Source organism: Staurois parvus, unplaced genomic scaffold (genome assembly GCF_062004578.1).
Source record: "Staurois parvus isolate SC_StPar_1 unplaced genomic scaffold, SC_StPar_1.0 ptg000176l, whole genome shotgun sequence".
Lineage (NCBI taxonomy): Eukaryota > Metazoa > Chordata > Amphibia > Anura > Ranidae > Staurois > Staurois parvus.
The window spans coordinates 6579-150757 of NW_028317972.1; the positions used below are offsets into that span (position 1 = coordinate 6579).

General features: G+C 42.5%; 1 long non-coding RNA gene across 1 annotated transcript; it reads right to left on the reverse strand.

Moving 5' to 3' along the window:
• Positions 1-33885: 33885 nt before the first annotated feature.
• Positions 33886-92178, reverse strand: LOC149462318 (uncharacterized). The gene is made up of 4 exons (XR_016312673.1): positions 92050-92178; positions 55902-55965; positions 37088-37212; positions 33886-34763 (listed from the first exon to the last, which is right to left on the reverse strand). It is a non-coding gene; the product is annotated as an uncharacterized LOC149462318 (long non-coding RNA).
• Positions 92179-144179: the final 52001 nt, after the last annotated feature.

Here is a 144179-nt window from a genome sequence, read left to right on the forward strand (position 1 = left end):
CTTCAATGTGGAGGGGGAGGTGGGGGAGATAGCAACTGCACATATAACTGCAGAAACCTGCTCATGTTCTGTATCCTTCGAGCACCCAGTATCTCACCGATGTGACACCAGACAAAGATTCTGTCAGCAATTTTTCCTGTGTCACCTGGCTGGGCTCTAAAGCTTTTCCTAATGGGAAGGCAAGGCTGGAAGAAGAAGAAGGATAGAAATGTCCAGAGGATAATCCGATTAGTATAAGTAAATGAAGGTTGTCATCATTTTGGTACCTGCTTCAGGTTCAGATGTTATTTAAAGTTTGCTTCTGGTATTGTTTCCAAAAATATTCCAGAGCACGTCTCATAAATCATGCAAGGCTTTAACTCACTGTAACATATGGAGGAGACATTACAATGTAGGCATTGTTTAGGTAAAGAATATCTGCAATTGTCCCAGCTCCAGGTCACATGGAACAATGGGCCAGTGTGTCATATGTATGCCCACATAACAGCCAGAAAGACGAAACGTGGATTCTCAGCGACAGAAAGACTGCACAATAAAATCTGTCCTTCAGACACAAAGTCCAGGCTTCACAAACACGCAGCTTCTACTGTCCATTTGTCTTGGCTCCTTAATGAGCAAATCCAGGGAACAGGTGTAATGCTATCCAGGCAACACTGCAACTGTCCTAAAGTCAGAAATGTACCTGTTTGTTATATATCATTATCTTCTGTGTATTTCTCTGCACCTCTAACATGCACTGATGGGTAACACTGCAGGGTTTGTCACTTCTGATTGAGAATACCTGATCTGTATATTCACATGACTCAACACCTGTTCCAGAAGACAGACAACATTACAAGGGAAGTTGGGATTTATGCTTCCCAAAGAAAAAAAATTAAATATCTAAAGGCCTGTGGTCATTTTATAGCCAGTAGTGGGAACATGAAAGCCTGACTCCTACGATCTATTTATCCATGCATATACACAATCTTTTGTAATCTTAGCAGTCCTCTTCTATCCATGTGTACCATACCAGCATCACCTGATAAATGGTCATGTGCTCTAAACGGGTTGTGGCAGGCTGGATACACAATTGTAACTTGTGATCTTATCTAACAATGAGTGTCAGTATAATGCCAGGAGCGGATAGGGAGTATACCGGAGATCTGGCAGAAACAGAAAACAGCTTTTTTGTTGTTTTTTTTTTGTTTTTTTAACTTTTACAGTATTGTTGAGATCTGCCTGATCAGCAAATTATATTGTTGCAGCTCAATACACAAAGCAGCATGCAGACATGGTCAGGAGGTTCTGTTTATGTTCTACTAAAATTCTGAATAGGGAAACTGCATGGTCTTGGTGACTTTTACCATGGAATCATTGTTGGTGGCAGACATGGTGGTTGTAGCATCTCGGAACTGCTGACCACTTGGGATTTTAGCACACTACTCTCCGCACAAGTTACAGAGAATGGTGCAAAAGACAGCAAATCCAGTTACTTCAAAAAACAGTTTTTGCAGTAGAGCTATGCAGGTCTTCTCTGAGCACCCAACATGCTGAACCTTCAGGAGACCACGCTTCTGCTCTTCCGTCAGCAAAAAGCAGGAAGATGAAGCTACAGGAGGAAAAGGAACACCAACACTGGAGAATACGAGATTGGAGAAACATCAACTGTCCCATGGAGCCAGCATGGAACAAAATTCTTACATTTGGAACTCCTTGTAGCATCCATGCTATATGAAATTGAGAGAAAAAGGGGTCCTATCCTTCACTAAAAGATGTTCCTAATAAGCAGGTCACCGAAGCTTGCCACTAGGTTTCTCTTAGAAACCACGGGGCCCCATACAGACAACCTGACAGGGCCCCCCAAACCACGGGGCCCATACAGCCAACCTGACAAGGCCCCATTCCCACAAAAAAACAAACAGTTTACTATGCTTTGAATGAACACAGCAATTCATAGGTACCAATCAATCATTGTGTTCAACCATCTTGAAGGATCCTAATGTATGCTTGCAGCTGCCGATGGGAAAGAAAGGAGGGAAGCCGGCAACATTACAGGGGTGGGGGCAGCAGGGGGAACAGTATGGTGTACAGGGATGGTGATGGGTGCACCAGGGTGGGGCAATTACTGTAACCGTTTCCCTGTATGGCTCTCTCTGCAGCAGCTGAAAGCCAGCAGAAGGGAACAAGCCAGCTTTCAGCTGCTGCAGAGAGCCATACAGGGGATCAGTTCCAGTAATTGCCTCTGCTGTGCCGATCTCTCTCCCTGCCCACATCCGATTCACCCAGCCGCCTGGGCCCCTCTGCTGATCTGGGCCACGTACAGGAGGACTGGTGGTAGCCCCTTATCCATGGCCCTACTTGCCACCAGTGGTCTGAAGTAATTTATGGAGACATTTCCCTGCCGAGATCAAGCTTTAAAGCTTGTTGTAAACACTGTCTTGAGGATTAAAAATCATTGGTACCCAACACATGCACCAAACTATGAGATTTATTTGAATTTAAAAATACTTTTCTTTTTTGCATTTTGAGTTAAGCTCTAAAGTAATAAAAATGGATTTGTCACTAAATTTACAAGTCTGCACAGATACATTCCCTATGTCACAATAGACAGCAACAGTACAATTTTTTTTTCAGAAAAGCTCCTAAATTTTATCATTAAAAAGTGTTTCTTATGCTCCAATCCAGTGATTGATTCATGCTTTATCACCTAAGCTGAGAGGATCACTAGATGTACCAAGTGAGAGTTCTGGGAAGGATTGTTTGACCCAACTGCGTTTATGGAGTTTATTTTTTTAAAAATGCCTTTAATATCACTTAATCAAATCAAACATGTAATACTTACCTGCTTTGTGCAGCGGTTTTCCACAGAGCAGCCCCGATCATCCTCTTCTTGGGTCTCCCACCGGCGTTCCTGACCCCCGCTCCTGCCAAGTGGGGTCACTCATCAAACGCACTCATGAGCCACTGCTCTGCGCGTCCATTAACACAAACAGTTGTGGCTTGGCCCAGTCCGATCTCTCTACCAGGGGCGGACTGACCATTTGGAAACTCGGGCACTGCCCGAGGTCAGTAGGTGGCCCCATGAGATGCCCCTGGTACCTTTTTCATAGGCTTTTTTGAGTTTGGGCAAGTCCGCCCCTGCTCTCTACTCATGGTCTCACTGGCTGTGACTGACAGAAGTGGGAGCCATAAAAAGAGCATGTGCTCAAAAGGGGATTGGTGGAGGTGTCTGCTGCTACGCAATCTGATCACACCGAATTGACTGTCTATGAGGACTTGATCTCGATTTGTGGTTATATCAGTTTTATTCACAGACATTTACATGAAGGACTAGTATGCGGTGATGTTGGATTATAAATACACACGTCTCTAGTTACACAGTACGATTGCGATTTCCAGAGCGGGCGGTGTGCCATTAGAATTAATGGGTCCCGCATTCTTCTGTGTGGGTGGTGCGGCTGCAGGTGTTTGTGCAGGTCCCACAGTGGCACCACCCGCACAGATGTTAACCAAGGCTTAGTCACATTTCTGATCTGCAGATTTCTCCTGAACCAGAGACTCATGACAGCCAGACAACTAGCATTTTCAGACAACAATCAGATGCCAGGTTTTCCTTAGTAAGTGAAATCATTTCTCAGATGCCAGGTTTTCCTTAGTAAGTGAAATCATAGCACAGACTTGAAAAATCACAACAGATCTTCAAGTTCCATGATAGTTTGCAACTGTGGCCTGAGGTTCTTCTTTTGGAACACAGCATTCTCCTTTAACTTTGTGGTTAAAACTCTGAGCATCGGCTCCGGTTACCACACGGTGGTTTATCAAGGCCATCTCTGTACAGCCGCCACTAAAAAGGCCAAGCGGCAAGGATTTCATTAATTAACAGCTGATCAACCAATTAACACTTCCCTGGCGTCCCTCGCTTGTCAAGAGTCCCAGTGGAGCAGGCGATGGACTTAAACTTCATTTGGAATCGGGGAGCGTATTAATCTTAATGTGCTCAATTACTATTTCTGGAAGGGGAAAATTTGCAACAACTTTAACCCCTTCATGAGTTACAGTCAGGTCCATAAATATTGGGACATCAACACAATTCTAACATTTTTGGCTCTATACACCACCACAATGGATTTGAAATGAAACTAACAGGATGTGCTTTAACTGCAGATTGTCAGCTTTAATTTGAGGTTATTTACATCCAAATCAGGTGAACGGTGTAGGAATTACAACAGTTTGCATATGTAACTCCCACTTGTTAAGGGACCAAAAGTAATGGGACAGAATAATAATCATAAATCAAACTTTCACCTTTTTAATACTTGGTTGCAAATCCTTTGCAGTCAATTAGAGCCTGAAGTATGGAATGCATAGACATCACCAGACGCTGGGTTTCATCCCTGGTGATGCTCTGCCAGGACTCTACTGCAACTGTCTTCAGTTCCAGCTTGTTCTTGGGGCATTTTCCCTTCAGTTTTGTCTTCAGCAAGTGAAATGTATGCTCAGTTGGATTCAGGTCAGGTGATTGACTTGGCCATTGCATAACATTCCACTTCTTTCCCTTAAAAAAACTCTCTGGTTGCTTTTGCAGTATGCTATGGGTCATTGTCCATCTGCACTGTGAAGTGGCGTCCAATGAGTTCTGAAGCATTTGGCTGAATATGAGCAGATAATATTGCCCAAAGCACTTCAGAATTCATCCTGCTGCTTTTGTCAGCAGTCACATCATCAATAAATACAAGAGAACCAGTTCCATTGGCAGCCATACATGCCCATGCCATGACACTACCATCACCATGCTTCACTGATGAGGTGGTATGCTTAGGATCATGAGCAGTTCCTTTCCTTCTCCATACTCTTCTCTTCCCATCACTCTGGTACAAGTTGATCTTGGTCTCATCTGTCCATAGGATGTTGTTCCAGAACTGTGAAGGCTTTTTTTAGATGTCGTTTGGCAAACTCTAATCTGGCCTTCCTGTTTTTGAGGCTCATCCACCACAGTTGTTTTCCATGGTCTTCTGGGTCTTTTGGTGTTGCTGAGCTCACCGATGCGTTCCTTCTTTTTAAGAATGTTCCAAACAGTTGTTTTGGCCACGCCTAATGTTTTTGCCATCTCTCTGATGGGTTTGTTTTGTTTTTTTCAGCCTAATGATGGCTTGCTTCACCGATAGTGACAGCTCTTTGGATCTCATCTTGAGAGTTGACAGCAACAGATTCCAAATGCAAATAGCACTCTTTAAATGAACTCTGGACCTTTTATCTGCTCATTGAAATTGGGATAATGAGGGAATAACACACACCTGGCCATGGAACAGCTGAGAAGCCAACTGTCCCATTACTTTTGGTACCTTAACAAGTGGGAGGCACATATGCAAACTGTTGTAATTCCTACACCGTTCACCTGATTGATTTGGATGTAAATACCCTCAAATTAAAGCTGACAGTCTGCAGTTAAAACACATCATGTTTGTTTCATTTCAAATCCATTGTGATGGTGTATAGAGCCAAAAATGTTAAAATTGTGTCGATGTCCCAATATTTATGGACCTGACTGTAAAGAAGTTTGCTTGTTAATGGTAACCTGTCCCGATAGAAGCATGCCTTTGTTGAAAAAGCTGGCTAACATGACAAACCTCTGGTTTCAAATATCTATAAATGTTGCACTCCCTACTACCACAATAACATATATATATAATTTCTACTGTGAAAACAAAACATTAATTCAAAGGTAAATGTACCAAATGAAGTGACAGTGATTTGAAATCAAAGACTGTATATGCGATTCAAGACAGAATAGTAATCGGAATAATAGTCCCATCAATCAATTAATAGTCCAATAATAGTGATATAGTGATCAGAAATCATCAAATAGTGACTTTCCGTGACTCCTTCAACCAATTAGGATGTGCGCTCACCTCCTTCGATGCCTATAAAATAGGCTATAAACACTTGTGGTTCACATATCCTGGAACCTGCCAAAATGGTTGCAGTATAGGATAGATGTAGGGTACTTCCTATGAACGACAATGCTTTCCCCTTGTGTGCTGGATATCCCTGCAGGGATTACTCCCTCCTTCAGCTGCTAAAGATCACTTGCTTACTCCTCCTTAATCGTTCCTCAGTATCAAAGAGAAATTGAAGACATAGTACTTTATCCTTAAAACAACTTTCCTTTATTCCCAAAATCTCATACAATGCACTCACATTTAAAATATCATAAAACCGCTTTGTATCATTTAAGCCTGTGTCAGCCACCAAGGCATGTACTTGCCGTCTGCTCTCTCTGGTGCCGAGTGACGTCGTAACGCCACCCCTATGCGTTACGCCATAGGTCACGTGGCTTCATCGGGGTTGTGATAGGACAGTCACTGCACTATTACTGGTTTATATACACTATCCTCGCCATTCTCCCAGAGATTCCATGGGAGAGGCCATCTTTTTGGGGTCAAGCCCAGCTATTTACTTCACAGGGTTTGATACATTTATTCCAAGTTTACAAATAACTGCGTTGCACTTGGGCAAAAAGATACATCAGCATTAATCTACGGCTATATGGAAATAAAAAAGGTATCTTGGATAAAAAAGAAGCCAAGTATTTGGTACCTTCAGTTAGTAGAATACCGATTATATATTCTATACCAAAAATACATAAGGATATCCAGAATCCACCAATTAGACCTATCATCAATGGTATTGACTCACTCACGTCTAGAGTGGGTCAATACATAGATCCAATTTTTACAACCCCTGGTAGAAAAAACTAGACCATATATTAAAGATACTAGACATGTGATTACAATTATACAAACTCTTGAAGTAAATAGGAATTTAGTCATGAGTACTGCAGACGTCTCTTCGTTGTATACGATCATAGACCACCAAGGAGCGGTAGAAGCAGCCACTTGGGCCTTACAAAAATACTCTTCTCTTCCCAGAAAACAACAGAAATATCTAATCAAATGCATTGAGTTTTGTCTTAACCATAATTATTTTTGGTATCAAAATTCATATTATTTGCAAAATTAGGGGCGTGGCCATGGGTGCCCGCTTTGCACCTAGTATTGCAATCTTATACATGGCAAAACGGGAGGAAGAAGTTATATTCAAAGATATCTGTAAAGAAGTGGTCATATATAGTAGATTTATTGATGATATTACATTATTTTGGAATGGAGATGAAACATCATTAATCAATTATTATCAGAGTTTGAATTTAAATAATAAGAACATCACAAGTTAAGTCATTAAGTTGGAATATTAGTAGTAGTGAGATTAATTTTTTGGATATAAGGATAATTAACACAGGCACGCATATCATCACTAAAAATGATTTTAAGAAAACAGACAAATTCATATATCCCGGTTAACAGTAGCCATCATAAACCGTGGATTAAAAACATACCTAGGGGCCAGTCCCTTCGTTTAAGAAGGAACTGCACATATATTGAGGGTTATAGAGAACAAAGTAATGTATTAATCCAGAGGTTTTTAGATAAAGGATATAAAAAAGAATTTATACAAGAATAAAGTAGAACAACACAATTGGTGGATAGAAACAGCTTATTAGAAAATAAAAACAAAAATCAGAAGAATTTAGAAGAATGAGATATCCATGGTATTACCATATAACAAACAATATAAGGATGTTCAAAAAATTATAACTAAACATTGGAGCATACTCAAATTGGATAAGGATTTAAGAACTATTATTAAAGATAAACCAAGATTCATAAATAAAAAAAGGTATCAAATATTAGAGATCGAGTTGTAAAAAATGTATTAGAACCCCCGAAATTATTAACAAGCACTCTAAGTTTTTTTGAAGGCACTGGATTCTACAAATGTGGCCGCTGTTATAGCTGCAGAAGGACATTTGCTAATCCAAGATGTAGACAAGAATTTGTTAATCGAAAAATGGCAAACATTACAAAATAGATCAATTTATATCTTGTGACACCAAAGGTGTAGTATATGCTCTAAAATGCTCATGTAGCCTGTTATATATAGGCCGGACAAATAGAAGTCTAAAAGAACGCATTAAGGAGCATATACACAATATTAGTATTGGCTTTAAGTATCATCACCTGCCTCTACACTTTAGGCAACACCATAACCGAGAAGTAGATAAGATTAAGTTTTGGGGTATAGTCAAACACACTCCACATTGGAGGGGTGATAATTTAATTAGGGAAATCAGTAAAAAAGAATCATTTTGGATTTATGAATTAGGAAGCTTAGCACCAGGAGGACTGAATAAAGATTTTGTTCTCTCATGTTTTATTAGTGATCTATAATTCAGAGGTATTTTGATATTTTAGGGATTAGTAAGGGATTGCATATGATTAATGGGATTCAGTTTTAATTTAATTTCTTATATAATTTTTTTATATTTTATTTTTCATTTTTTTTTTAATTTTCTATATTGTTTATTTTATTTTTATTTATTTTTATAAAATATATCAAATTAACATTGTTAATAATTATTAGAATTCCAAGAGTTTCTGTTGTAGATATTTGTTTTGCAGGTTTAGTTATATGAATAATGGCTGTTTAAAAGGGTGCCTTTAAGCCTGTGTGAGCCGTAGATTAATGCTGATGTATCTTTCTGCCCAAGTGCAACATAGTTATTTGTAAACTTGGAATAAATGTATCAAACCCTGTGAAGTAAATAGCTGGGCTTGACCCCAAAAAGATGGCCTCTCCCATGGAATCTCCGGCAAAATGGCGAGGATAGTGTATATAAACCATTAAAAGCACAGTGACTGTCCTATCACAACCCCCTGATGAAGCCACGTGACCTATGGCGTAACGCGTAGGGGTGGGGCTACGATGTCACTCGGCACCAGAGAGGGCAGACTGCAAGTACATGCCTTGGCGGCTGACACAGGCTTAAATGATACAAAGCGGTTTTATGATATTTTAAATGTGAGTGCATTGCATGAGATTTTGGGAATAAAAGGAAAATTGTTTTAAGGATAAAGCACTATGTCTTCAATTTCTCTTTGATACTGAGGAATGATTAAGGAGGAGTAAGCAAGTGATCTTTAGCAGCTGAAGGAGGGAGTAATCCCTGCAGGGATATCCAGCACACAAGGGGAAAGCATTTGTCATTCATACATCCATCCTATACTGCAACCATTTTGGCAGGTTCCAGGATATGTGAACCACAAGTGTTTACAGCCTATTTTATAGGCATAGAAGAAGGTGAGCGCACATCCTAATTGGTTGATGGATTCACGGAAAGCCACTATTTGATGATTCTGATCACTATATCACTATTATTGACTATTAATTGATTGATGGGACTATTATTCCGATTACTATTCTGTCTTGAATCGCATATACAGTTTTTGATTTCAAATCACTGTCACTTCATTTGGAACATTTACCTTTGAATTGTTTTGTTTTCACAGTAGAAATTATATATATATTTGTTATTGTGGTAGTAAGGAGTGCAACATTTATAGATATATAATTAGTTTGCACAGTTTGAGTTATGTGTTAAATGTTGGCTATCCATAGAGGTACACAGTTTGTTTTGGCTTGCAAGTTATACATACACAAAAACCTCAGGTTTCAGTTATTTCCCAGTATACATATAACGAGCTCTGACTTCACTACCTGCATGCTTGTTTCAGGCCAGTGTTTTAAAAAGTGCTGAAGCCAACCATCAGTATGACATCCAGGCCTCTAGCATTTTCTTTAAGAAAGTGGTCTTCACTAGCAGCCTACAGTATATACTCCTCCAGCCTTTAAAGTCCCTTCACCATTAGCCAGTTTTATTATGATCATTTAAAAGCAAAATTACATTTCAGCAAGGACCATGCCAACATTTTTACTGGAATTATTTTTTTTAGAGTCTAGAATCCTGTTGGGTTTGTAATGGGTTTTAATTCCACTGGGAAATTTCCTTTGGTGTCACCAAATAAGAAGAATCCCTGAACTGGTTTCATGTGCTCTTGTGTCTATAGGGGGCTTCTAAGGGTCTGGCTATTCAATGTTTTTTCAGAGTCTAGAATCCTGTTGGGTTTTTAATGGGTTTTAATTCCACTGGGAAATTTCCATTGGTGTCACCAAATAAGAAGAATCCCTGAACTGGTTTCATGTGCTCTCGTGTCTGTAGGTGGCTTCTAAGGGTCTGGCTATTCAATGTTTTTGAGATCAGTCAGTCAATCTAAAAGGTCAAAAAACCCACTGAAATCATGATAATTTCCATCTGATAATCGAGTGCCAGCCCCCTCCTTCTCCATGAAAATTGTAAGCCCTGACATGATTTCTGAAAAGATTGTTCCTTCAAAAAGCGTGCCCGGATAACACTGGTTGATGATATCAAAATGGCTTTTCCAGATACCCTGTATAGTTGTTTTACTTAAGAAAAAACAGACACAATAATACCCTGATGCCCAACCTGCAGCTCTTTTGTATGTGATGTGCAGTCCTCTGAGCTCAGCAGTCTGTAATGGGAACATTGATTAGAGTAATAGGATTGATTTCTACTAGCCTCATGTAACTTTTTCCCAGTTTTCTGTATTCTGCAGCATATTCCCAGCCACAAATGTAGCATTTCCACAATCTCTGACCTTCATTTCCTTTATTAGGTCTGCAGTTTCTGACAATCCTCTCAATCATTACATATGTTGAACATTATGTGCGTCCTTTGGTGATGTCAGAGGCTGCATTTGAGACCCACTTTAGCCGATGAATTTACAACCACTGAATTAAAAAATCCTTCATCTTATGGAAATCTGCTGAAAAACTCCAGCTGTGAACATTTGCCTGGCTATGTCCTACAACAGATTCCTAGCATGGTCGAAAACATAATAGACGTGTGTGGTTTGTTTCGTTCGGAATCAAAATTCTGATAAATTTTTTGTTATTTGGATGTATCCAAATTTGTGAATTACAATAATAACGAATCCAAAATAATGAAAACGAAATTCAGATGAGACTCAAATTCGAAAATGAAAAAAATAGAATAAACCATAAAAGAATAGACTAGAATAGAAAACAAAAGAATAGAATAAAAAAAGGAAAAGATTACAATATTATTATACAGAATTTATATAGCGCCAACAGTTTGCTCAGCGCTTCACAATATAAATGGAGACAATACAGCAATGATACAGTTCAATACAAGAGGGTTAGGAGGTCCCTGCTCCTTGGAGCTTACAAAACTAAGAATAGAAAAAACAATAGAATAAAATAGAAAGAATATAAATGTCTTACAAAATTCGAATTTTGAAAAGAATAAATTTGAAAACGAACAGAGTAGAAAAAAACAATAGAATAGAATAAAAAAGAAAATAACTTTCTTCCAAAACTTGAATTTTCAATAGAATACATTTGAATAGAATAGAAAAAAAATAGAAAAAAGTAAAAAAGAAAGAATATACCCGTCTTCCAAAACACAAATAGAATAGACTAGAATATAATAGAATAGAAGATAGAAAGAATATAAGTCTTCTGGAATTCAAATTTCAAATAGAATAGATTAGGATGGAATAGAAAAGAATAAAATAGAAAAACACAATAGAATAAAATTCAATCAAATAAAATAAAAAGAATATAAACCGCTTCCAAATTTCAAATTGAATAAATTCGGATTCAAATGCCAATTTGAATTTTACAAATGCGGTCGAATTGAATTGGAATCCATTTTAAAAAACAAAACGAATTCTGAAAGCAAATTAAATAAAATTAAACTAATTAACAAAATGAAATTCTTTAAATAACAAATTGAAACAAATTTTTTCATTCTGCACATGACTCTAGACCCAATTTCACTTGTCCCGGTACAAATTCTGAAGCCTCACCACTTCCATGTTTGTTGAAAAACCAAACATGTCAAATGCCAGCAGATGTGACGTTGATAAAATGGAGATACAGGAAGAGAATGTTAAGTGAGCTGTCTTTTGGGAAACAAGTAGGGGAATGGGGACCCTCAGATCTCATTGGTCAGTGATGAGTTGCACTGGCTGTTCCTTTAGTTGTCCCTTAGGGAGTTAAAGAATATGAAATACATCATCCTAGACCAGGGGTGGGCAACTGTGGCCCTCCAGCTGTTGTAGAATTACAAGTCCCATGAGGCATTGCAAAACTGACAGTTACAAGCATGACTCCCAAAGGCAGAGGCATGATGGGACTTGTAGTTCACCAACAGCTGGAGGGCCACAGTTGCCCACCCCTGTCCTAGACTATGTGTGGTCCTTGAAGGCCAGAGTTACACAGCTCTAACCTAATGGCTGACCTAGATGACACAAACAGGATTTTATACTTTGATTCCAGTTAATAAAATCAGGGCAGAAGGAGAAGTGAAAGCAAGAGCCTGCGTCCAGTCACATATGTTTTGCCTGACACCCCTGGTCTATTTTTAATTGAGTTTACCAGAAATCTTGTGTGAATTAAGGGAAATACGGAGGGATGTTGTAAGAAACTCGGGGGCCACCGTGAAGAGGGTGTTTTTTGGTCCCACATTAGAGGAACATCAAAACCACAAACCCAAATCTTCTCAGGATTCTTACAGTAAGAGGGACATATGGTTCTTGGCCAACTCAAGGGAGGCTTAAACTCGCCACACATGCTACAGTCTGAATATAGAATCTTCTAAGAAAACTGGTTGTTTGTACAATTTCCATAAAGCAAGAGCTCATCTGACCAATCTATTCCTTCTGTATAGAATCAGGCAGGCCATATATAGGTCTTAGCTGATCTTCGGAAAATTCCACAATTTTATTGTAAGGTGCATGGTCAGCTTTAGATTTACCAACAACCATGTAATGTGAGGGCCTACCCTAAAAATCCTGTTTACATCCAGTCAGGCAGGCTCCTGTACTACATAGTCATCAGTAGAGCTAAAGACAATTGTACATTTAAATTATAGCATGTATGACCAGCATTAAATCTGCCAACAAATGTGGATTGGACCTAGCTCCAGATTTACACTAACTGCATGCATGCCTTGGCTGAGCAGGCGTGCCTGGTACATATGGGTATTTGTAAATGTAAATTCTGTACTTGGCAATTAAATGGTTAGGTACCTGGATGGTAGAGTATTTTTATAGTTTTTGCTTTTATTGTATAATAAGGCTTATGAATGTGGAATTTTTGATAAGTCATTATAAAGAATTGAAAAAAAAATTGCATGCATGCGAGTAATGTGTGTGTAACCCTTCTATGTACAGTGGTGTTCAAAATAATAGCAGTCAGACATCACTAACCTGATCAATCACTGTTTTCGATAGAAATGATATTTCTACATGGCAAATAATTTACTAGCAGGTGTAGTAGAGTAATAGAAATCCAACAGACCCAACAGTCATGACATGCATGCTGCTGATTCTGTGTAATTGAATCACTAATTGAAAGGGGCATGTTCAAAATAATAGCAGTGTGGAGTTCTATTAGTGAGGTCATTCATTCTTTGAAAAACAGGGGCAATTATTGCCCTTATTTAAGGAAGGAAGGCCGCAAATGTTGTACATGCTGGTTACAGTGCATTTCTCTCTGAAATTCTGAGGAAAATGGGTCGTTCCAGCCATTGTTCAGAAGAACAGCGTACCTTGATTAAAAAGTTGATTGGTGAGAGGAAAACATATAAAGAAGTGCATAAAATGATAGGCTGATCAGCTAAAATGATCACAAATGCTTTAAAAATGGCAACCAAAACCTGAAAGACGTGGAAGAAAGTGAAAAACTACCATTCGAATGGATAGAAGAATAGCCAAAATGGCAAGGACTCAGCCAACAATCAGCTCCAGGAAGATCAAAGAAGGTGTAAAGTTACCTGTGAGTACTGTTACAAATAGAAGACGCCTATGTGAAGCCAAGCTATCTGCAAGAAGCCCCCGAAAAGTCCCACTGTTGAAAAAAAGACATGCTGAAGAGGTTACAATTTGCCAAAGAGCACATTGACTGGCCTAAAGAGAAATGGCGCAACATTTTTTGGACTGATGAAAGTAAGATTGTCCTTTTTGGGTCTAGTGGCCGGAGACAGTTTGTCAGACGACCCCCAAACACTGAATTCAAGCCACAGTACACTGTGAAGACAGTGAAGCATGGTTGCGCAAGCATCATGATATGGGGATGTTTCTCATACTATGGTGTTGGGCCTATTTATCGCATACCAGGGATCATGGATCAGTTTGAATACATCAGAATACTTGGGGAGGTCATGCTGCCTTATGCTGAAGAGGAAATGCCCTTGAAATGGGTGTTCCAACAAGACAACGACCCCAAACACACCAGTAAACGTGCAACATCTTGGCTCCAGACCAACAAGATGGACGTTATGGAGTGGCCAGCCCAATCCCCGGATCTTAATCCAATAGAAAACTTGTGGGGTGACATCAAAAATGCAGTTTCTGAGGCAAAACCAAGAAATAGAGAAGAACTGTGGAATGTAGTCCAATCATCCTGGGGCTGGAATACCTGTTCACAGGTGCCAGAAATTGGATGACTCCATGCAACACAGATGTACAGCAGTTCTCAGAAACAGTGCTTATACAACTAAATATTAATTAAGTGATTCTTCAAACATTTTTCAGTTTATATAGTGAATGTTTGAGTTTGTAAAGAAGAATACAAACACTGCTATTTTTCTGAACAGTCTAATATTCACTTTTCTTCAATTTTTTTTTAGAGGAACAACACAAATTTGATATATTTTTCTTCATGTTTTGATTTGGAATAGAATGTGTAGTGTTCCCAATGCATTTGTGTGTATGGAAATAAAAGCTATTAGAGGGATTTTGAACTTTATTCACTTTTTTCAACACACTGCTATTATTTTGAACACAACTGTATTTATGACCTTTTAGAGAGATCACGGAACACTATGGCAATACCTTCATCTCCTTTTCTCTCCAGAAGGTCAGAACCATCTTTGTTCAGGTGTAATCCATGGTCATCATTTACCTCCTGGACTGAGATAATGATTGTGACAAAGTTATGGAAATACTAGTTTCTGTGCAGTTCTAGGATAGGTTTGTAAATGATCACAGATCTGCTACACAGCTTCTCACCTTGTGACTTGCTACAAAGTTACAATATACAGTATGAGTTGTAGCCTGGGGAGTGGAGATTAAATAAATATTACTTAGGAAAGTCACTGGACTACTGGAGCACAATGGTGGTTTTGATGGTAAAAAGGTAGAGCTTTAAAGTGGTTGTAAACCTCAGACAAACTATGAACAAAGCATATCCCTCTATAGCAGTGGTTCTCAACCTTTCTAATGCCGCGACCCCTTAATACAGTTCCTCATGTTGTGGTGACCCCCAACCATAAAATTATTTTCGTTGCTACTTCATAACTGTAATTTTGCAGTGGGAGGACTAGCGCCCCATCACTGATGTCAGTGGGAGGAATAGTGTCCCATCGTTGGTGTCAGTGGGGGGAGGAATAGTGCCCCATCGTTGGTGTCAGTGGGGGGAGGAATAGTGCCCCATCGTTGGTGTCAGTGGGGGGAGGAATAGTGCCCCATCGTTGGTGTCAGTGGGGGGAGGAATAGTGCCCCATCGTTGGTGTCAGTGGGGGGAGGAATAGTGCCCCATCGTTGGTGTCAGTGGGGGGAGGAATAGTGCCCCATCGTTGGTGTCAGTGGGGGGAGGAATAGTGCCCCATCGTTGGTGTCAGTGGGGGGAGGAATAGTGCCCCATCGTTGGTGTCAGTGGGGGGAGGAATAGTGCCCCATCGTTGGTGTCAGTGGGGGGAGGAATAGTGCCCCATCGTTGGTGTCAGTGGGGGGAGGAATAGTGCCCCATCGTTGGTGTCAGTGGGGGGAGGAATAGTGCCCCATCGTTGGTGTCAGTGGGGGGAGGAATAGTGCCCCATCGTTGGTGTCAGTGGGGGGAGGAATAGTGCCCCATCGTTGGTGTCAGTGGGGGGAGGAATAGTGCCCCATCGTTGGTGTCAGTGGGGGGAGGAATAGTGCCCCATCGTTGGTGTCAGTGGGGGGAGGAATAGTGCCCCATCGTTGGTGTCAGTGGGGGGAGGAATAGTGCCCCATCGTTGGTGTCAGTGGGGGGAGGAATAGTGCCCCATCGTTGGTGTCAGTGGGGGGAGGAATAGTGCCCCATCGTTGGTGTCAGTGGGGGGAGGAATAGTGCCCCATCGTTGGTGTCAGTGGGGGGAGGAATAGTGCCCCATCGTTGGTGTCAGTGGGGGGAGGAATAGTGCCCCATCGTTGGTGTCAGTGGGGGGAGGAATAGTGCCCCATCGTTGGTGTCAGTGGGGGGAGGAATAGTGCCCCATCGTTGGTGTCAGTGGGGGGAGGAATAGTGCCCCATCGTTGGTGTCAGTGGGGGGAGGAATAGTGCCCCATCGTTGGTGTCAGTGGGGGGAGGAATAGTGCCCCATCGTTGGTGTCAGTGGGGGGAGGAATAGTGCCCCATCGTTGGTGTCAGTGGGGGGAGGAATAGTGCCCCATCGTTGGTGTCAGTGGGGGGAGGAATAGTGCCCCATCGTTGGTGTCAGTGGGGGGAGGAATAGTGCCCCATCGTTGGTGTCAGTGGGGGGAGGAATAGTGCCCCATCGTTGGTGTCAGTGGGGGGAGGAATAGTGCCCCATCGTTGGTGTCAGTGGGGGGAGGAATAGTGCCCCATCGTTGGTGTCAGTGGGGGGAGGAATAGTGTCTCATCGTTGGTGTCAGTGGGGGGAGGAATAGTGTCTCATCGTTGGTGTCAGTGGGGGGAGGAATAGTGCCCCATCGTTGGTATTAGTGACACAAATGATGGGGCACTATCCCTCCCACTGACACCAATGATACTTACCTTGCTGACCCCTGCTCCAGCCTGGGCTCGCTCTCTCCCTCTCCCATCTACAGCCTGCATACCAGGCTGCAGCAGCAAAATTTGCACTTACCTGTCAGCTGTCTTCCTTCTCTGGCCTCTCTCTTCACTCGCTCCTGCAGCTCCCTCGATCTTCTTCGATCTCCGTGCGCTGCCGCTCGGCTCCTCCTCTCCAAGCTCCACCTCCTCGCCGGTGATTGGCCGCCTGTGTGCCTCTCCTGAGCTACAGTTCCGGTGGCCAATCAGCGGCGAGGAGGCGGTGACAGGGGCAGCATATCATCCCGCCCACACATCGCCGGAGACAGGAGCGGTGTCTCGGTTCCTAAGACCATCGGAAATATGTGTTTTCCGATGGTCTTAGGCGACCCCTGGGAAATGGTCGTTCGACCCCCAAAGGAGTCGCGACCCCCAGGTTGAGAACCGCTGCTCTATAGCGTGTACATGTTTAAATTAAGAGCACTAAGTCCTCATGCACACTGGACATTTTTACAGCGGCTGTTTTTGGTTTTGGCACTTTATTCTACAGCCACTAAACTCCCCAGCATGTTATCCTATGTGTCAGTGCACACATAGGCTGCAATTAGCTTTTTTTTGGCAGGGGTGCTTTTTGGCTGGAAACCCCCCCACCCCCCACCCCCCCAGAACTAGTGGGTTTCTAGAGGAGTTTTCTAGCTGTAAAAACACTCTTAACTCTGAAAGATGCAGTAAAACACAGCAAACCAGCATTTTTGGACTTTTTAAGAGTGAACAAACTTTTTTGGGGGGGGAATGAAAAATGCTAAAAAATGCAAACGCGGAAAAACACGGCTAATGCAAAAACGCTTAAAAACCCTGAAAAACATGAATTTTTAATGTGACTTTAGGCTTGGTTCACAATGAATGCAATTTAAAATCGCACGTTTTGCTTACAATCTCACTGCGTTTTCTGAAGATTTCCCAATGATTTCTTGCGTTTTCTATTATGTTTTGTAGTGCGTTATCTATTGTCGTCTATATGTAAGATCGCAACACACTGCAGAAAAAGTAATACAAGAACTACTTTTGAAATCGCACTGCAGCACATCGCGTACGTTAAGACGCCCACATTCACTTTCATTAGATCCGATTTCAGGTATGATTTCAATTCCCAAATTGCACCCGAAATCGTGGCGGTGTGCACCAGGACTTACACAGCTAACATTACCAGCGTTATTAAAATGCCCAGTGTGCATGGAGCCTACGTGGTATTTCTGTCTGCTGCTTCCTACCTCTGCTATCAGTCACTGCTGACAAGTTTCTTGACAGCAGGAGAAAAATGGTGACGGGGAGGGAGATCCAGCAGAGAAACAGCCTCAGCTCTGTTCCTGTGTGGAGGAGGGTGCATCACTTTCCTCCAATCAGATCTCAGAGTTCTCCTCACTGAGCTCTGCAGTGTATAACTCTCTGTTTCCTTTTTTTCTGAATTCTCAGACAAGCTTTATAAATTCAGCACTTTGAACAGATGTAGAGAAGAGAAGACTGCAGTCAACTGTCCGTTTATACCCGACTACCCTCCATTTTGAACTTCCTACACAGAATAGGACAGATCCCCTTTCGTATGTTTTCTTTTTTTTTTTTTTAGCAGACCGGAACAGTCCTGGAGGTAGGCAGGTATAAAATGAATGCATGGACCTTCCGACCAGATCCACCTGAAAAACTGATAGGTGGACCTGATCAGATTGCTTGTGTGATAGGGGCTATTGTATATTTGTGACATTTCAAGAATGTATTCATGCAAACTTGGAAAATTACTAGGAGGTCCACTTTGAAATAAACTGTATCAATGAAACCATCAGGTTAGCAAAATTTGCAGCTGTAGAATCCATGAGGCACAAACTGTGCAATCATGGAGCATGTAGGGATTGCACAGCATGTGCTACAGCTCAGCATTATGCAGCCATGCGAAAGTGTGCTCAGCTTTCAGCAAAAAAAAATGAAAGTGAATCACTAGTAAACAAGCATGAATTCATATTTATTTTAGGTTATGTTTACAAAAATAGTAATCCAAGTACTTTCATTTCAACTTTGTAGCCCATGATTTCAACATGTTAGATTTTTCAGAAATGCTTCTTGAAAGGAGAATCTGAACAGTGTTGAAGGACTCTGGACTAAACCTGATCTGCAGATCATTGTAATTGGTCGCTGCAGAGTTGTGGAAAAGCACAGACTGACGGGATTGGGTAGCGTATTGATTAAATGAACCGTAACCTATGATGTAACCGCAGGGAATAGGACAGTTATCCTGGATTGCTCATCAGAGTGCAGCTAAGCAGCTGCTCTCAGGCATTCAGGAGGTGATCCTGCTGCCTCCTAAATAACGTTTTGTATTGCCAAATGGCAATTTACAATGAGCCTAATGTTCCACAACCAATAACTTGGCTCATGAATGTGGAGCAGCCCTATTGACTTGGATGGGCAAGTTTGACAAGCAGTGACACCTGTCAATTCAGCATACTGCATTCAATTTGCGGCACATGAACAGCCAGCTGTATTTTAGCCCTGGTTTACATATATGCGGCCGTGCGGGCTGTGTTTTGCACGAGCACCCATTCATTTGAATGGGCACCCGTGTGACACGCAGGGAAGAAGTCCCTGCACTTCTTCTGAAAAAGCAGCCTGCACGGGAAATTCGGTTCCCAGTCCAGTTGTGTTTTCCAGTGCGGGCGGCATGCCATTAGAACTAATTATTAAACTAATCGCTGGGGAGTGTGGGGGGGAGCAGGTACCCGAATTTGACAGGTGCCCGAATCCCTGCGATTGCCTAGGCGATTGGAAGCAGAAGTTGTCCGCCCCCCCCTCCCTCCCCGTAGTCTTCTGGGACATGTGACAGGTCCTAGAAGACTACGGGGCCATTAAAAAAGCTCAGTGCTTCTTGCGCATGCGCAGTGGGTACCCGGCTGTGAAGCCGCAAACTGTCACAGCCGGGTGCCCACACTGAAGATGCCGGCGCCAGGGAGAGAAGACGGCTGGTAAAACTTGTGGTGGTGAGGACACCGCTGGACCGAGGGACAGGTAAGTGTCTGTATTTTAAAAGTCAGCAGCTACAGTTTCTGTAGCTGCTGACTTTTTTTTTTTCAGGTGGAACTCCACTTTAAGCTGAAGATCAACTTCAATTGGGGGAGCCATAAAACTCAGCCACTTGTTTTTACCTCCAGGCTGTCCATGTGAAAGGGTGGGTTCCCAGCAGCCATTTGTCACTGTGTCCTGGAAACGTTTAAGGATAGCCAACAATCTGTGTAGCGAGAGTTAGTTGCTAGACAATGCTATATTGTGCTAAATTACTGTGGATTGCAGTGTGGTGGGCTACATATTCTTCTGTACCTCCTGTATTCATAGTCCATAGATCCAACAGTCCTTTTTAGGACTACCTTTTTGTCTGTGTCAGCAACAACTGTAGCTGCTGTGTGGCTGTTGGGCCCCATCCAAGTCTTTTTGGTTGTTTGTTTCTAATTTTCCTGTATTTCACATGTATCCATATTTTTTACTTACTGCTGGGTTAAAAAAAAAAATGAAAAAAAACAAAACAAAAAACAGTTGGCATTTAGCATTTCCAGTTATGTTTTTTTCACACACATCTGCAGCATACATTCGTTGCTCAGATAGGTAAAACTGCCCTTTGTTTGCAGAACGTCACCACACACTTGTGCAGTATTTGTACACCAGAGCGCCGCATATTTATTCCTCTAATTGCCATAGCTGCCATTAAATTTAGGTTTTGCAGGACAAAGCAGTGGTTAGGCCACAGCAGCTAGAGGCAGGGTACGTGTGCCTTTTCCATCTCAGAGTTGCTGTACTATACAGCTGTCTGAGGGGGCCTTCAGCACTCCAAAAGGTTTTGCAATGGAGAGGAGAATCTGCCTGTCCCCTGACAATTGGCTCGCTTTCATTAAAATTGTCCAGTCTTGGATTGCCAGTGACTAAAAACCTCCCGGCCGATGATGCTACCCAGGCTAAAAAATTAAAAAAAAAAAATGATACCTGCAACCTTTCCTGATCTATTTTGGTACACCAGCACTAAAAAGGTACATTTCAACATCTAGCCCTCAGTTGCCAAATTTTGTATAAGTTGCTGCGGGGTAAATCCTGTTTTGCATCTTTACGTTTTCAGCTTACTCTAGTTCTCCACCCCCCAATTTTATTGTGGCTATTATCTCTCAGAGAATACTCTTCTTTTTTCTAGCTCTTATACTATCCAGCCACTTAATATCTGTGGTTATTGCCTCTCATATAATACATTCTAATTTTTACTAAATGGTGCAACCTGCTTTGGCTACTCCCTAACCATTTTCTACCAAAGAGATACCCAAGGTCTATAAATTTGAATAATTTGGGGAATAATTGAGGATACAGAATTAGGAGGGGCTGTGGGGTTGTAGTTTTGAAATGTTTTTTGTGCAACCTGTTTCATGAAACTGATTTTTTATTAAAAACTTTTAAGACAATGCAGTGTGGTTACATAAAAAAAAAACCTCACAAAATGATACCACTAGATGGTTTTGCCACTGGTAATTGATAGGAGGCTGATGGCTTTAGCTGTATCTTTTTTTTTTTTATCTTTCTGTTGTGGCTTCTGCTTACACCAATCAATTCAAAACCATCACTGTTTGGGAAAAAAAAAATCAGGTGTTGCAGACAAAATTACCTAAAAAAAGCTGAAATAAATCAGATTGGGATGTCGCTGCATTTAAGCCACGCTATGTGTAAAGGTTAAAAATCAATTGCACATCCAAAATATTTAACACCAAAAAGTACATTGGGGTTTGTTTTTTTTTCTTAAATTTCACAATTTTAGATGGGATTTGACTAACCCCCTGGAAATCAAATCTAAGATTATGTACTCGTTCAGGACCCAGGGGCGGACTGACAACTCATAGGGCCCCCGGGCAATAGGGGATCATGGGGCCACTGTGTCCTTGCCCAAACAAAAAAAAGCCTATGAAAAAGATACCAGGGGCATCTCATGGGGCCCCCTACTGACCCCGGGCCCTCGGGCAGTGCTCGAGTTTCCAAATGGTCAGTCCTCCCCCGTTAGGACCATAATCCTGTCATAAGCGTGGGCTGCCTATCTCTCTCATTTTGTTCATATGAGTAGTGAACGGCCTTGCCCCAGCTAGAACCATTTGCCATTTGACTTGTGAACAGTTATTGTGGTATCTTTCAAGCGCACCTATCTTGTTTTTTTCTGTAAACTTTAACCACCTTCTGAAAACTAGCTCCCTGGCTTAAATACTCATTACTTAGAATAAGCAAACAACAACAGTTAGTCTTCAGTCACACCAAATCTGACTTTGAAATCGTGCGATGTCAAGTCGCATGATCTCAAAGTCGGATGTCAATGCGACTTCAGCTGCAACTTGGAAGACATATGTGCGACTTCATGCAGATGTCTATGCAAGTCACACCTGAACTTGCAAAAATTAGTTCATGAACTACTTTCAAAATTGGTGCAACTCTGACAGAGTCGGAAAGACACGGATATGACCACTTCCATTGTTGACAATGGGGTGCAACTTGTCATGCGATTTGGATCTATCTAATCGCATGACAAGTTGCACTGATGTGACTGGGGACTTAAGATGGAAGAAAAGACTGAGAGCTGGGGTTAAAGAAGCAAAACATTATCTGACTTCCTATTCACCAAAGCTGCTCCACAGTTTTATCTTCTGCAGAGTCTGTTATTTAACCCTCCGTTCTAGATGGGGACCTGAAAGGCAAAGCATGCTAGGAATTGTGCCTCTTTTGCCCGCTCAACCTGAGGAAAGGTTGGCGTCTGTAAGACAAGCCGAGGGGCTGGCGTTGCCAATTCCAATGTCCTTGTCCTCTGTCATCTGAGAAAAATCGCTGTCGCTGCAGTAGTGGATTCCTCTACTCTGTTTCACAGTCTTTCATACCTGCAAACTAAAAACATCTTCATATACTCATGCCAACTCAGGAGAAGATTCTAAGACCTCTGAAATTCAAAATACTGAATAAAGAGAACCTATCACAAATGCTTTCAGCTGTCACAGCTAATGCTGCCATTCATGGCCCAAGTCCGGAGAGTGGTGTCAGCTCCAGGCCACAGGTCAACCAGTTTGATTTTGCAGAGTACAGTTCTGCCGTGGATCTAGCACCACTGCTGAGAGTTGAGAAACATGAGCTTTCAGCCCTGGATAGGAAATTTAACATGACCGGTAACAATGTAACAAGTTCCTTTTAAAGAAAACTAATCTGTGATGTAATAACCTACAGAGTACAAAATGTGTTGAGCATTGTTAGATCTCTATGGTTTTGGGAGAGTTGTCTTCATTATTGGTTCTGGAACCATGGAAATGGCTGCATTCAGCTGTAATGCAAGCATAGAACTTTTCCAGGAACTAAGCTTTTTATTTCCTCCAGGCTCCCTTCAGCTGGCCACATGAGTAAAGACCTAGACGTTTGGACAGAAGATACCTGCTGATGGAAAGATGAACTCTGATCATCCCTTTCAGCAGAGATGCTATGGCCAAATGCCAAAGCCAAGGTTATGCGACAAGCACTGCAGGGACCTGGGAGCTGCATTTTCTCCAGAAAAAGCAAGCATTTTGGTTATTCTTTTAACCAGTTGTGCACACTGGGCATGCTACACACACCCTAAAAGAACTGTACACAGGAAACGTGTCACGTTCTGTTCTTTTTCCCCAGTGACATCTCCCCACCCCCATGTATTTGCTGGCAAATCCTGAATGTCAAAATAACATTGTTACTTTTGTATGTACTCTGTTCTATTCATCCAAAGATCAGAGGGATGAGCATCATTCTGCATACAATATCAAGAAAAGCTTAAAGAGGATTTTCCATCCCCTTAATTGGGGCTCTGCTCCCTCCACCGGCACCCCCATGCGTAGATAAGCAAAATGGCTCTGCCTGGCCTCTGGGACCTGGCAGAGCCCTGCGGTGCATCTGTCCATGAAAAGAGTACCTCTGGACCTCCTTCACTATGCCATCCTCACACTTTTGCACATTGAAAGCTGCACGTGCACAGATGTGCCGAAGGTCTCTGCTGGGTCTCGAACCCCAGCAGAGCCCTTGAGAACATCTGCTCACAGAATGTCTTTCTCGTCTAGGCAAGAAAGAAGGAATTACTGCCCTGAAGCAACAAAAAACAAAATAAAGATATCCAATTATGGTAGAGGGAGGGGCCTGGGGCCAGGTACACTCAAAATGTCTTTCGCGGTGAAAGTCTGCTTTGCGTTAACTAATTTTTTTTTGTAAATTAGCATCAGAATGAAAAAAAGTATCCTTTGTGCTGGTGACTGCTGTGTTGCTTAAAATCTTCAGTCCTCTGCACACTGGATAGCCCCGTAGTGAAAATCTGCGGTGGGTAATACAAGCGATTCCTCCATGCATAGAGCACTTTTCATTGCAGAAACCAATAGTACAGCTTCTATGAATAGAGCAACTGAAGGCTCAGCAATTTTTTTTTTTATTTTCTTCATGTTTAACCCCTATTTTTCCCTAAATGTCCCAATTAAAGTGTTACTAAACATAGAACATAAAAATACAATTATTTTAGTAAATATAAACTGCTAAATACCTTTTCCCATCAGTAGTTAGAGCAGTCTTGTGACTTCTATCAGTGTCCAGTTGAGCACTGGTTAAAGCTTGTAGCAGTTTTCTTTCTGCTCTAGGAGGATGAAAAACCCCTGACCTCTGTCTGGGCAGTGCTGATTGGCCCTATGATGATCACACGCACTCTCTGAAGAAAAAAAAAAAAAAAAAAAAACCTCTCTAACAATACACACTAAACTGAGGATGTGCAGAATGGCTACAGGTTCAGTCTGTCTTATCAGGAGATAAGATGCGGACACTTAAACAAGAGGAGGAGCAGAGAAGACAGGATCAAAACGGCCTTTTTACACAATGCAGAGGATTAGCCGCTTAGGTTCTACAGTGAGTATAACAAGCATGCTTTAATGCATATACAGACCTATTTTGTGGTTTTGGGTTTAGTAACACTTTAACTCCCTCTGCCCCTTCTTAATCTATTGTTGCTGGTATTATTTGTTTAATAACATAATCATTAGGGTTTAAAAACTTTTCATTTTTATTTTTTTAGTAATTTTTCGCACTAAAAAAAAAAATAAAATTGTAAAAAAAAGGCCTTTTTTTAAAAACTTAAAAACTTAAAGAAGAACTCTGAGATAGGCAAAAAAAATCCCCAATAGTATAGCCCCCTACATAAAACACTAAACAGTTAATAACATTTTGAAAATCCTTACCATTTAGGAGAAAAGTTTAATTGCATTTTTATGACATCTCTGTAATTCAAAAGATAACAACAACTGCCCTGCCAAGGAGGAGGTGTAGCAGCAGGGATTACAACATATCCCCTCCTTTCTCTCCGCAGTAAAAGGAAACTACAGTTCACATCAACCACAAGGAATTGTAGTGAATGTGAGTGGGTACACTAGGCCTGTACATGTGGAATGTGTCTGAGCGTCTCAGTCTACCCATCACTGCAAGTGGGGCTGAATTACATCACTGCTTCCTGGAGAAAGAACTACAGAAGGGATGTGCCAAGACCAGTGGCTGGAGAATTAGGAGACATAGCAGCCAGCAGTCTTACATACATGAAACCAAAGAGAATTAACGGTTTGATCTGAAAATGAATAGTCTATTTCAGAGCAACTACTGAGTGAACCAGAAGATGGATGATATTTAGTGAAGGTAGGAAATCAGCAACAAGGACATGTAAAGAAGTTTTTTGCCCTGAGTTCTGCTTTAAACTAATCAAAGTAGAAAAAAAAGTTTTCTTTTTTTTTTGTGTCCATGGATTGCATAAAGAACAAAACAACTTTTGAAAGACAAGATTATCAAAAGAAGGCATAGTTTCTCCTGAAAAAAACACAAAGTAATAAATATATTGTTTTACCTTAAAGTAAAATTCTGGGCTGTCACTATTTAGTCTTAAAATTGTTCCTCTCCCTTAACACCTATACTAACTAACCTGTAGAAGAAAGATGCATACACATACCCTTTTTCAGGACACTCCAGTATGGTCGCATAATCGGCTCCCTTCTATCAGCCAGCAGCCGCTTCAGGGGAGAGGGAGAACCGACAAAGCCATGGCCCATAGTAAGCCCATGGGTGACGTCGTTCCAGCCAGTAATTTTTGATCGCTCCCTCCTCTTCCCTGTATCTGTACCTGGCTGACACAGGGGAGATCACCTGACCAGACTGCAGTGTCCCTAAAAAAAGGTAAGTATATGCATCTTTCTTCCACAGATTAGTTAGTATAGGTGTTAGAAGGGGGGTGAGAGCAGTTTTAACAGCAGTTAGTGATAGCCTGCAATTCTACTTTAAGTAAAGTCAAAGTTATTGGCAAATAAACAGGCCCACAGAATAAATGTAAAAATTGCTCTGGTGTATACGCAGTGTAAGGTGTTAGAGATGAAATGGTCCATCTCCACAACACACTTAGGGAAGGCTTTTTTTTTCCAATTGGTCAGTAATGATAAAAGCATTTGCAATCGATTTCTGTGGGCAAAAACTGACATTACAGTGTCCTTTAGCTTCCAGACGTGCAGAAATGTGAATTGATGAGTTTTCCCATGCTTCACTGTCTGGCTTTAACTAGTTAAATTTGTATTCTCAGTTATCAGCTATTTACAAAAGGCGCAAAAAAAACAAAACAAAAAAACGAAACCGTATCCTGCTTTCCCATTCAAAAACATGCCAATAAGCCACCACAATCTGAAATGTCTTCTGTTACGTTTAGTACATTGCTCCTAAGCCTGAGCTCTGTATGTTTCTGGATCCACGGTTCTGATCTGAGAGGCGCCGAGGAGTCTATGTTTAATATTGGGCAATAAATGCACAAACAGCTTCATAAAGTATTATAGCACTACAGCCAGCAATAAGGAAAGCAATGGCAGGAGCCCTCAAAAGGGAAAAGTATTAACCTTACATACATAAAACAAATAAAACCCGCAGAACCTGTTGCACTAAAATATCTCTTACAACTTTTAAAAGAGAACCAGTCAGATACAGGCATCTGTAGGAATCAGAATCTCTTGTGCAGTATTCACCTGTATTCTATCCCTGTTATAGCTAGAGTCTGGGCTGACCTTTTGCTGTAAGGCTCCCTTGAAAGTTGATCACTGACATTCTGCCTGTTAATTAATAAAGCCTTTAGATTTCCCTTCTTGTAATCCTGAAAGCACCTTTGTTCTATGACAGTTTTATGACTATGGTCAGTACTGAGTGAAGAGAGTAGATAGGATAGTTCCTCTGGGGGCCTTAAGGGTGCCTTCACAACTGCAAATGCACCCGCTCTTCAATTAGATGCAAGAACCCCAGGGGGTTGCCGATTACTGCAGATGATCATGGTCACCCACATATAATTGCTCATGTAGCGTTCACATGTGAGTGATCTCCCTGGACGCCGACTGCATCAATGGGGATGCCTACCATAGCAAGCAGTGGGAAGCCCCACTAGGGTTCTGGCATGTAATTGGAGAGTGGGTGAATTTGCAGGTGGGAATGCACACTTAAAGGAAAAATACTAGTTCTGTTGATCACAGGAGTGCAGTTAGTTTTACACTCCTGTGACCGGTTTTCAGCTGACAGCGAGCTGAAGCCTGCTGTCGGATTACGTCACAGAGCCAGTCAAAGCTGGGGAAAGATCCCAACAATTTGGTCGGGATCCACCCAGACCAGCACCTGGCTCAGACTGTCAGTGATCCGCCAAGAGCCTGAGCCAGCCACTCCCTCCCCCTCCACAGCCCAGCATTTCAATGAGCAAGGGGGGGGGGGGGAGAGCAGACAGCGGTGACTGACAGTCACCAGCTCTCTGCTCATGGAGCACTGAGAACTGAGCGATCAGCAGTCTTTGATCTCTCAATTCTCTTCTCAATTCAAAGTCTTAGAGCAGCTAACAGTGCAGATGGATAAATCATCTCCTGACAATGACCGTGCCTGTCAGATTACCCAAACAATTTTCCACCCAGCTCCTTTTTTTTAAAGGCGGTTGGGTGGGAAGGGGTCAACACTGCCACCTACAATGCAGTTTTTGGACAGTGTATGGCCAGCTTTAGTCTTGTACAGTTCTGCAGACTCCTCTCCTATACTGAAACTACAACAACTCAGATAGAGCCTGCCTCTTTCTTGGCTGGAGGACATCCAGCTTCATCTACAGTATGTCTTCTCTCCCTGGCTAGTCTGACCCTTTCATTCATTGGATTTCAGTTCTTCCATCATGGAGGCTCAATATTACAAGTGGGCATTACGTATTTTGCAACCAGCCTAGGACTGCCCACTCCTCCAGACTGATACACAATCATCAAAGCATTTCCTTTGTCCATAACTCATCTGAAAAGCCAACCCACTACTTACATTAGGGCTAATGGCTTCTTAGAGGATTACTAAAGCAGGGTGCTGTGTTTTCAGGAAGCAATGTACAGCACCTTACTGGCCCTCCCACCAGCCCTGATCTGCCTGCATTACATAAAGAAGCATAGAAACTCACCGCTGACATCACCGGGTCTAAAATAAGGTATTTAGTGAAAACAAAATTTTTAAAAACCTTCTTTAGTGCTGATGGGAGGGAAGAAAACAGGGAATTCTAAATCTAACAAATTTCAGCTTTAAAGGCTGACAAGTCTGCTCCAACAAGGAGAGAATACAAGAACATTTACAGTCATGGCCAAAAATATTGGCACCTCTACATTGCTGTCAGATAATGCACCACTTCACTAAGAAAATTGTTGCAATTATAAATGTTGAGGCAATCTCATGTTTATTTCTTTTGTTTGTATTGGTATGACACAAAAAAGTGGAGAAACAAAAACTCCAAAAATGGACTGGAAAAAATAATTGGCACCTTCTCAAAATTGTAAGTAATAATTGCATTCCAAGTTTGTGTTTGTAATGCTCCTATAATTTATTAAATTCACCTGCATCAATTAACAGATCTTAATGTTCCAGTGTCCACTGTGCGCAACATTGTCAAGAAGTTTACAGCCCATGGCCCTTTAGCTAATCTTCCAGGATGTGGATGAAAGAGAAAAACCTGATCAAAGATTGCAAGAAAGGATTGTTCGAATGGTGGATAAAGAACCTTGATCAACTTCAAGACAAATTCAAGCTGACCTTCAGGCACTGGGTACAGTTGTGTCAGCTTGCAATATACGTCACATACTGAATGAAAAGGGATGCTATGGTAAGAGACCCAGGAGGACCCCACTGCTGACACTGCTGATATAAAAAACCCAGATGGAGTTTGCCAAAACTTACCTGAGGAAGCCAAAATCCTTTTGGGAAAATGTGCAGTGGACAGACAAAACAAAAATTACAGGTTTTTGGTAAAGCCCATCACTCTACTGTTTTCAGAAAAAGAAATGAGGCATTTAAAGAAAGGAATGCAGTCCCTACAGTCAAACATGGTGGAGGTTCACTGATGTTTTGTGGTTGCTTTGCTGCTTCAGGTACTGGATGTCTTGACCACGTGCATGGCATCTGAAGACTACCAAAAAATTCTGGGGTGCAATATAGGGCCCAGTGTCAGAAAGCTGAGTCTCCATCAGAGGTCATGATTCTTACAGCAGGACAATGACCCAAAGCACACATCAAAAAGCACCCAAACATGGTTTAAGACAAAGTGCTGGAGAGTACTGAACTGGCCAGTAAAGAGTCCAGATCTCAATCCCATAGAGAACCTGTGGAGAGATCTCAAAACAGCAGTTGGAAAAAGAAACCCTTCCAATCCGAGACCCCTGGAGCAGTTGGCAAAAGAAGAGTGGTTCAAGAGTCCAGTAGAGAGGTGTAAGAAACATATTGATGGCTACAGGAAGCGATAGGTTTCAGTGTGCTTCCAATATGAAATTGAGGGTGCCAATAATTGTGTCCAGTCCATTTTTGGGGTTGTGTGTGGAATGTGTCAGATTTGGCTTTTTGTTTCTCCACTTTTTTTGTGTCTTACCAATACAAAGAAGTAAACACGAGAATGCCTAAACATTTGTAACTGCAACAACTTCCTGGGTGAAGTGGTGCATTAACTGACAGAAATGCAAGGGTGCCAATATTTCTGGCCATTACTCTACCAATCAGGCCCTTGGTGATAAGAATATAAGAATACACTATAACAAGTCAAAAATGAAGATTTTGATGTTTAGAGATGCTGATTGATTCTCTTTACAAGATCTGTCCACTTAAAAACTGGTAAAAGCATCCTCTAATCTTTTCATTGTTCTTGTGAATTCTATGGCAGATTCCCTTCTGCCTTACCCCATGCAGCTGTACAGCACAGACAGAGATCCCAGGAGTATGTAAGTTACAATTTAAATTTTTTGGCATGTAAAAAAAAAAAGTTTCTGTGCTATTGGTTGGAGTTGCTCTGTAACTGAAAGTTCTTTGATTGGAAGCAGGTGTTTCCTTGCACATGCCAGAAGACACACAAAGCAGGATTTTATGTCTTCTTCCAGCAAATGCAGAAGAGTGATTTGATTTTGTGGTTTTGCTGCTGTGCCAGACATGAAGCGAGGATTGTGAAACTTCAGAAGGGCAGCACTGCATGCGAGTACAGACACAACTGCCGTACTTCCTTCTCTAACACACCAGAGACCGCTGTGATTAAGCTCGACGCGTGTGTAAATGCTGCCTTCTGCCGCGCGTCATTTCAAGGCAGATGGTCAGAGATGAATGCGGGATTAGCAGTGACATGTAGTCAGCACAGAACGTAAACCAGTTTGTTTCTGAGTCACAGTCATGAGCTCTGACGACTGCTGAAAAGTACAGCAAGCCCCAAATAAACACATGTGCCAAATCCACATTCTGCACATGGACGCACTGCGCACACACACTACTTTTCTTAAAGTGGAACTCTAACCATAACCTTTTTTTTTTTTTTAAATTTTAGAGGGGTTATCCAAAACTGAAAACATCTCTTGGGGACCATTGTTGAGATGTCCATGTCAAATTCCCTGTTCAGCACACCAGCTGTAGCCATCGTGAGGGGCCCTACCATGCCTGCGTTCTTTTTTAATTTTATATTATCAATGTATCCGGAGGGCTGGAATACAAAAAAAAAAAAAATAATGAAAACGGAGATGCCCAAAACTCCCAGGTGGCTAGGAACTAATCTGGAAATGATAGGAGGGAGATAGCACTGAAGTATCTAAGAAGATACTTTTAAGGCTTGACCTGTATCCAGAAGTATCACATTTGTGTAGCCTAGCCCTTTAAATAGTATGTTATTATGGTGTCACTAGCAGCAGTAACACTATTACACCAAAAATGTTATGTGGTGAAAGTTGTGATGCCTATAAAAAATGACTGTGCCAGAAAACTATGACCTTAAAAGAAGTCCTTCACTATGAAAAAAAAAAAAAGGTCAGCAGCTACAAATACTTAAAAAAAGGACACTTACCTGTCTAGGGGATCCAGCGCTGTCCTCACTCGGGTCAATTCTACACTGGTCCTCGGGACCCACTGGCATGTTTAATATGGGAAGACAGCTGTGACTCCTTGCAGTTTCACAGCTGCTTTCCAACTGCACGAGTGTGCTGTGCTATGTGAATGGTCTTGCAGCCTGCTGGGACCTTTGACATGTCCCAGAAGGCTGCAGGCAGGGAATGGGGGGGTGCCTACCAAAACTAGGAACCCGATCCCCCCCTCTCCAAAAAAAAAAAAATAAATAAAAAACTTCTAAAAGAAGAAGGGGGGGGGGTACATAAAGCGGAAGTTTCCCTTTAGGGTGAAGTTCCGTTTTAACTTCTACACTAAATTGTTATGCAGGAAATTCATGGGAGAGAACATTTGTGGCAAAGTGACAGCACAGCAGTCATGTGAATGGAAACTGCAATCTTGTGTCAGGGCTCTGTCCTCGGCAGAGGTGTTAGGAGACCTGGCACCCCTGCCAGTACCTTGCATGGCTGCAGAAGTTCACATTGGCTCAAATTTGGCACCAAACGGCCTTTATAAGGAAGCCCTGTCCTACTCTCAGGTGCTGGTTGATCTCTGGCTCCCTAGTACCTTCGTTCCCTTGCTATCCTGACTTGTGATTTCCTGTTAATGACTGGGCATGCTCCTGGACCGGTCTGCTCTGTTTAACCCCGACCTGACCCCGGCTTGTCTAACGGATCTTCTCTCTTGCTCTCTGTGTATGACGTCGGCTATCCCTTTTAACTACGTCTGCTCCGATCCCCACCTGGCATCCAACCTTGGCTTGAACTGGTTATCCTGTGATCCACTGTTCTCTGGAAGACCTGCATACCTCGCACAGGCGCCCCCTGCCTGCAGACCCAATCTCAGCACATCAGCAGTGCTCCTGGGTGGACCACCAAACAAGCACTCCCACTGGCGACCTGTGCTACTCTGGGCCTGACTCCTGCTGTCCCACCTTCAGGGGAGTCTGGAACTTAGCCACAAGGGAAGCCCTCTCTCCAATGGCCTCTGTCACCAGGTACGTGATACTTTCCTCAAAGCATTGTAAAGGGCCTGCTAAATCAGACTTTAACACAGCTGCAGTGTTTGCCGATCTTGCTTGTTGGTTATACTTGGTACCTAGACTTGCCCTTAAAACAAAATTGTATCACGTTAAGGAAAGAAGCTTTTTCGTTTTGTCCTCACCACACTGTGTGGGGGACAAACTTGAGGCTGCTTTTTAGAATACAGTCCTAAAGTCACATAAAGTTACTATTAGCGAAAATGCAGTTTCTATGGAAAACAGTCCCCACACGCTGGAACAGGATAATGCTTAATAAGGAGCAGAGCATGAAGACACTATGGCACATTTATATACCATCTCTATACTTCAAGTGACTCTGTCATCCACCCTTGAAAGAGCTGTCATTTTGTACACGCTGGACATGAAGTGCAGCCCATCAGTTTTTTGGAAACTTCAAAGCTCCTTATTTCTCTGCAAAAGAGGTGCACTAGGCAGGATCTGCCCAGAGGGATCTTTGTACTGACCAGTCATGGCAACCAATAGTGAGATGGGGCCAGAAGGATTTAGCAAACTGAAAAATCATAAAAATGAAAAAAAGATATAGCGATAGAGGGTTTCCAAATACTATTTGCATATATAATAAAAAAAATAAACTGGATATACATTTTTACCACCTCCCGCCCGCCATATAGTAATATGACGGACGCAAGGTGGTTCTCTTGTTCTGGGAGGACATCATATGACGTCCTCCCATTCTAACCGCGCATGAGCGGCTCCCAGAGCGCGGCGATCGGCGGTGCTCTGTGTCCCTTGGTCACTACGGATCTCCGATCCACGGAAAGAGCCGAAGATGTTGGCTCGGTCATGTGATCAGCTGTGTCCAATCACAGCTGATCACAGGTAATTAGGGAAATGCCGGTTATCTGCATTTCTCTCCTCTCGAGCTGTCATGCCCATCACTGCAGCCTCATTAGCACACATCAGTGAAGGAGAAAAATCACTTATTTACAAAATTTTATAATAAAAACTAAGAAAAAAACTTTTTTTTTCAAAATTTTCAGTGGTTTTTAGCTTAAGAAAAAAAAAAAAACAGAGTTGATTAAATACTACCAAAATAAAGCTCTGTCACAAAAAAAATGATAAAAATTTCATATGGTTACAGTGTTGCATGACCGTGCAATTGTCATTCAAAGTGCACCAGCACTGAAAGCTGGAAATTGGCCTGGGCAGGAAGGGGGTATAAGTGCCCTGTAGGCTTGTGGTTAAAAACAAGTATTAGGCTTTAGAAAAGTACCCATTTTCAGGTTACAAATCCACATTTTCTTTTTTTGAGACAAGTCTTTTTGTGCAAGTTATTTCCATTAGGAGCCCAAAGTCTAAATATACAAAGTGTAATGTTCTAAATCTACTGTCATACAAAAAAAGTACAATCATCCCCTTGTAAAAATACAATTTTTCACTACGTTAAATCCTAAATGAGGCATCTCTCAGCCATAATCACACTTAACGTTGCATGGAAAAGATCTACAAAATAATATTTTTCTGCTTGCGGTTTCACAGTCTGTGCCCATTAAAAAAGGACACTACATAACTGCAAGCTGATTTGAACACTCAGCTTCTAACAACGTTCTTGGATAAATATCTAAGTTCCAAAAGTGTACCTGAAAAAAATACATTTTGTAGTGAATGTAACAACGGAATACTGTTCGTGATACTATTTTTTATTTGCACTAATATACAATTTTCAGGACAAGCGTTCGGGGTATGTCCCCTTCTTCAAGGTCCAAGCAGTACTACTTCACAAAGTTTTAGCAGAATGTTAAAAGAAAAACTTTCAGAGGGGAAAAAAAAAACAAAAAAACACAACACACAAACAAGTGTACACAGCAATGGTTATAAAACTAGGTCTTCCATATTGTGGTCCGCTTGTGAGAAATGGTGTCCCACAGGTGTGCAGAACTCATCTTCTTTATGTTCCTTGATGGTAGGTCTATGCAAATTCATCTTTGTTCACAACTTCTGTCCTGTTTTGCCAACATAAGATCCTTTGCTATATTTCTTGCACTGGAGATGGTATACAACATTACTGGAGGAGCAGCTGTATGATCCGGTGATATTGAAGGTCCCTTTTGAGTGTGTGACACTTTTTGATGGATTCATTTGGTTGCACAGTTTGCAGCATTTTTTTTTTTATTGCAGGGTTTGCTGTCATTATTTGTGACATCATAATCAGAAGGACGTTTCCTACTGATTAGTGTAGGTCTGAGCTTAAGGGTTGTCTAAAAGCCAGTATTGGGGGTTGCTGGAATATATATTTCAGAGTTCCATCCTCTGTTATAATGGGTTAGAAATCTGATCATTTTTCTTATTCCTTCCAGTGCTGGATTGTACAGTATGTGGTTACTAGAGCTACATGGTTGTTTTCTTTTGTTTTTCTCTTTGTATTAGAGTAGATTTTCACTTTGGGTTTTCAAAGCTGTGTTTATGCTGGTGTTGATGGTTTTGTCCTTGTAACCTCTCTTATGGAACAGACCAACAGACATGTCTCCCCTGGGACTTTTCAGCAGCCACAATTGAACTATAAAATAAATATCAATCATAAAATTTCCTTAAAATCAAGTTTTATTGAATTTCCAAATAAAAAAAAAAATGTTAAGAGCAGAAAAATTTTTAGTCTCAGTGCCATCCAAAGATGGCATTGCAACATATATGTTATCTTAGGATGATATACTGTGCATATTGCTGTCATATCAAGCAGTGGAATGTAATTGTAATATAAACGGGTTGCATACAACGTTTAATTGTGCTAATGAGACCAAAAATAATTTTTCGGCTCTTTAAGGATTTTTTTATATGGAAATTAAAACTTAATTTTAAAGAAATTTGATGATTGATATTAATGTTATACTTCAATTGTGGTTGCCAAAAGTCCCAGGGGAGACATGTTTGCTGGTCTGTTCCATAAAGAAGGTTACAAGGACAAAAACTATCAACACCAGAATGAAACACAGCTTTGAAAACCTGATGTGAAAATCTACTCCAATACAAAGAAAAAAAACAAACAACCTTGTACCTCTAGTAACCACATACTGTACAATCCAGCACTAGAAGGAATGAGAAAATAATCAAAGATTTCTAACCCATCATAACAGAGGATGGAATTCTGAAAGAAATATTCCAGCAACCCCCAGTATTGGCTTTCAGACAACCCCCCAACCTCAGACATAAACTAATCAGTAGGAAACATCCTTCTGATTATGATGTCACAAATAACAGAAGCAAACCCTGCAATAAAAAAATGCTGCAAACTGCGCAACCAAATTAATCCATCAAAAAGTGTCAGACACTCAAAAGGGACCTTCAATATCACCAGATCAAACAGCTTCACCTCCAGTAATGTTGTGTACCTTCTCCAGTGCCAAAAATGTATCAAAGGATCTTACGCTGGCAAAACTGGACAGAAGTTGCAAACAAGGATAAATTTGCACAGACATACCATCAAGGAACATAAAGAAGATGAGTTCTGTACACCTGTGGGACACCATTTCTCACAAACGGACCACACTATGGAAGACCTCAATATTTTATTTTAGTTCTTAAAAGGGAATTTCAAAACTATTCAAGAAAGGAAAACTTTTGAACTAAGAATGATATTTCTATTTGATACAAAACATAAATGACCTTCAGACATGGATGTTCTCGTGCATTATCCAAACAGTTTTACGATCCCCTCAGTGACTGTCATCCCCCAACCCCCCAGTCTTTGCTTTTGCTCTGTCTTATCCCTAGTCTAATCCTAGTTTTATAACCATTGCTGTGTACATTTGTGTGTGTGAGGTTTTTTTTTCCCCCTCACAGATTGTTTCTTTTAACATTCTGCTAAAACTTTGTGAAATACTAATGCTTGGACCTTGAAGAAGGGGACATACCCCGAAAGCTTGTCCTGAAAACTGTATGTTAGTGCAAATAAAAAAAAAAGTATCACGGACAGTACTCAAATGTTTCTGTCGCAAGTGCACTAATATGAGTAGTGAATGTAAGTAAGCGTACGCATGTAGGGGAGGATTTTGATGCACACATCCCACTTTCTGCCCTGTAACCTTGTAGAACACATTTTTCAACAAAATTTGTCAACTGTTTAACTTATCCTTTAGCCTAAAATAGCTCATATTAGAATAGCTTGCAATGCAAATATACTTTTTTTTAGTTTCAGATTTAACCCCTTGGCGCTGGCACCTCCCGGCCCTTTAAGGGTTTCAGAAACCAGGAGGCGGGGCAGGGTTTAGGGTCATGTGACTGCCATGACACTCCGGTCACATGATCGGGAAAGGTCCACAGGGCGTGCACTCTCAGCACATGTTTTTTTTAATAGAACGCAAATGTGCAGCTGCTTGGAGTCTAGGTCCAGACGCCGGGTGGCCGCACATTTACGTTCGGCCGGCACCAAGAGGTTAAAAAGACAAAAGCACAGCAAAAAGCCTTGCTTATTAAAAGGGCTGCATTTGGGTGTGTTGCAATAAAATGATACAGGCACAAATGTCATATATTAAAGCAGAACTTCACTGAAAAGGGGAAGTTCCACTTATTTGCATCCTAGTTTTGACAGGTACTTGCCCCATATTAGTTGGATCACCTCGGTGAAGTTCTGTCCCACTTCCCACTGCAGCCTTCTGGGACACATCACAGGTCCCTGAAGATTGCGGGACAATTCATAAAGTGCAACGTGGCTCGCGCTTACACACTGGCAAACCAGCTGTGAAGCTGCACAGCTTAGTTAAGATGCCACTAATGTGGATAAACAAAAATGGCCCTTAAAAATCCTTGTCTTCTTAAACATGCCAGTGAAATTCCCTTACAGTGGTATAAAACCCAAAACCAAAACTGTATTATATTGCAGCTTACCAATCATTAGATGTGATGACTGCATCAGTTTTCTTTTCCTTGGCTTTTTCCCCTCGGTTTTCACCTGGTGATCTGGCCAGTACCACACCTCTTGTATTAGTGAGACACCACTCTGGAAGACTGAGCTAGGACACAGCAGACAGCAGCATTGTCAGTCTGGGGGGTGGGAGTGTTAAATGTACTAGCAGATTTGAATACAAATAACAATTTGAAGCCAAACTACAACACTTTATAATCAGTTACAGCAAATATGTGTTTCCTTTTGGGATAAAGGTTTTAAATGAATATAAATAAAAGTGGATCAATTTAAGCACCACTGCCAGTGGTAAATGGATGGTCTCATTCATGTAAGCTGATACATTCTGCGGGAGGGTTTGAACTTTTGAAAAACAGCAGAGTTGCTGACAGAATCACCAGATGAAATAAAGAATGAAAACCAAAAGAAAAAGGAAACCAATACAGCCATTACATCTAAGAATTGGTAAGCTGCAAAATAATAAATGTTTTCTTTTGGGTTTATTGCTGCTTTAAATCCTGGAAGTACAATCTAACTTTAGTAGTATTGTCACGATCAAAGGGTACGACCACCTGGGACTGCAGCTCAAGATCTAGTAGGCAAATGTAAGCAGGTGCGCCTGGGTACCAATCCTCACAGGAGCAGTAAAGCCGCATGCAAATGGTGGTGTGTCAGAGTTGCAGGATCTAAAGAAGCTACCCGTTCTTCACCAGAGCCACTGGAGGTGTGGATGCTGCGCTGGGTGACAGCCCCAGGTTACGGCTCTCTAACACACCCCTGCAGGCACAGTGCAACCAAAGAGCAAGCTGAAAGGGCACGAGGAACACACAGGACACATGGAAGCAAAGTAACCAATTGCAGCAAGCTGGGAAGGGACTGCAAAGCAAACTAACAAGAAGAAACAATGCTGGGAAGGACACACAGCAACAGGGAAGGAAGGGATTCACGGACAGGGAGCAAGTGGCTACAACTGTACAACCAGGGGAAAACACTAGAAACAATGACAGAATCAAAAACACAAGAAAAACGTAAGAATACTCAAATGGCGGTGAACACCAGGAAACAGAGGGGTCTGGCTTCTGCATACAGACACAGACGTGTTGCTCAAACACTAACACACAGGTGCACAGGCTTAAATACAGTATACCTAGGTTCAGGACGGATAGGAAGGAACCCAAGCAACTCAGACAGGAGGTAAAACCTGGCACCAGATCAATGTGCACAGAAGCATAACAAGTATCCTGGTAGTGACCTGCTAGACATGTAAGTATTGATTCTCTATTTCAGGCTTCGACTGTTTAACTTTTTTGCACCAAGATTCACTTTGATCCATGTTCACATTAATTACTTATTGTTTGAACCAACACAACTGTCAAGTGTTTGTGTTACAGATTATCGGTGATCTGAGTACAAGGTGTGGCAAAGATGCAGCCTGCAGTATCTGTATTTAAAGAGGAGACAGAAAACGCACGTGGCTCACTTACTCACTCGGAGTTTAAATGTGACAAACAAAAATAGATCATATTATATAGATAATTGCTTTCTTTATAGTGGCAGCTCAGGCCACATGGAAAAGCACATCAATTTGTGTTAGAGTTAACATACTAACATATAAGATACTAAACAGAGAAAGTGAATGTCAGAACAAGACACAAAACGGAGCAAAAATAGCATAAACCAAGCGTGACTAACCTGAATTTAAAGAGGAGACAGAAAACACATGTTGCTCACTTGCTCATTTTGAGTTTAATGTGAGCTTGTTGGTTGTTAGTCTCCTGAAGTCACACTACAAATCATTGGCAGCCCAGTAATATTATTACTGGGAGGTTTATTTTACTTGCTACTGTACATTTGCACAGCAATGATCAAACACATAGAGCAATGTTCTAGTAATTTCTATCAGCTTTCATTCTAGGAATGATGCAGAGCAGATCACTTTTTTAGTACAAACTGTCTATGATGAATCAGTTGCCTTCATCCATTTGGTGATCTAAAAAGTAGTTTCATTTTATTTTTTTCTAGAGCTATTCGCTGACTTTTTTTGCATTTGACATATGCTAGCACAGAAGAAGTAAACAGAGTCCATGGAGAGGCACTTTAAATGTATTTAAAGATATATTTTCAGTGTGTTTGATGTGCATTTCATGTATATTTCTCCCGCCCGCTAACCCTTCAAGGCCCATATCAAAAAGCAAAATGCACAACTTAAACAAGATGAGAGTCAGAGAAAAGCAAATGCCAGAGCATGAAAGAACCTGACAAATGAAGCACCAGGGGGCTTAAAAAAATTCTGACATGAAAGGGTCCGTCAACCCAAAACCCATGTTTCAGAGTTTGGTGGATTTCTGCAGCGGAAAACTTTCTAACCATTTCTTCTATCTCTTGAAGAGATCTCTGCTCTAAATTCCTGGATCTTCACTCCTGCTAGCCACTATGAGAGGTCCCCACCATGGATTTTTAAAAAATGCCTGCTTTGGAGAAGCTGGATATTCAGGAAGGGTCAAAGCTATGCTGGATTGCTATTGCTTGATTCTCCAGGAAATTAAGAGCCTAGCAGATTCCTCCATCGACACAATCAAATCGGTTGCAATCCCTCCCACCAGGACATTGTGTTCTAACAGCGGAATCCGCTGTGGTTAGAACACACTTGTCTGTGGCTGTAGCCGCTGATTGATGGAAAATGTTCCCTTTATATAAAAGCCAATTACACAATCAACAAACATTGATCAAAATTTGGCCGGTCTAGCAAGGACTGAAAGAATTTCCATTAATGTATGGCCAGCTATAACCTACCAGATTCCACCTATAGCACTTGGGTGGACTAATCCTTTAAAGTGGACCTAAAGGCAAAACCTGACTAACTCTATACCTGCTCTTAGCCACATTCTAAGCCTAATCTATCTACCCCTGTAAAGGTGAAAAAAACCCCAAAAAAACACTATACTGACCTGCAATTGCTCTGGTCCGGTCTCCAGCAGCGCCCTCTGTGTGCTAAGGACAGCAAACAATGGCTGAGAAATGCTGGGAACTGAAGTCACCCTTAGCATTACTATGGGGCTTTGGATGTTGGCTGCCTCTCCTACACAAAGAAGCCGCCGCTGACAGCCCAGCATGGGACCGGGCCAGAATGGCTGCAGAACAGGTAAGTATAGTGATTATTTAGTTACAGGGATAGATAGATTAGACTTAGAATGTAGCTGAGAGTAGGTTTAGAGTTACTTCCACTTTAAGCTATATAACTGTGTTGTAGGAGTGGTCATTAGGCTCAATACACAAAGCTTTAACACAAGGGAATTTTACTGGACAAAATTCACTCAAGGATCGTTATCCTGGTGTGTTAGCATTGTGAATTGAGCCCACAGTGATGCTGAATAGCTGATTCATTGCCATGGAATGAGCAGACATCTTGTGAGTCAGGCAAAGGTAAACCTCCATCAGAACAAACAAATGGGCTTCAGAGAACCTATATGCAGCATTTCAACCTCAAAACTAAACATTCCAGTATACTGTACCATCTATATTTCCATTAATGCATCCCCCTGCTGCATGTATGCTGTTCCAGCCTGGGAGGCGAATGTCACCATGCATGGTGAAGGACTTGCAGAAGTCCTCCTCCTGGACAGAGGGGGTACAGATGGGAATCAGGCTGTTACAGAGAGCACTGGACATTACTTGTGAGGTCAGAACATTGCAGACTGCGACCCAGACACTGCCACTGGTGTGGATTGGACAGTACAAATTAGAAGCGATATGAATTTTGAGGCATGCAGGGGCCAAAGTTTTTTTTTTAAATGGGGTGCTCCTTTAAACAGGCAAATGCCCTCAAATCTTAGGGCAACAATGGCACTACCACCCAAGAAAATCTTCATCTTTATTGAGTCACTCATATCTTGCCAGTTTAACCTCATCACACTGGTGCTGCAGCTGGGGAAACCGATGTTAATGACACCTCTCCTGTGACTTAGGATACCCCTCAGTGTATCTGAATTTTAACTTCCATAAGAAATCAAATCAGAGCATCACTTTACATTTGCACAGCAAGGGAGATAAAGAAAAATATTTTATTGCCAATGGGTCAAGGTGACTTAATTGTGCACATTAATGGCGCTCTCCTTCATCCTCTTGTGTCACCATATGACAAGGTTAAAAGCTAATGCACTCCAGGGGTGACAACGAACTGCTCCAGTGCCACCAATGGGAAATGGTTCAGGTTAACCCCTTGTGACTCCGGACATTTTGGATCGATTTTTGTATCACATGACAAGTGATGGGTTCATATGCCTCAATTTAAAATGAATCTGTTATGAAAGAAAAAGGGTGCTTCTGCTGTCTTTTTCTTTCTCAAAATGCTAGTCATCTGGCTTTCACGCACACAGAATGGCTTATGGGGGGGGGCGGAATGAAAACAAGAATGGAGCTAATGAAATCACAGTCTGACACACACTCTTGTATTAGGATAGTTACTCACCAAATCACAACAGATGATCAGAATGTCAGTCACTCACTAATAAGTGACAACAGATGATCAGAATGTCAGTCACTCACTAATAAGTGACAACAGATGATCAGAATGTCAGTCACTCACTAATAAGTGACAACAGATGATCAGAATGTCAGTCACTCACTAATAAGTGACAACAGGTGATCAGAATGACAGTCACTCACTAATAAGTGACAACAGGTGATCAGAAGGACAGTCACTCACTAATAAGTGACAACAGATGATCAGAATGTCAGTCACTCACTAATAAGTGACAACAGATGATCAGAATGACAGTCACTCACTAATAAGTGACAACAGATGATCAGAATGTCAGTCACTCACTAATAAGTGACAACAGGTGATCAGAATGTCAGTCACTCACTAATAAGTGACAACAGGTGATCAGAATGTCAGTCACTCACTAATAGGTGACAACAGATGATCAGAATGTCAGTCACTCACTAATAAGTGACAACAGATGATCAGAATGACAGTCACTCACTAATAAGTGACAACAGATGATCAGAATGTCAGTCACTCACTAATAAGTGACAACAGATGATCAGAATGACGGACAGGCCCCTGCCAAGTCAGCTTTGTTTTGGAAGTTTAGCAGAAATTTCAGAAGGAGAGGGGCTGGGACCATGGATCACTGGCAACATTTCTTCAGGTTTAAAGAGTAACTACACTTTTGTTGAGAAAAAAACCCCCAAAAAACCAAAACATTCCCTTCTGGGTGATGTAGGTACATTGCAAGGATTTTAAACTTTGACACAGATTCCTACCTTTTGTTATTCTGATTAAATAGCTGTCTATTGGTGTCTTTGTGCAAAATGAATGTGAATGGGAGTGACTTTATTATTATCAATCAGCTGCTGCATTTGCAGGGTTCTAATGAGGAAAGTTGCAGGGTCTGAATCCCTTTAGATGTGATTTGCCTATGGGAGCACCTCACCAGCGATGGCATTTTTTACTGCAGGGGATGCCCAAAATCTGACTTGTATCTTGCAAAACTTCTGGGAACATCAGTAAGCCAATCATCCAGGCAGGAAATTACATTTCTGGGGGGTGGTCTGTATACCATCTGTGTACAGAACGCCTGCAGGTTGCCATATTGCATTGCATTTTCCAGAATATTACAGCACTGTAGATTCAAAAGGCAAGGTAATGTTTAATAACACACAATTTCAACATAAATCATATTGTAGCTGAATATGCGATTTTATTTTTTTCCCCCCACACGAAAGTAGAGTTAACCATTAGATCTAGGAATGGCTAGAATTTAATAACGAGATACAAACAGTTACACATAAAGATACTAGAGAACTTGAAAGTCATTGGTAAACTGCAATGAGATGTAACCCATATAGAAATGTGCATTTAGGTCAGTGTTTTTCAACCTTTTTTGTGCAAAGGCACACTTTTTTCATGAAAAAAATCACGAGGCACACCACCATTAGAAAATGTTAAAAAAATTTACCTCTGTGCCTATATTGACTATATATAAAGTAATTCTCTTGAATAGGAATCAAACACAAAGAAATTATTTTATAATTACTTTATTATGAAATAATAAAGTATTTTATAATTGGACCCGGGGGCCGGACCAAGAGTAGATGAATGATGTGTATGTGTCATCCATAGTAAGTATAGTAATATTCCCCCATAGTAAGCATAGTAATTAATCCCCCATATAGTAATTCATCCACCATAGTAATTCATCCCCCATAGTAATTCATCCCCCATAGTAATTCATCCCCCATATAGTAATTCAGCCCCCATATAGTAATTCATCCCCCATATAGTAATTCATCCCCCATATAGTAATTCATCCCCCATAGTAATTCATCCCCCATAGTAATTCATCCCCCATATAGTAATTCATCCCCCATAGTAATTCATCCCCCATAGTAATTCATCTCCCCCATATAGTAATTCATCCCCCATAGTAATTAATCCCCCCATATAGTAATTCATCCCCCATATAGTAATTCATCCCCCATAGTAATACATCCCCCATATAGTAATTCATCCCCCATATAGTAATTCATCCCCCATAGTAATTCACCCCCCATATAGTAATTCATCCCCCATATAGTAATTCATCCCCCCTATAGCAATTCATCCCCCATAGTAATTCATCCCCCCTATAGCAATTCATCCCCCATAGTAATTCACCCCCCATATAGTAATTCATCCCCCATAGTAATTCACCCCCCATATAGTAATTCACCCCCCATATAGTAATTCATCCCCCATATAGTAATTCATCCCCCATAGTAATACATCCCCCATAGTAATTCATCCCCCATAGTAATGCATCCCCCATATAGTAATTCATCCCCCCTATAGTAATTCATTCCCCATATTAATTCATCCCCCATATTAAGTCCCCAAGCCCCCCCTGTGTCAATTCACTTACCTTTGCGCCGCGCGTTCCTCTCGCCGTTCCGGTGTAGGTCTCCTATGAGGATCTGTCCCCCTCGACGTATCTGCGCATGTGCCAGTTTCAGGCATTAGCAGCCGATCGGCAATCTCCGGCACATGCGCAGATACGTCGAGGGGGACAGATCATCCTGACAGTATCACGCTCCGTGGGCCGGATTAAAAGGTCCGCCGGGCCGTATACGGCCCGCGGGCCGTAGTTTGCCCGTCTATTTGTGAGCCGAGGCAATTTTTCCCACGGCACACCAGACAATATCTCATGGCACACTAGTGTGCCGCGGCACAGTGGTTGAAAAACGCTGATTTAGGTGTTCCCATTCCAGCACCACAGACCAGACGTTTTGCCCTTACAGAACCGTGTGTCTGTCTTACTATACTAACTGCCATTTTAGACTGGAGGAGGCTTGAATGTGACACCTAGAGAAGTATTCTTCCATGAGTTGACTGAAAATGATCTTCCCCCCACTTCTTCACCTTTTGATAAAGCCAAAGTTCTAAAAGTAAACCCTGTTCAGATCAATCAGCCTGGAATATTTTGGAGTTGTTTTTTAGCTGCGCTATGGTTATGTTAACCAACAATTTGGCAATGCGGCAGCAGCAACAACAAATGTCGAACAATCCTTATTTAAGAAAAGAAGATAATGATCCCCAGAACACCGCCATTGCGTCCTCTGTACACGGAGGAGAAGAATGTAGGATAGCAGAGTCATTTTGCTACTTTCTGAGAAGCTTGTGTATTCGCTTTCACGCTGTCCTCCCCCACATCTCATGAAACCAAAGTGCTGACCTGGATTTGCCAGTTTTGGCTGAGGCTTCTGTCAGCTCGCTTTCTCTGTTTAACTCACTGCAGTCCTCTGGCCAGAGCCTACATTCCATAGACAAAACTAGCTGGAGGACTTAAAGGATAACTCCGTCTTTTCGGAAAGTTAGGAGCTGTAAGTCACATCAGTACCATTACTTTTTAAACAGAAATTGCCATGTTAAGAAAAAAAAAACCTCAAGAAATCAATATTTAAATTTTTAAAGTCTCCTTGATAACTCAGGAATGACAACTGTGTCAGTTGGGAAACTGAAGTGCTGGCTACAGACTTGGCAGTAAACCCTTACATATATCCAGTGACCCTTACATATATCCAGTGAAGTGACTACACAGATGAAACAAATCCTGCTACATAAGTTGTATCTGTTTATCTGCAGCCCTCTTCTCTACATTCAATCAAAAAATTTATAAAGCTTGTCTGAGATTTCAGAAAACGGGGCAGGGAGCTGAAATTACATACTGCAGAGCTCAGTGAGGAGAGTTCTGAGAGCTGATTGGAGGGAAAAAAAAAAAAAAAAAAAAAAAGACACCCCCTTCACACAGCTTACAAGAACAGAGCTGAGGCGGTCAGTCATAAGCTGTGTGCTGGAGGTCCCTCCCCTGTCACCTTTTTTCTCTTGGTGTCAGGAAAACTTGTCAGAAGTGATTCATGCTGATAACAGAGCAACAAGGCAGCAGACAGAAAGGACACTTCGTGCTCTTGATTGAAACAAGCACACACTATAGGAGGGACATTTCATGTGTGATGTTTACAACCACTTTAACAATCTTGACGCTTTCTGACTGCACCAGCTATACACTTTTTTTTACTGGCTTTAAGTGACTAGATTATGATAACTACAGTGGAAACAGATTGAAAGCACTGTGGCCCCAGTCGAAAGGCATTATCGACAGACTTCCACACCAATTTCAATCATTTGTTCATTCAAAACTGGTTAAGACCATGGTTAAAGCGCCAATAGCAAGTTAAAAAATATCCAATATAACTTCTAGATTACATTACTGTTGTGTCCACAGTCAGTCACTGAAATGCAGAGGCATCCAGACATCCAGAGGGAGATTAACTAAAAAAGCTGGTACAGATGTAACTCTCAGAATCTGGCACAGCTGTGCATGGTAGCCAATCAGATTCTAACTTCAGCTTGTTCAATTAAGCTTTGACAATAAAACCTGGAAGGGGATTGGTTTCTATGCAGAGCTGCACCAGATTTTGCACTTTCCAGTTTTAGCAAACAACTGCCCCAGTGTAGCTTCTCTCATTCTGCTTCATTTTCACCCCCCCCCCCCCAAACACACTCTCTAATGGGGTATGTGCTTTTTCTCCTTCAGGTACTAGGTAATGCTGTTTGTATAGCAAGTCTAGCATCAGTGGAAGGAGTCCTTGCAGGAGAGATGCTGAGGGTGCCCTAGTTTACACAGCTCCTCAGGGTTTGCCTATTGACCTGACTTGCAAATTCAGGACAGGGCAGATCCCAGCAAGTACAAAATATTAATACAGATATAGATATATACACAGATATATATATATATATATATATATATATATATATATAGTACACACACATATACACAGGATGGTCAAGCAATTTCTTCTTTAAAGTATATCTAAACCCAACAAAAATATATATTACATATGACCAATCCTTAGCTGTTGTGGCTGCATTCATTTTCACTTTTCAGGCAAAGAACATGATCAACAAGTACAGAAGATACCTGTTGATTCTGCCAGAAATGCCAAGTTCTTTGTCACTTTCTGTAAACTTGAGGCCTCATTTACACTTCTTGTTGGGGGGTGATAAAATACACCCCCTCCAACAGCTCCCCTTTAAGCTGCAGCACGGCAAAGATTATCCCCCCATCCCACTTAGCGGTCAGTACCGCACCACCAAACACAACCCATTCACCTGAATGAGGTGACGCTGCACATGCCCCACAACTACACACAATGCTTTTGGTTGCTGTGTGGTGATGTAAACTGCATCAGGCGAGGCTTGTAACCTAAAAGACGCTTCTGCTCCTTTTTGGGTAACAAGCTTTGTGCAATGCGGATTGCTGCAAAATGAATGGCGCACAAACAGCACCGCATTGGAGGTGGCATTAAAAATGAATGGCGCACAAACAAGCGTGATGGATGTTGTCAAGATTGCAACACAATTTGGAATCGGGCAGAATTGCAATAATTCCGCTCGCAAACCCAAATCACCAGATGTGAACAAGGCCAAAGCCTCCCCATCAGCTGTCAAGAGCTCTGAAGAGCAATCCACCATGGCTCACTCTCAGAGGGAACTACAAGTCAGTGTAAACAAACTCAATAAAGAAATAGTTTTGTGTTTTTCTTTTAGTGTGAACTACTAGGCCCATCAGACTACCATATAATGGAAATAAAAAGACAGACAGATAGACAGTCCAGTCTAGCTGCCCCCACAGATACAATTGAGAAATGATTGTGGACATAAACAATGGTTACGGACAAGATTACCAGGTCAAAATAAGGGAAAATAGAAAGAAAAAAAGAAAATATTGATTCTGGTTTTAGATAAGCTTCAACTGTCCATGTTTAAGCACAAGAAACAAGTTGCACCGCCCACAACAACCAAATATAATTTCTCTATTAAACAAAAAAAAAAAAGAAAAAAAAAAAAAAGGTTCTAATCACTATGGGAAGCACTACTTGATAATAAGCCACACATTTACAGGGTGGATACCAAAACATAGATACATAAAAATGTTTGAGATTGCACTGATAGTTATATAAAGGAGGGGTAGTTGTGGAAGAAAGTAGGACAGAGGGGTTGGAACAAACAAGGTAGTCTATTGAGAGGTAGGATCACACATACTCTTCTGGCATGCTTGCGCAAGACCTTGACATTTTCATTGTATCCAATGGGGTCGGTTCAGATGGGGGGGGGGGGGATTTTGAATGGTTGGCAGATGCAGAAAGATGGAACACCAAGTGATTGCCACTATTCCAACTCTATAATCCACTATAAAGTAAACTTCCAAGATATAGCATGAGGGAACATAACCAGATTATTGAACATTACTTTACTACACTACCTTGCCACGTTCACCAAACAGGAAGGAGGAAAAGTTTCATTTCAAATAAAAAGCTGATTCTGGATAAAAGTTTCAGGTTTTAGTCATGGGTGGCCTCTGAAGACTTGACTCACCTGATAATTTCCCACATCTCAGAGTGGTCCTGACCAATGTCTATGAAACATCTATAGCGGTAGAGAGAGAGAGGTCCTGACTAATGTCTATGAAACATCTATAGCAGTAGAGAGAGGTCCTGACCAATGTCTATGAAACATCTATAGCGGTAGAGAGAGAGGTCCTGACCAATGTCTATGAAACATCTATAGCAGTAGAGAGAGAGGTCCTGACCAATGTCTATGAAACATCTATAGCGGAAGAGAGAGAGGTCCTGACCAATGTCTATGAAACATCTATAGCAGTAGAGAGAGAGGTCCTGACCAATGTCTATGAAACATCTATAGCGGTAGAGAGAGAGGTCCTGACCAATGTCTATGAAACATCTATAGCGGTAGAGAGTAGTCCTGACTAAATGTCCATGAAACATCTACAGCAGTAGGGAGATAGGTCCTGACCAATGTCTATGAAACATCTATAGCGGTAGAGAGAGAAGGCCTGACTAATGTCTATGAAACATCTAAAGAGGTAGAGTCCCTCTTACTGACCTTGTAATAAATTGGCCAGAGATTTCACCATGGAAGTCAGAGAAAACCAGTAGGACTCCCATCCAGCCCTGCTCCCACCCAATGCTCATTATAATCAAAATTTTGACTGAACATCTTTTCCCACTCGTCACATATTTACTCACACCCCTCATCGTATGGACCATGCAATCTTAGGAGCCCTAAAGTTGTTTCACTTATTGTCAGGAATAAACTGGCACTCAGTAAACAGGAGACATCTGCATATTCATGGACACCGCGCTGCGGCAACCAATCACTGTCAATTATAATCCTGCCAGATGGAGCAAATTTGCATACGTAAATGTCCTGTTGTTTAAACCTGCAGAAACATCTCAAGTCCCAGAAGCCCGTGAACACAGACGTGTGATATACACAACGTACAACAAAATACTGAGGACAACACCGCCAAATCCACTCCAGCATGAGGGTAGTAGCATCTGTAAAGAGGACTAGTCATATTTGTATTTAATGAATAACCCTTTTATATTGAGAACACCAATTCTGGATTTGTAAAATATTAGAAAATTGCATGGTTTCATCATTTAGTACTGAGTGCACAGTACAGGGTGACATTTTAAATAACTCTGCCTTAAAGTGGAACTTTACTCATAAGTTTGATAACAATTAATATTCTTTAACAATACAGAACATACATTCCATGGTAATATTTATGCTACCAAAATTAGGGTGTGCTATAAATTTCCTGCATTGCATCTGTTTCCTCTTGCTGGAGGCTACCATTTTGTTGAAGCCCAGAGCAGTCACTTATTGAAAACTTTCTTCCACTTCTTGGTCTCAAAAACTATATGCAATTTTCTTCAATTAAAGTGGTAGTAACGGATAAAAGGTTATTTCTTTCATGCATTCTTTGCATGAAGGTAAAAAACCTTGAATGTGCAGCTCCCCTCGCAGCCCCCTCTAACACTTACCGATCTCGATCCAGCAATGTGCATGAGAGCAGCAGCTCCCCCAGGTCTCTCTCTCCCCATTGGCACAGACAGCAGTTGGAACCATTGGTTCCCGCTGCCATCAATCACAGCCAGTGAGGAGGGAGCAGAGGGTGGGACTGAGCCACACTCTGGGTGCCTTATAGACACACAGAGGTGGCTCGGGAGTGAGCACGCACAAGTACCCCCAGAGCAAGCATCTTGCTCTGGGGTCACTCGGCAAAGAGGAGGGGCTACAAGCACCGGCGGGGGACCCAAGAGGAGGATGATCGGGGCTACTCTTTGCAAAACTATAGCACAGACCCAGTAAGTATAATGTGTTTATTATTTTAAGTTACAAGAAAAGAGCGCCTTTAGAAGCACTTTAAAATATGTACATTTCCAGCCTTGCTTGTACAGCCTTGGCCAAAAGATTTGAGAATGACACAAATTTTAATTTACGTGCAGGTAAACACGTGCCATCGTCATTGCTTTGCACAAAAGGGGATTCACAGTCAAGGATATTGCTGCTACTAAGATTGCACCTAAATCAACCATTTATCAGATCATAAAGAACTTCAAGGAGAGGTTTAAATGTTGTAAAAAAGGCTTCAGGGAGCTCAAGAAAGTCCAGCAAGCACCAGGACTGTCTCAAAGTTGATTCAGCTGCAGAATCGGGGCACCACCAGTGCAGAGCTTGCTCAGGCAGGTGTGAGTGCTTCTGCACGCACTGTGAGGTGAAGATTTTTGGAGGATGGCCTGGTGTCAAGAAGAGATGCAAAGAAGCCACTTCTCTCCAGGAAAAACAAAGCATCAGGGACAGACTGATATTCTGCAAAAGGTACAGGGATTGGACTGCTAAGGACTGGGGTAAAGTCATTTTCTCTGATGAATCCCCTTTCCATTTGATTGGGGCATCAGGAAAAAACCTTGTCCAGTGAAGAAAAGGTGAGCGCTACCATCAGTCCTGTGTCATGCCAACAGTAAAGCATCCTGAGACCATTCATGTGTGGGGTTGATTCTCAGCCAAGGGAGCAGGCTCACTCACAGTTTTTCCTAAGAACACAGCCATGAATAAAGAATGGTACAAAAACATCCTCTGAGAGCAACTTCTCCCAACCATCCAAGAACAGTTTGGTGATGAACAATGCCTTTTCCAGCAGGATGGAGCACCTTGCCAAGTGATAACCAAGTGGCTTGGGGAACAAAACAATCGACATTTTGGGTCCATGGCCAGGAAATTCCTTAGACCTTTATCCCATTGAGAACTTGTGGTCAATCCTCAAGAGGCGGGTGAACACTAAAAACCCCGCAAGTTCTGACAAACTCCAAGCATTGATTATGCAAGAATGGGCTGCCATCAGTCAGGATGTGACCCAGAAGTTGATTGACAGCATGCCAGGGCGAATTGCAGAGGTCTAGAAAAAGGTAATGTAATTACTGTAATTGTCAATAACAGCCTTTGACACTTATGAAATGCTTGTAATTATACTTCAGTATACCATAGAAACATCTGACAAAAAGATCTAAAAAGACTGAAGCAGCAGACTTTGTGAAAATTAATGTGTGTCACTCTCAAAACTTTTGGTCAGGGCTGTGTGTCTTGGTTCAGATAGGGCTGATAGAAGTTATGCAGTACTGAACTTCACAGGCTGCCATGGGTGGGGGGAGAAGGTAAAGAATCAGGGAGAGAAAATAAGACACTATCCTTGTAAGGTTTTTGTGTCTCTCTGGAAGCAGAGTTTTCCCTGTCATCTCCCCTGCTTTTCTGTACTCCCTCCTTACAGCAGAGCTCCACCCAAAAGGGGAAGTTCCGCTTTAAGGACTCGTCTCCTGCTCCCGTTAAGGACAGGCACCTTTGAGGACCAGGACGGGGGGGGGGGGTGTAGCGGGTAACCGACTTTCTACAGTTATCCTCTCCGCAGTCTTCTGGGACAAGTGACAGGTCCCAGAAGACTGCAGGACCATTCGCAGCACATGCGTATACAGTGGGCGCCCGGCTGTCGAGCCGCAAGCCGTCACACCCGGGTGCCCACATTTAACATACTGGCTCCGGAGACACAGGATGGCCGGTGAACACGGCTGCGGTGAGGACAATGCTGGACCGTGGGACAGGCGAGTGTTTGTATTTTTCTTTTTAAAAGTCAGCAGCTACAGTTTTTGTAGCTGCTGACTTTTTTTTCGCCAGGGACTGGAGCTCCACTTTAATCTGTCCTTCCTCAGCACTGTCATTTCTATTGCTTTCTTCCCCCTTAACCAATTCAAGTCTGAACACTTTCACCCCCTTCCTGTCCAGGCCAATTTTCAGCTTCCAGTGCTATCACACATTTTTTTGCATTTTTTTGAGACAGATAAAACTTTATTTTTTTGGTATTTATTCACCACTGGGATTTTTATTTTTTTGCTATATAAATGAAAAAGTCCAAACATTTAAAAAAAAAAAATAATCTTTCTTCATAAATCTTGGCCAAAATGTATTAATCTATCTTTTTAGTAAAAAAAAAAAAAAAAAAAAAAAAAAAAAAATCCAAAATTAGTTTATAACCAAAAATTATAATTTTTCAAAAAATGTTTTTCATTTTTAGATTTTTTTATGGGTTTTTTTTTTACATACAGTCACCTTAGTGACACTGTACTACTTGTGGGGGATGATGAAGATTTTTTTTTCTTTTTTTAACACTGATTGCTTTCACACCCATAAAGGGTGTAAAAGCAATCATTTCTCCTTCTCTCTGGCTGCATTTTTGCAACCATTGAGAACTACTGTGTGAGCTGTGATTGGTCACAACTTGTCACATGGTACAATAGTATGAATAGTCTTTTACCATGTTGACCTCTGATCATTCACAGATTTCACACGTACTAAGCAAAGATGTCAGGAAGTGACTTTTTTTTACTACTGTTCCTGTGATCATTGATTGGCCAATCAGTGATCACATGAATCGGGATCTCACACAGAGGTCTCGAACAGCAATCGGTGTTCAGATGTGTCCGGAGGACACAGCGGGCACCGGATCGTGGTGCTGCGTGCTCCCAGGGAGCGCGCACAGTCAGTGAATGTGGAGGCCGTTTATACAACAGAAACCCGCTCCTGCACTGCTCCCGTCCAGCCGTTTATGTACATGTGCCGGAAGGGAAGTGGTTAAGCAACAATAAACCTTGTCAGCTATCAGTTGATTGGCTTCTAGTGGCTCTGACTTTAGGTGCAGTGCCGAGAATAGAGAGCAACTGAGCATGTGCAGAACAAGGTGCATTTCTGGATTTTATTTATGGACTTGTTTGCACTGTTCTACATAGCTATATCTGCAAAAGGGGCCATACTGAAGTGATCTCTCTGGACTGCTTAAGACATTGCCACAATGTTAATGCCTTCATGGCAGCCATATAAGTGTCTCCTTAAAACCATCAGATCACAGAAGAACCACTCCCACTATAAGCCTCATTTCAGCTGACCTGCAGTAACCCTTTAGTGCATCTAAATCCATTTTATAGTTTTGGGTGGAGTAAGGAAAGTTTTTATTGCAGCCTGTGGTCCCACTTGGCAGATTTGCCCTTTCCATCATGACAGAAGTGACTGGAAAACCAAAGCTGTAAGGTTGACACTGGAACAAGAGGTGAATAGAGAAACCTTTCATTTGGGACACCTGTTTCAGTGACAATCAAGAGTGGGTTTAACTCACCTTTGGAGAGATTTCCTTTCACTTGTTGGACTTGTGTCTGTTTAACCTATGTAACTTCCTGTTGTGTCTCCAATACAGGAAATGAAGGGAAATCCCCAATGAGACACACAGCAAGAAAAACAAAACAAAAAACACACAACAACAAATAACAACCCCATTTTAAAAAAAACTGTTCAGAACTATATAGAAATATAGATTTTAAACAGAAATAAAATTGGGTAGATGTGGAAACCTATTTCCTGACATTTGAGGGAATACTCAAGCATTTTTATTATTTTATTGTTACCAGGTGTAGTATTTTTGCCTTGAATCTGCCTGTTAGTGGTGCCTGCTGTTTACACAGCAATTAGCAGCGTCATTAGTTACGCAGTCAGTGCTGTGCGCAAAGTAAAGCAGTTTACGATTCTCCCACCTCAGGCAAATGCGCATCATCCAGCCTTCGGAGGCGTATAAACATAATCTGCAGAAAATCTGCTAAATTTATGAGATGGCTCAGATGAAGATGTAAATCAAGCAGGAAGAGGAAAGAGCAGCACCCTAAGGGTTAAACATCACACAATTGAATTTTCTAAAAAGTGTCCACATACACAGAATGAAACAGAAGCCTCTCTTCCTCAAACATCCGTTTCTGCCTAACACAGAGGGTCCATTGTTGCACTCCTCCTGACTATTCATTGGATTGGAACATATGTTCCAAAGCTTTACATCGCTCTATTTATAATCAATCTAAAAAAAGATTTTCCTCCAGACGCTGCAGATGTAATTGTGTGAAGAAGCTCTCGGGTCAGATGACATATCTCATTCCAGGTCATTAAGGTAAACACATACAAGAGATGTCAAAAAGCAAAAGGAAGAAAGTTCCACCTTTAAAAGGGGAACTCCAGCAACAAGTAAAGGGAATACACTTCACTGCAGCCAGGTGCAGCAGGATTTTCATAGTGCACTAAGACCAGACTACAGCTTCTTGTTCTATGATCATATGCTGTTCATACTTGTTCTTTGAAAGCTACATTAGTTGGGGTTGCAACCAGGGAGCTGCATTTTTACAGATTCAGGGCCATCAAGGTAATAAAGATACCAAAAGCCATCAGGATTTTGTGAGTGGGGTAAAAAGTAATTAAATATTTGCAACACGGTCTTGTCTTGAGGAAGTTTAATTTCTAAATTTGTATGTCTGTGCATAGCTCTAAACCAGTTGTCCCCAAACTGTGGCTCTTTGCCTTTTTCTGGCTTTTAGTGCACTATTACTACCACTGATACGGGGTACTGGGGCAATGAAGCATCATTCCTTCTAGTTACACCAATAGTGGGACATAATTCCTTCCATTGATACCAATGATGGGGCAATATTCTATCCACGGACACCGATGATTAGGCATCATTCCTTCCACTGAAACCAACAACAGGGCACCACTTCTTTTCCTAACACCAAAATTATGGGGCACTGTTCCTCCGCCGACTGAGCACAGGTACTATGTATTTTTCTTTTCACTCTCAATGACCAACCAGCCTGAGGCATGGTTTACACTTAATGATTTTGGGGCATTTTCTGCTGCTAATGGCCACAGTCTGCCCCCCACCCATAGTCTGAAGTAGGGTTGGGCTTCATGTTTGAGTCGAACATAAGTTCGACTCAAACATGGGCCGTTCAAGTGTTCGAACACATGAGCGGTAAGGGCGTTCGGTGGGCTGTTCGTCCGCTGTGCCCCACAATGCACTGCACTCGTCTCCCCCCGTTTCCTGACCTGCCAGGCTGCATGCTCGGATAAGGGTCTGGTATGGATTTGGAGGGGGGGGCCCCATGCCATTTCTTTTTTTATTTTGGCGTGGGGGTTTCCCTCAAGATCCCCCCCACAAATTTTTTTATTTATTTAATAATTGCCGGGCAATTCTTTTTTCATCCAGCTATCAGCAGAGAACCCTGCTGACAGCTGAAAAAATGAAGAATGTCTTCACCACTAAAATACCGCATGATTTACTATAACTAATGAAGAATTTTGGTAGCTGTGCGGTATCTTACCACATACTCAGATGCGGTAAGATACCGCTTAGTGAATTGTCAAAGTTCGAAGTTTGCAGTTGAACTTTCGGTAGGTTCGCATGTTTGACCGAACAAGGGGGTGTTCTGCCCATCAGTAGTTCTGGTCCTTTGTTTAGAAAGTTTGGAGATCCATGCTCTAAACCTATTTTGCATAACTCTTTCATGGATCTCTGTCCCCAATTATTGTTATAGTATATTCTACTATAGCATTCTGCCCATTTGTGGAGATCCTCCAACTCTTTCCAGTATGGGGTGTCACAGGCCATCATATCTCATTGTGAGATTTCAGTTTTGATGGCAAGCCAATGTACTGTGTCCTAGTCCAATGTATTAATGCAAACACTGTAACAAGGATGAGGCATGCAGAACTACAGAAGGGAAAGAGGGGCCACAGGGTTTACAAAATACAAAAAGAGAAAGAATGTTGCTATGATTAGCTATCTGGAACGTGTTCAAAAAGTGAGATGATGGAAAAAGCATTTTCACAGATAGGATTTTCAAAAGCATTCTTACAGGTGCAACATGGGAAAACCTATAAAAGGGAAGGATGAAAAAGAAGGTGTTATGTTGGTGAGATTATAGCTGTGTTTATGCTGCATTTGTTCCAACAGAGATGATTATCCTACAATGAAAATACAAATATATAACATTTACAGTAGATCAATTGCAGAAGTGAAGTTACTTTACCATATTTTCAGGACTGTACTACGCCCAACCCTTTTCTTTCCATGGAACACTTACTCCGGGATTGCTGTAAAATAAAGAGGACCCTGTTTAATATGGGGTTTTTAAATCTCTCTTACTTTTGAAGCTTGATCTAAAAAAAAAAAAAAAAATTATAATACAGAATATACAGTACAATTTCTCCTCTCAGACAAGTTACTGCACTAGATACAGCAGAAAATGAAAGACCCCACCCAGAGCATTGCTGTGAGCTGGTAAATCTGTCACCGGAAGTAATGGAAAATATCTCAAACACAACACAGATGATGATACCCTGGCAGAGGTTCTTACTTTTCCACTAGGAAAAATGTTTTGTCTGGAGTCTCACTTTAAAGTGGTGCTCCAGGCACACGAAATACACAGTTAAGATACATATAAGAATCAGTCTTAACTGCCAAAGGAGTTCTATTACTGTACATCAAGTCCTGGGATTTACAGCCAGCCTAGTGGCCTGAATGGTTTCTGATTCAGTTCGTTAAGAACTTCAGTCTGCTGAAATTCTCCTTTCAGAATTCCTCTTCCACTCCATCATCTTTCAAGTGATTAGAAAGCCTAAACATACTTTAAAAAAAAAAAAAAAAAAAAAGTTTAGGCATCAGAATCCCCCCTCACCCCCATTGTGGCCCTGAACACGAGAAGAGGGTGTTCAGGGCCACACTGTGCAAATTTATTGTATGGAGCAGGGAAGTATAAACCGGTTTGTTATTTTTAGGGAAAAAAATATAATTTAAAATCACTTTAAATATTTCATGTGTGCAGATGTGACACAGGTCTCTGCTAGATATTTGAAACCTGGCAGAGACCCGCACCATGTTTGCACAGTGGCAGGGAAATTTATTGCATGCATGTGCACACAGCTGGTTTTTGGTATCTGAGACCTTGTAGGTACCTGTGTATGTGTTCAGCATGCATGCACATATATACTGCAGGGCTCTGACAGTTCCCAAATACCTGGCAGACCAGCATCAAGTCTGCTCATGTACCCCTCAATAAAACACTGGCTTACTGGGATGTGTGATGTGGACATCCAATAGGCAGCGGGGTCCCTACCTACATTCTCCCCTAGATGAGAGGTTCCCTGTACCACATTCTCTTCTAGAGGAGAGGTTCCCTGTACCACATTCTCCCCTAGAGGAGAGGTTCCCTGTACCACATTCTCCCCTAGAGGAGAGGTTCCCTGTACCACATTCTCCCCTAGAGGAGAGGTTCCCTGTACCACATTCTCCCCTAGAGGAGAGGTTCCCTGTACCACATTCTCCCCTAGAGGAGAGGTTCCCTGTACCACATTCTCCCCTAGATGAGAGGTTCCCTGTACCACATTCTCCCCTAGAGGAGAGGTTCCCTGTACCACATTCTCCCCTAGAGGAGAGGTTCCCTGTACCACATTCTCCCCTAGAGGAGAGGTTCCCTGTACCACATTCTCCCCTAGAGGAGAGGTTCCCTGTACCACATTCTCCCCTAGATGAGAGGCTCCCTACACCACATTCTCCCCTAGATGAGAGGCTCCCTACACCACATTCTCCCCTAGAGGAGAGGCTCCCTACACCACATTCTCCCCTAGAGGAGAGGCTCCCTACACCACATTCTCCCCTAGAGGAGAGGCTCCCTACACCACATTCTCCCCTAGATGAGAGGTTCCCTACACCACATTCTCCCCTAGATAAGTGGTCCCTACACCACATTCTCCCCTAGATGAGAGGTTCCCTACACCACATTCTCCCCTTGATGAGGGGTCCCTACCCCATTCCCCCCTAGGTGAGTTAGCAGATAGTGTTGGCCTGCAGCACAAAAAAAAAAAAAAAAAAAAAAGGACTAAACATTCAGAAAATAATGCAACTTTCAGTTATTGTGCAAGTAAAGTGGGGAAAATAACTATTTGATCCCCTGCAGATTTTGTAGGTTTGCCAATTTACAAAAAAATGAAGGGTCTATAATCTGTATCATATGTATATTTTAAATGAGACAGAATATCAAACCAAAAATCCAGAAAAAACACGATACAAATGTTATAAATTGAGTTGCAGTTCAGTGAGTAAAAAAAAGTATTTGATCCCCAAGCATACATGACTTAGTACTTAGTGGAGAAACTCTTTTTGGCAAGCACACACAAGCATTACGGTTTGAAAACTGGCTAGGTCACTCCATAACCTGAATGTGCTTCTTCTTGAGCCACTCCTCTGTAGCCTTGGCAGTATGTTTTGGGTCATTGTTATACTGGAAGACCCATCCACAACCCATCTTCAGTGTTCTGGCTGAGGGAAGAAGGTTCTCATCCAAGATGTTATAATACAAGGCCACGTCCATTGGCACTACAAGGTGGCAAAGCCGGCCTGTACCTTTAGCGGAGAAACAGCCCCAAAGCATATTGTTGACACCTCCGTGCTTGACTGTAGGGATGGTCTTCTTAGGGCCATAGTTAGCATTTTTCTTCCTCCAAACACAGCAAGTCGAGTTAATGCCAAAGAGCTCAATTTTGGTCTCATCTGACCACAGCATTTTCTCCCAATCCTTCTCTGAATCATTTAGATGTTTATTGGCAAACTTCAGATGGGCCTGTACATGTGCCTTCTTGAGGAGAGGGACCTTTCGGGTGCTGCAGGATTTCAATCCATGGCTGCATATTGTGCTGCCAATGGTAAGTTTCGTGACTGTGGTCCCAACTGCCTTGAGATCATTCATAAGCTCCTCCCATGTAGTTCTGGGCTGATTCCTCACTTTTCTCATCCTTACCCCAGAGGGCAAAATCTTGCATGGAGCTCCAGACCGAGGGCGATTGATGGTTATTTTGTATTTCTTACATTTGTTAATAAATCGCTCCAACAGTTTTCTCCTTCTCACCAAGCTTCTTGCTGATGGTCTTGTAGCCCATTCCAGCCCTGTGTAGGTCTACAATCTTGTCCTGAAATCCTTTGCCCATGATGGTGAGGTTTGAATGGAAGAAAGAGATTCTATGGACAGGTGTCTTTTATACACATAACGAGTTGTCGTTAGGCGCTCATTCTTAACCACTTCCCGACCGGCCGTTGTATATAAATGGCCGGACGGTGGCAGTGCAGGGTCGGGTGGCCGTTTATAAACGGCCGCCCGCATCCGAGGCTCGTGCTCGGCTCCTAGAGCGCGCACCCGCGAGCCCGGTGATCGCCGTGTCCCTCGGATACCGGCGATCACCTGACGTGGTACAGGACCGTCCTGTACCATGTGACCGACTGTGTCCAATAAGGACACAGTCTTAATGTAAATAGAAGCCGCATGGTGCGGCTTCCGCCCCCTTGACTGCGCACGCGCGTGCCCAGAGATCGCCGGGTCCCTCAGATACAGGGGATCAGGTAACATGGTACAGGACCAATGAAATCGTCCTGTACCATGTGACCAACTGTGTCCAATAAGGACACAGTCTAAATGTAAACAGAAGCCGCATGGTGCGGCTTCCGGCTCCTTCTCCTCACACAGAGTTCTGTCTGTGAGAGAAGGAGCCGGATAGCCTGAGCAAGCCTGATCGCAAGTGTCCCTAATTGTCCCTGATCACGTGTCCCTGACTGTCTGTCCCTGATCACAGTGTCCCTGATCACAGTGTCCCTGATCACGTGTCCCTGACTGTCTGTCCCTGATCACAAGTGTCCCTGACTGTCCCTGACCACAAGTGTCCCTGACTGTCTGTCCCTGATCACAAGTGTCCCTGACTGTCCCTGACCACAAGTGTCCCTGACTGTCCCTGACCACAAGTGTCCCTGACTGTCTGTCCCTGACCACAAGTGTCCCTGATTGTCTGTCCCTGATCACAAGTCTCCTTGACTGTCCCTGACCACAAGTGTCCCTGATCGCCAGTGTCCCTGATCGCCAGTGTCCCTGATCACAAGTGTCCCTGATCACAAGTGTCCCTGATCACAAGTGTCCCTGATCGTCAGTGTCCCTGATCAAAAGCGTTCCTGATCGTCAGTGTCTCTGATCACAAGCGTCCCTGATCACAAGTGTCCTTGATCGTCAGTGTCCTTGATCGTCAGTGTCCTTGATCGTCAGTGTCCCTGATCGTCACACAGCGGCCCAGCTGTGTCCCTGATCACTGCATAGCGTCCCAGTGTCCCTGATCTCCACACCAGCAGGTCTTGATCACCTCCACACTACCAGGTCCTGATCATCATACCACCAAGTCTTGATCACCGCCACACCTGCAGGTCCCAATCACAGCTATACTAGCGGGTCCTGATCGCCGCCACACTAGCAGATCCTGATCACAGCCATACCAGCAGGTCCTGATCACCACCCAAGCAGATCCTGATCACCACCCCAGCAGATCCTGATCACCACCAAACTAGTGGGTTCTGATCGCCGCCACATCATTGGATCCTGATCGCTGCCAAACCCACGGGTCCTGATCACCACCATACCAGTCCTGATCACCTGAGAGCCATTACAGCAAACTGTGAGTACTTTTTAGTCTTTGCACACAGTTTACACACACACTCACAAAACATTGCCTGCCAGCTCACGGTATCTCTGATCACACATTTGGTATCGCCATATTCAGGAAGAGTTATAGAATGTGTTTTGGGGTGTAATTTTAAGTATGCCTATGTTGTATAATAGAAATATCTCATAGATTGACAACTTTGCGTAAAAAAAAAACATTTTCATTTTCTTTTCATATTTTCCAAAAACGTTTGGCAAAAAATGCAGTCTTCAGAAGACTCCACATGACTCTTAAAATATACCTTGGGGTGTTTGCTTTCCAAAATGGGGTCATTTTGTGGGTAATTCCATTGTCCTGATGCTCCAGGACCTCCAAAATGGCATTAGGTAGTCAAGAAATTAGATGTGTCATTTTTTCCCCTAGAACTCCAAAAGGTGCTTATTGGATGTGGAGCCCCCCTATGTGGCCAGACTGTGAAAAAGTCTCACACATTTGGTTTCGCCATATTCAGAAAGAGTTATAGAATGTGTTTTGGGGTGTAATTTTAAGTATGCCTATGTTATAAAATAGAAATATCTCATAGATTGACAACTTTGCGTAAAAAAAAAAACATTTTAATTTTCTTTTCACATTTTCCAAAAACTTTTGGCAAAAAATGCAGTCTTCAGAAGACTCCACATGACTCTTAAAATATACCTTGGGGTGTTTGCTTTCCAAAATGGGGTCATTTTGTGGGTAATTCCATTGTCCTGATGCTCCAGGACCTCCAAAATGGCATTAGGTAGTCAAGAAATTAGATGTGTCATTTTTTCCCCTAGAACTCCAAAAGGTGCTTATTGGATGTGGAGCCCTCCTATGTGGCCAGAATGTGAAAAAGTCTCACACATTTGGTTTCGCCATATTCAGAAAGAGTTATAGAATGTGTTTTGGGGTGTAATTTTAAGTATGCCTATGCTGTGTAATAGATATATCTCATAGACTGGCAACTTTGCATAGAAAAAAATACATTTTCATCTTCTTTTCACATTTTCCAAAAACGTTTGGCAAAAAATGCAGTCTTCAGAAGACTCCACATGACTCTTAAAACATACCTTGGGGTGTTTTCTTTCCAAAATGGGGTCATTTTGTGGGTAATTCCTTTGTCCTGGTGCTCCAGGACCTCCAAAACTGTGATAGACAGTCAAGAAATTAGATGTGTAATTTTTGCCCCTAGAACGCCTAAGGGTGCTTATTGGATGTGGGGCCCTTCTATGTGGCTAGGCTGTGATAAAGTTTCACACATTTGGTATCACCATACTCAGGAAGAGTAGCAGAATGTGTTTTGGGGTGTAACTGCAAGTATGCCTATGCCATGTGAGAGAAAGAACTTGTTAAAATGACAACTTTGTGAAAAAAAAATTAAAATTATTTACTTTCATCATTTCCCCTTAAAAAAATTGCAAAAAATTACAACTTCAAAAAACTCTCTTTGCCTTTCATTAAATACCTCAGACTGTCTACTTTCCAAAAAGGGGTCATTTGGGGGGTATTTGTATTGTCCTGGCATTTTAGGGCCCTGAGAAACTATATAGGTAGCCAGTACATCAGGATTGATAAATTTTCAAATATATCAAATATATATACCGTGGTCTGCGGACTCTATAACTTTAATACAGACTAAATAATACAAACTGATTTGGGTTATTTCTACCAAACAAAGGTAGCACAATGGATTTTGGCCTAAATTAATGAAGAAAGTATATTTATTTGCAAAATCTAGTAACAAAAACGAAGAAAAAAATGTTTATTTTCAAAATTTTCAGTCTTTTTCCACTTTTCTAGAAAAAAATAAAACCCCCAGTGGTGATTAAATACCACCAAATGAAAGCTCTATTTGTGTGAAAAAAATGATAAAAATTTCATTTGGATACAGTGTCGTATGCCTGAGTAACTGGCATTCACAATGTGAGAGCACTGAAAGCTGAAAATTAGCCTGGTCAGGAAGGGGGTAAAAGTGTCCGGTCTGGAAGTGGTTAAATTGTCAGGACTAAACTGTATACCACATGGGCACATAACCAGTCTGTGGGAGCAAGAATTATGGTTGGTTGGTAGGGGATCAAATACTTATTTTACTCACTGAACTGCAACTCAATTCATAACATTTGTATCGTGTTTTTTTCTGGATTTTTGGTTAATATTCGGTCTCTATTATTTAAAACACACCTATGATAAAAATTATAGACCCTTCATTTCTTTGTAAGTGGGCAAACTTACAAAATCTGCAGGGGATCAAATAATTATTTTCCCTACTGTAGAGGAAGGGGAAACAGGAGAGAAAATTTTCTTTTAATGGGTGAAGGTCTACTTTAAACAACACAGCCAGGTCATTTTACTGCCAGATGAAGTAATTTCTCTTCTCCTGTTACACTGTATGGCTCAAATTTTCTTTTTGTTTTGGATACAAAGTAGTACAGAGATAAAACCTTTCGGTTTATTTTGCTTCATGCATCTCATTCAAGTATTTCCCTTTACTTTTTTATGCCAGGAAAATGCAACAGGAAGTGAGGGTAAACCTCTACAAAGGGAGGCAAAATCACCTCTTAGACAGCTGTCACTGGAATTGGTGTCCCTGTTGAAGGATTTCCCCTCTATTCCTGTTGCATTGACAACTCAATATTTCTAATGTTCTTTTGCCTTCAATACTCGTTACCATGGTCACTAGGACAAATAGAGAGGGTGAATCTCTCCAGCGGCGACAGACAGCAATAAAAGCTTGTATAGAGTGAAATAATAAGAGTGCCAAGCCGTAAGGATCAGTTCAAACATAAATTTTTATTTGTCACAATAAAAAGGGTCCAACAAGAGTTGGCAGCCAATGTGTTTTGGGGGTCATACACAAATTCTCCTTCATTCGGGTTACAACATAACACAAACAAGATTTATAGAGCAGGTTTTTAGTAACATAACCATGTCAAGGTAATACAAATTTGACAGGGCTTCTAATTCTTTCCCACTCTATCCAAAGCTACATAAAAAAATCTGTCAGTCAATGCTGCCCATCCCTCTCCCAGTCTGAGTGCTGCTGTACAGGGGATTACAGGAGGCTGAATTTAGATATTCATACTAGTTGCATGTTAAAAATTACTAAGTGCATTTTAAGAATACATAACATTACTGTTTAAGTGATGGTACCTTTTAAAACAATTGCCTGCAATGTTATTATTATTATTATACAGGATTTATATAGCGGCAACAGTTTGCTCAGCACTTTACAATATACCGGGAGACAATACAGCAACAACACAGATCAATACAAGAGGGTTAGGAGGACCCTGCTTTTTGGAGCTTACAATCTAAGAATAGACGATAGTTTATACTCAACTGTTTGCTCTTATAATCATTGTTTTCTTCTAGAACTACAGCTGCCAGAAGAATCGTCACATCCAACACACCTTTTATCATCCCCTGGACCAGTGGTAGCAAACCTATGGCATGCGTGCCGCAGCAGGTACGCAGGGCCCTCTCTGTCGGCATGCGAGCCAAGTTGCCCCATAATCGCCCCAGCAGCCAAGCATGGAAACAGCGCACATAGGGGCCATGCACATGCTCGGAAAGGAGTAGCGGCGCCAGGCGATGACATCACGAGCCACTACTCATCCGAGCTTTCACATGGCCAGTCAGTGCACTGCCAAGGATATATATATATATATATATATATATATATATATATATTGGACTGGCTGTGAGTTTTAATACAGTCGTTTTTGTGAACACAAGATTTTAGCTTGGGCTGGTGGCCAGTGCAACGGTGACCCCTTGTGCTGGTGGTCACTGCAACGGTGACCCCTTGTGCTGGTGGTCACTGCAACGGTGAACCCTTGTGCTGGTGGTCACTGCAACGGTGAACCCTTGTGCTGGTGGTCAGTGGAAGCTCTGTTGTGTTTTTCTTTTAAGACAATCGATGTTAATATATGGGTTGTTTTTTCTAAACTAAAACCTCAGTATTCAGGTTTAATTGCGATAAGTGGGTTTGGGTTGTGGTTTGGGCTCAGTCTCTAAAAGGTTCGCCATCACTGCCCTAGACAGTAACTGGCATCAGAAACTGGCAGAACAGGAAAATATATTTTCTTTTATTGAAGGCCAGAGTTCCTTTAATATCTGCCTGGAGTTTGGCTTTAGGCCTGGTTTACACTAGTGCGATTTCAGATGTGACTTTATTATCAATGGTGCCCATTCATCAATGAAGAGCAACCATGATGCATTTTTGGAAAGGTACTGGTGCTAGTTTAGTGCAGTTGCAACACGATTTTGGCCCCATAGATTTCAATGGAAACCCACCAACGTACATGCAACGTTGTTGCGTTTTTGTCTTTGCTTGGTATTGGCTGTTCGCACCTGCTGGTTTCCTAAAAACCAGTGAATCATTCCAGCTAGCTAGGAAATCCCAGCTGACAGCAGGATGCAAACAAGATGAGCCTAAATAGTGTGAGGGTTCACCACAATTCTTACCAGGCCCCCGTGAGGAAAAAAAAAAAAAAAAGTCCCCCCCTCCCTTCCCCAAACCATACCAAGACATTTAAATTCCCTCAACATAGAGAGTGGTAACCTCTTCCCCACAACCCTGGCCCAGTGGTTGTGGGGCTCTGCAGGTGGAGAATATATTGGAATCTGCTAGGCCCCTTCAACAATAAGGGGGCAAGCAGATACAGCCCTCGACTCATACACACACACACAAAAAAAAAAGTCAAGTAAAAATAAAAAACACAGTTATTGACAAGTCCTTTATAGAAAAAGAGAAACAAAAAAAGTCCCCCAATGTACATCGATTGCCAATCACAGGTCTCTGCCAAAGCCAATTTCCCTGGCACCGGACGCTAGTAGGTGACCGATCCGTAACAACCAGCATCTCTGTTTAAACTCTCACATTGGCAGTGTTATGAATACCACTGCTAAGTGAATTGAGCAATCTCCTTCCTCAAGAAGAAAAACAAAAATAAAAATAAAAAAAACACACACAACACCACACACACACACAAAAACCACCAATGTCGCACTAAAAGGAAAAAAAAAAAAAAAAAATCACATTAAGTTGCAGCTGCATTAGTGTGAACCGGGTCTTAAAAGTGAAGTAGAAATACTCTATTGCTACATATTCATTGTTATTGCTCATTGCATTGTGTGAAATTGTTGAATTTCTGTGATGCCTGACACAAAAATATCACAGTGTGAGGCAATTTCCCTGGCACCTATGGCTGTTGGTAAATGCTGGAGACACCAGCAAGGCCATCCAACCAATGACAAGTATTTGCAGGTCATGGTGCCCTGAAAGAAATGTACCATGGGTGAATCACCCCCTGTGCTCACAGATTACAGAGGGATGCCAGTTAGGAAAGAGTCCAACATGATGAGGCAGAACTACAGGTCCAAGTAAGCCCTGATCTGGTGCCATTTTTGCAGGACAACAACCCTATTTATCTGTAAAATGCCTTTTTTATGACATATCAATTTGTCTTATGGCCAGCAACACAGACAGACATGAATTTTTGTACTTGTTTTGACTAGTGATTCATAAAGAGCAAAACCAAGTGACCATTATCACAGCCAGGCAACTGGTCTTTTCTGAAGGCAACCAGCAGTAGCAGCCTATGGATTTCTTTGCATTAGGTTTCCTGTATCATTTAGATGTAAGGCAACCCATATAGTGGAGGGTTTTTTTGTTTAAACAGGCTGAATGGAAAAAAAAAAAAAAAATGGAGTCGACTTTCCCATCCACACAGATATGGATGGGGGAATCCTCTCTGCTGAGCTATTGCATTCTGACAGCGGGGAGACTTCCCCACCAGAATACACTGATCAGTGTTGCCAGCGACACTGACTGAGAAGGGGAAAATTTGACAGGCCAGTTGGACAGACATCAGTTAGTAGGTCGACTTCTGTACAACCTCCCTGCTCATACATGTATTGAAATTCTGCCAGTCCCTGTTGAACCAGCTGCATTCTGATCCACATATGACTGAATTTCCCGTCAACACACATGAAAGTGGAACTAATTTTTGTTGTAATACTTAGACATTATAGCACACTTAACTCCCAAATCACCTGAGATTTGTGTATTTGCCTATTTTTAATCCATTCCAGTCCCATGATCCTGCAGCTCCAGCTCAGGGGGCGCTCGACGAGTGGGAATCCCAGCTCTCATGGCCAAGCCACTTTTGGTGCTCCCTCCTTTCCCCTGCAGCAGCCACTCACTGACACAGGGGAGCCAGGAACTGAGGGATCACATGACAGAAGTGGATTAAAAATATAAAGTACACACATCTTTTTATACAGGTTAGGCAGGGTAGGTAGCAGGAGAGGGGGTTACCTTTTTAAGAATAGTTAGGCTTAGCATTTTTTACTACTTTAATTCGCCGACCTAAAATGATATAACTCCCTCACATGGTCACCAGTGTTCATTCAACCCAGCTTAGAGAAAGGCCAAGATTGTACATGGATTTGCACATGTATGACTCAGTGTACAATCAGAAGAAAAAGGCAAAAGAGACTTAAATAATCTATTCCATAATAAAATAGTCTTCATGGATAGCATTTTTTAATTACTTATTTCCATTTTAGATAAAAAAAAACGACACACATGGTGTAATCTGTCACTGGCTCTAACACAGCAGTTTGTTTTTTTTTAAAGTTTCCCTATACCATAATTTTAGTACCTGTTGGTCTTGATCACTTACTTTTTCCTCTTCCTGTAATAGGGTGATAAAATTGTACCTTCTGAAGTGAAATCACAGAGCAGCATTGTCACCCTGTGGACAGGGTAGTCTTAGATGGACATACAGTATAACCCCTGGTTCATATATGCAGCTTCATTTGAATGGACTCCCGTGCCCTGTGACACGCAAGGAAGAAGTCCCTGCACTTCTCCTGAAAAAGCAACCCGTACGGGAACCTCTGTTCCCAGTACGGTTGCACTTTCCAGTGCGGGCGGCGTGCCATTGGAACTAATGGTACCCGCCTACGGGTCTGCATTCCTCTGTGCGAGTGGTGCGGCTGCATGGGATTTTTGCACAGATCCGCAATGTCACAAGTGACATTTGAATACAGGTCTATTCACCATCATGGCATTATGATGTGGTCCTTTGCATTGGGACTGTAGTATTTTTGTAGTGCCTGCAGTACCCATGTCCATTCATACCACAGTGCTGTGGTATGTGCTGAAAAACATTGGAAACAAGGCATTTTGCCGCATCTATGCATTGGGGCTGCTCTGGAAATAGCTGCCAGCACAGCCCCAATACATCTGGTTTGAATGAGCCCACAAAGTTCTTTAAAACTACTTCAGACAAGCAGTTTAAATCCCAACTCTAACCAACATGCATGGTATAAGCAGATATAGCAACTATTTTCTTTTTTTTTTTTTTTTAAAAAAGGTTTCAAGCCATTTGAATAAGAGTGGACCATTTTAACTGCCCCACCAATGTAATGGTTTGTTCCACCCTGTAACTATTACTGACAGTGTGAGATGGGGAAACAGCTCTCATTGTTTAAACACTGTTTGTGTCCAGTAAATTATTGTGTGGAGTAAATTGATGTTTTGACTGACATTCTGCGGTTTAGCCACAAGATGTCACTGTTTTTCTAACACAGGCTCAGACTGCATAGATATTTGTATATTCATGAAGAGGTGGAGTTTTCACACAGAGTTGGGGTTTTAGTGAACAGGAAGAGGAGACTGCAGCCATGTTTTGGACGATGCTGAATGCAGGAGCCGTGTGAGCTGAGAATCCGATGACATCCAGGTGTGAAAGCATCCCTCACTAACCAGAGATTGCTGCCAGGAAGGCTGATGAGAGCAGAGGAACTAAGCAAACATTTGTTCTGTTCAGCGTCACCAGCGGATGCAAAGCAGACCCAGGTTGGTAAGATCGTGCATGCACCTCATTTCAGTGTTGGTGCCCAGAGACGGAGTCCAGGCCGATAGTTAGTTAGGGTCTCCGTTTGTGTCAGGCCGCAAGTGTTGTTACATTGGAGAGCTGATAAAATCCTACAAACTCAAGCCAGACTGGCGTTTTGCTCAGAAGGAATAATCAGGCACGTGCTACAGGACCAGTTATGGGAGGGGGAATACTGTAGATTTGTGTAGGATTGTAAGCTGTTGTTCTGCACCGCACGCTATCACATACCGTACACCCATACACTGATTCCTGCTCTTTTAGGGTAATAACAGGTAACGTGTGGCAGCTTAGTTGTGCCCGCCAGTAGGTAAATTACTTCACTTTCTACCTTCATCCATCAGAAGGCGCCGTGCTGTGCAGCACAAGGGTCTCAGCCTTTGGGCTGGGTGTATGTAAATTTATTGTATATTCCCAGCATTTGTGGTTTTGTTTATTTGCCACATCTAAGTAAAATTCTGTTGTGGCAAAAGCTGGTGTTGGGGTTCCTTTCCTCGTTCGTGACTTCACTGTATCCTGGGGAGCCCACCCCAGTACACGGCTTACAACAGCTTCGCCTGTTAAAGGAAGTGAAAAATAACAGATCTACTTGCAGGATCAACATGTAATCAAACTTCAAATTTCAGTGGGGGCTCTGAAAAACAAAGACTGATGTGTTAACGCTAGTGACAGACTGCACCATATAGGTTATTCATGATTTTGTCTATAGTATAACAACTTTAGCTGGAGTCTATAGGTTCTGTTACAAAGATCTCTCTCATGGAGTTAAATCAGAAGAAGAAGGAAATTCTCCACATAAGTGTGAGTGGGGGAATGAGGAAACAGAAGAAGGCAGATTACATTTCAGTGCCCTTTTATCTTTCTGTAATGGCTGCACATCTCACATGAGAGGTAACACAAAGATCACAGGAGGCAATGCACATTGTTCTCACCATCCCTTTTCGCATTTTTTGGAACTCCATACAGAACATGGAGGAAGTATTCAAGGTTGGTTTGTGGTGCACTAGACTGGCGCTATGGTGCAGGCTCCGATGATAGGTATATAGATGCCAAACTATTAAAAACGACATAACTTTTAGTGGAGACCAGGAAATGTACCTGGAACACAGACCTGGTCTCAACGTATAAAAGGAAAACTATATCATATTATTACCAGTATAAATATGCTTTGAGTAAAGTCACTTTTTGTTTTTTATCTTTTAAATTGAAATGCGACAATTACAGCAATAGGAAAAACACAAAAACCAACCCCCAAACAGGCAGTGAGAAAGGGTTATGCAGAACCCCACTGCCATCCCCAATAGCCCCCCCCCCCAAATGTGAAAAAAAGTGGACCAATCCGGACCATACCATAAAGTACACCAGGCATTAGACAACTGTGCATACATACCGTATTTCGCGCTCCATAAGACGCACCTAGGTTTTAGAGGTGGAAAACAAGAAAAAAAATATTCTGAACCAATGGACTGCAGACACAGTACAGGAGATGACCAGAGACTGCGGACACAGTACAGGGAAAATGCCAGGGACTGCGGACATAGTGCAGATGACCAGAGACTGCAAACAGTACAGGGGATGACCAGAGACTGCAAACAGTACAGGGGATGACCAGAGACTGCAAACAGTACAGGGGATGACCAGAGACTGCAAACAGTACAGGGGATGACCAAGAGACTGCAGACCTTTGGGGAGGGAGGGGGAGCGGGTACCTGAAGTTGTCCTCTCTTTAGTGTGGGCACGCTGGCTTCTTCCCGCACCGGCTTCTGTGACAGCCGGGTGCCCACTGCGCATGCGCGAGAAGTGCTGCGCTTTGTGAATGGCCTGGCGCCTTCTGGGACCTGTCATGTGTCCCAGAAGTCGCTGGACCATTCACAAAGCGCAGCGCTTCTCACGCATGCGCAGTGGGCACCCAGCTGTCACAGAAGCCGGCGAGGGAAGACTGTACAGTGCTGGACACAGGAACAGGTAGGGTCCTGCAGGAGAGAAGAGCTGAGCGGCCGGCCCGGTATTCTGACATGGTGGCAGCAGCGGAAATACCGGACTGGCCGCTCCATAAGACGCACTGACATTTTACCCCCTTTTTTGGGGGGAAAAAAGTGCGTCTTATGGAGCGAATAATACGGTAGTTATGACATCCATACAGAAAATAATATGCAAGCCCCATACAGAGTGTAGCTTCCACGGCTGGAGACAGGAAGCATTAAAGTGGGTCTAAAGCAGTGGTCTCCAAACTGCGGCCCGGGGGCCAGATGCTGCCCTTTGCTTGCCTTTATCCGGCCCTTGGGGCACTATTTCATTCACCAATAATGGTGCACACTTCCTGCCAATGACACCAACATTGGGGCACAGTTCCTTCCATTGACACCAACAATGTTGCCCAATGACACCAATGATGGGGCACAGTTCCTCTCCATGACACCAATGGGGCCCAATGACTTATGATGGGGCACTATTCCTCCCAGTCACACCAATGATGAGATACTATTCCTACCGATGATGGTGCACTATTCCTGCCGATGATGGGGCACAATTCCTCCCAATGATGGGGCACAATTCCTCCCAATGATGGGGCACAATTCCTCCCAATGATGGGGCACAATTCCTCCCAATGATGGGGCACAATTCCTCCCAATGATGGGGCACAATTCCTCCCAATGATCCCAAGAATGGGACACTAATTACTCCAACTGATGCTGTGACATTTTCTGCTCCTGAAGGCCCCAGTGTGGCCCCTCTAAAGTCTGAAGAACAGTAAACTGGCCCTTTGTTTAAAAAGTTTGGAGTCTAAAGGCCGAGGGTTTTTTTACCTTCACGCATTCTATGCATGAAGGTACAAAACCTTCAGTGTGCAGTCCTCCTAATACTTACTTGAGCCCGATCTTGATCCAGCAAAGTGCACAACAACAATGGCTTTCCCAGGTCTCTACCTCCTCATTGGCTGAGACACAGCAGCAGAAGCCATTGGCTCCCACTGTTGCCAATCACAGCCAGTGAGGAGGGAGCGGATGCTGGGGCTGAGCCACGCTCTGTGTGTCTTACGGATACAGAGAGGCAGCTCAGGAGCAAGCATGCACACGCGAGTGCCCCCAGAGCAAGTAACTTGTTATGGGGTACTCAGTAGGGGGGGGGGGGCGCCGGCAGGGGACCCTAGAAGAGGAGACTCAGGGCTGCTCTGTGCAAAAACATTACACAGAACAGGTTAAGTATGACATTTATTTTGTAACCTGTAGTATTTCTAAGAAGCTCAAGACATATCTGATTATATATGAAACAAAACATTGGATTGGTGACCAGACCCACCAGGACCCCAGCAAACTTATCAGGTTATTTTCCCAGCACACAAAAGTAAAAAAAACATATCTACAGAAAGTTACCTGTTCATATCTGTCACTGAGGTCCTCCTACCCCATACCTTCTCAAACTTTCTGAGACATCCCCGATTTAGATATGTGGCCTTATAGAACAGGAGGGCCATATTTACCAGCCCCTTCCAGGCACTCCGTGTAGGAGCCATGGGGTTCTCCCAGCGTAGGAGAATTGCTTTTTGAGCACAGAAAACAGCGTTCTGTGGGCCACCGTATTTGCAAGTCCTTCTATCAAGCCCAGTAAACACACCTGAATGGGACTGGTAAGGCTTTGATGCTAGTTATAAAATTGTGTGACATCTCTCCAATACAGCAGATCCCCAGGGCAAAACCAAATGATAGAAGAAAAGTTTACTGGAGAAGAGAAGTAAAAGTCACTTTTGACATGAATGTCTAAAGCTTTATGTGCCCTAAGTTGATATGCAACATCAAAACGAAATTCCATCCAAAACTATTTTTTTAGTTAGGGATGAAGAAGGAAAGACCTATTTCCTCTTCAGAACTTTTATTTCCATCTGTGTCCACCATTAGAAAGATTTCCCTTCACTTCCTGTCTAGTCACTGGTACAGGAAGGGAAAGGTGCCCCCTATGGGAGAGATTTCCCTTCATTTCCTGCCTAGTTACTAGTACAGGAAGGGAAGAGTGCCCCCCATGGGAGAGATTTCCTGCCTAGTTACTAGTACAGGAAGGGAACAGTGTCCCCCATGGGAGAGATTTCCCTTCATTTCCTGTCTAGTCACTGGTACAGGAAGGGAAGGGTACCCCCATGGAAGAGATTTCCCTTCATTTCCGGTCTAGTCACTGGTACAGGAAGGGAACAGTGCCCCCGTGGGAAAGATTTCCCTTCATTTCCTGTTTAGTCACTGGTACAGGAAGGCGATAAAGGGTTCTAGCCCTTCCTTACTCCAAGTGATGCTGAAAAGATGCTTAGGTGTAGTTCCACTTTAAAAGCACAACAATTATGCAGTAGTAAAACCCAGAAAGCACAGCACAGAACAATATGGCGAGTGAAAAGTTATTCCAGCAGTCACAAATCACAAAGAATAAGCAACTTTTAACTCAAAATAATAAAACGCTTTCGAAGTACTGACATGCCCTTCTGAGTAATTTTGGTGTGAATTTTACATATACAGTTGCAAGAAAAAGTATGTGAACCCCTTGGGATTACGTGGAGTTTTGCATGAATTGGGCATAAAATGTGCTCTGAACGTCATCTAAGTCACAACAATAGAAGAACACAGTCTGCTAAACATAATACTACACAAACATTAGATGTTGCCATGGTTTAATTGCACATAACATGTAAACATTCACAGTGCAGGGAGGAAAAAGTATGTGAGGCCCTAGCTTAATGACTTCTCCCAGAGCTAATTGGAGCCAGGATTGAGCCAACCTTGACTCCAATCAGTGTGATGATATTGGATGTGTTGCTGACAGCTGTCCTGCCCTTAAAAAACACACACCTGTTTTGGGTTTACTGGTTTCAAGAAGCACTGTCTGATGTGAACCATGCCTTGCAGAAAAGAGCTCTCAGAAGACCTACGATCAAGAATTGTTGACTTGCATGAAGCTGGAAAGGGTTACAAAAGTATCTCCAAAAGCCTTGATGTTCATGTATCCACGGTAAGACAGACTGTCTACAAATGGAGAAAGTTTAGCACTGTTGCTACTCTCCCTAGGCATGGTCGTCCTGTAAAAATGACTGCAAGAGCACAGCGCAGAATGCTGCATGAGGTAAAGAAGAATCCGAGTGTCAGCTAAAGACCTACAGAAATCTCCGGCACATGCTAACATTTTTGTTGACACATCTACAATAAGGAAAACATTAAACAAGAATGGAGTACATGGGAGGACACCACGGAGGAAGCCATTGCTGTCCAAAAATATATTGCAGCACGTTTGAAGTTTGCAAAAGAGCACCTGGATGTTCCACAGCACTACTGGCAAAATATACTGTGGACAGATGAAACCAAGATTGAGTTGTTTGGGAAGAACACACAACACTATGTGTGGAGAAAAAAAAAGCACAGCACACCAAAATCAAAACCTTATCCCCACTGTAAAACATGGCGGAGGGAGCATCATGGTTTGGGGCTGCTTTGCTGCCTTAGGGTCTGGACGGATTGTCATTGATAGGAAAATGAATTCCAGAGTTTATCAAGACATTTTGCAGGAAAGCGTACGACCATCTGTCCGCCAACTGAAGCTCCGCAGAGGATGGGTGATGCAACAGGACAATGACCCAAAGCATACAAGTAATTCAACAAAACAATGGCTGCAACAGCACAGAATACGCCTTCTGGAGTGGCCCAGTCAGAGTCCTGACCTCAACCCGATTGAAATGCTGTGGCATGACCTTAAGAGAGCGATTCACACCAGACATCCCAAGAATATTGCTACACTGAAACAGTTTTGTGAAGAGGAGTGGTCCAAAATTACTCCAGATCGTTGTGCAGGTCTGATCTGCAACTACAGGAAACGTTTGGTTGAGGTTATTGCTGCCAAAGGAGGGTCAACCAGTTATTAAGTCCAAAGGTTCACATACTTTTTACTCCCTGCACTGTGAATGTTTACATGTTATGTGCAATTAAACCATGGCAACATCTAGTGTTTGTGTAGTATTATGTTCAGCAGACTGTGTTCTTCTATTGTTGTGACTTAGATGACGATCAGAGCACATTTTATGCCCAATTCATGCAAAACTCCACGTAATCCCAAGGGGTTCACATACTTTTTCTTGCAACTGTAGGTCCACTTTAGTTGATTCTCCCAAGATGTCTGTTTCTAAAGAAGAAGCAATATGCAACATCTTGGCATCCTCTTCTACCTTTTCACAAGGCATTTCCACAGCTGATCATTCTGAAAGAACCTCCCCGTCTCCTAAGGGCAGGCGGGTTCTGATGTATGATTTTAGGAATCATTTATGCTTTGTGTCATATTAAAAGGAAGCACGAATGTAACCTGAAGCCTGAATATTTCCCCTGTACCTAGAAGAGAAAATTGTAATAATCTCCGGAGAGCTTGTCAGTGCTGAAATATTCATCTCCCGTCTGCACCCCGCCAGAAATGATATTACTCCTCATTTTGGGTCATTCCTATATTATGTATAGGACAATGGAGTCATTAAATGTGTAAAGCTGAAGACGCATTGAAGCAGGTTACAATTCTCAGCGAAAGGCCCTGGGTTATAAAAGAATTCTGTACTGCATTAGAACTTTGACATTGTTTCTAATGGCTGAAATATTCCCATTTCTAAATACAACCTAATCAAGGACTCCCGGTCAAATCTTTGATTTTTTTTTTTCTTTTGGATAGAGTAGGGAATGATGATTACAGCCCCTGTGAGAGTTATTTTTTTGCGGTCTGTGACCCATTGTGACACTTTCGTTCTCATTTCCTGTCCCAAGAGACAACAGGAAATCTTTACAACAGTAGTCACTGGAACAGGTGTCCCCACTGGAAGATTTCCCCTCTCCTCCTATTCTGGTGACCATGGCAAAAGTTTGTGTTTCTGATCGCTCTCTGTCCTGATGACAATGGGCTTCCCAGCAAAGATGGCAATTAAAACATGACAGAGGTTTTATCTTCCCTCCCCCACCCACCCCATTCAAAGTTTTTCAAAGGTGTTTTTTTCTGGAAATACACTTTACAACTACAAAGTTGTTCTAAGTGATAAAAGGTTTTTTTTTTTAATGAATTGTCTGCATTAAGGTAAAAAAAAAAAAACCCTTCCATAGTTAGCTCCCCCCTCAGCCCCCCCAATACTTACCTGAGCCTGATCTAGCTCTCTTTCTCCTCACAGGCTCAAGAGAGCAGGGGACGGAGCTGAGCCACGCTATATGTGTCTATAGAAACACAAAGCTCAGCTCGGGAGCGATACCCATAGTCAATCACTGGCCGGCACTCATTGATCGGTTTGTGCTGTGACTAATCACAGCTCAGCTGGCACGGCAGTGACGCGCACCCTACCCGGAAGTGCTGGATCACGTACTAGTCACGTGATCTGGCACAGGAGAGCCGCTCTGCTGCCGTCCTCCTACAGGAGGCGGTCAGCAAGTGGTGAAAGAATATGTATTGTGCCTGCTGTACCATGTACTTGCATGAAAATGTATCCTGTTCTCTTTGTATTGCTTCCTTTGTGTGAAATGCCTGGTTAACCTTCCAGTCCTGCTTTCCTATTAAAAACGGACCATACTAAGCAGGACAGCACAGCATAGTCTGTTCTCTAGCTATTCTGGAACATCAGCCTGCTCTACTCCAATGATCAGACTTGTGTTAACACGCCCCCCCCCCCCCTCCAACCTCCGCATAGCCCATCACTGGGAAGATCAGTGTACTGCGGTTTCTCCTCCCCTAGCTCTTTTGCAGCTGAGAATAGAGGGTAGGTATGTGCCCACTTATGAAAAAAAAAGGTGTATATAATGCTTTTTATATAAGGTTTGCCTTTCAGTTCTATTTTAAACTGAATGGGTCGTTTTAGAATCATTTGTCAGTTAGGCAGACCATAGTAAAAGTATGGTAGTATATACCATAGTATAGCATTTATACCTCAATATTTCTGGCAGAATCAATTTTTTTTCAGGAAGACTTTAATTTTTATGAATACAAGGCTTCCTCTAATTATCTGAGGTAGAGATCATGAGGTCTTCTGCCTACCTTGTATTTCCTCATAAAAATACAAAGCTTCTTGTGAATGGCTGAACAGCACTCAGCCCGTCCCAGATTTTGTTTCAGGACAGGAAGTCCCTGAACCGCTGCTGGAATAGATCGCTGTATACTGTATTCAGCTGAGGCTATACACAGTTTATAGGGCGCTGACAGCAGTTGCATTTCTCAGTGAAGGAAATGGGGCCAGCTTGGCCCACACGGACTTCCAGCAAGTGTGAGTTAGGCTTTAACCCTTTCAAACTATCAAACCAAAAAAAAAAAAAAAACCCTCCAACTTTCCTACATGCACTGGTCCTCTCATGAGGCTGTGGAGTTGCACTGTGCACGACAGTCCATTATGATCCAAACAGTGATTTCAGCAGCCAAGGGTTCTGTACCCACCGCAATCAGAAAGCGGACAGGACTGGAGAACACATCAAAATGAGGAATGCCAAAGTAAAAAAAAAAGTAACGGGTAATTAGTCACAACTGAGAAAATGAACACGCAGCATGCTGCAGTAAGACAATGTAAAAGCAAGGGAACGTGGGGTTTTAAACGCTCTTGAAAAGAAAAAAAAGGAAACACAGTTTGCGGGAAAATGTACATTTACGGAAACGCCTTTCAGCATTCTGGATAATGGACCCGATACCTGGCATGACAACAAAGTGAAGAGCAAAGTGCAGACAGAGCGTAGGAGTGCTGTCGGATGTCTTCGGTCATGGTCGTACGAAAGTTGCCTCGTAATTGCAGCACAAATCCTTAATAACTTTCGGGAGACTGGATAATTCAGTTTTGGTTTGACGGACGCTGAACTTTCTCTGCTGTTTAATATTTTAGGCTTTTTGAAAGAGATAAAACAAATGTGATAGATCATCAATTACTCAATACACAAGATACCCGCTTGGCAAGCAGACGGGCACAGCGCTGCCCACAACGCAACATAAATGCCTTTTAAAAGGAAGGAACACACCAGCAAGTATGCAGATTAATGAGTCAGCATGTAATGGAGGCTCCATTTAAAGTAATCGGAGGGAGCGCACGGTGCGCCGAGAACACAAAGTACTTGTCTGAATAAGTTCTATTTTTCAGGGATAAGCAGGATTGAATAATGCATATTACAGAACAGCCAATATGATTTAAAGGTGACATGCTGTTCTCAGAGATTTCTGGCTGGGAGGGGCCGCACTCTTTTTAAAAGACTGATCCCCTGCAGTATATCATGATTAGCCACACAGGAACATCAGTTCAAAAAGCAGAATATCACCTCTGGAATTCTTAAAGGGAACCTGTCAGGCTTCACAATATGAGAGGTACCGTACCACTGGTGATTTATTTTTAAAAGGGGGATGACTGTCACCGTCATTCTCATCCTTGCTTCACTACAAGGAAACAAGTATGTAGACCAGACTTCACTGGCTACATACATTTTCCAGGTCAGTGACTCACTAAGTGCTAAAAGGACGTGGCTGGCAGCTCGAGAGTTTGCACAAGTCACCAATGAAAGCCTTCAGGTTTCTATGCTTTGTAGCAAATCTACGTGTTGCCAAGCAAAAAAAATAAATTATCAGTTTGGAGAGCAGAATGAAACAGATGTCAAAGTCAGGCTCCCACCACTGAGTGTTCAGAAGTGGAAAATGATCAATGAATTTGAAAGGGCCCTTTCAAAGCAAAGTCTTAAAGCCTAATTCCACAAATTTGTGGACTACCTTCTTCACTGTATACAGCATGGAAGGACTCTCCAGTAGGATACGCCCAGGTCAGGGGTGTTTTCTCAAAGCAGTGGGTCTGTGTTCAAGTTGGGACTGTTGGTGAATAAGAAAATGTGGGGCTGCACTGCACTGTGGCAAAAAGTGGGTAAATATTGGGCGCGGCTTAAAGAGGTGTGGCTACATAGAGTCTAAGTAGACTTGCATAGTGAAGAACGAGACCGTGATAAATAGGGAATGTGAGTACAGTATCTGTGGAAGTACATTGGAGCAGCCAGGGTCCAACATTAGACACAGGGGCATCCACTCAGGGGACAGTAGTAGGCTATTTACTACCAAACCATCGTACTCTGTGTCGCTTACCACCATCACCTGAACTTTGCATCACTTACCACCATTGCCTGAACTCTGCGGCACTTACCACTGACCTCTTTGTCACTACTAATTTCTGTGTCACTAACCTCTGAACTTTGCATCATTACTGACCTCTGCGTTACTTACTACTGCTCCCTGCAATCTGTGTCACTTACTGACTTCCACATCACTACTGACCTCTGGACACTACTGAACTCTGCATCACTAAACTACTCTGGACTTTGCATCACTAACCTCTGAAGTTAGTGTCACTTACTACTGACCTCTACATCACCACTGACCATTCAGAAGTCAGTAGTATACGACACAGAGTTCAAGGATCAAGAGTAAATGACGCAGAGTTCAAAGGTCAGTAGTGACATAGAATACAGAGGAAAGTAGTAAGTGACTCTTAGTCTCGCAGTACAGTCAGTCAGTCCTCCCCTGCACAGATTACCTTTGTTCTCCCTCTCCCTTGACTCTTCACAGGACAAAGCACACTGTAGCTTCGAGACTCTTCCTCTTTCCTGGTCCAACAGGCAGGGCTAACTTACAGCCAATCATAGCCCACAGAGGCTAATCCCCCCCCCACCCCAGAGCTGGAGAGACCCTGTTGCTGTGTGTGCCTATTGCCAGTAAGTACCTGATCACGAGGACTGAGACTTCTAGGACCAGACCAGTTGAGGTGATCAGAACAACTGAGCTTAAACCCTTACCGCCTACAGGTAATGCCTAAAGAGAGTGATCCTTGCTTAGCAACCACATCAGTTATCCATGTGTAGTCTTAAAAGGACAGCTCAACATGCCTCACGGCCCCAACGAAAGCCGGCTAATACTGACAAGTAGTTGCCAGGTACATTATAGCCACCTTCAGAGGTACGCCTTTGTCAGGAATGTATAACTCACCCACTACTTGGGCTACATGCATAGTGTGCACACAAGGAACTTTATTTTTAGGTTCGTTAATGCCTACCAGTCCTAACCCTATTTGCACCACTTCTAATTTGGTTTAGCATCATTACCATTCAGTTGATTGCCACCTTATGGTTCAGTGTTCACATTATCTAGTGCAGCATCTTTAACCCTGTTAATGTATCTGTTTGTCAATTCATGCATTGTTTATTTGCATTGCCACAATACATTTGTTTAATCTACCATCCAGTTGCTTGTAGCATCCAGTAAACTTGCAGGCAGTTTTACTTGGCATTAGCCTCTTGAAATCTCTTGTAAAGGAAAACAGAGACTGGGAGGGTGAAAAGTAGCTCAAGCAGCCAGACTGCTGTGCAGCAGTGTTCATATGCGAACAGAAACATGCTGATAGGAGGGGAGAACAGAGTGAAAAAGAGTTGAGCACAACAGTCTGCTTCTTCTCCCATCACTATCAAGGCACAGGATAAGGGAGGGGGGAGATTCATAAGCGTTACTTAACTGCAGCAGAGAAAAAAAAAAAAAAATCAGGTCTCCTGCCCTACTAGAGGTGGCTGTGTTATGCAAGTCTCAACTTCCATACATACATTTCATTTAGCGATTTGACTGGAGTTCAACTTTAAACATACAGTGAACAAAATATGGTTACCCCTCATATACATATACCACCATATAAAAAGGTGTTCGGGTAAACAAAGATGGCGGCTTTCTGTGCCGTACTGGAAATGACGTCACCACGCTTCCGACCTTGGCATTATGTCACACACCATGTGACTTCATCATGGAAGCACAGGGATGTCATTTCTGTTATGGCACAGGAAGCCGCCATCTTTGTTTACCCAAATCCCTTTTACTGTATATGCTGTTTGAGGGTTCTGTGAACCCTTTGTGAACATGTGAGTGTGGATCTTGGCTATATTTTTTTTTAACGATTAAAAAGCCTATTACACTAGGAGAGGCTTTTTGCTTTCTTTGAGTGTATACCTATCCTAAGGATGTGCAGAGGTAATCTTACCAATTGGGACACGTTGAATGGATCAGAGAAGTTATGGATATTGACAAAGCGCTTATTGACCTGTAGATCCTATAGGTCAATATTTGGAGGTGAGCGCCTGGTGGTGGTGGACTCAGTGGTGCATCAAGTTGAATATTTATTGACATTTCACAATACTGAAGTTTGTTGGGCAATATGCCACTTATTTATGTGCTTTAGTTTATATTATTGCACTGGACTTTGTGTTATCTCCTGATGCCTTAGCATTTTTGATGATAGAGGGTCAGCCAGGTGTTTATTATTACATTCATTTAATTTATGCATGTATTCCTAGTTTTGATTTTGTGGATGGACATCTCAATGCTTTATTCATTTTATAATTTCACATATGAATTAGGTCAGCCAGGTATTTATTTTGTACCTATTGCACAGGTATCATTTGCCAATTTCCATTCAAAAATGTATTATTGTATTGCAGATACACTAACCTATCACCTGCCTTATACTTTATTTCCTTTTGTGTGTTAGAGAAGCCGGATGGTGTTTATTTAAATTTGACAAATTTTGTATTTACACTCATTTACTCATTGGATATTCATCATTTCACTTTTTGGTGTAATACTGGTGGGGGGGGTTTATTCTAAATTTCTTTATAATTAATTGATCACAGTTTATGATTTGTCAGGAATTTGTGGATATCTAGCAGCACAACACCATTTCTTTATTACCCAAAATTTAGGATTTTCTTCAGTTTCATTCTTGGTGATAATGGTAAACGGGGGACACACAGATGGTGAATCTCCCTAACAGGGGCAAAGACAGCAATACAAACCTGACTGATGTTATAATCCCTCTCCAAAAGAAGTAGATTTACTTTGAGCAAGTGGCACAGCCAGGCACCATGAGGTACCCGTACATCATAGTGAACTTCTTGGTTTTGGGCGTATTGAACGCAAAACGAGTTAGCAGGTTTCAGCCAATGATATTGCTGTGATCAGCTGTGGCCAATCACAGCACCGAGTTCTGTGTCTACAAACACACAGAACAACTATCTGGCTGTTCCCTCTCCCTAAAAAACAAGGCAGAAAAAGCAGCCAGATCTGTGAGTAAAAGCAGCACACATTCACTTGTTAGGCATACAAGTAACTCCTTTACTGCCCCTTGATGTTAACCCCCTCACAGCCAGTGTCATTAGTACAGTATTATCACTGATCACTGTATTAGTTAGTGGCAGATTGTCCACCACATTATCACAGTCACAATATAAGTCGCTGATCACCACCATCACTAGTATAATGTCTGTACAGATCAGTATCTTGAACATGATCATAACTATACTAGTGTCCCCAAAACGTATAGTGTCCCCAAAACGTATAGTGTCCCCAGAAATGCATTTTCTTTTGTTTTTTTAAAAGACATGTAGCAGAATATATTTTGGCCTAAATAGATGAAGAAATTTGATTTTATTGGATATGTTTTAGAACAAAAAAAAGTAGAAAATATTTTTTTTTCTTCAAAATTTTCGGTCTTTTTCCATTTATATATAAAACAAATTTTTAAAAACCCAATGGTGATCAACCACCAAAAAAAGATCTTTGTGTAAAAATATTGCATTTGGGTACAGTGTTGCATAACCGAGCAATTGGCAGTTAAAGTAGCGCAGTGCTGAATAGCAAAAAAAATGCCCTGGTCATGAAGGGGGTAAACCTTCAGGAGGTTAAGTGGTTAATCTTCCCCAAAAAACAAACCCACTAATAGGGAAAGGTAATCCCAAACCCAGCCATACAATTAACCCCTAGCACCTACAATACCCTGTCAAGGAAAACTATGTAGGCTGCCATTGCTGACCCCATTTCTTGAACATGCTAGTTTCCTGGCTAACATTGGTCACTCATCCAGAACTTACAGAAAAGGACTTCAGATCTTTCTTGTACTTTTGTGATCAGCAAATCTGTTACAGGCCAGTGACTGTATGCAGAAGCCAGACGATTAGCATGACAGAAAGGCAACCAGCATTTTCAGAAGTTCAGCAATGGGAGCCCCCCATTGCTCTCATTCTAGCTTTAAGACACCTAACACAAAATGTAGAACAATCGCAGAGATGAGAAAGTTAGTGTGAAACCACGATTCTGGATCTGCACACTTTTTCCAGGTCAGAAAAATGCTGAAACCATTGTTGACAGCCAAGAAACTAGCATTTTCACTAGATGTCTGTTTTTTTTTTATCAGAACAGAATTCCTTGAAGCAGTATTAAAAACTGAAAAACAAAAAAATATTATATATTGCAGCTTACCAATACTTAGATGTGGTGGCTGCATTAGTTTTCTTCCTCTTTATTTGCATCTGGTGATTCAGCCAGTAAGTGTTATTTTTCAACTTTCTTTAAAAGACCAAACTGCCCAGCAAAACCTTCATCTCAAAAGACAAAAACAGTTTCTGTAACTGCTTACAAAGTGTAAGCTTGAGGATGATCTCCTCTTTTCTCTTACCTCCCTGCACAGTTCCCTTTCCAACCTTCTGAAGGAATTCGACCTCTATGGAGACCTCACCTCCTTTAAAATCAACGTACAAAAATCTGATGCCATGACTGTGACCATGCCTTCTACTCACACACAAACTCCAAACAAACTTTAAGTTACACTGGGCAACTAGGGCTCTGAAATACTTTGGCATTTTCATCCAGTGGATCTAAAACAGACCTTTGAGCTCAACTTCCCTCCTCCTCCGCAAGACCCTTCTCCTGGTTCAGCTGCTGCAATATGCTTAAAATGACAATCCTCCACCTGCTTATGACCCTCCCTATTGATATCCCTCTGCCTTTCCAAAAAGCAGAGTTCCAGCTGAAATAAAAAAAAAAAGTCAGCAGCTACAAAAACTGTGGCTGCTGACTTTTAATATATTGCCACTTACCTGTCCCTCGGTCCCGTGGTGTCCTCACCACCGCTGGTTTCAATGGCTGTCTTCTCTCCCTGGCGCCGGCATCTTTAGTGTGGGCACCCAGCTTTGACAGCTTGCGGCTTCACGGCCAGGTGCACACTGCGCAAGAAGCGCTGCGCTTTATGAATGGCCTGGTAGTCATCTGGGACCTGTCACGTGTCCCAGAAGACTACGGGGGCAATAACTTCCGCTTCCGATAGGCGATCGCAACGGAAGTGAGAGCGGGTACCTGTCAAATTCGGGTAGCCGCTCCCCAAAGGTGCCAATTATTAATGGGGTGCGGGGGACATAAAATTAAAGCGGAACTTCCCCTTTTGGGTGGAAATCCGCTTTAAAATCGGTAAACGCCCTGTTCTCTATGTTCATGCGGGCCCAGAAACACCCCAGACTTAAATCAAGCATGTTGGCCCTTCCCAAAAAGGTATAGAGGTTTGGTGTTCCCTGACATCCACAAAATATCAAGATGCAGCACACCTCACAAGCCTGGTGTACTGGCACAAACAGAGAACTGAAAGCGTCGGTCACCCCAGAACAATCCACAACTAGTCTCCTCCTGAGCCACCAGCCTTGGTGTTCTCCTCATATCCCGGCAGTCTTGAAAGCCCACCCACTCCTCGGGCCCTATGATTTCCTGCTTAGCTAGGGTGCTTCCGAAATACAAACTCTCCCCAACTCTGTCCCCTTTTTACCCAATTTTAGGAAACCCCCTCTTCTCCCCAAGTATAGACCCAGGCCTCTTCAGGGACCTTCAGGCCTGGAATTTCTTTCAGGCTTCCCACTTCCTATCCAACAAGAAATGGCCCTCACTAGAAACCCTCTCCAACAGACTTGGCCTTTTCTGCTAGGACTTTTGGAGTGCCTCTCAACTGCACCATATTCGCCTCACGTTTCCTGCCCTTTTGGCCTTCCAGAGGCCACTCACCCAGTTCGAATCTATGTGTGACACTCCTTATCTACAATATACTCCCTAATCTCTCAACCTGCAGAGGATTATTGCCCATTCAGAGCTAAGTGGGAGGTAGATCTTAACCTCACTTTTTCCCACAACAAAGGGAGCGGATTTTACTCGTTGCTCAGAAATCCTCAATCTGCACAGGAATCCAACTTCAAGATATTCTCTTGGTGGTGTAGAACCTCTACAAAACTACACAGACAATTTCCCAACACCACGGAGCAGTGCTCGAGGTAAAAAAAAAGACTATTGCTACGAACTTGCACATTTTTTGGTCTTGCCCACTCCTACAGCCATTTTGGAAGAAGGTTAGATGAATTACCCAGAAAATATATGACTTTAGTGTTCCCGATTGCCCAGAATTCTTCCTTCTGCACCATTCCTCAATACCTCTCAAGATCTATAAAAAAATCCAATCTTCCTCATCTCTTAAAAGCCGCAAAGGTCCTATCGGCCCAAAACAAACATAAAACCTATAAAAATACCTGGTTCTACTGGAATTATTACATTTTCTCAGACGAAGGGAAGGCCTGTCTAACTGGGATCTCACTGTTCCGGCTGGAGACACCGCACTTAACCAGTCTGATGCTCCCCAGGAGTAAGGTGAGGGGGTGTGTCCCTCTTTTTTTTCCTTCTCTCCTTGATTGTTCCCTCTCCCTTCCCATTCCTCTTTATTTCTCTTCCACTGCTATACACGCCTTCTCCAACAATTTGAGAAGAAGTGAAAAACAAAAAGAGCACTTAGAGCTTGTGCTGTATCGGACTCTTTGTAGGTCTTTCTCAGCTAACCAAAGATCATGGAGGTTTTCCATCCCATTTAAAGCGTGTTGCTAACCATACATCCATTAAAAAAAATATAAATAAAAGTCTTTCTACTTTTCTGTTCTCATATTGAGTTTTATATCAGAAGATTAGCTCTCCTCTTTCTGTATGTACATGGTCTTGTGTGACCCCCCCAAAAAAAGTGTTAGCTAGATTTTAGTTTCAATTTGTTAGTCCGAAGTATGTTCCTGACCAGACAATCAGGGGAAAAATAAAGGAAGACAGAAAAGGTAGCCACCACATTTAGGGCTTATTTACACTAGTGGTTAGGGGGTGGGGGGGGCTAAAACCATGTGGTTGACCCGCATTTTTAGCAATGGCCAGGGAAGTACATGTGCCGTAGGCGCAATGCTTTGCTTCGTGGCTGCAGCAGGAGTTATACCCCCTTAAAGTGTTACTAAACCCACAACAGTAAAATCTGTATATACAGTATAGCATGCTTGTTATACTTACTGTGGAACCTAAGGGGTTAATTCTCCACCTTATGTAAAAAGGCTGCTTGATCCTGTCTTCTCTGATTCTCCCCTTCTTTCACAGTCCCCAATCTATCTGCTGATAGTACAGAGCCCTAGGAGACCCTCTGCACATGCTCATTTTGGTGTGTATTGCTAAAGGAGTATTTTTTTTTTTAAAGGGAAGGGTGTACAGTATGTGATTGGCACAGGACCAATCAGCACTGTCCAGACAAGTCAGGGGTCATGCAGCCTCATGTCAGAGGAGAATGCAAACTCCTCCTACAAGATTAACTAGTGCTCAGCTGGACACTGGTCACAAGACTGCTATATACTGTGGATGAGACAAGGTATTTAGCAGTTTAAATTTACTAAAATAATTGAATTTCCATGTTCTGTGTGAGACCAGATATAGGGAATGCAGGGTTTAGTAACACTTTAAGGATTGGTAAACTGCAATATTAAAAGTATAACTAAACCAACTACAGTATAACTTTTTCTTTAGTTTTTGTTTGTGTGAAGAGGGACTAGTACACCTGTTAGGTTTATATTGCCCTTTGTGCCCCCATTAGGATATTTACCCTTTGTCCGGTTTGCCATCAATGCCATCATTGTACAAAAAAAAAAAAAAAAAAAAGATTGCCTTTAGTTCCACTTTAAATTCTTGTTTTTGGGGTTAACATCACTTTAAATCCTGCAAACCCAACTCCTGACCCCAAAAACTAAATGAGCCACACGATCAGCTTTTAGCGCCTGTACTATTGGGCCAATACCCACCTTACTTACTAATTCATACCATGTCCCTCTCCAAGACTCTGCACTGAAAACAACTGTGCGGTGTTTAGTGATTCTCTACATAATTAAGCAAGGATGAGAATGACGGCTTTTCATATAGGCTAGGGTCATATGTAATGAACAGCAGTGAAGACTTTATTTCAGCATTTCAGTGTCCCCAACAGTGGGTTTCATACAGGAGCGCATTTACTCTCACTTCCACTTTGACCGTTAGCCATGCAAGGGTTAATTCCTTAACATATGGCTTGGTATGTCACTCTTGACACGGTGGTGGCTATCTCCGGACGCAGAGGAACATCTATTTTAGAAGGTGCGGAAGGGCTGAACATGCATTGCTCCAGCTATGTTTCTTCATGAGCTATTTCTGTACTTGTGGCTGCGCTTATCCTAACGCAACATAACCCATAAATGAGTTGAGACGCTCTGACGTTGGTGTGATGCAATGGGACCTTTCGACAGATTTCAAAATGACTTCACACACAGGGGGACTTCCTAAACTTTGTATCTTTGATCTGTGGTCAATCATTAGAAAATGCCAAATGTCTCAGTTCTTTAGGTTTGGCTAAACATATGATAAATGTTCCACAGCGGATTTCAATTTCTATCATCTATTCAGTTCCCACAGGCTTCTCAAGCAGATTTGTGGAGATGACTAGTTCGGTTAGGAAGAGATAATATGTTCGGCAATAAAGGCTGAATTCACAAAGCTAGAACGATCGCTATTGGCCATAATGGCTGGTTATTTCAGACAATGAGAAAGTGATTGCTGGGGATAAAAAAAATTAAAAAAAACAGTTTTGGCAAATTATACATTTGATAGAATTTATTAAACAGAAAGGAGTTTTGTGGTTTGTGCTCAGCACTACTTTTAGTAGGAGTATGTGTATTTTGTCTGCACATTTTGTGTGAGTGTATGCAGGGTTTTAGGAGTTCTATTTCATACCCAATAAACTGATGTGCAGGCATGCAACATGTATATAAAAAAAGGGGGGGGGGGGCGTGAAAAGATGTTCACAAAAAAGTGGTTACATTATGGACAGAATGTGATACAAAAAGTAGTTCCAAAAATGATGCTTTATTACACAATAGACATGTGGACAATTAGGGTAAATACCTTGGTTCACCATCACCTCAGTATGAGAGAATACAAAAACAGACCTAAAATCTGTTTGATGGTGAATCAGGGTATTTACCCCAATTGTCCACATGTGTATTGTGTAATAAAGCATCATTTTTGGAACTACTTTTTGTATCGCATTCTATCCATAATGTAACCACTTTTTTGTGAATCTCTTTTCACGCCCCCCCTTTTTTGTATGCCTGTTTTTTGGTTACTGGGCAGAAAATATACGTCTGGCGATATAGTATATTATATTAATGAGCCTCTGATCCTTTTCTTTACCATGCACCATGTATATGCCTTTAAGCCTGTGTTACAGGGGTGCGGTACACCGCATGTGATTCGCACATTAACCGCACTCACGTACAAAATCACATGGAATTTGTATGCGGGGCGATTAGAGCCATACATTTTGTATGGCTCTATTCGCAATGCACCAAAAACATGCAGGACGCTTTTTTGGTCCGCACTAGAATCGGATCGCATATGTATTCACACCTATGCGATACAGTTCTGCACATTGCACCATGTTTTGTGGACCGATGTCGGGGTGTTGTCAACTTAACATACACACGCGCATCGGTTCATATGAACAGGGTGCAATTGTGACGTGGTGCGGAATTTGCACTGAAAATGCTGCAAATTCCACACCGCATCAGTGTGAACCAGGGCTGAAACAACTTTTTTTCCCTTTAAATAGTCTCCCCCCCCCCCCCCCTTCACAGCAGAAAGTAAAATCTTGAGAGTTTCTCCCAAAGAAAAACCACAAACCACTATGAAGTCCCAAATGACCAAATTGTTGCAACATGATGAACAAAGTAGCACTTTTATGGCTGTCCTGCAACATCTCTACTAGTCTATTTAGTCCTCATGCATGCTGGATGGTTTTTACAGCTGTTGTTTTTGGCTTTTGACTTATTTTTCTACAGCCAGTAAACGCCCCAGCATGTTATCCTATGTGTCCATGCACATATTTATTTATTTTAGGTACTTCTATACCGTCGTCAATTTACGCAGCGCTTTACATACATATATTGCACATTTACATCAGTCCCTAACCCTCAAGGGGTGTACAATCTAAGGTCCCTAACTCACATTCATACATACACATACTAGGGCCAATTTAGAGAGGAGCCAATAAACCTACCAGCATGTCTTTTAGGGTGTGGGAGGAAACCCACGCAGTCACAGGGAGAACATGCAAACTCTAGGCAGGTGGTGCCGTGGTTGGGATTCAAACCAGCGACCCTAGTACTGCCAGGCGGAAGTGCTAACCATTTAGCCACTGTGCTGCCCATATACATAGACTGTAATCAATGTTTTTTTGGCAGGGGCGTTTTTTGGCTGGCAAAAAAAACCCAGGACTAGTGGGTTTCTAGAGGAGTTTTTTTAGCTGTAAAACGCGATAAAATGCTGCAAACCGATATATAAACAGACAAGAACTTATCTGAATGGAGAATCCCTGGTGACTCTTTCTACCACAACTACAGCGGTATACTTTACTAGCCATATATACCCCAGGATATTAATAAGTGGAGAGTCCCCATGTACAGACAGAAGTGTGTTTACTATGTTCCTGGGTCACTTTCACTGACATGCTCAAAGAACAGTTTTCACTTTATTGCCTATCTGCAGTTGCATGAAGGGTTGCCTTCAAAACATCCATTTTGTACAATTGTCATGTGATCTGCTGTGATTGGCCACAGCGATCACATGGTACGGACTGCAGCTGGTATACTGATTGGCCATCTGCTGTGTCCAGTGGACACAGATTGTGCCTCAGCACAGCTCGTGGAGTGCACACGAGGCGCATTCCGGGGAGGATGTCACATCTCTTAGATTGTAAGCTCCAAGGAGCAGGGCCCTCCGAAACCTCTTGTATTGAACTGTATTGTCTCCCTTTATATTGTAAAGCGCCGAGCAAACTGTTGGCGCCATATAATTCCTGTATAATAATAATAATAATAATGATGTGCACCCAGAACGACGAGTGTCCAGCCCAGCCATCATTTGATAATCAGCTGGGTGGGAACTGGTTAAAGCGGTAACTAAAAAAAAAAAAAAAATGGAAGTTCTGCTCATTCTTCTCCCCACTCTTCTACTTTTTTTTGTGGGGATGGGGGGGGGGGGGGGGGAAAGTGTGGACCTAGTTTTGACAGGTACCCACACTCTACTTCTGCTGGATTGACTAGGCGGTTTCCACCGGAAATTCACCCCCCCTCCCTGTCCACATGTCAAGTCCCAGAAGGCTGCAGGACCATTCAAACAGCACGTCATGGCTCACGCATGCGCAGTAGGGAGCTGACTTAATTGACCTAATTAAGGAAAATTAAAATATTCACAATTAGATTTGTAAAATTCATCTGATTTAATCTGTGAACCAATTTGCTCACCTCTACACAGATGGAGCATGTTTATAGAAGAACTCTGGCTTACATCTAACCTGGTGGTATAACATAAAATTTGAACCTACAAAAACTTCAACCACCTTTCAAAACACAGCTTTTGGTAATAACCGTCATATCGATGGATTACAAATATAAGAAGCTGTGTGTGGCTACTCCTCCTCCTAAGGCTGGCCATAGATTATCCAATTTTCTTGAGATTTTTGCTTTAGATTTACCAAAAACCATATAATAATTAGGAGGTCAAACCTAACAACACTTTCAATTGTATCCAATTAGGAAGGCTCTTGCACTACATAATTGAAGGAAATTGGGAAGAAATTGGACAGAAAATTGTATAGTGTATGGCCAGCCTTGGCATAGATGGAGGTATGAATAACAGAGGTCTGAATCAGTGAAAAGGCTGATCTTCTGTCTTACAACAGGAGCTAGAGGGGAAGGACACACAAAGTTTTTTTGGTGTCAGGCACCCAAGACCAATAATTTGGTGCATTGAAAATTGGCACAAAAGCACATGATATCTGCACCGCTAGCATGACAATAACAGTATGGTATAAAGCTCGCTTTAGTATGTTGGGGATTATGTTGATGGCAAAGGTCTATTCCATTACTTTTATAGGTGTAATAAATTACAGTTTTTAAATTAGTTGTGAACATACAAAGTTATAGACACTTTAGAATACAACTATGTAGGCACCATAACTGCATTTGCTTAGATTCAGAAATGGCATTTCTTAACTTTTTTTAGAAAGGTTAACATGTTCTGTCATGTGACCATGCATCTTCTTCCGGATAACAAGGAGTGGGGTTACAGGACATGGTGCAGACACACAGGGGTTGATTTAATAAACCTGGGAGCGTGCAATATCTGGTGCAGCTCTGCATAGAAACCGATCAGCTTCCAGGTTTTTTTTTTCGTCAAAGCAAATTGAACAAGCTGAAGTTTGAAGCCGATTGGCTACCATGCACAGCTGCACCAGATTTTGCACTATCCACTTTTAGTAAATCAACTCCACAAAGTGCCTGTATCCCATAGTCCATTCAGCTTTAGGCATGATGCAGGCTGCGATTGAGCAGGGGGGCGTGTTCAAGAGGCAGGCTGCGATTGGGAGGAGGGTGCGTACCTGAGGCAGGCTGCGATTGGGAGGAGGGTGCGTACCTGAGGCAGGCTGCGATTGGGAGGAGGGTGCGTACCTGAGGCAGGCTGCGATTGGGAGGAGGGTGCGTACCTGAGGCAGGCTGCGATTGGGAGGAGGGTGCGTACCTGAGGCAGGCTGCGATTGGGAGGAGGGTGCGTACCTGAGGCAGGCTGCGATTGGGAGGAGGGTGCGTACCTGAGGCAGGCTGCGATTGGGAGGAGGGTGCGTACCTGAGGCAGGCTGCGATTGGGAGGAGGGTGCGTACCTGAGGCAGGCGGCGATTGGGAGGAGGGTGTGTACCTGAGGCAGGCGGTGATTGGAATGGGGGTGTGGTGGCAAAACTACCCAATACAGGCATGTTGTGTGTCTGCACAGTGTCCTGTACCTCTGAATGACCAAAGGATGTAAACTGAACACTAACAAAGATCAGCTTCAATTCTTTGTGGGGTTAGTTTAGAACAAGGAAGAAAGGTGACTGGCAGGGTCAACAAAGTACAACAGATGGAAGAAGTACATAAAAATGATAGTGACTATGATTTACAAAATACGCATACTGTATATGAAAAACACAGAAAAAAAAAATACATATTTAGGGTAACATGCACTTTAAGTGTTCACATGTGATGAACAGCCAAGCCAATTTTCAGCAGCCAAAAACAAACACTCTTGTCAAATACTGCGCTGTGTTTTTGCTCCAACAATGGGAGCTTTTTTCTCTGCATATTAACAACAATCTCCTGATTTTCATTTAGGTCGGCATTCTGTCTTAAACGTGCATCTGAAGCAACTGATGAACGAACCAATGCCATGCTCGGTAATGCCATGCTCGGTAATGCCATGCTCGGTAATGCCATGCTCGGCTGCTGCAACAATTCATGGGTTAATCCAGCTCATCACAAAGTAACAGGAGTCTAGACTCTGATGTCTGTGACAGGTGACACTCCTGCCCCCCATTGGCTTTGTACAGCTAGAGGTACAGTGTTTCTTCATGTCGAGTCAAATACGCTGGTTACAGCTCCTTACAGCTGCGTTTGGATCGTAAGCTCAGTGGGTCAGCGGCACTCTGTTTAGGCAACTTCACACATTCCTGTAAACTCCTGCAGCCCCCCCTCATCTGAATGGCAAAAGTGCAGCTGTAATGAAAAGAGAGACACCTACCTGCCAGGCGTGCTCATCCAAGAGGCAGCAGAGGGAACAGCTGGGACGCCACTGTCAGGGATGACCAGGCCTCGCTGCCAGGCACCCAGACAAGCTCTCTCTCTCTCTGGAGCTCCAGACTCACAGCTACAAAGAGCGGCAGCAGGAAGTAATTCCAGCACATGGACTTTCTCTGACCTCACCCTCCATGGCAACAGGGAATTTAAAGGGACAGCTTTCCCCATCCTGTTCTGGGACAAAACAAAATGTGATCAAATTTATTTGTCTGGTTGGTGGTCTGTTAAAACATCGACCAACAGGAGAAAGAAAATAGGCTCACAGTCTACAGCTAATCAAAAGCATAGGACAGGAGGTCTAGAGACGTGACATTTCTAGCACATATTAACGCTGGCATTGATTTCCCATATGCTCATTTTCAAATGATTGTTCTACACAAACAAAACTTTCCAGCATGGATTTAGTTTTTTTGTTGACAAAATTCAATGACTATGAAACAATATTTTTGTATCCTCTATTTACTGTAAAATTATACAAATAGCACTTTGCTTAAAGCGAAGCTCCACTCAAAAGGGGACGTTCCGCTTTAAGGACTGCTCCCCATTAAGGATTGGCACCTTTGGGGGGCGGAGCGAATTTGACAGGTACCCGCTCCCACTTCTGGACCAATCACCTAGGCGATCGGAAGGTGTCCTCCCTCCCTGTAGTCTTTTAGGACACGTGACAGGTCCCAGAAGACTACAGGACCATTCATGAAGTGCAGCGCTACTTGCGCATGCGCAGTGGGTACCCGGCTGTGAAGCCGCAAGCTATCACAGCTGGGTACCCACACTGAAGATGCCGGCCTCCTGGAATACAGGACGGCTGGTGAAACGGGCTGCAGGGGACACACCGCAGGAACGAGGGACAAGCAAGTGGCTGTTTTTTTTTTTTTTTTTTAAAAGTCAGCAGCTACAGTTATTGTAGCTGCTTTTATTTTTGATAGGGTGAGTGGAACTCCGCTTTAAAAGCAGAGTTCCACCCAAACGTGGAACTCCGCTTACCTGCCTCCTCCCCCCCTTCACTCGGGGGTGGAAGCAGGTACCTGGTTTTGACAGGTACCCGCTCCCACCTCCGTCTCAGTTCGCCGTGGCATTTCACAGGTCCCAGAGGAATGCAGCCCATTCACAAAGCGCATCACGCTTTGCACATGTGCAGTAGGAAAGTGGCTGTGAAGCCGCAAGGCTTCACTACAGTTTCCCTTAGTCAAGATGGCGGCGCCAGCAACTGCCAGTCGGTTGAAGAAGCAGCTTGGGGTGAGGAAATCACTAGAGCCCTGGACAGGAAAGTGTTCTAATATTAAAAGTCAGCAGCCACAGAATTTGTAGCTGACTTTTAATTTTTCCAATGCCGGTTTCATCAAAATTCAATACCAGGCACAAGGAGTTAGAATACTGGGAAAATTTAGATTTAATCTGGGATTATCAATGATCATATTGAAAAAGTTATGAGTCTGGCCAACACAAAAAACAGAAAAATGTTGTCAGCTGAAAATTTCCAGCTCTGCAGATTGATTTTCTGTTTTTTGCTAGTAGAACAAATGACATTTCTGTTTATCTGTAAAATTACTGGATGATCCAATATGGCTGCACATTTTGTGGAAGTATCAGTCTGATATCATCAGACACTGTCCTTTTTTAGGCTCGGTTCACACTGCTGCAGTATGATTTTGACCCGACTTTCAGTGCGATTATGTAGGGCTACTTGGATGCAACTTTGATAAGGTCTGTATAGTCTACAGGTCCAAAATTGCCCCAGAATTGTGCAAAAGTAGTACAGGAACCTTTGCTAACATCACTCTGTGCTGAGTCGCAATGATGTGAATGGACATTAGTAAAAACAATCATTTCCCTTCCACAAGTTGCATCTGAAAGTGCACTAGTGTGAACTAGACCTACAGGCCAGTTTACACCATGCCTGCACATGAATACCCTGTGCAAAATGCACTCCATTTGCAATCTGCAGCAGGTGTCTATACGACACCCCAAACGCACATCGCAAACACACTGCGTTTGCCTGCTCCGGATCACATGCTACTTTTGAAACATGCAATCCAGTGTGTTTTAAAAAGTAATGCATGCACTTCTTTTGGTGAGCTGCGATTTTAGCCCATTAAAATGAATGAGCTGAAATTGCACCACACAGGACCACATGCGAGTCACAGGAATGCACAATGCGTTCCCGTGCGATTCATGTGTGGACATGGTGTGATCCGGCCTATAAACATACAATACATACAATTATTTTGTCTAATGTTTCATTTGGGAAGAAGCTAATTTACCAGTCTGGTATGACTTGATTGGTCTAATACACTGGGAATTTGTTTTGCCCCAGCAATCTGGCACCCACAGTTTCATTTGTTTTCCAGATCTCTGTGACCAAACAAAAACTTCCTTTGATATTGATGAAAACACATGCAGTGTCAATGAAAGGTCAATTTCCACATTGGTTTTAGATCAGAAACTGGAATGGGATTTAAAAAAGTGAGTGTCTTATTATGGCAGTAGAAGACTGATGAACAGCTGCAAAACCACCAACAAGAACGTTAAGTGTATAGCTGGTATTGATGTGGACTTGACGCAAGCAATGGGCTCACTTTATTTGCAGCCCTACCAGCAGCATACAATATATTGCCAAATGTATTGGACCAGCCCTCCAAATCATTGAATTCAGGAGTTCCAATCACCTCCATGGCCACAGATGTATAAAATCAAGCACTGAGGCATGCAGACTGCTTCTACAAACATTTGTGAAAGAATGGGTCGCTCTCAAGAACTCAGGGAATTCAAGCGTGGTACCATGATAGTTGCCTCCTGTGCAATAAGTCCACCCGTGAAATTTCCTTGCTACTAAATATTCTATGGTCAACTGTTAGTGGTATTACAACAAAGTGGAAGCAACTAGGAACAACAGCAACTCAGCCACAAAGTGGTAGGCCACGTAAAATGACAGAGAGGAGTCAGTGCATGGTGAAGCGCACAGTCCGCAGAAGTAGTCAACTATCTGCAGAGTCAATAGCTAAAGACCTCAAAACTTTGTGTGGCCTTCAGATTAGCACAACAGTGCGTAGAGAGCTTCATGGAATGGTTTTCCATGGCCGAGCAGCTACCAAATGCGATGCAGTGGTACAAAGCACGCTGTCACTGGATTCTAGAGCAGAGGAGACGTGTTCTCTGGAGTGACGAATCAAGCTTCTCTGTCTGGCAATCCGATGGATGTGTCTGGGTTGGATTATTGCCAGGAGAATGGTACTTTCCTGACTGCATTGTGCACCAAGTGTAAAGTTTGGTGGAAGGTGGATTATGGTGTGGGGTTGTTCTTTAGGGGTTGGGCTTGGCCCCTTAGTCGCAGTGAAGGGAACTCTTAAGGCGTCCACATACCAATAAATTTTGGACAATTTCATGGTCCCAACTTTGTGGGAACAATTTGGGGATGGCCCCTCCTGTTCCATCATGACTTCGCACCAGTGTACAAAGCAAGGTCCATAAAACACGGATGATCAAGTCTGGGGTGGAGGAACTTGACCTCAACCCAACAGAACACCTTTGGAATGAATTAGAGTGGAGACTGCAAGCCAGGCCTTCTCATCCGACATCAGTGCCTGACCTCACAAATGCGTTTCTAGAAGAATGGTCAAACATTCCCATAGACACACGCTTAAACCTTGTGGACAGCCTTCCCAGAAGAGTTGAAACTGTTATAGCTGCAAAGGGTGGGTCAAATCAATATTGAACCCTACGGACTAAGACTGGGATGCCATTAAAGTTCATGTGCATGTAAAGGCAGATGTCCCAATACTTTTGGCAAGATAGTATATACTCATCTATCTTTTGTTCACCCTTGATGTCTGAACAAAGTGGAGGAGAAGAGAGATGGAATTTACACTGGGTAAAACGACAGTGTTGGATGTCTATGCAGTCAGGCACAAGTGCTATCAGGGAGGAAAGGGAAGAAAATCCAGCCACAGGTGGATCAAATTCGGCCAGTTCAGCAGAAACTTTCCAAATTTCGATCCAGTTATAGACAGTGTGGTTGACTTCAGTACAATCTATTGATCGACTTTAGTAAAACCAGCCTGTCTTCCCGCCCCCCTCACATGATCACTGCTGCTATAGCCACCAGCAGTAATCATTGTATTCTGACAGCGCAGTGCAAGGGATTCCCCCACCAACACTGACTGTGTTTATGGGAGAATCAAGCAATTTTCTTTCCTTCGACCCATGGATGGAGGAAAGTCAATTGCATAATGTATGGTCAGCCTAAGTCCCATGCTTCTCCATCTCTAGAAGAACTGACTTCTGGCAGCTGAATACAGCAGAGGGGGAAGAAAGGAAAGTCAAATAAGCCCAGCTGGTAGAACCGCCATTAAAATGAACATGTTGCCTTACCCTGCATGGACAAAACACAGCTCTTCTCTAAGGCGTATTCACACCAACATAGATCCCATGCATTTCAATACTTAGAGCAGAGTGCTTTCATGTTCCCATTAGACCTATGCATTGTGGTAATGCATGATAAAATGTTAATTTCTCTGGGCATTACTGCAACACACAGCACTTTGTGTTGTGTATGGCAAAGTCATTCATTTATATTAAGACCCCCAACATACAAGTAGAATATTTCATAATTAACCCTTAACCCATGTACATGCTGTGCATTGTGGACTGGTGCATTAAAATAGAATTCTGCAGGTCAAGTTTTGGCCTGCTGCTGTGCCTTGACAGCCTATTCAAAAAGAATGTGTTGCCTTAAAGCAATGCATGTTAACGCACATAAAAACGCATGTTAGCATAGAGGCAGTGAAACACTGCAAAATTCTGAAAGGTCATAAAAGTCCATAACTGTGACCGATCCTTACCAGAGTGACATGCAGTGTGCTTTAAAAGTACCATTCAGTGTGCAGATTAAAGGGTCACTCCACCCCACACAGATATTTCTAGATTTACTGAATGGTGGAGTGTTAAACCACATGACAGCTTTGTCTATCCCTCGGGGACTCTATGGGTGACATCTCTGTGCTGTTGTCCCCATTATCAAAAATCCCCTGCTGGATTTGTTTTTCATTTACAAGAATGTGGAAAGGAGAGCACAGGTATTTGGGCCCACCTCCATGGGTTTGCGACCACCCTGACCCTCTCCACTCTTTTAAATTGTGTAATATAAAAAAAAAAAAAAAAAAAAAAGTACACTGTCTCTACATTTTTTTTAAAAATTTTAGCCCATAAGATTTAATGGAAGTTTCTGGAAGCCCTACATAAAGAAGAGGGCTCCAGAGGGTTTGTGCAGTTGGTCAGTTTAGCCAAAAGTTACCCCTCCCACCCTTGGCGCTGGCGCTTTATGGGGTGTGGTCACCCTGAATCCCTAGGAGGGACATTTTTGTTCATTTATTGAAATTTGGCTCACATTCTAATAACGGGGCTTATATTGAATAGTTACTTTGTTAATAATAAATCATTTCTTATTTGATGATTGAATTTTAAAACCAATAGAGTGCCGCAGCCATTCATTTTCCATAATTTTCATGTGTACGTGTCTATTTATTATTTATGGTTGTATTCAGGGGAATGATTTTTGTAGGGGTGGTGGTGACCTGCAATCCCATGTAACAGGAGGAGCTGAAGCGCACAGAGAACCCAAAATGTCCCATCTGGCAGGTAAAATGCTGTTGGAAGAGACTGTCCTACCATCCAGTGCGCTGGGACTTGTAGTTCCTCAGCTTGAAAAGGGTTTTGCGAGCATATTCAGATTTAGAATATCTGTGAAGCTACTTATTTTCTTTTTATATTTTTGCTTCTCCTCAGCCTCACACAGGTTAATAGAAAACTAAATAGCTATTTGAAACCATCCATCTTGTCTGCTACCCAGAATCCTTTGCTGGAGGCGCTGTATTCTGGCAGATGTTCCCCTTATGCAGACATCACTGAAGATTAATGGAGCAAATATTCTGAACGCGACAGTCTAACACCTGAGGACTATGACTCTGCAGAGTTTCCGAAGCCTTTTTCTTACGGTGTACTCCACCAAAAACATAGATTTTTCACTCTGGGTGGAGAATGGTCTCGGTCACATTCAGCGACATTCCGCTCTGTCAACTTCCACAACAAGAGCACTGAAATATTGGAAATCAGATTAATATTACCCATACAAGTTTGCCTAAAGCTTTCATTAGAAGAAAAACATGCCAGGCCACTTAAAGCGGTGTTGAACCCAAACATGTTATATATTGCAGATTACCAATCATTAGATGTGGTGGATGCATTAGTTTTCTTTAAGACTTTTTTTCTTCTCTGTTTTCACCTGGTGATCCAGCCAGCCAATCGCACAAACTCTTGTATTAAGCTGCCCATTCATTACACAATTTTCTTATTAAATTTCCTTTAGATTTACCTTCAACTATGTAGTGCAAGGGCCTGCCTGACTGCATTCAAATTGAAAGTGTTTAGGTCTGGCCTCATATTATATGGGTTTGCTAAATTGTACAAGAAAAGTGTATGTATTGGCAGCAGGGGCGGACTGACCATTCGAGCACTCGGCACCGCCCAAGGGCCCGGGGTCAGTAGGGGTCCCCATGAGATGCCCCTGGTACCTTTTTTATAGGCAAGGACACAGGGGCCCCATGATCCCCTATTGCCCGGGGGCCCCATAAGTTGTCAGTCCACCCCTGATTGGCAGCCTGAGGCTTAGTTCACACTAGCTTTGTCAGCAGGCGTCAGACAGGTGTTTGGGAAGCGTTTTTAGCACTACTCAAAAGTCTATGAAAATTCTGCACATGGCAGCACACAGTGCTGTTCACACTGAAGCGTTAGCGTTGCGGCAAAATGGACGCCTCGTGTGGAGTCAGGAGGAGTTGAAGCCTCCCATTCAAGTCTATGGTGCTGCTCCGCAAACACCTGGCAGGCATTTGCGGTGCGGTTGCGAGGTGTTTGCGGAGCGTTGAGACCATTTAACTTCATTATAGGCGTTTGTGGTGGGGCATAGGGCATTTGAGGAGCATTAAAAATGCCTGTCTAACACTATAGGGGCGTTTGGCAAGAGTTAGAAATAAAGTCAAGTGTGAACGAGCCCTCAGGGCTCATGTACACTTCAGCTCCTAAACTGACGTTCAGGAGGTTTTCTGTGTTTTTTCAGCAGCCCCTAGACTCTCCCTAATGTCTTCCTATGTGTCCATGTACACTATGTCACTTACAGGCAGTTGAGTTTACAGTCTTTTTTTTAATGCACCAAACTTGTGTTCAGGAGTAGATTTTACCGGTGTTTCAAATGCCTGTAAATGCGGCTAACCGCATTTATAAGCATTTGCGTTTAGAAGTGTTTTTTAACTGTTCCATGTCCAGATGCTGTCCAGAGCCTTATTTCATAATCAGAAATACACGCAAAGCGTTTTCCATGTATTCAAATGGACCTAGCACACCAGTGCAGTCAGTTCCAGCTTTTTTGTGAAGGAAAAAAATGGTAGAAAGTGCTGCATCCTGCTCATGATGGGATCCATAGTGGATACAACCAGAAAAGACAGGTCATCTCAACACATACTGCTCTCTCTGCTTCTGCTCTCTCCATTCCTCTCAAAATCTCTGAAATAGTTAATTTTTTACTATTTTTCAGTGCATTCTGGGCATTTGAGAAGGTTTCCTGAAGTTATCTTTTAAAAGCGCTTCTAAAACATAAATGCGGTATGCAAATGCGGCTAAACTGGCGTTTTTTAACCTACGTTTTCCAGCAGTCAGTTTCCATAGTTCAGAAGAGTTTTCCAGACACCCCGTGTACATGAAGGAGCACAGGCGGCACCTTTGGACAGCAGCATTGGCAGTCTGGGGGGAGTGGACTGACTATTAGTTGCACTCAGATTTAGATCCGCTATCCAATTGAAGCCAAACTCCAGCTCACACTTTACAATCAGTTACAGTTTTTTCTTTTGGGATAAGGGTTTTACATAAAAGCTGATCAATGTGAGCCCTGTCAGTAGCAAATAATTTATCCCAACCCCTTAAACTGATACATCTGGAAGAGAGCTTGTTCTTTTGAAAAACAACAGACATACTGGCTGGATCGCCAGATAAAAATAAAGGAAAGAAAGCCTAAAAAATAAAACGAATGCAGCCATCACATCTAAGAACTGGTAAGCTACAATAAATCAGCCTTTTTCAACCTTTTCAACACAACACTTGAAATAACTTTCTGGTCTCAAGGAAACCCTGCTAAAAATGACTATATCTACATCTCACGATACATTAGTGTGATGATCAGTGGGAAGAATGCCCTTTACAGCTGTGGTCTTTGGGAAGAATTACCCCCTTATAGATGGCTAAAAAGATCAATGGTATCAGTGGGAACTTACCCAAGAGGCAGAAATTGCTCATTGCTCAAGGAACCCCTAGCAACTTCTGGAGGAACCCTGTAATAAATGTTTGCTTCTGGGTTTAACCACTTTTACCCCCTTCGTGCCCAGGCAAGTTTTCTGCTTTCAGCGCTCTCACACTTTGAATGACAATTGCGCGGTCATGCAACATTATACCCATATGAAATTTTTTTCACACAAATATAGATTTTTTTTGTTGGCATTTAATCGCCACTGTGTGTTTTATATTTTGCACTAACAAAAAAAAGAGCAAAAATGTAAAAAAAAAAAAAGTGTTTTTGTTTCTATTATAAAATTTTGCAAACAGATCATTTTTCTCCTTCACTGATGTGTGTTGATGAGGCTGCACTGATACGCAGCACTGATGAGGTGGCACGGATAGGCAGCACTGATGGATACTGATAGGCAGCACTGATGGGCATTGATAAGGAGGCACTGGTGATGCTGCACTGATATGCAGCAATGATGGGCACTGATAGACGGCACTGATGGGTGACACTGATCATCATTGCCGTGAAGATCAGTGTCAATCTGCTCTGACAGTTGCCAGTTATCGGTGACAGCGTGAGGAAAGTGCAGCCGATAACTGGCAATTGTATTTACTCTGTGATCTGCTGTGCCATTGGACACAGCTTATCACATGGTAAAAGGCTGCTGTGATTGGTCTTTTACCTCATTACAGAGATTGGAAGGTGCGCGCTGTTGGGGGTGTGCGGGAGGGCGTGTTCTGGAGGACGTCATATGACGCCCTCCCAGAACTGGACAAGCACGCTGTAGCTGCCATTTGGCTATAGTGCGGTTGTCAAGTGGTTAAAGTAGTTGTAAAGGCTCAAGGTTCTTTACCTTCATAAATTTTATGCATCCCCCCCCAAATACTTACCTGAGCCCCCTTTCGATCCAGTGATGTGCACGAGAGCAGTGGCTCTGCAGGGACTCTCCTTCCTCACTGGCTGAGGTAGCAGCAGGACCCATTGGCTCCTGCTAATGAGAATCACAGCCAGTGAGCCAATGAGGAGATAGCAGGGGACGGGCCAGGCCATGCTCTGTGTGTGAATGGAGATGCAGAGAAGCATGATTGGGTGCCCCATAGCAAGCAACTTGCTATGGGGGCACTTGGCAAAAGGTAGGGGCCAGGAGCATCGGGGCTGCTCTGCGCAAACCATTACACAGAGCAAGTATAACATGTTTGTTATTTGAAAAAAAAACACCTTTAACTGCCTCCCGCCCGCCATATAAGGAAATATGACGTCCTCCCACTCTAACCGCGCGTCCGTGGCTCCGGGAGCACGCAGCAAACAACAGAAAGAGCCAAAGATGTTGGCTCGGTCATGTGATCAGCTGTGTCCAATCACAGCTGATCGCATGTAAATAGGGAAATGCCGGCTATCGCCATTTCTCTCCTCAAGAGCTGTCACGCTGACAGCTCAAGAGGAGAGGAGAGCCGGTAATCGGCATTCCTCGGAGGGGACATGTACACTGATCATCAGAGCACTGATGATCAGTGTGCCCTTTTGAGCAGTGTAGCCCCAGCAGTGCCACCTGTCAGTGTCCATCAATGCCACCTGCCAGTGCCTATCAATGCCACATATCAGTGCCCATCTGAACTGCCTTTCAGTGTCAATCAGTGCCACCTATCAATGCCAGTCAGCGCCATGAGTGCTGCCTTTCAGTGCCCAGTGATGCCTGTCAATGCCCATCAGTGCCACCTACCAGTTCTTCATCAGTGCAGCCTATCAGTGCCCATCACTGCAGCCTCAATAGCACACATCAGTGAAGGAGAAAAATCACTTATTTACAAAATTTTATAACAAAAACTAAGAAAATTTTCAGTTGTTTTTGGTTTGTTTAGCAAAAAATAAAAACCCGGAGGTGATTAAATACCACCAAAAGAAAGCTCTGTCTTAAAAAAAAGATAAATATTTCATATGGGAACAGTGTTGCATGACTGCGCAATTATCAAAGTGCAACAGCGCTGAAAGCTGAAAATTGGCCTGAGCAGGAAGGGGGTATATGTGCCCTGTAGGGAAGTGGTTGATATCACTTTAATACTGTTTTAATTAAATGATTTGGATTTCAACAGTATAAGGGCTCGTTCACACCTGACTGTTTTTCCAACTCTTGCCAAACGCCCTTATAGCGTTTGACAAGTGTTGGTCCGGCTTTTGCGCGTTTTAGCGGCGGTTGCTAGGCGTTTGACAAGCGTTAAAAACGCTCTGCAAATGCCCCGCAACCGCAAACGCCGGCTGGGCGTTTCCAGAGCGGCACCATAGACTTGAATAGGAGGCTTCAACTCCTCCTGACTCCACCAGAGGCATTCGTTGTGCCGCGACGCTAATGCTCCCATTTGAACAGCACTATGTGCGGCAATGTGCGGAATTTTCCCAGGCGTTTGGGAAACGGTAAAAACGCTTCCCAAATGCCTGTCTGCCGCTTGCTAACAAGGCTAGTGTGAACATAGCCTTAGGCTGGCCATACATTATACAATTATCTGCAGATTTTTGGTTTAGATTTACCAAAAACCATATAATAGGAGGACAAACCTAAACAACACTTTCAGTTGTATCCAATTAGGCAGGCCCTTGCACTACATAGTTGAAGGTAAATCTAAAGGAAATTGGGCAGAAAATCTGCAGATAATTGTATAATGTATGGCCAGCCTTAGTAAGACTTCTTGGGAGTGGGACAAAGCAGACATATAGCTGCTATGGGTGATTTGATCCACAAGACTCCACCTGTAACTGAAATCGGTCGGATGAAGCAACTTTAAAAATGTGGACATTTAACAGATTTGCTTCTCTGAAAAGAGCACAGCTGTGTGGTATTTGATCTGGGATTTATGTAACTGTTGCACAAAGCACCTACAATTATTTGCCATCATTTCTTACCAGACACACAGGGGTAGCAGGACTCTGTAATACATAGCACTGGCTGGAAACTGGTACAAAGTCACAGTTCAGTCATCAAGAGCACCTGTTGTAGAGGCAGGAAGCTATTAAAATGTTCTTTACCTGTCTGGGAAGAGCCGTCCCATCCCCAGGTGCCAGCAGTTACTGAACTGTCAGTTCCTGATCTGCTCTGATGTAAACAGGCTGTGTGAGGACTAGAGTGAACAATGGGACTTGCTAAAAGCCACCCACAGACAAAAGCTTAAAATGGAACTTTAGCCTGGGGTCATGCTGATGTGGTGCGGAATTCAAATCAGTTTTCTGCACCAAATCAAAAATCGCACTCTGTTCATGCAAACCACTGCGGGTGAGTATGTTAAGTTAACAACACCCAAAAAGCGATGTGATGTGCAGAATCGTATCGTATGGGTGTGAATACCCATGAGGTCTGATTCTAGTGCAGACAAAAAAAAAGGGTCCTGCACCTTTCTGGTTGGAATGTGGTGCAATCTGAGCCATACATGATGTATGGCTCAAATTGCACCGCTCAGAATTCGTATGCGATTTGCACAGGGATGCTGTGCAGTTCCTGTGTGAATCACATGCAATGTTGCACACCGCACAAGTGTGAATTCAGGCTCAGACAGAAAATGAAGTCCTGCTGGATCACTTCAGGCTGGGCCCTTTTGTCTGTATAGTGCCTATATTGTTTAACCACTTCAATACAGGACACTTTCATCCCCTTCCTGCCCAGGCACATTTTCAGCTTTCAGCGCTATTGCACTTTGAATGACAATTGTGCGGTCATGCAACTGTACCCAATGCAACACTGTATCCAAATTGTTTTCTTCATTTTTGTCACACAAATACAGCTTTCTTTTGGTGGTATTTGATTACCACTGTTTTTTTTTATTTTTTGCTAAACAAATTAAAAAAGACTGAAAATTAAAAAAAAAAAAAGGTTTCTGTTTTAAAAATATAATTATTAGCATTTGCAAAACAGCAAAAACATGAGTATTCCTGTGAACAAGCCCTTATGTGGTTTTTAATGAAGAAGGGTTAGTTCCTCTGTCAGGTGGTGTGTGTGTCCTGCTGGGGAGATTCACGCACAGTATTAGGCCTCATGCTCACTGGGCGTGAGTGTTAAGCCCCTGTACTTGAGATTCTGACATTTACATGCGAGTGGAAGACACACGTGCACCATCCATCCCCACTGTCAGCATCTTGTATATGCATAGGTGATAGCTTCTGCAGCTAGACGCTGTACTATCATGTGGGGCACTGGTCTCCAAACTACAGCCCTTTGCATGCCATATCCGGCCCTCGGGGAACTATTCCTCCCACTGATACCAACAAGGAGGCACCATTTCTTCTACTGGCATCGACTCTGGAACATTTTTCCTTCTACTGACACCAATGATGGGGCACAATTCCTCCCACTGATATAAACAATTAGCTACTATTTCTCCAACTAATACCAAGGATGGGGCACTATTCCTTCCTGTGATACCAATGATGGGGCACTCTTCATCACACTGTCACCAATGATCAGACACTATTCCTCCCCACTGTCACCAACCATGGGGCACTATTCCACCCCCTGCCACCAATGATGGGGCACTATTCCTCCCACTGTCACCAATGATGGGGCACTATTCCACCCCCTGCCACCAATGATGGGGCACTATTCCTCCCCCTGACACCAATGATGGAGCACCTTTCCTCCCACTGTCACCAATGATGGGACACCTATCCACCCACTGCCACCAATGATGGGGCACTATTCCTCCCACTGTCACCAATGATGGGGCACTAGTCATCCCCCTGCCACCAATGATGGGGCACTATTCCACCCCCTGCCACCAATGATGGGGCACTATTCCTCCCACTGTCACCAATGATGGGGCACTATTCCACCCCCTGCCACCAATGATGGGGCACTATTCCACCCCCTGCCACCAATGATGGGGCACTATTCCTCCCACTGTCACCAATGATGGGGCACTATTGCTATCACTGTCACCAACAATGGGGCACTATTCATCCCACTTATACCAATGATGGGGCACTATTCCTTCAACTAATACCAATGACTGGACACTATTCCTCCTTCCACTGACAACAAGCACTGTCATTTTTTTTTTACTCCTAATGACACTGGGGCATGTTCTACTCCCACTGGCTACTCTGGCCCTCCTGAAGGTCAGTAAACCTGCCCTTTGTTTAGAAAGTTTGGAGATCCCTGAATTAGGGCCATATGTGCCCAGGGATGAATGCTCAGAACACAGACTTCTTGCATTCCAGTATTTCATCCCTGGCCCTTAACGTTAGTACCACTCAGTACAGCATCCAGCCCAGCAGCTTTCAGTCTGAAATGTTTATGACATGTTGCAGACAGGGGGGCTGTACAGTGCAGCTGTGCCTCCTGGATGCACTAAAAGTCAGGAGTGGATGCAGACAGGCTAAATGTCTAGTGTGAATGAGGCCATAGTCTTGATGACTATTGTTAACAGTACAAGAATTGATGGGAACTCCGACATTTGACACTTTTTACCAGAACAGGAAATTAATGGAATCATCAATAGAAACACCTGTTTGGGTAACAAATGTACAAGATGACACCCCCTCTTCATAGCTCGGGTTCACACGAATGCGGTGCGGGAAACACTGCAAATCCTGTGTGTCTCCCCACACTGCATTGCAATCACGTCATGTTCATGCGATCTGGTGCGGATGTCAATGATAAATTAATGACATCCCGAAACAGATCGCAAAATGCGATGCAATTGCCTGTGAGAACACCCATGCGATGCAATTCAGAAGCAGATTTAATATAAAAAAAAAAAGAGTCCTGCATCTTTTTGGTGTGGATGCGATTTGAGCCACACCAAATGTATGGCTCAAATCGCACCGCACAGATATTTGCATTTAATTTGCAGAGGAATCACACCACATTCCTGTGCAAATATCTGTACGGTGCGATTGGAGCCATACATTTGGTATGGCTCAAATCGCATCCGCACCAAAAAGGTGCAAGATCCTTTTATAAATCCACACCTGAATCGCATCGCATCGCAACACACACCGCATAGTGTTAACCCAGGCTTAATAAAACAAAACACTCACTTTTCTCAACAAACTTCTTCCTTGTAGGCTTGCTGGTGGTTCAGGGCTGCTGTGACCGTTTGTGATTCTTGGTGGATGATTAAGCAGTTTTGTATTCAAAAACAATTGCAACACAGTGAGTAAGGAGGCTTGTGCATCTGACTGTGCTGAAAGTCACTCATTGTACTCAGCTTTTCTGGTAGAAAGTTTTATTAGCTCCCCAGTGTTAAAAAAAATTGTTAGTTTTGCAACTAAAGGCCATAAAAGTAGCAATTTTGTAAAGCAATCAGATTTATTTCATTTTTTTCGGCAAAATTGTAAGGCAATCAAAGATGTATAATGGTGGTTTCGATCAACTGCAAAGGGGTTGAGATCAAACCTGACGGAAGAATCAACTTCTTTCAAGCAAATTCTAGTGGTCATTCAAACTGGGTGGCAGGTTGCTTTGCTTTGGTGGCTTAAAATTGACCAAAAATTTATATGGTGATGGACAGCTTTAGTGTGTCAATCATTTACTCAATGGATAGAACAACTATGGTATGATCACCTATGGAGTAAGCTACACATGTAGGCTGTAGCAGCGATTAAACTCGATTGCTCAATATATTTGACTAGGGATGCACCGATGGCGTTTTTTTTATCGGCAAGTACTGATACTTTCGGTCAAGTACTTGCCAATATTAAGCACCAATACTTTGTGGTGCGATTTGGTGCGAAATGGACGCAAATTGCACTGCAAAGAATAGCATGCGATTTGAACAGGAATGTGATTCCGGTCCAAATCGTATGCAGTTTCCCCACTGCTCCTGTGTGAACCCAAGCTTGTCATAGCCCAAGTTCACACAGGAGTGGTACGAGAAACCTCCCTGCAGGTATCCCATGCTGAGTGTGAGTGGTAGGAGAGGAGAGAAAATGGTGGGGATTTGAAATCCCTGACGCTTTCTTTTCTCTCCTTGCAGCGATGACAGTTTGGGCTAGACAGCATCTGATTGGTCAGCTGCTGAGCATTATCAGAGGGAGGTCAACAATGACAGTAAGGGTTTCCTTATTCATTATGAAATGAAGCTGAGAACATAAGGGAACGCTGTAAAACCAAGCTGAAGACAGGACATTTCATGCATCACAGTATAGTCACCCGTACCCTATATCAGCACACTGATCAGACACGTGGGAGTCACACTCTGTCACATGACAATAAGTGGGGAGCTACTAAGGCCGGCCATACATGGGTCAATTTTTCGAATGATTTTTTGTTCGAAAATCGGACCTAAGAATAATCAGCCGATTTTCACTCTTTAAGTGAGGCAATGGCACTGGCAGATTTTTGTGGTTCCCCACCATTTCGTTTATTGGGCATGCTGGAAAATGCGTGAAAAACGACTGATTTTCGAAATCATTGGAGGCACCATCAGATTACAGAACGAACGATGTTTTGGATTTTCGATCGAAAAAGCGTTTGGGATTCGACCCATGTATGGCTTGCTTAATGCTTTATGGAATTGATCGTATTCCTCCACACCTGTGGGATGGGGGAATACATCTGCTACATGAATGAACATTGGGGTTAATTTACTGAAGGTAAATAGACTGTGCACTTTGCATAGTGCAGTTGCACCCTTTCTGCAAGTGCAGTTGCTCCAGAGCTTAGTACATGAACAGAAGATCTGCTAGCTTTCATCATCCAATCATGTGCAAGCAAAAATGTTGTTTTTTTTATTTTCCTTACACATGATTGGATATTCTTTGCAATGTGAAGCTTTACCTCATTTACTAAGCTCTGGAGCAAATGCAATTGCAAAGTGCATGGTCTATTTGCCTTTAGTAAATCAACCCCTTAGTGCTCTGGATTGAGACAAGCTCACACTATAGAGTGATATGCTTTGTTCTAGGAATGCACCGATATATTGGCAGCCGAAATGTATCGGCCATAAATAGTGTTATTGGTATTTTGCTGACAAGAAAAAAAGTTGCCAGTAAAGGCCTCCAAAAACATGCGATTTTGCAGTAATTTTACCTTAAATTTTACCGGTGATTTGCTGAAATTTTACCACGTATAGGGTGTGTTTTTCACAGGTCATGTGACTAAAAAAAACCCCATCAAACCGCAACATGTGTGCGTTTTTGATGGGTTTTCAGTGCATTTCAGGCCTGATTCACACCAAAACAGTTTGCGTTTGTTTTTTCCGTCTTGCATTGTGTTTTCCATCATTTCAGGTTGTATAGGACCTGGCCAGTGTCAGTAAACAGGATCAGAACTTCATCTATACCACTTCTAAAAAAAGAAACTCCTGAATCTTTTTACCTATATATCTTTAAATGTTAGTAATGGCTTAAATAATTTATATTATTGTTTTGTGACTGATAAAAAGTAATTTTGTAGCCAGGCTATGAACATTCAGTTAGCTATGAACATTCAATTATTTACATATTCAAATATTCTTCACTTCCTCACCTTTGTAGCTGCAGGAACTGTAGAGTAAATTATCCTCAAAATCCAAAGCAGAAGCACAGAAGCTGTTCTCTCAGCAGCGCCACTCATCCAGCTCCCCCTCTCAGCAGTGACCTGGCAACTTAGTCTAATGTCTAATGTAAACACAGAGCAGATGATCTAGGAGGGAGGAGAGCAGAGTGTTAAAACCATTTACAGTGCAGAAGCATGCATCATGCAACTGGAGTGTGACATATCCTCCATTCCACTCTACCTTTGACAGAACCCAGGACCACTGACCTCCCTCTATTCCTATTCCTCTCTCCTCTCTGTTCCCTTCTTCTACCATCTCCCTTTGGCCTCAATAGGTCCCTGGACAACATCTCCGTCTCATAGTATTTTCCTTCACTACAGCTCACACAGCCCTTCAACCATCTCTTATCATTATCATTCAGCACTGACACACCTCAACTATTACATTTACTCTTTTTCTTCCCCTCTCACAATCTTAATTTGTCTGCTCTATTTCCCCCCTACCCCCTTATCTAGCCCCAGTTTCTATAACTATGATTGTATTTTCTCTTGTCACCCCCCCTTTTGGTTTGTTAATGATGAATAACGGCTGACACCTGTGTACATCCCAACCATCCAATTTTACTTTCTTGCTTACTAGCTCTTTCCTCTACACACATGCTACTTTCTCATTATGTCTTTGCGACCTTCTTTCAATACTCCACTGACCAATTTTGATGATACTTCAATGTTACATTGGTGTCATATTTGCTTCATCACTGTTATGTATACCCTGTAAAAACCCAATAAAAAATTTTCTTAAAAAAAAAAAAAAAAAAAACATTTACAGGACTATGAGCTCAATTCACAAGCCAGTATCTACCACTTTAAAAACTGCAATATCGTTTTTCAAGAAATGTTTTGCCATTCACTAAAACACGCTTTTAAAATGCCACGTGGTATTTTTTTTAGAAATTTGCAGTATTTAACCCATGAAACCGTGCAGTAATTTACCACATATCGTCATATCCAGCGCATACTTCTTAGAGCCTTGGCAGAAAAAAAGTGATGGCAGGCGAAGGAGAATTCAGCAGAAGAGCCAAACATCCTGGATTTTGTGGAGCACATGGTAAAGCACTTTTAATTATTTTACCAGCCTCATTTGTCCTTGCAGTTTAATACTTTGCTTATGGCACATGGTTCTCCTTACTTGTGGAACACATTTAGGCATTATTCCTGTATGTTCATAGCAGAATTCTACAATCACACCAACCTATGACTAGCCTTTGCAGCAAGAAGCAAATGGAAGGGCAATGCAGGTCAAAAAACAAACAAAACTTCCCATCTCACTAGTGAGGTCATTTGTTTGTACAGTTGGTTAATTGGTACAGGGACGTACAGGACACTTTCAGCTGCCATTGTGCTTTTGCTGGATGTCCAGTACATCCTTGTAACGTTAAGGAGGGGTAGGATCCCTCCAGACATACCTATCCTAATCTATCCATTATTATATATGTGCTCCAATTTGGCAGACTCTCAAAATTATAGAGTTAGGACTGCAGTACATTGGGGTGACGTGATCGCTGCAGCATATATTTGCAAATGTGTGCAAACTAAACCCCTTGTTTTTAACGTGAACTTTTAGACAGGGTCAATTTAGTTTGTTGCAGGCTGGCTGGTAATTTAGCTGGGAGTTTTTGTTTGTTTTTTTGGCATGCATTGCCCTTCCATGTGCTCCTTGCTTCAAAAGCCAGTTATAGGTTGGGGTGGTTGCTAGGGTTGCACTGATACCATACTGGTTCAAGTACCAATACCTTTGGTCAAGTACTCGCCGATACCAAGTACCGATACCTTTTGCAGTGTGATTTGAGCCCATACAAAATGAATTGAATCAAATCGTACAGCAAAAAAACGTCATGCGATTTGAACAGGAATGCAATGCAATTCCTGTCTGAATTGCATGCGGTTTCCCACACAGCTCCTGTGTGAACCCAGGCTTGTCATAGTGGCTTTGAGTCTGAGTTTACACAGGAGCGGTGCTGGAAACCTCCCTGAATGATGGGTTCCACCAGCGAAGCTCCAGGTTCCAATCCGTCTGAGGACATCGGCGGCTGTGGCTTGGGCTCCTCCTGCCACTCCCATGGCTTTGTTCCTCGCATCTTTAGGGGCTCTCTCCCCCCAGCCTCCGCCTCCAGCAGTTCTAGCCATCACTGGACCTCCTCCCCATCCCGGGTCCCTCTATACCAGATTGCCACGATTCCCCACTGTCAGATGCCAAAAAGCCACATCACCAGTCCAGGGATTTGAAATCCCCAAGCTGACAGTACGGGCTAGACGGCATTTGATTGGTCAGCACTGTCACATGGACGGGGATCATGGCAATCTGGTACAGCGGGACCAGGGTGGATGGGGTCCAGTGGATGGTTTGAAACGCTGGAGGCTGGGGGGAGAAAGCCACTGGAGATGCAGGAAACCAAGCCACAGCCATGTCCGCAGTTGGATCGGGAGCCGGAGCTTCGCACTATGACAAGCCTGGGTTCACTCAGGAGCTGTGCAGGAAACCGATGCAATTCGGACAGGGATCGCACCGCATTCCTGTTCAAATTGCATGCAATTCTTTGCTGTGCAATTGGAGCCCATTAATTTTGTATGAACTCAAATCGCACTGCAAAGGTATTGGTTTTGGGTATCAGGAGCATTTGCACAAGTACGCATGAAAAGTACTTAGTATTGGTGCAACCCTGCTACTTGCCATTTGTTTGTACGCTTCAGATGGTTTATCTGCTTCTTCTAAGCACTGTATTACTTCCTTTTAAACAGTACAAATACACGGAACAGAAGTCACCTGCTGCATCCATAGTCAAATGTAAGTATGTACTTATTACTCATACCTACATATGCATATGCTCATATATTGTTAACTGTAAAGGAGGCTTCAAAGCCTCCTGACTCGTCCAGAGGCGTCCGTTTTGCCGCGACGCAACGCGACGCGACGCAAACGCTCCCGTTAGAACAGCACCATGTGCTGTAATGTGCAGAATTGGCAGAGGCGTTTGGGAAGCGGTAAAAACGCTTCCCAAACGCCTCTCTGCCGCCTGCACACAAGGCTAGTGTGAACGTAGCCTAACTGTCCAATAGATGGTAGAAGGGAACAAGAAACAATGTTTTGGAGGTAAGTCATGATAGCTTCCTTCAAATCCTAAACTGCATGACTTTAAATGCTCTCACACATACAATGTTAATAGCATGCTTCAAATACTGTATGTGTCTATTGTTGTTTTAGGGAATTTCATGTTGAAATAATCGTGTTAACTTTCTTTCATTCGTAGGCACCCAAAAGAGAATAATGGAACAAAATTACAAGAGCTGTCAATTCAGTAGGGATAGCACCCCGTAGTGAGGAACATGTGAAAAAGAGATACCAAGACACCAAGAGCAAAATCAAGAAGAAAATGGCATTGGACAATAAGGAAAGGTAAGTCTGATTGTGTGTACTGACATTACAAAGCTTGACTTCAAATATCTAAATTTCACTTCATCTTTTCTAATGTACATCTTGTATGTCTAACCTGTTTGCTTGATTGCTAATCTCCTTTCTTCTAGGAAAAAAACTGGTGGTGACTTAAGATCTTGTTCATATGGACTATGAAGAAATGTTGATGCCCTTTATCCATGAAGAGACTGTGACAGGGCTGTACAATTGTTTCGATACCTTACTCAACAAAAAAGGTAAGTACTTTGTGTTAGCCATTATTCAATGTATTAACTATTCATGTTCAATGTTGATACTGGAATACCCCTTGCTGCGCTATTGTATGCTGTCAGGAGGAACTCCCTCCCCCCTGCTTCAGAATACGGTTCTGGTTTGGCAATCCTTCCCTAGAGGTGCCCATGGAGCATCTTTGCACAGCGCTGGATTTTTCATGGACTTGGATGAGTTTTCAAGGAGAAGGAGATGGGCCAACTTTGAATTAATCAGTATCTGTTCTCTTGCAGATGACCCCACAGATTAAGGAACCCTCCTACTCTATTCTGAGCCAGCAGATGTTCCTGGTATAGCCTTTACTCCATCTGACAAGAATGATGACAACCTGAATGACAGGCATTTTCCAGAACAGCAACCTAATGTCAGTGTTGAGGTAGTTTGTCAACCTTCTGCCTCAAGTTCCAAACCAATCTGATGACAATTTACCAACAAGTTCAGGAGATGTCGTTGCCAATTTGGGTTCTCCTACTTCAGCAGTCAACATACGACGTGGGTGTCGCACATAAAATCTTGACTGACGCCTACGTTGTATGTTTTTTTGAGCAGAAGCAGAGTGAGAGATTCCACCAAGCTCAAATAAAACATGGTGAAATGTTAGAAAATCATATAAAGGCCATTGAAGTTGAAATTAAGGACATGAAAGCAGGAATGCTTAATTGTACAACAGAGTATCGACAAAAGAAACGTCATATAGCCTAGGTTCACACCTATGCAATTTGCGTTTGATCCGTTTCTGCAGTGCATTTTGCATTTTTGGACATGCATTTTTGCCGCGTTTTCCTTATTTAAAATTTTTTTTACTTGTTTGGGCAGATTAAAACACATCAAAAACGCATCTAAAACACATCAGAAACGCATAAAAAATGCACTACATGCTTTTCTGCAGTGTCTTCATTGAAGTCTATAGAACCAACAATGCCATGTTTTGCGTTTAAAAAAGTCTCTGACCCTTTCCAAAAAACGCAACGGGTGAAAATGCGGAGATGTGAACCTGTTTCATAGGAAATCATGTTAAATGGACTGCTGTGCATTTCCACAAAACGCAGCGGAAAACACATAGGTGTGAACATAGACTTATGCAGGCCATAGACGGTTCGTTTATCGGCTGAATTTTTGGCCGAAAAACGAAAAATTGGTCATTCTGTTCACACCAACGCTTATGAAAATCGTCCGTTTTTCGTAAATTTTCCAGCATGACTGATAAAAAAATGAGGAGGAACCATGAAAATCAGCCGACGACATTGCCCAACTAACGGTGCAAATATCGGCCAATTATTCTTTCGGACAAAAATTCGGCCGATAAACGAACCGTCTATGGCCTGCATTAGTCAGTGGCTTAATAAGTCTTCAGGTGTTAATCCACCACCTGATTTTGCCTCTCCCTGTGCTGTTGCCTTTTCACAACTTTAACCTCCCTGGCGGTATGATTATTTCAGATTTTTGGTGCTGAAAGCATTACCATTATTTTGCATGGAAATTTGGCGTTTTATATTGTAGGCCTGTAATTTTTAGGAATAACTCACTGAAATCTGTCCGAACAAGAGACTCTAGTAAACATTCCGGATATGATAAAACTTGAAACACGAAATCATAAATTTTCATTTAATAAATAATCATAAAAAATAATAATATAATAATAACACATTTAATTCAATAATATAATCAAACCAAAAACACTGAAATTTTAAATATAGCTCCAAGTTCGCACATCGCTGAGCAAAGTCGCAGAATCGTTTTCAGTGTCTGATGACGAATTTCCCCACGAATCATCACTCAATTCTGCAAGTGGTTCTGATTTACTATCGCTGTTCTCTAGCCGGTCTAAAACTGCTTTTGACCTAAAGTGACGCTTTTTGGACACCATGGACTTTTCTAAGTTTCCAGGCAGAAAGAACAGTCAAAATGCAGGCAGGGCACAGGACAAAGCAGTAGGGACAAAATGTATTTGAAATGCTTTGAAACAGTAATGTTTTACTATGCCATATTCGTTTATTAGAAAATGACAGTTTCTAACATTTTTAAATTTGCCGCCAGTTCTGGCCCCCATACATCCCGATGCTCGCAGGGACCAGAACACAGAAGCCGGCATCGGCCAGAGGAGATGGCCGGGGATGCTGCAGGGGACGCATCGCGGGAGCGAAGGACAAGGTAAGCGCTGCAGGGAATCCCTGAGCAACGCCACATGGTAAGCCCGAGTGTAGCTCGGGGATACCGCTTTTGGTACTGAAATTTTACCACAAGCTACACTCGGGAATATCGCCAGGGAGGTTAAACTATAGCTACCAGTTTTGTGTCTAATGTCTATTTTTTATATGTGACTCTTGTAATGCACTACAAGAAAGTGTAACTAAAGGTAAAATATATTTTTTTTGCTTTGGATACAGCAGAGAGGGGTTAGAACATCTGTAAGTTGTTTTGCTGTTTATACCGTTAGTTAGATTCACTCTCTCTATACTAGAGGACTAAAAAATCACAGATCCTACCAATAATAGAGGGTAAATCTCACCAACAGGACACAGATGGCGAAAAAAAATGATGGAGGTTCTAACACTCTCTTACTGTATCCAAAATGGGGAAAAAAAAAAGTTTTGTCTTTAGTTACACTTTAGTTACTTTCAGATGTTCTATTTGGTGAAGTCATTGATATATCTTTGCACATGTCTGCTTGTTCTTGATGGAGAATAGGCATTGGGAACAATTTACTAAAACTAGAGCCCAGAGAATCTGGTACAGCTGTTCATACTAACCAATCAGCTTCTAAATTCAGCTTGTTTTCTGAAGCTTTGGCTGTAACACCTTGTAGGTGGTTGGTTATTTGGCACAGCTGCGCCAGATTGTATGTGCTGCAGTTGTATTACATCTCCCCCATTGTCATTCTAGACCAGGGGTGGGCAAACTTTTTGACTTGAGGGCCGCAATGGGTTCATATATTGGACCCGGGGGCCGGACCAAGAGTAGATGAATGATGTGTATGTGTCATCCATAGTAAGTATAGTAATATTCCCCCATAGTAAGCATAGTAATTAATCCCCCATATAGTAATTCATCCCCCATAGTAATTCATCCCCCATATAGTAGTTCATCCCCCATATAGTAATTCATCCCCCATAGTAATTCATCCCCAATAGTAATTCATCCCCCATATAGTAATTCATCCCCCATATAGTAATTCATCCCCCCTATAGTAATTCATCCCCCCATAGTAATTCATCCCCCATATAGTAATTCATCCCCCATATAGTAATTCATCCCCCATATAGTAATTCATCCCCCATAGAGTAATTCATCCCCCATATAGTAATTCATCCCCCATATAGTAATTCATCCCCCATAGAGTAATTCATCCCCCATATAGTAATTCATCCCCCATATAGTAATTCATCCCCCCTATAGTAGTTCATCCCCCATATAGTAATTCATCCCCCCATATAGTAATTCATCCCCCATAGTAATTCATCCCCCATAGTAATTCATCCCCCATATAGTAATTCATCCCCCCATATAGTAATTCATCCCCCCATATAGTAATTCATCCCCCATAGTAATTCATCCCCCCTATAGTAATTCATCCCCCATATTAAGTCCCCAAGTCCCCCCTGTGTCAATTCACTTACCTTTGCTCCGCGCGTTACTCTTGCCGTGTTCCCGCGCCGTTCCGGTGTAGCATGAAAATCTGTCTCCTATGAGGATCTGTCCCCCTCGACTTATCTGCGCATGTGCCAGTTTCAGGCATTAGCAGCCGATCGGCGATCTCTGGCACATGCGCAGATACGTCGAGGGAGACAGATCCTTATAGGAGACAGATTTTCATGCTACACCGGTCTTCAGGGCGGACTGTGAGAGGAGCCTAGCTCCGCGGGCCGGATTAAAAGGTCCGCCGGGCCGTAGTTTGCCCATTGCTGTTCTAGACAGTGCTGAGCCTAGTTCTTTGGGCCTAAACATCTCCTCATTATTAAGATGTTTATGGGTATGTAACAAAGTAGGATGGGACACCTAAATTCTTTGGCATATACCTTAAGACCTGGAAATACTGCGGATTTGCACATTTCTGGTCTAACAATGGTTGTTTGGCCTAGTAATATTATGGCTTGAGAACATAGTGGTTTTGCTTTATTATTTCTTTTAATGAAGATTTTCGTAAGCAGACATACAAGAATGCTTTTGTGTGATCAACTGTTAGTGGTATTATAACAAAGTGGAAGCAAATGGGAACAACAGCAACTCAGCCACGAAGTGGTAGGCCATGTAGCAACAGAGCGGAGTCAGCGCATAGTGCCTAGAAGTCACTAACTGTCTGCAGAGCTAATAGCTAAAGACCTCCACTTCATGTGGCCTTCAGATTAGCACAACAGTACATATAGAGCTTCATGGAATGGGTTTCCATGGCCAAGCAGCTGCATTCGAGTCTTACATCACCAAGTGCAATGTAAAGCGTTGGATGCAGTGGTGTAAAGCATGCCACCACTGGACTCTACAGCAATGGAGACATGTTCTCTGGAGTGAAGAATCATGCTTCTCTGTCTGTCAATCCGATGAACGTGTCTGGGTTTGGGGGTTTCCAGAACAGTACTTGCCTGACTGCATTGTGTCAAGTGTACAGTTTGGTGGGGTTGTTTTTCAGGGGTTGGGCTTGGCCCCTTAGTTCCAGTGAAGGGAACTCTTAAGGTATCAGCATACAAAGAGATTTTGGACAATTTCCTGCTCCCAACTTTGTGGGAACAGTTTGGGGATGGCCCCTTCCTGCTCCAACATGATTGTGCACCATTGCACAAAGCAAGGTCCATAAAGACATGGATGAGTAAGTTTGGGGTGGAGGAACTTGAATGGCCTACACAGAATCCTGACCTCAAATTGATAGAACACCTTTGGGATGAAATAGAGTGGAGACTGCGAGCAAGACCTTCTCGTCCGTCATCAGTGCCTGACCTCACAAATGCGCTTCTGGAAGAATGGTGAAACATTCAGATAGACACACTCCTAAACCTTGTGGACAGCCTTCCCAGAAGAGTTGAAACTCAATATTGAACCCTACGAACTAAGACTGGGATGCCACTAAAGTTCGTGTGCATATAAAGGCACAGATCTCTGTGTAAAATTAAAGTATTGCCATTTCATGTGACATACTGTATATTCAATCAAGGGCTCAGAGCTTCAACAGAAGCTGCTGAAACTATCAGTTTGTGTTTAAGTGAGCAGGTTACAGACAGCTTGAAATGGACTACTTCCTGTGTTCCTTTCTAAACAACATGGTAAGATTTACAGAGTAACAGTTGATGCAAACCTTTAAAAATAGCTTTCTATGAAGGGCTGTCAGACTTCATGGCCATGCTCACCATGATAGAATTCAGGGATTGGTGGCATAGGGTCCTCATCAGTGTCTTGAACCTCAATATCAAGAAGCAATCCTGCATGATGCGCTAAATTCTAAAGGACACAGCAGGCAAAAAACATGTCACCAACTTTTTCTGGGGTATATTGCTGAGAATCACTGTCCAGGTTGCACTCACCCCTTTGTAAAAGAACAAAGGCTTCTTGCTATGCAAAGTGAAGGTTTATTTAACATGTGTGGGAAAATGATGAATGCAGATTATAACTCTGGAATTCCATGCTTCCTAGGAGGGTTTTTATGTACTGATTACGTCCCAAGACATGAGCTGATATTACGTAACATATTACAGAGCCAATGAGATGTACATATTCAATATAATTTTTTCTTTAAGTTCAAAGCCCTTGTTACCTTCCAGCTGAAGGCCATATATGACAACTGTTATGACTGATCGGTAGATATTAACTAACATATGACCAGTTAAAGGCCAGATTAGGAATATGTTCTTAATAACCAGCAGATATGAACTAACATATGACCAAATAATGACATTAAAAGAACATAAAATGAAAGTGTAAACTAATCTAAACTATTATCTCAACTGTATAGTAAATGTCAATGAAAAGATAAAAAAGGATGTGACAGCCTTTAGGTTAGAAGATGGAGTTTTTAGCCAAATGGCAGCAATAGTTTAAGCAGGACAGTCTTTCAGATGTGAGGGCAAAAGCCTTGCAAATGTCCATAAGTGTTCAGCTTGTACAAAGTCCAGATCACCACCAGATAGTGAAGTACAGTGCAACCTGCTTTTAATGACCCCAAAGGTACGCTCAATGACACCTCTTGTCTTAGTAATTGCTGCACTGTACCAATATTCTACAGGCGTTGAGCATCTCAAGAGTGGTGTTAACAGCCAGGGCACACAAGGATAGACAGAATCACCTAAAATACAGTTTGAAATCACCATTTTTAGAGCAACAGTATATCATGTAGAGTGGGTACTAACAGTAAGATTTCTAACATATATTTGTATTTAATGGCTGGACATAATTGTAATGTGAAGGTCTCAGGCCATATGTAAGCTGGCTTAGGTGGAAACAGTTATACCAGGATCATGGCTGTAGGTGCAGCTATAATTCTGGCATAATTTTGTTAAGCATGCAGTCTCCTTTCCTCTCCAGCCAGCCAATAAATTAAATGTACAGGGGGCAAAAGGGGGCACCCTCTTGTAAACACCACCCACCATCCTTCCTGGGCTCTGACATTACAATGGGAAGCAAGAGAATAATGCAAGTTGATGTGGCAGAAAGACACTGAAGAGTGGCAGAAAGTTCCTTGGCCCAATCTCTTGTGTGAAGTAATAAACCAGAAAAAACAAGGCTTTTATTCCTCTGGTTTAGTTGTTTAACAGCCATCACTAGCTATTAGATGAGCCAAGACAAACAATTTGATTTGTATATTTTATCTGCAAGATGTGAGGCGTGAACAGAGGAGTGGAACATATGAACATATACTTCCATGTATTATCTATGTGGTATGCATTGAGACATATATTATAATAAAACGTGTCTTACCGAGAAGCCAGCCTCCAGTTATTCTGGTATTGTCAAAATCCTGGTAGAGCTGTGACTGCCTTAATATGTATGTATCATGGACAGATCCTGGGAAGCCAGTGGCCACATTTCTGATGAACATATATACATCACAAAGAACTTGGATGTTTAGTGAGTGATATCCCTCCCTATTACAGTATATGTGCTCTTTATCAAAGGGGGCAAAGAAAGGTACATGAGTGCAATTATTACACCCATGACATTGGGAATCCCTGCTACTGCATAGAAATCATTCTTGATTGATCCCAATCATGACGTGTTCTAGTCATGTATATATAATTGGGTGAAATTTGCCTGAAACCCTTCAGAGCCTTAGTAAGTACACCTGAAAAAGATGGCTGGGATACTCCAACCACCTTTACCGCTACCATCTGATATGAGACCTTGCCAAGAAAATCCCGGACAGCCAACAACTTAGTAATTGGTGGAATTGTGTGACTGCGCTGCATAGTGGGCTCCACAAAAGCTCACAGTTCCCTAAAGAGCAGCAGAATCAGCTCCTTAGACAGGCAAAATTTAGTCAACACTTGTCAAGCAAGGTGCGCAACTTAAATGAACGTGGACACGGGTTGATTTACTAAAACTGGAAGGTGCAAAATCTGGTGCAGCTCTGCACAGAAACCAATCAGCTTCCAGGTTTTATTGTCAAAGCCTAATCGAACAAGCTGAAGTTAGAAGCTGATTGGCTATCATGCAGACCTGCACCAGATTCTGCACTCTCCAGTTTTAGTAAATCCACCCCATAATAACCACTCTTCTTCTTCTCCTGACCCTCATTTGAATGACCTGAAATTCCAACAAATTAGCCTCGAAAAGCTTCATTAGGGATGTAGGTGAGAGCAATGCTATGTCCAGCTGCCAAATGTGAATGAAGACTAGGCAAATGTTCATTAGATTGTGAATTGGTCCACTTTTTTAAACACTTCTTTGCCCTGTCCATTGCTCCAAAGTCATCATTTCCTTAAATACTGCATCCTTGGACCGCTGCTTAATTACTGCATGCATTTAATTATTTATTTCCTTTTGTGACTTGACTTTAACACTATTTTATGTGGTATTTACCAAGTGTTTTTGGATTCACGGGTAAATACGGCAAAACGGAACAGTGAATTGACATATTCAGCAATTTGTAGGAAAAATGTGTCCGATCAACTGAATACTGTATGTGATCTGTAACATTTCTCTTGTGTACTTTGAGGATCTATTGCACCACAGTGTCTGCAGGTACAGAGGTCAGTAAAGTCTTGTTTTAAAGCTAAATTAATGTGGGATAATGTGGGTTTTAGTAGCAAGACTGAGCTACTAGCAATTATCACTGCACTACTGCACTTCCCTACTTTCTTTGCAATGGAAGAGCTGCTCAAATATAAACTTAGCACCCAACACCCTTACAGAACATGTGCCTGTAACCATTCCTTACACTACACCATGCAAGCTGACTATATGGCTGATACAATACCAGGGCAGCACAAAGGCAGCTGACCTAAGAAGTGGTCACACACAGAAGCTAGAAATTAAAAAAAAGGTACACGCACTCTGCAGTAGCATGGGGCTCCATAGTTCCTTCACCCCGATTTTCTAAAATAATGGTCAATATTGTGTGACCCTTCCATATTCAAGTAGTGCCTAGTGGGGATCTCAATTTGTTTGTTTTGCTAAAAGGGTGGATTTAGGTAATCCTAACAAGATTTAACTGTGTTTTTTACAGCTTTTTTTGCCTTTAGCGCGCCTGCCACCATGAATGCCTGAGAGAAAGTTGTTAAAAAATAGATAAAAAGCGCTGAAAGGCGAGATACTAGGATTACAGGAGTTAAACATTAATGTCCTACCCCTGGCTGCCTGCTAGATATCATCTTGTTATATTTAGAAAATTGGGAAGAGAAGGCTGCCGGCTGCCAGGCATTGTTTCCTAAATCATTAGTTCCTTGTGTAGCCTGCAGCAGAATTGGATCCGGCCCTGCAGTCTGCACAGGAATGGGGTTTTGTTTTGCTTGGACTGCAATAATCCTGACTGCATCTTGAGACTCTGGAACACAAGTGGAAGGTCTTATTAAAAAAAAAAAAAAAAAAGTCTGAATTTCTGACACTGCAGCGTGTCAGGTCACTGAGACAGACACACAAAGTGCTGCATGCACTGAAATCGGAGCTCTGCGCTCTGCTCCCAGGCCCAGATCCATCTGCTGCAAGGAGACGGATCAAGATGGTGTTTGCTGCGGAGAAAAAATACCAGACATCTGCTCTTGCTGAGATCATTTGCTGCCAGGGCTTTGCGGTGCATAGAACACTACTGTGTTAGCCATCTGTCACTGAAGGGGTTAACACATGCCATGGCTGCCAGGCTTGTTTTAAAGGAATCCCTTCGTTTTTTTGAATTTTGTATAATCTGTGTACCAGAAACAATTGTGAGATGCGGAACTGCATTCAGTACATTTAGGTACATGTTACAACAACATCATGGACTGTGTAAGTTTTGAAAGAAAGTGTCACGTGTGGAGATACATTAGAACAATGTGCTTTGATTTCATTAAACCAATGTAACAATCCCATTTATTTTCCATGGCCATGCTGTAGTTGCAGAACAATCAGCAGTGGAAAATTTGGCCTCTTAGGTCTCGTGAACAGGCAACCGCCAGTGAGAATCTGTGATTCATGGTGGCAGTGAAATTATCTCCATATACAGGGTGTGTGTGAACAGCCAGTAGTGGTGCAAACAGATTTGTACCCAGTACAGATCAATGACCAGATCTGCATTTAGGAATGGCATTTCTGGCCACGTGAATGCTTCTGCGTCCACATACAGAGTTTAACCCCATCCGAATGCAGCAGCCTAACCACTCTCATTGGCCTGTCTGAATGAAGCCTTCACTGGCCTTGCTCTGTAGAAACCAACATATGCTGTCTAGTCTGATGTGCTGGGTGGGAAAGGCTGCTTGTTATAGTCACATTTTAATAGAGTTACTCAGGAGCTGGAAAAGAGCTTGTGTTTTCACTGTTCAGGCAGTCTGGGCAGCAACTATCAGACCTAAAGCAAGGCCGCCTACTGTCTGGTTCCTGATGAATGGGACAAAATTCAGAGTGTGGCCCTGCTGGCCATACTTTGTTCAAAAAAAGTCAAATGTTCGACTGACTTTTGTGGAAGAGCCTGCTGGAAACATTTTGGCTGAACAGCAGCAGCATTCAATCAGATGCAGCTCGTTTGAGTATTATTATTATACAGGATTTATATAGCTCCAACAGTTTGCGCAGTTCTTTACAATATAAAGGGGGACACTACAATTACAATACATTTCAGTACAGAAGGAATAGGAGGGCCCTGCTCGTGGAGCTTACAATCTAAAAGCAGGGGAGGTGGTACAAATGGTGATAGCTGCAGGGGATGATCTGATGGAGGTGGTTCAAGTACAGTTGTTAGGTACAGGTGGGGTAGGCTTCCCTGAATAAAAATTACCTAAAGGCAGACAGAGTGGGGGTTGACCAGACATACTGGGGTAAGGAGTTCCAGAGGATGGGAGAAGCTCTGGAGAAGTCCTGGAGGTGAGAGTGGGAGGAGGTGATGAGGGAGCTAGAGAACAAGATGTCTTGGGAGGAGCAGAGTGGGTGATTTGGACGATATCTGTGGATGAGGTTGGTGATGAAGCTAAGGACAGTGTTGTGGATGGCTTTGTACGTTGTGGTTAGTATTTTGAATTTTTTTTTACGCTGGAAGCGAGTGAAGGGATTGGCAGAGAGGGGCGGTGCCTCTCCCCAGAAGAACCAGAGTAGTGGGGCAGAAGGCCATGGATCCCGTGGAGCTAAATCTGATGCAGACAGCGGTGTCCTCAGGCAGTGGGCAGGAGGATAGTGTCTTGATCTGCTTATCATTCCCACACAGTGAGCAGACAGCCCCAGAGACAGAGGGCAGCTAGGATCTAGAGTCCAGGAGACCCTGAAGAAGCAAGCAGCAGCAGGTGCAGCATCCACGGTGCCTCCCAAAGCCTAGACTCCATCTCCAACCTCTGCTCTGACAGGAGAGGAGCAGGCATCCAGGGCACTGCTACCTAGGGCATCCGTCTGTCACATCAAAAGGATTATCTGGAAGCACGCCCATCATCACCCAGATGCCCACTGCTGGCCACCCCACCCCTTTCTCTCTAACCCCCCATCTCCCCTCTCTCCACCGCTCGCATGTAGGTGGGGGGAACAGAGTGGACACTGACTGACAGATTTCAGCAAGTGAGTGCCACTGATTCCACTCTCCACAAGAACTGCCACTCATTTCATCCCCCTCAGCACTGCCACTGATCCCATCAAACTCCCAGCATTGCCACTTACCCCCCCAACCTCCAGCACTCCCACTCATTCCATCCCTTTAACCACTGCCACTATTCCCATTCTCCCCCCCCCACACCACTCTCACTGATCATACCTTCCACTCCATGCCCAGCAACCAATGGTTGGGCGGTAATGATGTTCAGTAACCTCTAGCAACCAAGCAGCAAGCAGAAATGATGTGCTGTAACCTCTGACAACTAATTGGTGAGCCGTATTGTGTGCTGTAACCTCTAGCAACCAGGCAGTGAGCGGTAATGAAGTGCTGTGACCTCTGGCAATAGCGGTTGCTGCATGATCTGCTGCAGTAAACTGATTTTGAGTCTAGCTGCTATTTATTGTATGTCTTGGGAGGGAGACCCAAGAAAATGTTTGCTCAGGACTAAAGATGGCCCTGGGAAGAAGCGACACTGGTTGTCCTGCACTGGTTCCTGTGTGGTGATGTCACATCAAGCAGGGGTACCGGGGATGGGCGGAGGAGTAAAGCGAGGGGAGTGGGGGGGAGCGGCCATGAGACTCCAGGAAGGGAGCCGGGGGAGGGGGGTCAGCACAAAAGGTAATAGAGCACTGACTGGACACCTTCATTTTGATTCGGGTACACTGCATTCTGTGCGTGTGTCCAGTGCCACCTCTGATAACTACGTCTACATCGCTCTCCAGTTACCTATGGAATGATCGCGTAGACACAGCAAAATATGAACCTTCCCATTTGGGCACAGTGGGACCTTTCAAATCCTGTACAAACCCAATGATATAAAACAGGTAACAACCACCACTTCCAAACTCAATTATGTCACAGCATTACCCGAGAACATCAACCTTGGCAGAAACGTTAATCAGGGTGGAGTTACTCTTTAAAATAATAATTAGTTAAATGAATAGGATTCGGCGGGGGGACGTTATGAACCTTCCTGAAGACACTCCGGCAGTTAAACGACGATAGAGGGAAAAATAATGCAGTGTTTAACATCAGGCTTTCCACTTTGATTACCAGAGAAAACGTTATAAAACTTTACGAGGGGCTGTTTGTCACCGGCGCAGCGATATTACGGCGCGGCTCGGGTGGCCTCTGAGGAGATGAAATGGGGGAATGTACGAGGACGGGCGGTGAATCTCAGCTCAGCGATGGCTTCGAAGCGCTTTTTAAGAGGTTGCCATTAACGTTACAGGGCGCTGCTAAATATTCATGCAATTTAAATATCTTCTGATGTGCCAAGAGAAGGAGAAGGGAGGGAGGATTAGGAGATGTATAGAACGGAATATGGAAATGTGGGGCGAGTGGAGAAGGGGGGAGTTCTGCAACTCTGAAGGATGATGTAGGTATACCTGAAAAATTCAACATGTATGTGGGTTTCCTTTTCTTTCATAAAGACTGGAGATAAACCTCTATCGGACCAGATACACCTCTGTTAGATCACAGTGTAGTTGATTCTAGAGTTTTTGTGCATTTTGTAACCAATTGCTCCTCCTATCACATACTTCCCTAGCTGGCTGTAAACGTTTGCAATTTTTCATTAAACATTCTTCATATTTTGTGTAATGTATATACACATAAGATCTGTTGCTGCCTGGAGCGGGCCTGGTCCCTTATATTTCACCCAGGGGCGGACTGACAACTCATGGGGCCCCCGGGCAATAGGGGATCATGGGGCCCCTGTGTCCTTGCCCAAACTCAAAAAAGCCTATGAAAAAGGTACCAGGGGCAGCTCATGCAGACCCCTACTGACCCCGGGCCCTCGGGCAGTGCCTGAGTTTCTAAATGGTCAGTTCGCCCCTGATTTCGCCGTACCATTTCAAAAAGTTACTGACTGCACCAGGGGCGGACTGAGATCTCATGGGGCCCTCAGGCAATAGGGGATCATGGGGCCCCTGTGTCCTCGCCCACACTCAAACCACACCCAAAAAAGCATATGAAAAGGTACTAGGGGCATCTCATGGGGACCCCTACTGAGCCTGGGTCCTCGGGCAGTGCCTGAATGGTCAGTTTGCCCCTGGACTGCACTAGATATAAATGTGGAAGAGATCTGCTTAAAGCTAAACTCCAGGCAACAGCTAAATACACATAAAAAAATACATGTAATGCAACTGCGCTAACTGCAAAAGGATTTACATTTCTGCTCATCCAGCTCTGATATTACACAGCTTCGCCACACAGGGTGTGACAGGGGAGGAGACCTCATTTTTCTTTGCTACAGTTCAGTAACACTTACAGGTCACCTCTCCTCTCCATCCCTTTGACTGGACAGCGAAAGCAAGCAAGCATACTGATGATCTAATCTTTCTATCATTCTGCTCTCTCCTTCTATCAGCATGCCCATTGCAGTGTAGAATAACTGACTATCTCCTTGTGCTGCTGCTTTCTCCAAAACTGAGCTCTGATGTAGAGGAACTTGGCTTATAAAGTTAAAATTAAGTACTTATACTGCATGGATAAAAAAAATAATACATTTAAACCTTGTTCACACCATATGCGCAGAACAACTGATGGAAACTGATGCACAGATTTCACTTGCAGAGACATCAGTTTACATCAGTTTTCATGCATGCATCAATGAGTTTTATACGCGTTGCAGATTCCTGAACAATTGCATGCAGAACTCATGCAGAAAAAAAACAGATGTCTCTGCACCATGGTGTGAATGAGTCCTTAATGTATTATTGAATACTGAGTTGCATGAATGTATAAAGCGCTGCACAAACTGTTGGCGCTACATAATTCCTGTATATTAATATAATAAAAATAATAAATGTGTGTCTTTTATATTTGCCTAGATTACAGCTGGGTAATGGAAGCCTAGGCACCCAGGCAAAAATGTATGTTTAAAAATGTGTATTGTACATACATGAATCTTCTATTGATTTTTAAGGCCATATATGACCTTTATTTGGCACATCTGTTTTAAAAAAAAATACCCCGCTCATGTCTTTTAGTATAAGTTGCCAAAGATAGAAAACTGCATTTTCAGTTATTTTACACTAACTAATTTTAAAATTTTTTTTATTGTATTTAATTGCTTACAAATTGTAATCCACAGTAACAATTGTGGATTTCCATTTTAAGGAATGGTTTACACTAGAATCGCACAGGAACGTCGTCTGCGTTCCTGTGTATTCTCTGCAGTGATATTTTTGCAGCCCATTCATTTAAATAGGCTCTAAATCACGTTGGATCGCACAAAAAGTAGTACATGCACTACTTTTGAAAAACAGGCTGCAACAAATTGCATGGTACTGTGCTACCATGCAATCTGGTGCCCCCAAATGCACTGCGTTTACGATTTGCATCCGGGTGCCATTTACAATGTTTTGGCACTCGAAAACAGACCGTAAAGGCAGTGTGTTTTGAATGCAGTGTAGGAAACGTGAATGGAATGCACCTTTCCCACACTGCTTTCTGGCATGAACTGCCACTTAGGGAACAATAAACCTGAAGCCAGCAGGTTTGTTTATAAATAAATCTCATGTGATCACCACGCTTGGCTGTCATGGGTATAAAATTATTGCGAACCATGCCTATTCATTCCCTTAGTTAGAGACTTGTGCTGTGAATGACATTACAGTGCAAAACCTAGCAACACGTACGGGTTTGTGCCTCTAGATCAGTGGTCACCAAACTGCGGCCCAGGGGCCAGACACGGCCCTTTGCTTGCTTTTATCCAGCCCATGGGACACTATTTTTATCCACTGATACCAACAATGGGGCATAATTCCCCTCACTGACATCAATGAAGGAGCAGACGTCCTCCCAATGACACCAACGAAGAGGCACAATTGCTCCCAATGACACCAATAATGGGGCCCTGGACACCAATGATGGGGCACAATTCCTCGTTGGTATCCAATGATGCCAACGTTGGGATCCAATGACACCAATGATGGGGCAAAATTCCTCACAAAGACACCAAAAAGGGGACATTGTTTATTCCCACTGACGCCAGTACCTTTACTACTCCCACTGGCTGCCGTCCAGAACCCCTTAAGTCTGAAGGACAGTAAACTGACCCTTTGTTTTGAAAGTTTGGGGATCCCAGTCCTAGATTATACTGAAGTGTAAATTATCATCCCCTCAAAACAGGGCACTATGCCTGAGAATGTTAATCTACAGATTGCAGTAGAGGAATGTACAGTCCTGTCAGTATGTGTTCATTGTCTGTACAACGCTGACTGGTAAAAATGTATATGAATTCATATGACAAAGGAGACCAAATTGACCTAACTGCTTCTCCCTGCCTGTCAGCGTTGATGTACACTGAGCTGCGCATGCACAACACAGCATACAATTATGTCATCGCTCAGTGCCGTGATGATATCTGACTCTTGTATGGATGCATGGAAGTTACATCACTATGATGAGGTCAATCAAGCAGCTGAAGAATCCAAACCAGGAAGGAAGACCGGGAGGAGATAGCATTGCCTGTGTCAGCCAAGAGCGCTGACATGGCAGAGCTGGAGGGGATTGCAGGCAAGTCTGCCATAATATGCAGACATTACATTATTTATTTATTTCAGGTACTTATATAGCACCATCAATTTACGCAGCGCTTTACATATATTGCACATTTACATCAGTCCCTAACTCTCAAGAGGCGTACAATCTAAGGTCCCTAACATACATTCATACATACACATACTAGGGCCAATTTAGACAGGATCCAATTAACCTACCAGCATGTCTTTGGAGGAAACCGGAGTACCTGGAGGAAACCCACGCAGGCACAGGGAGAACATGCAAACTCCAAGCAGGTGGTGCCGTGGTTGGGATTCAAACCAGCGACCCTAGTACTGCCAGGCAAAAGTGCTAACCATTTAGCCACTGTGCATTGTGGCATAAAGCTTCTGGGGGCCATTTTTATTTTATTTTTTTATGCAGAGGTTTAATTCTGCTGTAAGCACATTGAGAGGAATTACAAATGAAAATACATCAGTTCAAGATATACATATTGCCGTGGTATGACAAGCGGTGGATTTGCACCAACCATGCCAAATCATGTTTAGCCCCAGTTCAAATACAGTTGTGTTCAAAATAATAGCGGTGTGTTGAAAAAAGTGAATAAAGCTCAAAATCCTTCTAATAGCTTTTATTTCCATACACACAAATGCATTGGGAACACTACACATTCTATTCCAAATCAAAACATAAAGAAAAATATAAAATTTGTGTTGTTCCTCTAAAAAAATTGAAGAAAAGTGAATATTAGATTGTTCAAAAAAATAGCAGTGTTTGTATTCTTTACAAACTCAAACATTCACTATATAAACTGAAAAATGTTTGAAGATTCTGCTTTCCTTTGAATCACTTAATGAATATTTAGTTGTATAAGCACTGTTTCTGAGAACTGCTGTACATCTGTGTTGCATGGAGTCAACCAACTTCTGGCACCTGTGAACAGGTATTCCAGCCCAGGATGATTGGACTACATTCCACAGTTCTTCTCTATTTCTTGGCTTTGCCTCAGAAACTGCATTTTTGATGTCACCCTACAAGTTTTCTATTGGATAAAAATCTGGGGATTGGGCTGGCCACTCCATAACATCAATCTTGGTGGTCTGGAACCAAGATGTTGCACGTTTACTGGTGTGTTTGGGGTCATTGTCTTGTTGGAACACCCTTTTCAAGGGCATTTCCTCTTCTGCATAAGGCAGCATGACCTCTTCAAGTATTCTGATGTATTCAAACTGATCCATGATCCCTGGTATGTGATGAATAGGCTCAACACCGTAGTATGGGAAACATCCCCATATCATGATGCTTGGGCAACCATGCTTCACTGTCTTCACAGTGTACTGTGGCTTGAATTCAGTGTTTGGGGGTCGTCTGACAAACTGCCTCCGGCCACTAGACCCAAAAAGAACAATCTTACTTTCATCAGTCCGCAAAATGTTGCACCATTTCTCTTTAGGCCAGTCAATGTGCTCTTTGGCAAATTGTAACCTCTTCAGCACGTCTTTTTTGGGACTTTGCAGGGGCTTCTTGCAGATAGCTTGGCTTCACATAGGCATCTTCTAATTGTAACAGTACTCACAGGTAACTTTAGACCTTCTTTGATCTTTCTGAAGCTGATTGTTGGCTGAGTCCTTGCCATTTTGGCTATTCTTCTATCCATTCGAATGGTAGTTTTTCGCTTTTTTCCACGTCTTTCAGGTTTTGGTTGCCATTTTAAAGCATTCGCGATCATTTTAGCTGAGCAGCCTATCATTTTCTGCACTTCTTTATATGTTTTCCCCTCTCCAATCAACTTTTTAATCAAGGTACGCTGTTCTTCTGAACAATGTCTGGAACGACCCATTTTCCTCAGAATTTCAGAGAGAAATGCACTGTAACCAGCATGTACAACATTTGCTGCCTTCCTTCCTTAAATAAGGGCAATAATTGCCACCTGTTTTTCAAAGAATGAATGACATCACTAATAGAACTCCACACTGCTATTATTTTGAACATGCCCCTTTCAATTAGTGATTCAATTACACAGAATCAGCAGCATGCATATCATGACTGTTGGGTCTGTTGGATTTCTATTACTCTACTACACCTGCTAGTAAATTATTTGCCATGTAGAAATATCATTTCTACCAAAAACAGTGATTGATCAGGTTAGTGATGTCTGACCTCTATTATTTTGAACACAACTATATATGCAGACGTGCGGGCCGCGTTCTGCGCGGGCACAAGAGTCCATTCATTTGAATGGACTATCGTGCCCCGTGACACACAGGGAAGAAGTCCCTGCACTTCTTCTGAAAACACAGCCCGCATGGGAACCTCGGTTGCCACTACGGTTGCGTTTTTCAGCGCGGGCGGCGTGCCATTAGAACTAATGGCACCCGCCCGCGGGTCCGCATTTCTCTGTGAGGGTGGTGCGGATTTTCATGCGGATTTTCGTGCGGATCCGCAGCGGCGCCACCAGCACAGATTAAACCTAGCTGTAAAGTGCTTTGCGGTAGTTTCTGTAAATGTCCAATTGTGTGCCTTAAAAAAATGAACGCACTTGTGCCAATGTGTGAATTCACCATTACCAGAGAGACGTATATACTGTAGTGAGGAGGGGCAGATAGCGATGATTAGTACCGCAGCAAGGAGAGGACAGTGGGATGTGTATGGACAGCCAGAGGGGAGCAGTAATGCAAGAAGGAGAGGAGAAATTTAGGATGATCCCAATGTTAGATTTGTGCCAAAATTTTGCACATGCCAGAAAAAAAAAATGTTTGAATCTGCCACACCACTTTTATTTAATTGTTGCAGCACTAATTAAGCAGGCATATAGAAACAATCACATTTTTCATTGTGTGCTAGTTTTTATTTAATCCCTCTTGTTTGTAAGTGTAGTTTGTAAGGACTCTTAGATTGTAAGCTCCAAGGAGCAGGGCCCTCCTATCCCTCTTGTAGTGAACTGTATTGTCTCCCTTTATATTGTAAAGCGCTGAGCAAACTGCTGGCGCTATATAAATCCTGTATAATAATATAATAATAATATAGGTACACGCAAGACTGCTATATTTACTCTCACAGATACAGGTTCTGCTTCCTGCTTGTCAGCACTACGAGCAGTTAATTTATTCCCATGGCAGGTCTACCAGACTCAGTCTGTCCAATAGAAGAATCATCCTGTCTGCTCCCTTAAGTACCCCCTTACCCCTCACCCACTAAAGCCCTGATTTTATCTCTCAGCCAATTTGTGGCATCCCACAATAAAAACAGATTTCAGGTAACTTTACGTCCTGATTGAGGTATTATTGAAGATTTAAATAAACAGTATGACTTATTTCTATACTGTGTGTTGTTATCTCTATTGGCCTTTCAACATCAGTTAATTCTCCCTCCTGTCTGTACCCTGCGCCAGCGCTCTGCTCCTATTCTACTCCAACGCCACCCACTCCCTGCGCGGAGACAGCAGCCCCACTATTCTTTACTCGGTTCTCCAAACCAAAATCGGCACAGCGGATGGGTTAAGCATTGAAATCAATCTACCTTGTATTCTATTTCCCCCAGCAGTGTAAATACATTTAGCTGCACAGCACAGAAGGGCCTATTTTCAGTAAATCAGGCCGTTAAGTGTTAGCGAGGAGCGATTTGTGCCTGAACCCGATGTAAGCTGTGAGTTTAACATATGGTGGCGGCGCTGTAACGTTGTTATAAGCAGGCAGGAATGTGCAGTGCTATACAATTGGTTTTGGCTCACTCACAAAGTAGCTCAGACAAAAAAAAAACAAAAACAAGCGTTACTTTTACCCAAAGCACGCTCAATGAACAGGTCTGGTCATAATCCTGGATCATCAGTTTATTCCATTATAGAAGGAGTGGGCAAGTGGGAAGAAATGCAGGTGAGCCAATATACCCTCAGTGTCTACTTTATTATGCACGCATAATTATTAAGCAAATGGTAAATCATTTGGCTACAGCTCAGAACATGATGCATGCAGACAGACATGGTCAAGAGGTGCAGCTGATTGACCAAAGATGAGAATGGGGAAGAGTTATGATGTACTAAACTTGGACCATGGAATGGATATTGCTTGCAGCATCTCCAAACCAACTGGGATTTTCACCCACTAAAACCTATAGATTTTACAGAGAATGGTGCAAAAAATAAATATGTACGTGTTATCTTTAAAATATTATGTAATAAAAGTTATTTTTAATTGCTTTTTTTTTTAAGAAAAACTTTGTCCTTATATTGCCTAAAAAATTCCAATCCCAGGGAGAGTGTCTCTTAGATTGTAAGCTCCAAGGAGCAGGGCCCCCCTAACCCTCTTGTATTGTTGCTGTATTGTCTCCCGTTATATTGTAAAGCGCTGAGCAAACTGTTGGCGCTATATAAATCCTGTATAATAATAATGTCATAAACGTACAAAAAATAAATATGGTGATTGGCAGTTCTCTAGGTAAATTGCTTTGTTAATCGGAGAGACTATAGAAGGATTGCCTGACTTGTTTAAACCGAAAGTCATATCTCTTGTATGCATTGCATCTTCTTTTTGTAAATCATAATCCGAAAAAGCATAAAAATATGCTAACTTTTCAAAAGAAAACCAGTCATAATTGGGTACAGGGGTGGACTGACCATTTGGAAACTTGGGCACTGCCCGAGGTCAGTAGGGGGCCCCATTAGATGCAGACCAAAAAAGAGATTTGTGAAAAGAGATTCACAAGAAAGCGGCTACATTATGGACAGAATGTGATACTCAGAAAAATTTCCAAAAATTATGCTTTTTTACACATTAATAATTGACAATCGGGCAATCGCCCTGGTTTACCATCACCTCAGTATGCAACAATACACACAGACCTAAAACCATTAAAATCACACCAAGACCGGTCTGGATTTATATGTGCTGCAAAGGCTATGACAACCATAGTCTAAAGCATTTGCAGTACCTGCACATTGGTTACACTCCCTGTAGGAGGTGTTTTCAAAAATTGTACCATAGGTATATAATATCACATGCATGCATATAAGCAAATACAGTTACCACGTGGAGAGAAGCATAACCCTAAGCCTATACAAGGCAATATGGGTAAAAAATTTAATGAAAAAAGGGGGGATAAACCCCAATAATATAATGATGGATTCATGCAGTACAACCCTGTAAAGGCACATGTGGTTGGGGCCCATCTATCTGTGATATACGTAAATAGTTGCAAAGATTCTTATATATGAAAGAGTCCCTGTTGATGTCTTGATGGAGAGATGAATGCAAATAGCAGAGGCCTGCTTTATATGGTTTCTTCACAACATGTGGACTGCAAACCACTTTGATATTTGAAATAAGATGAGGCCCAATAGGTCTTCCGCCTGTTGCAATATATGTTATATGCCTTATGTGCAATATGCAATATATGTTATATGGGTTGTACTACATGAATCCATCATTATATTATTGGGGTTTATCCTCCCTTTTTTCATTCAAGTTTTTACCCATATTGCCTTGTATAGGCTTAGGGTTATGCTTCTCTCCATGTGGTAACTGTATTTGCTTATATGCATGCATGTGATATTATATACCTATGGTACAATTTTTGAAAACACCTCCTATAGGGAGTGTAACCAATGTGGTAATTATATGTGCTTATATGCATAGCATGTGATATTATATACCTATGGTACAATTTTTTGAAAACACCTCCTACAGGGAGTATAACCAATGTGCGGTGCTGCAAATGCTTTAGACTATGGTTGTCATAGCCTTTGCAGCACATATAAATCCAGACCGGTCTTGGTGTGATTTTAATGGTTTTAGGTCTGTGTGTATTGTCTCATACTGAGGTGATGGTAAACCAGGGCGATTGCCCGATTGTCAATTATTAATGTGTAATAAAGCATAATTTTTGGAAATTTTTCTGAGTACCGCATTCTGTCCATAATGTAGCCGCTTTCTTGTGAATCTCTTTTCACAAATCTCTTTTTTGGTCTGCATATTTTTTGGCTACTGGATGGAAGCCATATATTGGGTGATACAGTAATTTATATTTGAACCTCTAAACCTATCTTTTACTAACGGCCCCATTAGATGCCCCTGGTACCTTTTTCATAGGCTTTTTTGAGTTTGGGCAGGGACACAGGGGCCCCATGAACCCCTATTGCCCGGGGGCCCCATGAGTTGTCAGTCCGCCCGATTGGGTATATAAAAGGTTTAAAAACATATGTTACATTATAACTGCACATATTTACTTATGAGAAAATAACCTTTACCCCTTACTGATCTTTCTCTACTTTGAGAAAATCTCTGGAGCTAGAGGCACTCTGAGGCCTGATCACATGCCTGTTATGCACACTCAGGAGACAGCATGTGGTGTGCACCTGCCTGAGTAAAGCTGCCCATACATAATACAGTTTCAGTGTACAATCTTTAACCACTATGTAGTGCAGGAGTTTTGAAACTTTCTAAACAAAGGGTCAGTTTACTGACTTTCTGACTTTAGAAGGGCTGGACTGAGGCCAGTGAGAGTAGAAAATGTCTTTGGGTCAGTGGGCGTGAACAATGCCCTATTTTTGTATTAGAGAAATAGTGCCCCACTGTTGATGTCAGTGAGAGTAATATTGTCCCATCATTGGTGTCAGTGAAAGGGCTTGTACCCCATCCTCGGTGTCTGCGGGGAGAAAAAGTGCCACATTATTGGTGTTGGTGGGAGGAATAGTGCCCCATTGTTGCTGTCAGTGGGAGGAATAGTGCCCCATCATTGGTGTCAGCGGGGGTGAATAGTGCCCCATCGTTGGTGTTAGTGGTAAGAATCGTGCTCCATCGTTTATGTCAGTGGTAGGAATCGTGCCCCAAAGTTGGTGTCAGTGGAATAGTGCCCCATCTTAGTGTCAGCAGAGGAGAATAGTGCAGCATCACTGGTATCAGTGGGAGGAATAGTGCCCCATTGTTGGTGTCAATGGGAGGAATAGTGCCCCATTGTTGGTGTCAATGGGAGGAATAGTGCCCCACTGTTGGTGTCAATGGGAGGAATAGTGCCGCCTCATTGGTGTCAGTAGGAGGAATAGTGTCCCTTCATCATGTTAATGGGAGGAATAGTTTCTCATTATTGATATCAGTGAGAGGAATAGTGTTTTATGGTTGGTGTGAGTGGGAGGGAATACTGCCCCTTTGTTGGTGTCAGTGGGAGGAATTATGTCCCATTGTTAATGTCAGTGGGAGGAATAGTTCCCCAAGGGCTGAAAAAAAGCAAGCAAAGGGCTGCATCCTGCCCCCAGACCACAGTTTGGAGACCACTGATGTAGTGCAAAAGCCCAACTGATATAATCTAAAATAGCTGTTTTCTAAATAAAATTGTGAAATCAGAATGTAATGTTTGTGGCTGTCTGAAAACTTTACAATTATAATTCAGCAACATATTGTAGAAGCCCAGTCTTGACAGGTAGTCTTTAAAGGGTCAGTCCAATCAAAACCATTATTCCAGTTACAGGTGACATGTTTTTGACCCATCTGGGTTCTTATGTCTAGTTGGACTCCAGTGGTCAGATCTCCCCGCTGTTTATTATTCTCTACCCGCCCTAGGCTCTGTAGAAGAAGATGATACAAGTGGTAATTTGCAGACGTTGGGGCTGTGGTATCACAGAAAAACAGGTGCAGGCTGAAAGTGGTGTCTAGCTCTTTCAAGCAGTCACCAAATAACATAGGAGATTATAACAGAGGTGAGGATCAACTGCTCAAAAAAAGACAAGATTGTATAACTAGCCCACAGGCATCATAACTGCATGAAGTTATTTCTTTACTAGAGTCCCTCTTAATGAACCATCCTCCAGCCTGTCAGCTTAATGCCGCTATTAATATTCCGACAGAGAACAATGCACACCTTAACATAATGAACGTTTTCTGAAATGTATCGCGTAACTAATATTACTGTCGCCTTGTGCAAATATATTCAGATTAAGTCAGATAAAGAATAAAGGAAGGACGGGCAGAGTAGCTGAATAGGAAAAGGGTATTCAGCACCCAGAAGTTGTATTCAGGCCTGATAGTGATAATTCAGATTATCAGTTTTTACATCTTTAAAATGGAAATGACATTCACAGCTCTTGCCTGCACCGTGGTGTCACTATAGAAAAGCGTTGTGCTTAAAATACTAAATTTGTAAAGAATTGATGGTATGCCTTTCAAAACTACAAACTTTCCATATGAACCAAAAAAAGATCGGTTTTAAACTTTCTTTGCCAATTACTGGCCCAGGTGATATATATGGCTGCTGCTGGTGGAACAGCTGTTAGAGTGATAAGGAAAATATAATCCAATTTGGTTGGTTCCTTCCATGAAATAGGTGGTACCAATAAACATCTCTGACCTTTACAATTCCACAGCTTGGCAAACATGTATTTCTCATTAGAACTGCTGCCTAAGGGATTGCAAATGGACATCCAAATACCCTCCCTGGCAGTTTTACCATTGCCTACCAAGTTCAGGTGGAACCATAACTGAGCTACCAAATAATTGTTCTTCTATTGGCTGTCTTGGATAAAAATGATACTGGATGGCCTGGGAACCCATTTTGGCTTGTTAGTTGCTATCTGAGAAAAGCTCAGACAGAGAACATTTGAAGGAAGCTACACACAGCCAGATTAGGCAAATGTTCTCAAAGAGACTGAATTGGCTCAGAAGGTTCTCCTTTGACCACTCTCACTGATTTTATTTGAGTCCTACTCTTGAGTTTAAACCAATGGTGTCAATAAGGAAATAGATATTTTTATGGTAGCTATTGAAATCTCAGATACCTCTGAATGCTTTATATTAAACCATTCACAAGTCCTCGCTGTTAGATCACTTGGACCACATCAACCTTCCTCAGGTGACTGACATCCCCAGTGTGGCGTGTCCCCAGTAATTGGTTTGCTCCTTTTCTACATTGAAACGTTAAAGTGGTTGTAAACCTCAGACATGAAATTTGAAGAAAGCATATCCCTCTATACTGTGTACTTGTCTTGATTAGGAGCACTTAGGGGATTATTTACTAAAACTGCACGGTACAAAATCTGGTGCAGCTCTGCATATAAACCAATCAGTTTCCAGGTTTTATTGTCAAAGCTTAACTGAACAAGCTGAAGGTAGAAGCTGATTGGTTCCCATGCACGGCTGCTCCAGATTCTGGGTGCTCCAGTTTTACTAAATCTCCCCCTAAGTGTCATTTCTGTCTGCTACTGCGTTCCTCTGCTATCTGCATTAATCACTTCTGACAAGTGTTCCTCACACCAAGAGAAAAATGGTGATAGGTGAGGGACTGCCAGCAAACTGACAGGCTCAGCTCTGCGGGGTGTGCCTCTTCCCTCCTATCAGCTTTCAGAATTCTCCTCACTGAGGTCTGCTTAGTGTAACTTCAGCTCTCCACCCCCTTTTTTTCTGAAATCTAAAACAAGCTGTATAAATTCAGCACTTTGAATAGAATAGGGAAGAGGAGACTAAAGATAAACAGGTACAACTTATGTTGGAGGATTTGTTTCATCTCTGTGTATCACCTGAGGCCAGTCACTTCACTGAGTATATGTAAGGGGTAATATTACTAAAGGCAACATTTTTAAAAAATTAAAATAACAAACATGGTATACTCATCTGCTCTGTGCTGGGGTATTGCACAGAGTGGCCCTGATCCTCCTTTTCTCGGGTCCCCTGCTGGCCATCCTTGCTCCACCATTTCTTTGCGTGTCCCCATAGCAAGCCGTTTGCTATGGGCACAAACGCTGCATGCTCGCTCCTGAACTGTGTATCTACAGAGCCGCATTCCTTAGACACATGCAGTGGGACTTAGCCCCCACTTCCTTTTCCCTGCACTTGATTGACGGCAGCAAGAGCCAATGGCCCCTGCTGTTGTTCAAGTCCCTGTGTGAAGGGGAAGTGAGGGGAGAAGAGATGCAGCCATGCACTGCACTGATCTCTTCTCCCATCTTTTCCCCTTCACACAGGGAAGGTGGAGCACAGGGAAATTAAAGCAAAGCATTAATGTAAAAAGCATTAGGGTAAAAAACATTTTTAGGGTTAGTATCACTTTAAGGTAGATATAAGGTACAATTATACTTTAAAGTGCATCCCTACCCAGGCTATGAACTATGTAAATATTTACTTATTCTTACCAAGCAGTAAGAGAGCTTTAAAACAATCCAACCTTTCCAGATGCTTTTACTGTGTGGTCTCAAAGACCACAGCAAAGACCCTGAGAATACAGGTGGTTTCTAACAGCCTACAAACATCACCTTCTTGTTATCATTAGTGGGCTGGCAAGCGGTCAAGGTTCTGCTAACTTAAGAAACAGGTGTAATTTTTGTGTCTCTGTGAACTTTGAATATGAATGTCTCCACAATGCCGTTAGCTACCAAGGTTATTGAGAGCTTATTTTAAAGCACTTTTACTGTCTGTTCAGGAAACGTAAATATTTAAGTGTGCATTGTATGGGCACAGGTTCACTCCAAAGATTGTATGAGACTTTAGTGATTGGTTTACATATACATTAAGGATCGGCATTCACTCACAACTAAATATCCCAGTACACCTGTAAAGCTGTAAGTGAAATAATGCACCTTTGATATTTTATTGCTCCAATATTAACCTAGCCAAAGTATTGCAAGCAATACTCCAGTTTGTCACTCTGCTTGCTATTATTAGGACATGTATTGGTAAATAAAGTACATGGCACAATCTGAACACAACCTTTTTTCTACAAAGGTTGATCTCTGCCATCAATTCTCTTTAAGTCCTAAAGCGGTCCAGCAAGTGAATGGTTAACATCATTATTCCCCCAGCTCTGAGAACTCCGCAGTCCTCCTCTCCCAGCACACACGGTTTGAATTTTTGATTTGCCGCGGATACATTTGCATTGCAGTTAATGCGTGTGTCTAGACAGACTGCAAACTCCCGCTCTTTGTTCCATCATGTAACACGCGTAGCTTAGAGGGATCAGTCCTATTGTTTAGACAGTGCTTCAAACTACACACTGCGACGGCCCATCCACTGTCCAATGCAGCCACAACCAAGGTTACACCGCTTTGAGGGTTTAGCTTGTGGCTTTGGAGAGAGGGCTTCAAAATTCTCCTTGCAGATCTGCAGCTGTGCACTTATTGTGTTTTAAAAATGACCACCCTTAAAGAAAGTGCGCTTTCACCTCCAAATCAAGAACACTTGCTTTGGAAACGTGAACCTTCTAGTATATTGTGGGAGGAAACCAGGGAGGGAGGAAATTCACATAAACAAAGGAAGAATATTCAAACTACATGCAGTTAGAGCTTTTGTGGAAATAAAACCATGATACCAATGGAGCAGAGATTGAGAGCCATCAGTTGCATTCAACTCTACCATATAAAATCCCTCAAACAAATTAGGCGTGTTAAAAGGGGAAAGAGGTGTCAGTTTGCTGTTTACCCCCCCTCCTCCTAGTCTTGCTTTCTACCCTGTGCTATGAACCCCAGTTGGTGTTAGGATGGTAATTCTGAATAGTTAACAAAGATCATGGCCAGTAATAATTCTGCTCTCTTCTCCTCCATAGACTTAAATAGAAGCAGGAGATTGTTCGCTCAACAATTACTCATTTAGAATGTTCTTAGGCAATTTTTCCAGTTAAAGTATACCCCATGAGATGAATATTATAAAACCAATCTCACAATCAAGCAACTCCTGCGATAGCAAGAGAGATCAATTTCTGCAGTAGGACTCCCAGGTAAATCATTAATGTTAGATCTTCAAACCACCCTTACCTTCTAAAACCTGAGGGCTCAAAATGTCAGGAAACAAACAAGAAATGTATAGAAATATCTACAAATATCAGCCCTTTCAATGCAATGGGCTGCCTCAAATTGTTCCCAGTACAGGAAACCAGTACTGAAAGTTATGTTTGCTAACCTTCTTTGGAAAATGCTAGCTGGATGGATGTCTCAGTAGAGTAATAGTTTTGTCTTCCGAGTGCATGCATGTTTTTTAAGAATATATCATACTAGACAAAGGCAGCTAGGCTTCTCAGGAGGTCAGCAAAAACACCACAAGATGTTTCTGTTGGGACAGATTTCTTATTTCTTATCACTTATCAATTTGTCAGCTTTATACACTTAGAGAAATAACACTCCTGAGAGAAAAGTAAGGTCTGCCATTTCTGAACTCTCATTGTGTGAATGCTTGTCATCTGGCTGACCCTATTGATTCAGTGCTGAATCACTAACCCAGAACAAGTATGCAAGTAAGAACTTTTGATTTTCCAGATATGCATGCATATTCCAAGCTAATGGCTCAACAAGTGCTAGTCAGAGAATCACAGCTTTATTTTCAAAAGAGCATCAGCAACGTCAGCACCCATATTTCTCTCAGGAAATTTATACTTTAAATTTGTACTGTTTCTTTAAGCAGATGTAATCCTTAAAGCAGCAGAACTAAAACCTCCTATCCTTTACAGCCAAGGAAGCTGCCATGGTAGCTTCTATTTTATTTGATTTGCAGTTGACAGGATGCTGCACATGTGATCAGTTATGACACCAGCCATTTGATGGCTTGATAGTTCAGTTGAGAGCGCAAACAACGGTGACAGTTATCATTTAAGGCATCTTTGAATAGTAAAGCTAGATATACAGTTTTTTTTTTTTTGTTCAACCAGAGGGTTAAATGAAAAAAAAAAATGAAAGATCGCCACATCAACACAGCGATGTTGATGTGGGGATCTCTCCCACTGTGTATTTTGACACGAGCGACAATAACGTGGTACTGTGATTGGGTTTACATATACTTTAGCAGATTGAAGATCATGCACTACAAGACTCAGCATGCCCTTTTTGGCTTGGCTTCTTGTACAGCAGTTTGGATATACAGCATTCCATCACCTGGCCAATTTTATTCAGGCTAAGTGTGTTTATTTTTCAGCATGTGTCTATTGTTTGTGCCCAATACCTAGCAGCACTTTGTTGACACATCTTAACTGGATTAAAAAACAAATATCTCTATCCACACGCTTGGTGCAAAGCTACCAAGTTCTTTTTTCCTTAGAAAAGTGCTTGATTTTGCATTTGTGGGCTGCGTTTAGGGCAGGGGCGTCCCTAGGGAAGGTGTCACCCGGTGCGATAACACTTGGTGACACCCCCTCTGACGATCCTTGCGGAATGGATCGGATCTGCAAATTGAGCATAATGGATCACACTCTGATCCATTATGCTCCCCAATCCGCAGATCCGATCCATCTTGCGGGGATCGTTGGTTTTCTTTACAACTTACCTTTTCGTGTCCGGTGTCACCCCATATAGATTGCATGCCGACGATCCCTGCAGGATGGTTTGGATCTACGGATTGAGCATAATGGATCAGAGTCCGATCCATTATGCTCCCCAATCCACAGATCCGATCCATAACCGCGGTGCATTTTGAAAGAAGTGAGAAACGTGCGCAAAACACAGATTTCCTGTCACACATTCTGGTGTGAACAGGGTCTAAGGGCTTTAGATGGTTCATTTATGAATATTTTTTATTTTACTATTGTTTCTAATGACCCGTACATACAATAAGAAAATCGTACTAAAATTTCCATACGTGGAACGATCGGCCGATTATCTGATTGTTAGTATAGTGCTTTTGACAGCGGATTCCCACTTTTCAGATGACAGAAACCGAGGGTGCAAGCTGGAAAGTTTTTAGAAAAAAAATATGTGCATGATCAGAAGCATAAAATTACCTGGCACTTGCTGTTCTACTATGCTAGTACATACAGTCATAGAGAAAACTATTGGCACCCCTGCATTTCTGTCAGATAATGCACCACTTCACCCAGAAAACTGTTGCAATTACAAATGTTTAGGCATTCTCATGTTTGTTTCTTTTGTTTGTGTTTGTGTTTGTATTGGTATGACACAAAAAAAAAATGGAGAAACAATAATGAAAACTGACACATTCCACCCAAAACTCCAAAAATGGACTGGACAAAATTATTGGTACCTTCTTAAAATTTTAAGAAATAATTGCATTCCAAGTTTGCGATGCTCCTGTAATTTGTAATTAAACTCACCTGTATCAATTAGCAGGTGCTGACAATATAGAAATCACACCGTGGACCAGTTAAAATGGTGAAAATTTGACTCAACCTTTCTGTGGTGTGTCTCTGTGTGCCACATGGAGTACGGAGAAGAGAAAGAGCAGCAAAGAATTGTTTGTGGATTTGAGAACAAAAATCGTGAAAAAGCATGGACAATCTCAAGGTTGCTAGTCCAGCTCTAGAGATCTTAATGTTCCCATGTCCACTGTGTGCAACATTGTCAAGGAATTTACAGCCCATGGCGCTGTAGCTAATCTCCCTGGACATGGACGAAAGAGAAACATTTCTAAATATAAATATGCTAATTATACTAAATATATAAATCCCCAATTATTATTATACTAAGTATAATTAGCATATTTATATTTATAGATTATTACACTTTTGGGGTAAAGTGCACTTATATGCTATAAGGGAGTTTTTGGGATTAGCTACTTGAGGAGATACCGTAATTTATATTTATTATGAAAAAGAAACATTGATCAAAGATTGCAATGAAGGTTTGTTCGAAAGGTGGCTAAAGAACCTCGATCAACTTCCAGACAAATTCAAGCTGACCTTCAGGAACAGAGTACAACTGTGTCAGCTTGCACTATATGTCACTATTTGAATGAAAAGGGATGCTATGGTAAGAGACCCAGGAGGACCACACTGCTGACACAGAAACATAAAAAACTACCTGATGAAGCCAAAATCCCTTTGGAACAATGTGCTGCGGACAGACAAAACAAAATAACAGGTTTTTGGTAAAGCCCATCATTCTATTGTTTTCAGAAAAAGAAATGAGGCCTTTAAAGAAAAGAATACAGTCCCTACAATCAAACATGGTGGAGGTTCACTGATGTTTTGGGGTTGCTTTGCTGCTTCAGGCACTGGATGTCTTGACCGTGTGCATAGCATTATGAAATCTGAAGACCAGCAAAAAATTCTGGGGTGCTCAGTGTAAGAAAGTTGGGTCTATGTTAGAGTTCATGGTCCTACACAGCAGGACAATGATCAAAAGCACACGTCAAAAAGCACCCAGAAATGGTTTAGAAGAAAGCACTGGAGAGTAGTGAACTGGGCAGCAAAAAGTCCAGATCTCAATCCCATAGAGCACCTGTGGAGAGATCTCAAAACAGTAGTTGGCAAAAGGAAAAGAAAAGTGGTCCAAAATTCCAGTAGAGAGGTGTAAGAAACTCATTGATGGTTACAGGAAGCAATTGATTTAAGTTACGTTTTCCAAGGGGTGTGCTACTAAATATTAAATTGAGGGTGGCAATAATTTTGTTCAGTCCATTTTTGGAGTTTTGGGTGGAATGTCTCAGATTTGGCTTTTTGTTTCTCCACTTTTTTGTGTCATACCATACAAACAAAAGAAATAAACATGAGAATGCCTAAACATTTGTAATTGCAACAGTTTACTGGCCAAGGTGGTGCATTATCTGACAGAAATGCAGGGGGGCCAATATTTTTGGCCATGACTGTAGCTACGTTTGCCTTTGTCAGCCAAGAATTTTCTTACGAGTCAATACCATTCTGACTACATCTTGATACACACTTTCATGGAAAATCGGATGACCGGTGTACTAGGCTTAACATATAAAGGTGCAACTTTTGTTGGTGGATTCTTTATTTTTCTCCTTTGTCTTGATTGCCCTGTTGGTTTCACCTGTGGATAAATTACTAAGTATATGATATGAGTGTGTCTGACATCCATGGTTGAGACTGCTATGAGTAAGCGCTATTGTAGCGCGAAACATGTCAGTGGGTCATTTTGCTCCTCTGTTGCTTTTTCCTTGATACTTTTACCGTTTTCTAAATAAAGGCGATTTCTA